Source organism: Phascolarctos cinereus, unplaced genomic scaffold (genome assembly GCF_003287225.1).
Source record: "Phascolarctos cinereus isolate Bilbo 61053 unplaced genomic scaffold, phaCin_HiC Scaffold_726;HRSCAF=1367, whole genome shotgun sequence".
NCBI lineage: Eukaryota > Metazoa > Chordata > Mammalia > Diprotodontia > Phascolarctidae > Phascolarctos > Phascolarctos cinereus.
Window position 1 is genome coordinate 59606608 of NW_027556098.1, and position 144179 is coordinate 59750786.

Sequence of the window (144179 nt, forward strand, 5' to 3'; positions counted from 1 at the left end):
AAAGAAGTATGCTTCAATTTGCATTCAGACTGCATCAGTTCTTTCTCTGGAGATGGATAGCATTTTTCATCATGAGTCCTTCTTAGATCATTGTATTGCTGAGAATAGCTCTGCTAAGTCATTCATAGTTGATTCTCGTACAATACTTCTATTACTGTGTGCAATGTTCTCCTAGTTCTACTCACTTCACTTTGCATCAGTTCATGAAAATCTTTCCAGGTTTTTCTGAAAACATCCTGTTTGTCATTTCTTATAACACAATGGCATCCATCTTGTTCAGTCATTCCCCAAATGATGGGTGCCTCCCCAATTTCCAATTCTATAGCTACTATAAATATTTTTTTCTAGTAAACTCAATATCCTATGGAAACTTCCTCTGTGGAATATAACTGAATAAAAGAAAAGGTTAATGGAAAAGAAGAAATAAACCTCTTAAGCTATGACAATAGAAAGGGAAATGGGCAAAGTAATTTCTGGTGAGCAGAGAATAAAACAAAATGGGGAACTGGGAATCCAGCTGGTAGTATCCCTACAGTTTTGCTTTAGCAAAGAAGTCTCTGATCCTAAAACTACTTGTACTCCAAGCTCCCCAATGAAGCCATTCAACTCCCTTTTATACCACCCCAAGTTCCTGTCCCTAAGTTTCAGTCCCTTTGGAGCCTCTGCCCCAAGTGATAGAACCATAGCCTTGCAATGGAAATAAGGGAGTCCCCAGTCCTACTTACTACTAAGGCAAGATGGGAAGAGAGGGATTTAAGTTCCTATTCCCACTGCAAGTGTTAGGAATGGCTAGTTTTCTTATATTCTTTATTGAAATTCTAAAGATTTGCCCACAAAAACATTGTTACAGATGTGCTTAATTTGTATAATACCTTTACTGAAATATAATGCTTCAGGTCCATTAAAAATAAATAGGTTTTTGTGAGCTGACCCATGATAATGGCTAAACACCACTGGCAACATTATGGAAAATATCTTTGCTTTTCCAAATACTTGATCCAGAGGTGTTCTGAAAAATGTTTAACAACCAGCTTGGGGAGATTGAGGGAGGTATGCATGACATATTTTTATATTTTATTTGTGATATTAACATTTTCCTCATCACTTAAAGTCTAGACAATCAAGAAATTTGTAGCTTTTGCTGATTTTCAATGTGTACATGCTCATGCTGAAAAATATAACAATCAGTTCAGCTCCAGCTGACTCCAGCATACTCCTGATTTTACCTAACTGCCTTGTAGGAAATGACATTCATTTAGGGATTGCCTATGACACAGAAGTAGAAGAAAAATGGGTAAAGGTTATTTATGTAGGGTTTGTTTAAACAAAATACGAAGAATGGAAAGAAGAGAAAATAAAAAGAGACTAAAAGAGTAGGAAAGAGCCCAGAGAGACTAGAAAGAAGTTTAAACTGATGCAAAAAACAGAGAGCATAGTCAGCAAAAGACAGACTATTCAACATGATTTTCCACTAGCTTGGTAAATGATATTACCAGATTTATCCTTCATTTCAGCTACAGTAAGAGGTCAAGAAGGGGTCCATGGACATAAAAATAGCCTGGAATTGCAGAGATGAAGGCTCAATTCAGGCTTTCCTCAGAACTCATTGCCTTTGTTGTAAGGTCTTCAGCCATAAAATGAAAGAATATTATTCTCACCTACCCCATAGAGAACTAAGGGGACTAACTTAAAAAACACAAAGCATTTGGGATTTCATTCTTAACTCAACTGATCATAATATGGTATTATTGAGGTCAAAGATGGGGAGTTGGAATCATAGAATCTTTGACCTACAAAGAATCATAAAGGACATAGAGTTTGTAAAGGGAAGGAGTGAGAAGGAAGACTAAGTGACCTTTAAGGGTCCTTTCAACCATAAATCTAATGATCCATTTTTCCATTACAGTGGAAGAGGCTGAGGCCCGGAGAGCTTAAGTACATTGCCTATGATCACACTTTGCTAGAGTGGCTTCAGTTGCTTCAGTGCCCCTTTCATTCATTCCAATAATTCCATTGACTCAGAGGAACCAGCATTTTAGAGCTAGAGGAGATCTTAGAAGTCTAAGGACTATCTCATGTATTTCCTTCATTTTATAGATCTGGCAACTAAAGCCCATAGAGAAGTTGAGCTTAAGCTTGGGAAAACCCAAGCAGCTGGTGAACTCTCTCCTTTCTCCTTTTTTATATCCAAAACAATAGAGGTGTAAATACTAAATCTCTGTTTCCTCTGGTTAAATGATTTAGTACTTTTTTTTATTAGTATTTCAGGTTGGGTTTTTTCAAGATAAAGATTAAAACCACTCTTCAGGATTTTGTCTTTATTTAAATACAAAGAGAATATAAAAGGGAGCATGGCAATGACTATTTGAAAACAGATTTTTCCTCATCGAAATTCTCATCTTAGACCTGGTAACCAGAATTCACTCTAGTCTGGGAGCTATAAACCTTTCTTTTTGCTGCATTGATAATGTGCATTAATAAGCTGCCAAAAATAGCAGGGGGAAAGGATGGCCTATGAACCAGAGGATCATTGCCCTGGATTAAACTATTAGCTTATCTGATATTTCCAATAGCTTTGAACAAAGCATTCCCTTCATCTGCTAGTTTGGCAGTTATGTCCAAAAAGGAAATGAGGTTGGCCTGGCATGACTTGTTCATTTATATAGAGCTTTAAGATTTACAATGCACTTTCCCCACAATGACCCTCTGAGGTCAAGAATCACTGTACCCATTTTATGGAAGAGGAAGCTGAGGTTCAGAGAAGTTGTTGAGTCACTCTTCTAGTAAGTATAAAAATCAGAATTCAAACCTATGTCACCAGATTGGAGATCCAGAATACTTTCCGTTGTTGTTGTTGTTGTTATTGTTGTTATTGTGGCTGTGGTTGTTGTGGTTGTTGTTGTCAGGATTGAGTCATGTCCGACTCTTCACGAACTCATTTCTTTGTGACCCCCTTTGGGGTTTTCTTGGCAAAGATACTGGAGTGGTTTGCCACTTCCTTCTCCAGCTTTACAAGTGAGGAACGGAGACAGAGAGGGCTAAATGACTTGTCCAGGGTCACATGGATAGTAAGTGTCTGAGGCCAGATTTGAACTCACAAAGATGAGTTGAGTCTTCCTGACTCCCGGCCCCTGTGCTCTATACACTTCACTCACCTAGCCACCCCCATATTGCACTACACGCAAACAATGTCCTTAAGGGAGAAAGGCTTATCCATTAGGCCAACAAAAGTCACAAGTCAGCATAGAGGCTTAAGCCATATTCTGGCTAAGGCGCCAACTCACAAGTCATCAAAAGATATACAGAACAAGATCAAAATAGGGCACTTACTAAGTTCAGAAGCCCATGCCTTCACCAACTTCTGGATGTACAAAGGACCCTTGTGAGTTTTTTATCTCTCCACCTCCACCCTCATTTCCTCCATTTGAATTGTCTTAGGGAGATTCTGAAGATCACCTGGCAGGATAAAGTACCAGACACTGAGGTCTTTTCTCAAGCTGAACTGCCAAGCACTCAAACTCTACTGCGGAGAGCACAACTACGTTGGGCTGGCCACATTGTTCGAATGCCAAAGGTATGTTTGCCTAAAAGACTATTTTACAGGGAACTCACACAAGACAAGCATTTGCTTGGTGGTCAGAAGAAGAGATATACAAGGACACTTGTCCAGGTCTCTTAGAAGAACTTGGAATTGATTGCACGACATGGGAGATGCTGGCACAGGACCACTAAGCATGGCATGCCCTCATCCAAGAAGGTGCTGTGCTCTATGAGCAAAGCAGAATTGAAGTAGATCAAAAGAAACTTGAGGTGCACAGATGTAAAGGATCCCAAATGTTCACATGAACTATTTGTGCCTAACCTGGGAAGAGCATTCTGAGCTTGTATTGGTCTGATCAGCCACAGTTGGACACTGTAACTAGACTGTAACATAGTGATGTCATTTTGGTCCTCTTCAAGAACCAAAGACAACAACCAACCTGATAAGCTGCGTATACAGTATTGTACAGGTACGGTACAGGCCAAGGAGAAGAGGGTTAATAGCAGAAACAGGAATGCCCTGATGGATGCACCAGTGCAAAAAAGCAAACCAGAGACAAGTGTAGCCCAACGTTGCCATAGAGACAACACTCAGTGTCCATCAGCCAGTACCATGTGAGTGGCCTTCTGGCTATGCTGTCTATTCCCCAGGAGCAGGGTGGGATTGAAGCTAGGAGGAGGTCTGTGAGGATGAGATTTGATCAGGGAGAGAAAAATGATACTTCCTTGGGGACACTGTCTCTTCTGAGCTACTCCCCAGAAGTAAAAATGGAGGTGTGCTGAGGTCATGAGACCCTCTCAGAATCTCTTATACATCTAATTTTGGTTACCTAGGAAAGTCTCTTTCCTCTATAATAGTGTTACTATGTAACTAACTACCCCTGCAAACTTACTTCACCTAAAGAAAGATTTTCACAGAACTAGTCATAGATATTAGACGGGACATTTATATAATTAATAATAGCTAATCTTTATCTCTCCCTTGAAGGATGGAAAAGTATTTTACATATATTATCTCACTTCATCCTCACAACAACCTTGTTAGATCACTACCCTTATTGTCCAAATTTTAGAGATATGGTGACCAGGGTAGAGAGACGTTGAAATAGCTTGTTCAGGGTCACACAGCTAGTAAGTGAACGAGGCTGGACTTGAATCCAGGTCTTCCTGTCTCCAGGTCTAGTGTACTTATCCACTATCCCACAAGGCTTCATTAACTACTTAATCGACAGTCATTGGCCCCAGCCCGGTAGGTACCACCTTTGGCAGTTTGTCTTATGTGTTCACCTATGCCTTTTTAATGGGGAACAGATGCCCAGCTGTAGGATTTGCACATATATTACATGCTTGCAGGGGCACTCAGTATGTGTCCCTAAAAAAAACTTGACATCTGAGCCTGTCTATTTAAGATATCATTCAAATATAACTTCGCTTAACTTCTGGTGACAAGCTCAGTTGCCAAGAATCCTCTTAGGACACGGGTGCACAAGCCTTGGATTTTGTGTCTCACTCACACATAGATGGTCTATGAGAAATCTCCCTAAGATACAGAGCAGAAGCAGTGTGATTTAGTGAAAAGACCACTGGACCAGAAACTAGGAATCCTGTTTTCAAGCCATCTATCATTTGCTATGTGGCTCAGCAAGTCAACTTTCTGAGTTGCAGTTTATTCATCTGCAAAATAGGTATAATAATACTTGTGTAAGGGGGGTGGGGGAGGGAACAGCCAATGGAGTACAAACTATGTGAGAGCTTTGGGCCCTGCTTATGGAAATGTGTGACTCAAGGCTGAAAGGTTTGTCCTTTGAAAGGCAAAGCATCCCCTTATCGACTGGGGATCCAGAAGAACTGATGATTCAAAGGGAGTGACCACTCCCTTAGCCTGTTTCTTCCTTTCCGGCTACAAATGCATCAGGACTGTTTGGGGTTGGTTCCCCAGGAGGAAGGGACAGCTCGCCCAATCGCCCTCCTACCCCATCCCAGATCTCCATGAGGCAGGCCATGAGCACTTGCCCTAAGCAAACCAGATCCTAGGTTTTGGGGGCTTCCTCTTTTCTTTATTCTTTCCTGATCTTAGCATCTATACCAAGATAGACGTGTTTCAGGGGACCTTTTGAGTTCGAGAAATCCAGAGGTCCTGGGTCTCATTGGGTCAGAACTGAATGGTGGCAGAGGAAGAGTCTTTGGCAACTGTTTCAGCATTCTCAGAGAGGACAGCCATGAAGAAAAAGATTGGCCCAAGACTCCATGCTTTACCAAAGGGCACGTTATAGGAAATTTTTTCGGATAGGGCAGTATAGAAGGGAAATGTAAAATACCTGATTGGCTCTTCTACAAACTGCTTTATGTTCTAATGAAATGTAAGTGTCAGCCTCCCAACAGATTGTAACAGTGGTTATATATTAACAAATCCTATTTTGTTTGTTTTTGTCAAAAGCATTTTGTCAGTCTTTTGTGTTTAACATTTTTGTGGGTAGGAATAAAATAACTGTCCCTTATCTGATTCATATTGTATATTGAGTCTCTTTCTAATCCCCCATTTTTGAAGACACAAGCTATAACCTAATCTATCTATGTACGTTTGTCGGGGGTAGAAAGGTGGGTTGGGGTTTAACTAGCTAAAGAGCATTAGAACAGGAGGGAGGCTAGGCTTTCATCAGAGGCTCCGGGGGTGGGGAACCTCTAGCCTCAAAGTTGCAGGTTCCCCACCTTTAGTAGGCTCCCCAGGACTGAACCAGTCTAAAGTGCACACCTGGGTACAGAGAATGATCACGATGCCCAGCCCCCATGGGCCAAGCAGCAGATCCTCAATGTTCTACTTGCACTCTCAGTCTCTGGGGGCTTTTGAGAGGAAATGAGCTCGATAAATGTATGTTGTTGTTGTTATCACTAAGCTATCTAAGACAAACAGTAGGCAAACAGAAACCTGAAGAAAAAAAAAAAGGTCTACTTCTTACTAGGGAAACCCAGACCTAAGACGAACTTCCTTTTTAATCTTCCAAGGTATAAAAAACCTCTGTTAAATAATCCCCAATTCTCACAGCTAGGAGGTCTGAGGGGTTCCAGAGCTTTGAACGCAGAAAAGCCTCACTTTACCTGCAGCTCAATGTAACAACTGCCTCAGGATTCCTAGCAACCCTCCCCTGCAATCACCTGAGACACCACAGGCTTCCTCCTCTGAGCCAGTTTGCCACAGATTGCTTTCTTACCAGCTTTTCTCAGGAGGGCTAATCAACATAAAATCTCACAGAAGCAGTGCCCCCAGCAAGTCAGGAGGGACCACAGGCACGCTGCTCCTTTACCCTCAGCCAAGAGGTTCTTTAGAAGCCTCATTCACACAATCCCAGCCAATTCCTTAATGCTGCATACCACCAACACTACCAGCAGCAGCACAACATCAAAATCGTGTCATTCCTCTCCCCATGCCCCAGAAAACTTTTCATCCTGGAAGCTCTTTCCAGTCTGGGAATTCACACCTTGTAAATTCCCTGAAGCCCTGTGGCTTCTCCCTCTGATTGGCTGAGTCCTCCCAGAGCCTCCATTTAAGGAGGGCACCCAGGTCAGCTTTGTCTGCTGCACTCCTAGCCCTTCAACTCCAAAGTACATTCATATCTTCAACCCTTCATTCCCCATCCTTTTATGCCTTGTTCCTCCCAATAGAATGTAAGCTCCCCGAGGGCAGGATCTGTTTTTCTTTCTGCTTATGTTTTTATTCCTAGTGCCTGGCACATAGTAAGGGCTTAATCAGTGTTTGTTGACTGGCTGACATGAGACTTTCTACACAAATCTAAAAGGAATATATCTGCACTAAATCTACAGGGCCAAGCCTGGTGTTCTAGCTACCAGTGTGGAGACTAGGGTACTAATGATAGCTCCCATTTCTATAGCATTTCAAAAGCAGCCAAAAGTTCCTTAAAAGCTCGGACCATTTCATTTTTGTCTTTGTGTCTCGCACAAGGTAGGCATTTAATAAATACTTGTTAATTAATTGATTACAAAACACTTCCTTCACAATAAATTTATTATTTTTTCTTATCCCCTTCTGTCAAAAAGGAGACTGAGACTCAGAAAGGTTAAGTGACTTTTCTAAGGCCACGTGGTTAGTAAGTATGAGAGGCAGGACCTTTAAATCCCTCAGATCAGCATTCTACCATGTGGCCTATTAGTCTACATGGCTTGGTACCTGGAGGTCACTTTGGGTCACCCACCTCTCTTCATTTCCATTTTCTGAGTTTCAGTTTCCCTCACCTATAAAATAAGGGCACTAGATTAAAATTATTCACAGTTCCCTTCTATTTCTTACATGCTAGGTTTCTGAGCTGCCCTCCTAGGGTACAACTAAAGCAGAGTTCATGGCATATATCACTGTGGTATCACATTATCAGGCCCCTTTCTGAAGATGATGGTTTCTGGGAACTCCTATAAAAAGGTGTTAATGACTCCAGTTCCATAGCCTTCACAGCCCTCTGAGGATAATCCTAATGGAACTCTCGGAAAGGAATGGCAAAGGAAGTGGGATGGAGATGGAGTTCTTTAGCTCATCATGCCTCTACCACTCACTTTCCACGTACCCTAAACAGCTTGTACTGTTGGTTACTTTTCTGTTGAACAACCTTCCTTTCACCTTTCTACCTCATCCAGTTATAATTCCACATCTCTCCTCCTTTTCACTGCCAAACTTCAAGAGTTTGTGTATGCCTACTGCTTCTAATTCTTCATCACCCAATCTCTCTCCTCGGCTCTTTACAATCTGGCCTCTTGCCTCACCGCTCTACTGAAACAACTCTTTTTAAGATCGTCAATAACTTCCATATCACCAAATGCAATGGCCTCTTTTTCTCTAGTTCTGTGCTCCCTAGCTAGTCCTCCACCTTATTTTATTCCTAGTTCAAGCCTAGTGTCCTTTCTCTACGCTCTAGGTAACTAAAGAAGAAGGACTGGGGCAGCTGGGGAGAGGGCGGGGAAGATGGCTGGGGATGGTACCAGGGTATGCTGGTAAATATTTAGCAACCAGTTCTCTGGAGAAAAAAATGTACACGCAACACCCTTTTAAGTTTAATTTGAATTATTAATATTTTCACCATCACTTTCTTAAATCTAGAGAATGGAAAAAACAATAAACCAAACCCTGATTTGTAGCTTTCACCAATTTCCAAAGTGGAAATGCTCACACTAAAACTTTAACAGTCATCACTTACAAGCTAGCTCTAGCACACTCACAGCTACTAACATTCACCAGGAGAAAGAATACAAGGTCCTTTGAGTGCCTACATCCACCCTTCATTTCCAGGTCTCATGTGCCACTACCATCAGATGCTATTGTTCTGGTCCCGGGGATCTCCCTAAATGGATCTCTTGTTAACAGTCACAGAACTCTCCCATCTGTCAAGTCTGTTATGACAATTCCCTTTGGTAGGCTAATATCCATCATACAATGTCCTCTTGTCTATTTCTCTAAAACAGGTCCTATGTCTATCTCTTCACAGTGTTGAACTTGTGCTATCTTTCAGAAGCTTCTTTACTAGGTGGTGCAGTGCATCAAGCCTGGAATCAGGAAGACCTAAGTCCAAATCCAGCCTCAGACACGTATTGGCCTGGGCAAGTCACTTAACTCTGTTTGCCTCCGTTTCCTTATCTGTCAAACGAGCTGTAGAAGGAAATGGCAAACCCTTCCCGTATCTTTGCCAAGAAAACCCCAAATGGGGTCACAACAGAAACAATTGGACAACAACAAAAACTGAATTATAGCAGAATTAGAGGTTGACTCAACATTCTGGAAGTCTCCCTCTGGGATTATTTTTTACCATTTTGTGGGTAACATTGAAGACTTTGGGCTGTCCCTGTGTTATCTCTACATGACTGGCTTACCTCCTTTTCCAGCCTTTTTCTTATCTCATCTTCCTCTTTTTCCATTGAGAATATGAGCTCCTTGAGAATAGATGTTGATTTATTCTTTGTGTCTGTAGCACATTTCCAGCATATTGAAGGCACTCAAGTGTTTGTTGACTGAGTGATTGATGATGAGAACCTTTAGCCTTTTCTTGCATGTGACTCATCACTTGTAGATTTAGGAGGCAGCTAGGTGGCACTATGGATAGAGCTTTGAACCTAGAGTTTAGGAAGACCTGAATTCAGATCTGACCTCAGACACTTACTTATTAGCTGTGTGATTTTGAGAAAGGAAAGTCACTTAACCTTTGCTTGCCTCAATGTCCTTATCTATAACATGGAGATAAAAACAGCACTTACTTCCCAGGACTATTGCCCAGATCAAATGAGATATTTGTAAAGTGCTTTGCAATCTTAAAGTACTATAGAAAGCCTAGCCAAAAAAAAAAAAAAAAACAACTATAATGAATAGATTCTTAACAATGGATTTTTAACAGGATACAGACAGTGAAAGATGTGGATGTCTTCAATCTGCGTTATTTGAGGGATCATGTACATAGATGAAATCACTGATCCATGGAAGCACTGAAGCAAGATCCTTATTATTATCCTGGCCTTGCCTATCAGTTTCATTTAAATTAAAATACATTTCTGTGTTTGCTTGGGATAGGGAAAAGATACAAATAATTCTCCACATACACATATCTAGTCAAAATTAAGCCAACACTGAAGGGTAACACAGAAATTAAAAATAATAATAATGGCATTGGAGGCCAGGAAACAGGCTTTTTATTTCTTTTTATCACATTAAGTGCCTAGCAGAAGACCTTCCCATGCCCAGCACTAAATGTTTGTTTAATGAATGAATGATTGATGATAATAATAACTCATATTTCTATATTTAGAGTCAACTGGTGACACAATGGTTAGAGCACTGGGCCTAAAGTCAGGAAGATCTGAGTTCAGATCTGACCTCAGATAGTTAACAGTTGCGTGACCTTGGGAAAGTCACTCAATTCTCTGTTTGCCTTAGTTTCCTCAACTGTAAAATGGGGATATTAATAACACCTATTTCCCAGGGTTCTTTAGAGGATTAAATTAAATAACATTAAAAAAAAAAACACATGACACAGTGCCTGGCATAGAGTAGGTGCTATATAAATGCTTATTACTTTTCCCCCACCCCCACAGTTCTTTTTTCATTTTTTTTTTTACAAGATACTTTTCTCACAACCAACACGTGGGCTAGGCGGTACATTTTGCAGATAAGAAAACTCAGGTTAAGAGAAATAGAGCCTTCTCACTCCAAAATTCAGGGCTCTTTCCATGAGATCAATTTCACAAAACTGTGGTACAAGGAACTCTGAAACCCCCTTTTTAAATGAACATTATACTGTTTGATAATGGACATTAAAAATAATCACTCTAGAGGATTTTTACTACATGGGTTCTGCCACAGTTTTGTCTTGTTTTTCTACCAGTGGAAAAGTTTAAGAACCACTTACCCTACATCAAGTGAACTGCTCACTACAAACACCCCACCAATAAAGTCAATACAGGCCTACCTCGGAGATATTGCAGGTTTGGTGCCAGACTACCACAATAAAGTGAATATCGCAATAAATGGAGTCACATGAATTTTTTGGTTTCCCAGTGAATTTAAAAGTTGTGTTTATACTGTACTGTAGTCTACGAAGCGTGCAATAGTACTATGTCTAAAAAAGAACAATATACAGACCTTAATTTAAAAAATACTTTATTGCTTAAAAAAAAATACTAATCATCAGCTGAGCCCTTTAGCAAGTCATAATCTTTTTGCTGGCAGAGAGTCTTGCCTCCATGTTGATGGCTGCTGACTGATCAGGGTGGTGGTTGCTGAAGTTTGGGGCGGCTCTGGCAATTTCTTAAAATAAGACAACAATGAAGTTTGCCACATCATTTGACTCTTCCTTTCACTTAAACACTTAAAGGTTATTGTAGGGTTATTAATTGGCCTAATTTCAAAATTGTTGTGTCTCAGTGAAAAGGGAGACCCAAGGAGAGAGAGAAAAAAGAGGAAGAGCCAGTCAATGTAGCAGTGGGAACCCACACATTTATCGATTAAGTTCACTATCTTATATGGGCATGGCTCGTGGTGCCCTAAAATAATTACAATAGGAAGATCAAAGGTCACTGATCACATCACCACAACAGATATAATAATAACGAAAACGTTTGAAATATTGTGAGAATTACCAAAATGTGACACAGAGACACAAAGCAAGCTGTTGGGGAAAAAAATGGCACTGATAGGGTTGTCACAAAGTATTTATTTGTAAAGAAAAAAAAATGCAACTATCTGCAAAGCACAATAAAACAAGTATGCTTGTATTTCATTTGTTTTTCCAAATGACATATTTGCATTAACACTCCTTTATTCTCCTAGCTAGGTTTTATGGCAGATTAAAAAGATATGGTCTCTGCCTTCAGAATGCTTAGGGCAGCAGGGTCTAAGTCAAATATAAACCAGAGCCACTAAATCCCTGATGTAAAGATCCCTACAATCTGCATATTGACTTAGAAAGCCACATATTAGCATCATTTATATTCTATTGCATTTTTATTTATTTTGCTCAATATTTCCCAATTACATTTTAATCCAGTTTAGGTGTTGAAGCCTGTTGGCAGTGTATGTGACAACAGAGGGCATGTCGGAGACTGTGTATGACACTAGACAGTATATTTGACACCTCTGGCTTACCATATAGAATCATTGATTTTTAAAGCTGGAAATAACCTCAGAGATCATCTCATTCAACCTTCATTTTACATAAAGAAGCTGAGATTCAGCAAGATATCCCCGATATCACATAGCATAAGTCTGTAATACAGGTTCCCAGGGTTAGAGGCAATGTTTCTGGATGTAGAATAGCATTTTTCTCAGCAGAACTAACTGACCTCCACAGATTTCATTCTCCCTATGGGCCATTGGCTTCACACAGAGTAAAACTATGTTCTTGAGTATTATGAAATCACCCACATAGCAAAGGTCATTTGAAATATTTACACTTCTCCACTTCTCCCACAGTTGGGAGCACTACTGAGTACTCAGCTGGGAGATCAGCTGTCCTATGTTTTGCAACTAAAGATCAATGCTAGATATGAATGCGTGACAAGCTTCAACAAAATGAACTTCCCAAAAGCCCAACTTGGTGCCCCCTCTAACAACTATGAGTAACTGATTATGTCATGACAGGTTTCAAGTAACCAATAATTCCTAAATGAGTCTTTTGTCTTCCTCATCTTCTCACCTCTTTACCCAGGGTATCCCAAAAAATGTTAAATGAGATACAGGATGTCCCAAAAGTCTTAGGGCAGTGTTAAGCTTTCCTAGTTTTAATAGCTTAGAATTACACTAAGGCCTTTGAGACATCCTGCATAACCACAAACATTTCATAAACCATAACCTTTCAAGCCTCTGAGTTTTTCATGGAAAATATGCTGAGTCAGGGTGAAATTTGAGTATTTGATAGAATCAGTTGAAAGAAGATTTACAGAATTACACAATCACAGTATTTCAGGGCCAGAAGAGACTCTAAACATCATCCAAGTGCCCCCAGATTGATAATTAATAATAAGAATAATTACATCTATATAGCACTTAAAGGTACGCAAAGTGCTTTACAAATATTATTCCATTTTATCCTAACAACAACCCTGGGAAGTAGGTACTATTATTAACAATATTCCATAAATGAGGGAACTGAGACAGACAGAGGTTAAGTGACTTGCTCAGGGTCATGCAGCTAGCATTTGAGACTGAATCCAAGTCCAGGATTTTATCCACTGTAATATCTAGCTGCCTCAATGAAAAGTCTTGGTTGTTAGATCTTACTACAGGTTATGCTCCCAAGCCCACTTCTCCAAGATTTGCCAGGATTCTCAAAGGACGAAAGGGTGGGTAGATAGCAGCAAGCAGTAGTGCCTACTATACTTTGAGACTTTGGTGTCAAGATTATCATTCACACACACACACACACACACACACACACACACACACACACACACACACACACGCTGGTAACCTTAGACCTTTAAAGAGATTTAGAATGGCTCCTCATAAAAAATTGAGAAGTCTTCATCTACTGTTACACCCTCATTTTACAGATGAAGAAACTGATGCCTAAACAGGTAAAATGACTCACCTAGCTACATAGTGACTCAGCCCACATGGCAACTCAGGTTTTGAGGCTTCTATTCCAATATTCTTTCAATTTCATCATGCTGTCTGTGTTTCAGGATGTAAATATTTCCATGGGCTTCTTGTGCTGAGTTTTCAACAGTCTATGACATATGAGTTAGAGACCTGGATAAGGAATTCACTTTTACTCGGCTGTACTCTCATGTTTCTATGAGTGCCATCCTGGAACTTTTTGGAATTGATTGAGAATGGCACCACTATCGCCATCACCATCATTATCACCACTACCATCACCATCACTATCATCACTGCCATCACCACCATCACCACCACCACCACCATCACCATGACTGTCATCACTACCATCAGCAGCAGCACCACCATGACTATTACCATCACCAGATGGGATTCAGTAAACAACAAGTTTGGCATCTCACTGAGCATTGCTAATGGTACTGCTATTCAAAACTAATTAATCTCCTTTCTCTCTTAGAGCCAAGACTCTACAATTTTAATACTATTTTGTATAGGACCACAATGTTCCCACAATGCTTTGGGGCTCAGAGAGCTTCTCTTATCAATCAAGAGATTCTCTGGGCTGCCTATCTCACATTGGTGTGTGTAGGCTTAGCAGCATTCAAAATTTAAAAGGTAAAGGCTGTAGAAGATCTGGGGAACAAAAGCTGTGGTGTCATATGTGGAGGGAGGGGGAGGGAAAGGAAGGATTTCTTAGAATAACTAGTGTTTCTAGGATACAAAAGGAAAAGAGAGGGGCAGCTAGGTGGTGCAGTGGATAGAGCACCAGGCCTGAAGTCAGGAGTACCTGAGTTCAAATCCGGCCTCAGACTAAACACTTGACACGCTTACTAGCTGTGTGACCCTGGGCAAGTCACTTAAACCCAATTGCCTAAAAAAAAGAAAAAAAGGAAAAAAAAAGAAAAGAAAAAGAGAAAAATATTTAAAATATGGTGCTCAGGACCTGGCCCTGACGAGCTATTCATCTAATTGCAGCACTCTCAGAACAGGCCACAGTTTCAGGGTTCTGCCCAATTCCTGGACTGGCACCTTGTTATGAGCACCTTTAGACTTCAGTGCCATGTGGAAAGACCCACTGTACTCAATCCTGCTGCCATGGTCACTAACCTAACGTCATTCAGTGGTTTGGTGTCTGCTACTCCCCTGTGTCCTTGAGGCAGCAGGAAAAGCCCAGAATGACTGAGCAGGAGAAGAAATCTTTGTTCCCAAGGGAGTCACACAGAGGGGAGGTGGTAGCTTTGCCAAGGGGATGGTGAGAGCACTTACTGCTCGATTTAACTCATTATTTGCCCTGAATTTGGTTCAGCATAGATGTCCTTTGCTTTACTATGATGTTATGTGACTTATTCTAGCTTGAATTGGGATAACTCTTCAGAAATAGGGAGTCATGATCTGTGATCTCTAGATGATTTGCTTTTGAGTACTGTGGGCCTAATGTTAGCCAACAGAGGGCCAGGAAACATTACATTGAAATCAGGGAGCATTAGGTTTCAATTCAACACTTTTCTAATCTAATGCTATTCCATTTTAAAAAAAAAAAGGAAAGAAAGATCACCTGTCTACTGTTAGTACCTAAGGAAAAGGACCATAAATATTTCTAGAGTTTGTGCTCTGCTTCACCGCTGTAATATTATATTTCTTCAAACAAATGATTTCTCTTCTCTCTGACTTAATATCTCCATCTGTGGAACAACTGTGATGTTGTAGAGAGAGCATTGGACTGGGAATCCTGTCTGAAAAACAAAAAACCCTTCAATTCTGGTCCCATTTCTATCACTCACTGGCAATGTGACCTTTGTAAATCACTTGACCTATTTGGCTTCAGTCTCAGCCTCTGTAAAATAAGGGGATTGGACTTGATGATCTCAACATTACCATCCAGCTCTAAAATTCTCTATAAAGTGTTCATCTCCTTTATGGTGGTATTATGAGCTTAATGAGTCTTTGTACAAAGTTCTTGGAACTTCTAAGAGGAAAGAGAACGATTAAATACAAAGTCACATGGGGCATCTTTTTTGCTGAGTTGTCTTCTGTGTGAGCTATGGCTTCCCACAAAATAACAACAACAACCCAGGCCTTCGGCATGTGGTATTGTAGCAACAGAAGGCAAAGGAGGATTGCTATTCCCTTACTTTGAAAGCAAAAGGGATAGCAGACTTGCATGCAAGGTGCCATCATGTCTCAGACTTAAAAGCCCATTAGTCCATCATAGAAAACGATGCAGAGACTTTTGCTTGGGGGTTAATTAACTGCAGTACAGAAATCCAAGGCTTTTAAAAATAGAGAAACCTTTCCCTGAAGAAACTAATGATAAGGTTAATATACAGATAAGGAAGAGGAAGAGGATAGCTGATTTTTCTATCTCCATTTAGGACAGAATATGAGAAAATGACTTTAGGTTGTTGTATGAGGGATTTAGGTTAGCTACAGTTAAGACCCTTCCAATAGTTAAGAATTGTTTAAAAAAAGTATGAGTTATTGGGAAATAGAACTAGCCTTACGAATAGGTAAATGAGGAAGCCACCTATAATTTATCTCAAGGAAGGGGTAACCCCATACATGCCCCCACTCCCCCAAATCACCCATAGTTCCTTCCACATTAATGCACAAAATGTTGCCATTAGAACTGACTTCCTAAGTGACAAATAAAAAAAAGTATGGAGAGATTAATATGAACTGCTGCAAAGAGAAATAAACAGAACCAGGGGAAAAAATGTGTATATACAATTTAAATACCAAGAATGACAACAACAAAACCATCTAAAGTGAATGCTGTGAAATTATAACAACTGATCAAATGAGATAATATATGTAAAATGCTTTGGAAACCTTAAAGCAATAATATATGTATATACATATACTTACATACATATATATTTACTTATACATTACTTACACATACATGAGTGTGATCTGAGAAAGCATTGCAAAGGCAATTGACTAAGGATTTGAAACACTGAATATGTCAGATGAAAAACTGATTCATTGGTTAGTTTTGCTGAACTGTTTCTTTTTTCTCTCTTTTATTCTTTGTTGTAAAAAATGTTCCTCTGGAATAAAAGATGTCAATGGAAATAATTTTTAAAGCATATGAATGAAAATTTAAAAAATAAATAAATTATTACAACAGGGCTTGCATCTTCTGTTCAGAATACAGTGTAGTATTATGTATATAGAAGACATTTAATCAATATTTTAAGAAATGGGTGAGGGGAGAAATGCATTGACCCCTGGGAGAGGTTACCTGTTAAACACAGTTGATTTTTCTTGGGACTTCTGGCAATGCAGATACAGTGAAGATGGTTAGTATGCTCCTGCCTGCCATAAAACAGCTGGCCTTGGGGAGAGATGTAGGGCTAGGCAGATTGTCCTCTGTAGATTCCTGGTGCTATTTTGTTCTCCACTGGTTTTTCCTGACATGCCAGGTGCTGACTTCCCCCTCATCCACTCCTTTAGACTATTGTTACAAATTCCTTCTTTGTTCCTGACTCACCCTCAGGATTTATTTACCTACTGAAATCTGACTAGTCACTTATTTACCTTTTGAAATCTGAGTACCCAGATCCTGGCTTGAAATGCCCCTTTTTCTCCCCTGGAGGGTTTCCTTCCATGGGCTCTGTTCATTCACAATTCTTAAATTCATTCACCAAGTAGGTACAAGTCTTCCCAGGATTTTTGGGCCAAAGCTGTTTATGGACGCCTGTCCCTAGGAATTCCCCCTAGCCCAAAGTATTTTGGCATATCTGACAGGTTGTATCCTGGGTCATCCTCTATTCATAGAAAACAGTGCCTACTGAATAATGTAGAAGGGTTTCTCTAGGAATTCAAAGAAGCTTTGACAGGTTACAAAGAACTATTGTGAAATCCATCAGTTCTTTTTGGACCCAAAGATCTTCTTGACTTGGAATTAGGAAGATCTGAGTTCAGATTTTACCTCAGAGACTTACTAGCTATGTTAACCTGGGCAAGTCACTTAACATCTCTCAACCTAAATTTACTCATCTGTAAATAGGAATATTAATAGCATCTATCTTACAGGGTTATTTTAAGGACCAAGTGAGATCACATATGTAAAATGCTTTGTAAATCTTAAAGCATATACATATATATATATGTATATATATATATTCTATTATATACACACACATACATATATACATATATATGTATATATATATGTATTCTATTATATACACACACATACATACATGCACACATACACATACACATATGATATATATGTACACCTATATGTATATATGTATTATATATCTATATATGAATATATGTATACTATTATTCCTTTTTATTTAATTTGTTATTTAATAATTTATACTATTATTGTTGTTGTTATCATTATTATTATTATTATAAACACCTGTCCTGGTTAATCAATTTTTAGAAGGCTTAACCATTCTAGTCCATGAAAATTTAGTCCAAATGAAAGGAGTCATCAATTTACCTGAGCTCATCAGATAATGTATCTACCTTCATTTGCAGATGAAGCTGTGGTGGTCTTTCCACCATTCTCCCAGCCTACTCACCAGTACTACATATGAGAGCAGTTTGGGGGCAGAGAGAAAGCAAGGTTGGTACTGGATTTGCCCATGTGTTCCAGGGTAAAAGCACGACCCAGATTCAGTGCTATCCATATATGAGCCTCTGTGTGTGTGTATGTGAAGCTATACACCTGTAGGTGAAGCTATTCCAAAACATCCTTCTCCAAGTATCTGTCCCCAGATCTATTAGATCCCACCACTCTTCCCACTATCCACTTATTTTGAATCCTCACAACAGAACCCAACCATCGGGTATTACAGTTTTGGGGGCCTGTGCAGACTTCATGAGTTCATTCCTCATGCGTCAAAAATCAGTGCTTCAGTAATCTTATGGCTCCTGAGTTATGATTGGAATGATACACGGATGCCCATTCTGATCTGAACCTGTGACCCAGGAAAACAAGTCCTTGTAAGTCATGGGTATTACAAAGTATTCAGCCATAATTTCGTCCATGACTTCCTCTTTCCATTGATGCTGGAGACTCATTGGCTGACATTGCACACACCACCTATCAAGTGGAACTTAATCAAGGACATATTCATGGCACTCCTTTCCAAGTACTAGGACTTAAGTATTGTTTTGTAACCCATTTGAGGCAACAAGTTATCCTGACATAAACTATATGATTGTGTCATTAATTCTGTCCTAGGAGTACCAATTCCAGCCAGCAGGATCTATTCATTGAGCAAAATGGAGAGGTTTCTGACCATAATCCTGAGCAAATTTCTGGGGGAAAGGAGGGCTCATCTGACCCTCTATCCTTCTCACTGAAATCTTGATGATACTTATTCATTTAAATATAATTTAATTCAACAACCATTTATGAAGGCCTTTGTGCAAGGCACTGGTTCAGTTGCTAATGATGCAAAGGAAAAATGAAACAATTCCTACCTTCAAGGAGTTTACATTCAACTAGGGGAAGGCAGCATGGAAGACAGCAAGGTACAGTGGAAAGAGCACTAGTTCCAGGATCAAAGAACCTTAGTTCAAATCCTGCCCTTGGAACTGGGGACATCACTAACTTCACTGAGGCTATTTGTAAAACAAGAGGGTTGGGCTAGATGGCTTCTGAGGTCCTTCCTGCTTTAGATCAATAGTCCTATGAAACTGTGCGCACAGATAAATAAATCATAAGTCATATCAGAAGAGGAGGAGATTCTTTTTTCTTTTTTTTCTAATTTAAAACTTTATTTTTCCCCAATTACATGTAAAAACAATTTTTAACATTCATTTTTAAAACTTTGAGTTTTAAATTCTCTCCCTTCCTCCCTCCCCCCTCTCCCATTGAGAAGGCAAGCAATTCTATATAGGTTATACATGAGTAGTCATGCAAAATATGTCCATAATAGTCATGTTGTGAAAGAAAACATAGAACAAAAAAGTTCAAGAAAAATAAAATAAAAAAGTATGTTTCAATCTATATTCAGAAACCATCAGTTCTTTCACTGTGGATGGATAGCATTTTTCATCATAAGTCCTTCAGAGTTGTCTTGGATCATTGTATTGCTGAGAATAACTAATTCATTCACAGCTGATCATCTTATAATATTGCTATTACTTTGTACACAATACATTTCATTTTGCATCAGCCCATACAAGTCTTTCCAGGTTTTTCTGAGAGCATCTTGCTCATCATTTCTTATAGTAAGTACAATAGTAGTCCATGATAATCACATACCACAGCTTGTTCAGCCATTCCCCAATTGATGGGCATCCTCTCAATTTCTAATTCTTTGCCCCCAGAAATTAGCTGCAATAAATATTTTTGTACAGTCATTTTCCTTTTTGTTTTTTATCTCTTTTGCGATATATACCTAGTAGTGGTATTGCTAAGCCAAAGGGTATATGCATGGTTTTATAGCTCTTTTGGCATAGTTCCAAATTGCTCTAGAGAATGGTTGAATCAGTTCACAACTCTACCAACAGTGCGTTAATATCTCATTTTTCCCACATCCAATATGGGAGATTCTTGCAAAACTATGGGGCTCTGAACACTACCACCAGATGGAATCTTTATCTCCTGTTGCTGAAACCCAACTTATAATATCAGTTATCCAAGAATGGTGCTATTCACCAAAGTGTATCTAATCCAGATACAGGAAATTAATTAATTGAACATGATCTGCAGGAACCACTGAAGAACATGTGAATACTGGGTTTTGCCTTTGGTTTTTGCACTGTCCCCATAATTTTTTAGAGATTAATGAGCTCATTATTTCAAAACCTGCTGATCTTCAGGGTGGTAGTTTACCTCCAATGCTATTTCTCATCTACTCATAAGATCCCATTCAGCATCCCCAAATAGGTCCAGATTGGTCTACACTGCCTACACCAACAAGCAAGTCTAGGTGGCCCCCTGCCCCAAGGAGCTCTGGACTCATATAAACCTGGATCCATCCTACAGAGCTGATCAAGTGAATCAGATTCTCTTTGGCTTATTAACATCCCAATCTAGGTTTCTCCAGCAAGATCTCTGAAACATAGTTTGTGTGTCTCAACTCTAGAGTCTTACCAAATGTGGATTACAGGGTCCTTACTCTCAAAGATATTCGATGTAATATATAGGCATTAAGTATGGGATTGCTTTTTTTTTTCTACTATCACAGATGATATGAAGAACTCTGAGGTATGCATAAACACATACACACATACAGAAATACAAAACACTCAACTTAATTATGTTCTCCCCGGACTGTGAAAAAAAATCTTCTGTGGGATTGACTGCCAAACAGGTATTTTCCATTCACCTTGGACCTATATGATCTGAGCAATTCATACAAATTATCATGGGGGGGTTGGCAAGGTGCAGCTCTCCTGCCGAGTCATAGCATGGCCTTAGTTTTTCCACCCTTTTGGTGATCCTATTACTCTCTGAGAAGCATACAATTACAGCAACCCTCTCACACTAACTCAAACTCAAGGTTACCCATAAGGTGGCCATTAAAGATTGAAATGTCTATTTTACAGGATAACTAGTTATTTAACCCAACTCAGAAAAGGAAAAGGCAACCAGGACTTTGTGTTGAAGGGACTCCAATCCCAGGTTCACCAGGGCAAGTACATGTCTCCCACTGCCATGTGCTTCTGCTGCAATTACTGTTGGGAAGTTGGGGGATGGAAGAAGGAGAAACGTGTTCTTCCTCTTGTGTATTCAAGTCTGGAAGTCCAACGGAGAGAAATAGCTTGAAAAGAGTCTCAAGAAGGTGGAGCCATTTCAGGGCTCACTCTTATGTACCACAGAATGGGAAGGTTTCTTTAAAAAAGGTCAGTTTTCCTTGAATCTCTGTAACCAACCATTTTCTAGGTCACCCCAGTCACTTGAACCAATCAGGAATCTCCTGAGTCATTCCAGCAAGGAGCTAATGAACGTATGTATCTTCCTCCATGAGAAGTGCCCCTTCTGGCAAAGGTCTACATCCAATAATTTCATCAACTGATTGGGGAAAGGGGGAGCTCATCAAATTGAGCAGATGTTAGCTTCCCTGAGGCACTAAGTTAGAAATATGCCAATTCAAAGAAGAAGAGATGGAATATATGGAGCATATAATAGGTAAGTGGATACACATAAAATAGAGGCCACACTGCAGAGAAGGACTCTCACTTAGAAACTGCAGCAGTTTCTCTGTTGTGCAGGATATAGATAGTACTTAATCCTAGGTTTGACATTCACATAAACCTCTAACCATAATGCTGAAACATCCCCAATCTGTCCACCTTAGTCACCAACTTTAGCTACCCAAACCCACATAAATATTTCATTCTTAACCATTTTTGTGACCCCTCAGGTTGACTGGTGAAGCCCATAGATCCCTTCTCAGAACAGTGTTTTTAAATACATAAAATTTGTAGAATTACAGAGAAATCAATAGAAATACAGTTGCATAAAAGCATATATACATATATACATATTATATATATAAAGCTCTCACAGATTATATATATAAAGCTCACACACTATATATGTGTGCATACATATATATACATATGTATAAATATAAAGCTCACACACACAAACACACACACACAAGCACACACACACATACGTATGTGTTATATATATATATACATATATATATGTATATATATATATATACATATATATACATATATATATGTATATATATATACATATATATACATATATATATGTATATATGTGTATATATATATATATATATATACATATATATACATATATATATGTATATATATGTATATATATATATATACATATATATACATATATATATGTATATATGTGTATATATATATATATATATACAGAAAATTAATTAATAGAATATGGTCTGCAGGAACCACTGAAGCACATGTGACTACTAGGTTTTGCCCTTTGGTTTTTGCATAGATGTGCATATAACATGTATAGATGCACACACACACACACACACACAATGCTTACACACCTCGTGTTAAGAACCCCATCCTTGTTCTAAAGACTAGGGTATCCAACATGACCACTATGGGGGCTGTCCTCTCACTGCTGTCTCTCACACCTTGGCCCTTTGCATACTTTTGTAGACATGAACTAGTTAATATTGAAAAGCTACTTGCAGCGAAGGCCACATCTGAATTATGGTACCTTCTTGATGGAGCAGGACCCCTTATTATTGTCTACATTGACTGTGAAAATATGGAAATGTTTTGCAAGACTGCACATGTAGAGTCTATATAAATTATTTGCCTTCTCAGGAAGGGAAGAGGGGAGGGAGAAAATACGGAATTCAAAATTTTTTTAAAAATGAATGTTAAAAATTATTTTTGCATGAAATTAGAAAAGTATAAAATATAAAAATTTACAATGACGATTAAAAACCTTGAACCTTTTCAGAGTATCTGCCAACTCAACCAACATTGTATCTTATGAGAGTTATCTGTAGTAAGTTCAAACCTCACTAACACCTCCCTTCTAAGACACAGGCCCAGCAAAATGACCCTCTATCACTACCGCTAGTACCCACCAAGGAAGAACTTTAACCCTACAAGAAAGCAGCACACAGAGCTGCGAAAAGCTAGCCCTACTTATCTTTTCACCCTCTTAATTATTGGACTTAGAAAAAAAAAATCCTACCTCTGAGAAATTGGACTTGGCAGAAAGGTTAGGATAGAAGGAAGGGCTGTGAATCTTTCCATTTTTCGCATTATTTACTTCTAGGTGCAACCAGCAGGTGTCAGTATGGAGCAAAGCTGGCTGAACATTCTTCCTTTTATTCCCCCTCCAAAACAGAACAGAAGAAGGAGCTAAATCATCCCAGACCACACCTTTCTTCTCCCACTGGTACAATTTGGGGGAAATGATCTTCCCTTTGATTACCTCCTCTACTCCTCTTCGGGTTGAACACCTGCCTACGGCATTTGAGGTCATTTGAGACTAAAGACAAAATGATCTGGAAATAGATATGGATCTCTTTTTCTGCTACATTAGGGAGTTTATATAAGAAAAAAGTTATTAATAAAGCATAGCAGCTTCGTATTTCTAGTTACAAATATTTTCAACATTTAAACAAAGGTTTACATCTCTGCCTTAGTTGTAGTCTATGTATTTCCCGGCAGTTCCTGGCTTCCTCTGTTCTCATTTGCTCAACATGAACTAAGCAGACATTCAGTAAATGCCTTCGTGTTCAACCACTGATATTTTTTAACCATGAATTTTTATAGTAAGCAAAAATCAACATATAGAAACAGCTAGATTTTTATTTTAAACAATGCAATTATTATACAGCAGGCAAGAGGAAAGGACTTGGGGAAAGAGTAAACCTTTCAGACTGCAGGGGTAGGGAACCTGAGGCCTTTTTTTTTTTTACTACAAAAGTTCTGTTTTACAGGACAAAACCTTTTATTAAGGGGATTTGTTCTGTGAAGTTTAGATTCAGTCAAAAGGCTGCACTTGAGGATCTAGAAGGCCAGGTTCCCCACCCCTGTTTCCGAGCTTTCCTCAGCCCTTGAAGGGATGATTACAACCCAGCAACCTCTGCATTCTTTGTTCCGCTCAGCAGAGGCTATGTGACTGTCTTCCTGTACTCTCTCAAAGGAAGGCTACTTGTTGGCTGCTCACTATTTGTAAAGTTGCCCTGCTATATTCTCTCTCACAGGTAAACTAGCTATCTGTTTTGTTATCTCTGGCCTGTCTTTTCTGTTGCAGACTGTATTTTGCTTTTTCAAAGCTCCCAGAAGCAGCTAAAGTCCACCTCTTACTCAAAGATTGCTATTTCAGTCTCTCTCTAAGCTGTGAAAGAATATTGTCTTCTGAACTACCGGTCTCAGAATGCCAGTCAGATCTCAAACCCCTATTGTATAGGGACACGGACATTCCTTGCTGGTTGAGATCCCAGCCAGGGGAAGTTTCCCCTGTGACCTGAGATCCCATAGAAGAAGAGGGAGAAACTTAGAAGACACAAAAATGGCCACATGATTGAATGACAGATTTGTGAAGTGCTCAGCACAGTGCCCAGCAGGTAGTAGGTACTTAATAAACCTTGATCCCTTCCTTTCCCCCTGACGAATAATCAAAGGACGTATAACAGAAAGGCAGTAGAGACCAAGAGTTAGGGCATGTTCACTGGCCATCACAGAACTGTAAAGTGTTGGTGCTGGAAGGGATTGAGCCTCCACATTTCTTAAGTGAAGAAACCAAAGCTCAGAAAAGTACAGAAATTTGTGCACAATTATTGTTGTCGGTCAGTCATGTATGACTCTTCCTTTCCCTTTTGGGGTTTTCTTGGCAAAGATACAGGAGTGCTTTGCCATTTCCTTCTCCCACCCAGTTTACAGATGAGGAAACTGAGGCAAACAGGGTAAAGTGACTTGCCGGTAGTCATACAGCTAATAAGTGTCTGAGGCCAGATTTGAACTCAGAAGATGAGTCTTCCTGATTCCAAAGCCAGTGCTCTATTCACTGTGCCATCTAGGTGTCACTGCCCAAGGTTACAGAGACACAAATAGAGGGCCTTAAGCTACAATTTATATCTTCTGATTCTAAGTACATCGTGCTGCCCTACATAATACTGACGCTCCTGGGTGAGTCAGAGAGACCTAGTCAACTAGATGTAAGTCCTAGGAAAGGAAATTTGCTTTATTTAAAATCCTGCAGTAGGAAATCCCCATAATAATTAACTTAGGCCTTCTTATAATGTCATCACCCACAGATACTCTTTTTAGGAAGTCTGCATTGTAAGTATATTCCACTTGAAAATTAGGTTAAGTACTTGTGGACTGCAGTGTGGGAACAGTGACGTGCATAGGTGTATCTCGACAGTTGCATCCCCAACCACGTGTTCAAAGCATATGCTGCTAGTGTTTTCCAGTTTCCAAGTACAATACAATGGGCTAGTTAGTAAAGAGGGAGAGGAAGAGATTCAAGGTGAGACTCGTTGAATGTTATTTAATAGTATCACTAGCTAAAGGTGGCTTTAACCTCTGTTTGCCTCAGTTTCCTCATCTGTAAAATGGGGATAATAATGCCAGTTACCTCAAAGGATTGTTGTAAGGATCAAATGCAATTTATTGGCAAAGTGCTTATGAGAGATAGGAGAGAGAGAGAGAGAGAGAGAGAGAGAGAGAGAGAGAGAGAGAGAGAGAGAGAGCGCGCTCTTAGTCTAATCCATACAAGAAGAGGAATTTCCTTTATAACATTCTCTAATAGCCTATATTTGAAGACCTCTAGTGATAGAGAACTTGTATTACCTCCAAAGGCAGCCCATTCCAATTCTGGACAGTCATAATTGTTAGGAAGAGTTCTTTCTTATCCTGAAGCAAATATTGACTTTCTCCTTCTTCTACCCATTGTTGTTAGCATGCCTTCTCAGATAAAGCACAAAAAGTAGAGTACTCATCTGCATAATGTGTCCCCCCCTAAGTCTTTTCTTTTCCCAGAACATCTTTTCAGCATATCCTTCCATGCTGCAGTCTCCATTCCATCTAGTAGTTTATTCTCCTTCCTCTGGACCCATCCTAATTTGTTAATGAGCTTCCTAAAATGTGGCAACCAGATTTGAACATGATAACCACAGATGTGTTCTGTAGTGTACAGTGGGGCTATAGAAGTAGATAGAGCAGTGGGCCTGGAGTCAAGAACACCTGAGTTCAAATCCAGCCTCAGACTCTTATTAGCTGTGCAACCCTGGGCAAAGTCCCTTAACTTCTGTCTGCCTCAATTTCTTCAACTATAAAATAACAGCATCTACCTCACAGGGTTGTTTTGAGAATCAAATGAGAAAATGTTGATAAAGTGCTTAGCACAGCTCCCGGCATTTAGTAGGCACGTAATAAATGCTTTCCCTTTCCCTTGCCTACTTGACTTCCTTAGTAAAAGCTAATACTTCTTTTTTTTTTTTACTTCCATGTCATACCCTTATTGCTGAAGCTTGTCATCATAACAAATATTCTACATCTTTTCAATACAGCACATCAAACAAAAAGAAACAAGCAGAACATCTGGGGGGGGAAAGGCACTATCTTATGCTGATCTATAAATCTAGGCCCTCCCCTCCCCATCTGAAGAGAAATGTAGGCTGCCACTTCTTAGAAATACTAAAAATATACATTACCTCATTCCTTTTGCACAGACCAGCCCACTGCAACAAACCACTGTAATTCTAACCCCTCAGCTAGTTCTGTTGAAGCCTCCCTCTCTCCAGAGAGCTGAATTTCGCCTGTTTATCATGTCTCTCAAACTGACAGACACATGCTTTATAATGCATTCTATATTAGGCTTGGCCAGAATATCTACTTTCCATTAAAGATGACTAGAGCACTAAGTTATCTCCACCCAGACCCCTTTTGCCATTTGTACTCTGGAGCTCATCTCTGAGCTGTATTTCTCCCTCTTCCCTGACAAAATAGACAGAGCTTAGCAGTTAAAACCCAAAGCACCCTCTGGCAGGGGATACATTCTGGGAATGCTAGCGTGTGTCTGCACAGCGTGCCCTGAGATGAATGAGCCCTACCCAAAGCAGACAGAGACAGAGAGACTGAGACACAGAGACAGAGGCAAAGTGACAGAGAGACAGAGACACAGACAGACAAAACGAAGGAAAAATGAAATCAGAATCCAACAATCCTATTATTCTCAAAATGGGGTCAGGAGGATCACTAGTTTCTGCCTAGGATATCTGCTCTTCCTGAAGTAGTTCATGCATAGTAAATGGTTAAGTGTTCAACCACATACACAATCTGAAAAATTATGGAGATCCCTGACTTCCCAGTTTTGTTTTGTTTTGTTTCATTTAAAGCAATGCCTCAAACTCATTTATCTACAGCTGTACTGCATAGGTCATTGGTTAAAAAAAAAAAAAATAAGACAGTGTTGAAAACTGGGAGCAGCATCAGAAAAAAAGTGCATTGCCTTTCGAACTGCTGAATTAAGACTCTGCCATCTTTTATTCTACCTACAATTCACTAGTTAATTGAAAATACGCATCAAAGAGCTTCATTTGCATCCAGGAGGGCTCCATTACCCCAAAGCCTTCCTGGTGTATTTGCAGGCAAACAGAAAGAATTCTTCTGCCTCAAGACCAAATTAAAGACATTTTTTTTTTGTGGGAAAGGCATGTGTATACTACACAAGCACTTGTTCACACAACTATCTAGTTGATGCAGGACCCCAAGCTTCCCACCCCCACCCCCCTTCCCAGCTCTTCCCTATTGTGTATATTTGCAGCCAGGTGCAGAGACCACTGAATCAAATACAGCAGACAACCACATGCAAGCAAATGCAGATGCAGATACATTTATAGAGACATAAATATGTAAACAGGAAGAGAAAAATATCCTTAATGATTTTTTAAGCTGGCAGGCTATTGAATGTTTTAGAGTCAGTGGTTTTTCCACAATTAACATTTTATAAGGTGAACCTTCTTCCTTGTCCCTTTGAGAAGAAACATGGTATACTGCAAAGAGCCCTGGACTTGGGTTCAAGGTTCAAATGCTGAATCTGTCACTTAACAGCTTTGTGATTTTGAGCAAATCATTTCATCATTCTGGACCTCGATGATCCCCCCTGTAAAATGAAAGAATTGGACCAATTGACTTCAAACTTCTCTTCCACTTCGAATATTCTGTGATTCTGGTAGCCCATCTCCTCTGCCCAAGTCTTATTCCTCAACCTCAGGGCTGCACATACACGTCAATCAAAAAAATCAACAAGCAAGCATTAAAAAAAAATAGTCAGCATTTACATAGAACTTGAAAGTGCTTTGTAAAAATTATCTCATTTTATCCTCAAAACAACTCTGGGAGCTAGATGCTATTATTATACCCATTTTACAGATGAGGAAATGGAAACAAATGGAGGTCAAGTGACTTGCCCACAGTCACCCAACTAGTAACTGTTTGAGACTTGATTTGAACTCAGGGCTTCAGGAGTCCAAGTCTCATATTCTGTCTACTGTACCACTGGGCTGCTGACAAGCCCAACCATTTTCATGTTGTGAGACGCTGTGTTGCAAGGGGCTATCTCCCACATACAGCATGGGGTATCATTGTGTGGCTCAAAGGGAGGTAGAATAGATATTTCAAGCCTCTGGTCCAAGGGAGACTTTAATTCCTGCCAAAAGGTGAAGTAGGAGGTTGGGACCAGAGACCATTCTGCCCTCCTCAGAGAGAGGGAGTCCTGAGATAGAATTATATCTATCTGCTTCCTTGAATGGGGCACCTAAGTGGCATAGTGGATAGAGCACTGGACCTGGAGTCAGAAAGACCAGTTTTCAAATCTGACCTCTGACATTTGCTAGCTGTGTGACATTGTGCAAGTCACTTAACCCCTGCCTGCATAAAACCAGAAAAAGAAAGGGCAAACTTCTGCAGTATCTTTGCCAAGAAAACCCCATGGACAGCATTAAAATGCTAAAGAGCCCCTCAGGTCAGAAGGGCCTGGTGTGCAGTAGTCCACAGGGTCACAAAAAGTCAGGTACAACTGAACAACAACAATCCTTTAAATATTATTTGTTTAGGGGATGTGATTTTCAGGTTCACTCTAGCCAATCTCTGTTCATTATTGGAGAAACAGGACCCCAGGTCAAACACAAACTGTTCAGAGCTTGATACCCTCCCCATCATACACCAGATCCACAATGAATATGCCTAGCCATGAACAAAGAAACCCATTTATTTAAACTATAGCAAAACTGAAATCAGAGAAAGCATATCTAGGGGAATTATACCAAACAATACAGAATGAAGGCGCTCTCCCATCAGGAGCAAGGTAATTCAGCTCAACAGAGGAAGAGAGTCCCAGATCTCACCCAAGGGGAGAAGCCCCCTAAGTCTCTGGTGCAGCAAGGTAGGGATAGGGAACTGCAAGACAGAACTGCTGAATCCTCTCATGTCTTCCCAGGATCTTTTCCTTCAGCAACCCAGAATGGGGTTAGCCTCATCCACCTTCTCCCTCAAAGCCAGATGTTCCAGAAATCCAGAGACTCATCCACAAAAAGCAGGTCAAAGAAAATTGTACAGCTCTCCGCTGTATCGCTCTGGTCAACTCCACCCACCCCTCAAGCAGAGCACTGATCTCTGCCAATAAGGAGAGAGTCCCATAGCTTTGGGAAGTAGAGCTCTTCTTCTATTTCCATGGTCTGCCTTGATAATAATAGCATCTTGGGGCTTGGTTTCTAGCACAGGACCCATAAAGCTCAAAGGTTTTCCTAAGGTTTTGTTTCAAGGGATGGACTGGCCCCCAAGAGACCTGGGTTTTAATTCCAACTCTCTCACCTCTGTTTTGTCATCTATAAAATAGGGACAATGGACTAAATGAGCCCAGAAGTTCCTTCCATCTCTAATATTGTGCAACTCTAAGATTTGTATGGAGGAAGCTAGTCCATTAAACCTTCAATCCCAACCCAATCTCTTGCACCACCACCATTTTCATTGGTTCGTTCATCCAATAAATATTTGCTAAGCACTGATTGTGTCCAAGTCACAGTTCCCTGATCTAGGAGGACAAAGGAAAAATAAGTCATAGTTCCTGCCTTCCTGGAGTTCTCAGTGGAAGGTGTCAAGGATCTCTTGACAGATCCATGATTTCATTCTGTGATTTCATCAGTACAGAAATTCTTTCCATCAGTATAGATCTAAAATGTTAGGCAAACCCTAATTTAATAGGTGAATCTTAGGGAGTCACCTGAGACTCAGAGGTGTTAAATGACTTCCTAATGGTGACATAGCTAGTATATGTCAGAATTAGAATTTGAATTCAGCACTTTACCCAGTATGCCTACCTCTTTTATTGTTTATAGCAAGAGAATGGATTTGGAACAAGGAGATACCTGAGCTCAAATCCTGCTTCAGACACTTACTGTGTGTGACCATGGTTAAGCCTCTTAACTTCTGCCTGCCTCAGTTTCCTTACCTGTAAAATGAGGATAACAATAGCATCAACCTCCAAAGGTTGTTGTAAGGATAAAATGAGATGATAATTATAAAATGCTTTTCAAACCTTAAAACTCTATATAAATGCTAGCAACTAGATGAAGTTATAAGGAAGACATTTCAAACAGAGATAGTCCATTCTGAGCAGAAGATGGGAATTGGAATGGAGAGGAAGATAGAGATGGGGATAGGATGGAATGGCAACAACATCACTAGTAGCAATTCAGGAAATAGCTGTGGAGTACAATGTTTACAGAGGAAGAAGACAGACCCTTACAAACAGTATCATCTCAGTAAACAGAGAAAGTAGAGGAGGAATAAACAAGTCAGCAGAAAGTTTGGCAAATGACACAACCAAGCCACATCTTAGAAAAACAACTATAGATGAAACCGTAAGGAGAGCAACAAATCGTTGGAAAATGAAAGATTTCTCACCATTTCTATGACAAGCTTCTTGACATTAATGACAGTAAAACTACCACATTTGAACTCAAATCACATGTGTTAAATTAGGAAATGTAAATGTTGCTTTGGAACTTGGGAAGAGAGACTGGAGGAAGCCAAAGACAGAGAATAAAGCTATGCTGAAGCTGGTACAATTTTAATTGTAAACTCAATGATCAATTTTCAAAATATCTCAAAGCAGCAAAAATTTTAGCAAAATGGAAAATATTCTAGACTGTGTCTCATTGCCTAAAATGAAAAGGAGACAATCAACAATTTATCAGGAACTATCAGCTACTTTCTTTAAGAGAATTTTCATGGTAATGGTCTATACATGTATCAACAATATCTTTGATTGGAAAAGGAAGGTTATCCCAGACACAATCACAGAATTTTAGAGTTAGATGAGACCTCAGCATACCCAGCACAAACCATATCTAAAAGGAATCCCCATTTATAATACACCCAAACAGTGGTCATCTATCCACTGCTTGAAGACCTCCAATAAGGAAAAACCCACATTTTGTCAAGGGAGCCCATTCTACTCTATATAACTCTAAATTGTCAGGCAGCTCTTCTAGACAGAAAACCTATATTGATGTCTTTGGCCCTTCTACCCAAAAGGCTCCTGGTTCTGCCTTCTGAGGCCAAACAGTCCAAGTCTAATTCCTTTTTCCATACGGCCTTCAAATACTTGAATATATTCGTTGTTTTTCAGTCACTTTAACCATGTCCAACTCTTCATGACCCCATCTGAGGTTTCCTTGGCAAAGATATTGGAGTGATTTGCCATTTCCTTCTCCAGCTCATTTTACAGATGAGGAAATTGAGGCAAACAGGGCTAAGAGACTTGCCCAGGGACATATAGCTAGTCTAAGACCAGATTTGAACTCAGGAAGATGATTCTTCCTGATTCCAAACCCAGTGCTCTATCCACTATACTACCTAGTTGCCCATAAATATATCCATCCTGAGTCTTTTATTCTTCAGGTTAAATATCTCCCATTCGACTTCAACTAACCATCACAAGAATATACTCAAGGACTTTCACCATTCTCATTGCCCTCTTCTAGATGCCTTCCAGTTTATGTGTCCTTCTAAACTATGGCACAATGAACATTATCTATGTTGTATTATATTTTCATTTATCTTCCTAGACATTTCCCAGTTACATTTTAATCTGGCATTGGCTTCACTCAGGAATTTTATAGTTGCCAAAAGAATTTGACACCTTTGGGCTGGTTAGGGTTAAATCTAACAAGATGAATTTCAGTAGGAATTTTAATCCTAGTATTCACATAGGCTCCAAAAATGAACTCCTCCAGGTTAGGATGGGAGAAGCATGGTTAGAAAGCAGATTGTTTTGATTTTATTTCCCAGGCATTTAAGCCCCTACTACCACATGATGGACTAGAAACTGAGGATAAAAAAAGGCAAAAATAAAATAGTGCTTGGACTGAAAGAGCTCAAATTGTGTTGCAATGGAACAACTTGTACATTAAAAATTAAATTTAATATATTATAACTATACTAAAATAAAAAATGAATTAAATATAAAATATATGACACAGCTAATATAAAGATTAGTCTGTTAACAATAGAATGGGGTTTCCAGAGAACACAATGGAAAGGGAGCAATGAGTGGGATAGGGACAGCGAAGGGGTGGCGCTGACATGGATAGATAGGAGGGATCAGGAGGCAGTGGCCAGAGAAAGAAGCTTCAGCCTAGGAGATTATGACTTCAGTTCCTGGCCCTGTATTCTTAGGACTTCCTGGAACATCTGCCGTGCAGTTGAACTTTCTTCTATATGTTGTCTCCCCCAATTCTTATGAGTTCCTTGAGAACAATACTATGTCTTTTTCTAGTCATATCCCCAGTGCTTAAAGAAGTACTTGGCGCATAGTAAGGGCTAAATAAATGCTTTTTTATTCATTCATTTATTCATTCAGTAGAGCCACAGGACAGTCATTATCATGTTTTTCTATGGTAGCAATAGAAATTTGATTATATTTGATTATACGTTCCTGATCAAGAGATGAAAAAATAGGTAGAAGGAGGCAATACCTACATGGTGACCAGGGCTATCACACGTTCTTGGTCCATTCTGCCTGATGGTCAAAACAAAGGTCAGTAGAGACTACAGAGTTGGACTATAATCCCCAACCAAAGCCAGCTATAGCACAAGACTTCCTCCGATTTTGAGTAGTGGGTAGTAGTGGGAGGAGGAGGAAGAGAAGGAAGAGAAGGAATGTTATGGGAATTTTTTATTTCATTTTATTATTTGAGACTCAGAACCTTTCCTCCTACAAATTTTGATTAACTAAACATCTATCTTAACATTAACCTCACCTGATCAAAACCTGTTCCATAGGATGTGAAATTTTACTTAGAACCTCAAACATTCCTTAGGAAGAATCTCAATTGATCCTGACTTCTTGGACACAAGTAAATCCTCCTCCTCAATCCGCCTATTTTTAAAACCTCTAAATGGAGTTTAATCTATAACCTGACTTAGTTTACTGATGGAGTTTGTTTGCTGAGATTTGTTTCCTTAAGGGATGTATGAGATTATAACTCTGTTAAACTAAGCTTGTTCTATTTTTATGACATTGAAGGAAGTATAGGATTATGGATCTATCTTCTCTTTAACTTTTATGGCATAAGAGGAATGTACAAGATTGCAATATGTAAATGAATTATTTCTCTGTCCCTCTGATATAATTTTTCCTATAAGAAGCCTTGTCAGAGTCCTCATAATTGTTCAGATTTCCTTTTAGCCCTGAACCTGTCCTTGAGCATGGTAATAAAACCTAGATTTTTACCTCCATAATTACTGCATTGTGACAAATATGTATTTGGCAGCAGTTACCTATTACATGAACTTAAACAGGAGATATTTCCCCATAACAGTAGTAGTAGTAGTAGTAGTAGTAGTAGTAGTAGTAGTAGTAGTAGTAGTAGAAGTAATAGTAGTAGTAGTAGTAGTAGTAGTAGTAGTAGTAGTAGTGGTGGTGGTAGTAGATGATAACATTTACATTACACCTACTACATGCCAGGCACTGTGCTAAGTCTTTACATGTATTAGAAAAAAAGGCCAAAATCTCCCACTGCATCTGGGGCCATAGCCAGTCGTCCTAACTTATGTCTTACCACTGGACTCCGATGAGTCTGGAGGAGAGAGTGACACAGATGACTTTGCACAGCTCCTCTTCACTTAGATCCAATTCACTTACAAGTCAAGACATCACTCTCCTGATGTCATTGGTCCTTTTCAAGAAGGAATGACAGGCAAGAACAGCATGTATCAACTCATTTGATCCTCACGACAACCTTAGCAGCTAGCATCAATTTAAGACTCTAAGGTTTTCAAAGACTTTACACATATTACCTCAGTTGAGAGAGTAGATTATTTTTCCCACAGTCTTAGGAGATTTAGTACTGAACTTGGAAGAAATAAAAAAGAAATAGGGTCTAGGATACATAGAAAGTGCCTTCCCAGAACTTCTAGAAATATACATAAGTGGGTAGAAAAATCTTGATTTGGTCTCCTCTAGAACTAAAGAACCAAGAATCAGGGACAAACAGTTGAATTGAAGGTAGATTTCCACTACTCTTAAAATCATATGGTGGGGCAGCTAGATGGCACAAACACTTGCCACTTACTAGCTGTATGACCTTGGGCAAGTCACTTAATACCAATTGCCTAAAAAAAAAAATGCTGAATTAGGACTGTTTTTACATATGAATGACAAAATCCACTTTGGGAATAGTTCTCTTTAAATGTGCATGTAGAGGCCTTCAGGCACTTGATACTCTCAGATAAAACTATCTACATACTGTTCCCCCTCCACAACATTCCATCTCTTACCTCCACGTTTTTGCACAGGGTGTCTCACATGTCTCCTCTATCTCTTGGAACCACCTCCTACTCTAGATCTTTTCTGTTCTACCTAATTGTTGGTACTTGTAGTCTCTTGAAATTCTTTGTATTTACTTAGTGTAAGTAAGAGTAGAAGCAGGAACCCCCACTAAGAGTAATTTAACACAGAAAGCCCAAATTTCTTGATTGAACTAAACAATCAAAGGCGCAAACTAATAAATAAGACCTAGATCAATTCAGGGGTGTAAAGTAATCACTGGATTAAAGACAAATGATGAGACAATAATTTGGGACTGGCTCAAACAGAGATGCCTCTGACCTCACAGGACAGGAAAGGCCCCCAAACCGAAGATGTAAGCATCTTGAGGAAGACATAGGAGGCAGCCACCTTGCCACCACCAACACCAGTTACTGATCAAGTGCCATTGACCAGTAAGTAAGCCCAAGAGCAGTGACCTTCCCCCCTCCCCAACAGACCACTGTTCTTGTTCAGTCTCCGCAGGTCATATCCCAGGTAAACAATCCCTTCAGAGAAAGGGCCAGCCAACCCCACCAAATGCCAGGGGCAGCACAGGTAAGCCAATCTAGGTGAAACAGCAATGTATCCTGAGGAAGAGACTGGAGAGAGCTTTGTGCCAAACAGATCAAATGATCACCATCTCAACCACCAACTGCCCTGAGGGAGATATCCCAGAACTTCGAGCCCAATCACCTTGGCAATAGCAAGGCATCGGGACCACTGGCTCAACTTTCAGCCCAGCCTCTTCAGCCATCTTCCAGAGAATCAGACCTCATGAAGACAGGACCTGGCAACTGCTTCAGCAGCTGGTACAGCCCCTTCCTCCTCAGCAGCCACAACTACTGAAAACCCAGAAAAGAAAGTCCTTGGCACTATCCAACTTCAGAAATAAATATGGTTTGACAAATATAAGTAGCATTTTTTGAGATAATCAGGGTTAAGTAACATGTCCAAGATCACATAGCTAGTAAGTGTCTGAGGCTGGATTTGAACTAAGGTCTTCTTGACTCCAAGGCTGGTACTTTACCAATGCACCACCTAGCTGCCCCTGTAAATAGCATTTTAAAAGATGCATTAGGAGCAGCTAAGTGGCACAGTGGCTAGGACACTGGCCCTGGAGTCAGGAGGACCTGAGTTCAAATCCGGCCTCAGACCAAATACTTGACACTTACTAGCTGTATGACCCTGGGCAAGTCACTTAACCCCAACTGCCTAAAAATTAAGGGAAAAAATGCATTACAGTCTGTTTTGCCTCTGCAGCTTAAGGAACATAGGGCCTTTCTATCTAACTGGAAGCTGGTACTTCCTATATGTGTCACCTCCCCATGGGCTCCTTGACAGCATTGACTGTCTTGCTTTTCTATTTGTATCCCTAGGAATTTGCTCTCTCCCCTCTCAGATTACCTTCCTTTTATTTATCTTGTTGCTTAATCCTGTTTGCCTTGGCTTCCTCATCTATAAAATGAGCTGGAGAAGGAAATGGCAAACCCCTCCAGTATCTCTACCAAGAAAAGCCCAAATGAGGTCACAAAGAGTAGGACATGACTGAAATAAATTGATCTTGTGTTGTCTTCCCCAAGTAGAGTCCAAGATCCTTGAGAGCAGGGATTGTGTTCTTTTTGTATCCTCAGATCTTAGCACATGACTTAGCTCATAATAAAGTGTTTAGAAAATGCTTTTCATTCACATACACATTCATTCATTCATTTATGTTGCACATTCCAACAGAATATAAACTGTTTGAGAACAAGAACTGATTTGTTGCTTTGTCTTCCAATCTCCTGGGTCAACATAGTTCCTTGTATACAGTAGGTACTTAATAAGTTATTAGTTGAATTAAATTGAATATTTCTCAACACCGTCTTCACCAAACCCCACCCCTACCACATCTTTCCAAAGCCCAATTCTCCCAACACCCCAAACGATAGCAGGTGCGAGATTTTCCAAAATCTCCACTTACTTATATTCAGTCCCTCATACCTTCTCTCCACAACACACCCACTAGATATTCAAGTCCCAGTTCTAAATTCAGAGAGATATAAACTAAGGACTATACCTCTCCATTAGGTTTATAACTTAAATCATGTAAATTTGATTTGATTAGCATCCCTGAGTGAAATAAAAACATAAAAATGGGTCACTGCTTGTGTATTTTCCCGTTATTCAAATGAAAACATAAATTGAGCTTTCCAAAATCATTTTAGTATTTTCTCTTATGCTTGTTTTAGGAAACTTAAAAAATTTTTTCTGGTTAATCTTGGAAATTCAAAGTAGATTTCCCCAGAGTCCATACCTCAACACAACCACCTAGTAAATCTAATTGTTTAGATGGGGTTTTTTGTCTGCATAAAAGAGAAGAGGGTCCTAGGAATGAGCCTCACTCATAGCTTCTATTCTTCATCAGTGAGATTACTTTAAAACATTGTGTCATTTTCTCACTCAGGAAAAGAAAACTTGCCAGAGAAAAACATCTTCAAATTTCAATTTCTTAATTAAGGACAAACATCTTTTTTCTCTCCTCTTTAACAGATGAAACCAAAGTATTTGGAGGGCAGCGACTGGGTTTATGTTCCTTCGCAGTGTAGAAACAAATAGAGTTTAGCTCCCAGGTACTGAGAATAATTGGAGAATATAGCAAACTACTAGATGACAGGAAGGCGTGAAGACTTGTCCAGCCCTACCCTGCCGTTCCCACCTCCATGTAAGCTCTCTAGATATGTTGTGTTGTGTCCTAGGGCCTCTGACTCCTTGCCATGGAGCAAAATCTCTCTCTTCCCACTCCACTTACACACATATATACTCAACTGAGGCCATGCTTTGTATTGCTTCTCCTGGGCTTGGCTTATGGTTACTGCCATGGTTCAAGTATTGCAAGCTTGTTATTTTTCTGTTATGAACTTAATAATCTACATACACATATCTGTATACAAAGGACACAATGGAAGATTGCATATGAAAATGTGAATTTCTATTGCACAGAGTTTTTATTTATATGTATATTAAATTTAATAAGGCAGGGACAGACAGAATCACCTTGTTAGAATTACATTTCTTCTATATTTTTACTACATTCATCAAGGATATTCAAAAGATAAAGATGTGATTGAGGAATAAATGTTCTCCAGTGGTTTGCTCTGGTTTGTTTCTGATACTTGGATCACATCAGTCAGTCAGTCAACAAGCATTTATTTAACACATTCTATGTGCCAGATCTGGTGCTAAGCATTCTCACTTGAAAGATCCTAAATATTTTCTTCCATAGTCCTAACCTTCTAAGCAGCATCTGCTGCTGTTCCCCTTCAACTATAGCACTATTCAAATGCAACTTTTAGCTGTACTTTTGTAAGTAACTAGTGAAAATTCTGTAACGGAAAATAGTCCAGTGCAATATGTGACAGAAAAAAAAAAAACAACCTCTGCATTCCTTTAATGTTGAATAATCAATCTACTGAATGTTGATGGGATCTTGTTATTTAGCAAAAGCTTTATCCCAAACTAGGAATGTTATTGTTTTCCAAATTCAGGAACATCTGCTTGGCCTATGGGGGCTGAAGTACTGTACTCACTCACTGTAATCTGAACCCAGCTAGCAATTTGGCCCAGGTTTGGTAATAGGATCCTACCTCTAATCAGACAGGGCTAGGCTCCCAATTTGCAAGCTTTTTGGCTAATTAAACCTGCATCCCAGCACCCTAGAGTGGATTTTACTTACAATTGAGGTTATAACTTGTGGTTTCCACAAAAGGAGGAGTAGAAAAGTATTCAACATAAATATGAATCAGGTATGGGACAGGTATTTATTCTCACACATGAAAGAAATGTTCAACATTGGGTTAATTCTCTTGTTGGTAGTCTTCCTCTCCAAGAGCTCTGGAGAAATTGCCTGGAACTCCTTCTCTACTAGCATTCAGTTACGTCTCCTTGTCTGTTAAAATTGTATCTTGTGTTGGCTCTCCTGATCACCTCCCCCTTCTAGTCAGTATGGTAAGTAAGTTTATAAATAGCCGATATAAAAGAGCAATAGCAAGAAATAAAATTGTAAGAGGGAGCCTGGAAGTCACATACAAACCATATCAAAGATCAAAGGAGAGTAATTTACAAATTGCATCATATATTAGCTAAAATTCACATCCTGGTAATATGTGTCAAAGCAGGGGAAACCTGCTTTTGAAGGTTCTAGTCTTATCATATGTAAATTCCACAGGTCCTCCACAGGTCCAAACAAGCAGAATATCTTAAAGATGCTGATAACTCTGAGATGATGACTTAAAGCTACATGGATAATTTTGAGATGAGTTTGGATTTGTCAATGAACCAACCCCAAGATGGCACAGATAGGAGTTACCCTGCCCCCCCCAAAACCTATAAAAATGAAACTCAAACTCCTCCACCCCTTCCCTCAGTTTTCCAACTTCATCAGGTCCATGTTGCCTAGTGTTTCTGTTGAGGTTTGGGGTGCAGGGACCCCAAAATCACAACATGCAGGTACTGTCTAAAAGAATTCAACCCAAGCCTTCGTTCAGCCAAAGACAAGGTTTATTAAAGATGAACCATATAGGCCACACTCTTAAGGAATCTGAACATTTGTGATGCTCATGTGTGGGACAGCAACTCTAAATCAATTAAACTCAGAGACTTCTCAAGGTGGAAGCAAAGGTTACTTTTTATTACAATCTCGAGAGAAGGGACATCTGCTCCCCTGGTACACTTCCAGGAGGAGAGAGGCAAGGTACAGAAAGTGAAATAAGATTATATACCCTAACACAAACAAACCTCCACCCACCACTATCCCTTATTCCCATTGGATGGGGAGATGGGCTTACATTCTTAGGCGAGAACATTCAAAGACAAAGAACAAGGAAACAGGGTATAGCCAATCCAAACATACATGTCCTTGTTTAGTAAACCTAAATGCTGATGTAGCAGTGGTGTGGTGATCAGGAGGAGGTTTAGGGCCAAATTCCCATGAGTTAGGTAATTCTTAGGAAACCAAAATTTATAGCAATTTCCCTTCCCTAACCCCCTTCCCCCTTATCCCAGAGACAAGAAAAGGTGGCAGGGCTATTCTTTCTGCTAAGCCTTTAAAAAAAAAAAAACCAGGGTCTGAGTGAGGGAGGGTTTTGAAAGCAACAATCAAGAAATATTAACGAGAACTATTGATCCCCTAAGGAGGCTTCACTTTTGAGAGATCATCTCTCACAATTCCCCCTCTCATTTCTTATAATTTGAAGCCTCCTCACACCCCACTAAAGCTTAATAACCATCAGAGTGGTCTCAGACTGGACAGCTGTCTGGCAGGGAATATCATCAATGAAGTCCTCTGGTCCTTGATATTTGTTTCAGCTATCTCCAGCACAGCATCTCAGCATCTTCTTCTTGTGTTGTCTTCTTGTAGGAACCAGCTTTCTGTCCATTCTCCTACAAGAGTGACCTTAGCACAATTTAAAATTACTATTTCTAGTCCTTATAACCCTGATCATTTTTGCAAACTCAAAACTGGAACCATGACCAATTGTCATGTTTAAGAAATTCAGTGTCTTATACTTCACATTAATCCATTATAAATTTCCTCACCAGGAGGATGAGATTTCACTAAGGGATTAATAACAGGCTCCAGTACATACATAAATATATTAAATAATCAATTTTAACACTGTACATGTAAGATCTTAAACTTTTAGTCATGCCATGTTTCTTTGATGGCATTTACAAAATAAACCACAAGCCATTCTTCTTTTAACATTATTAATTGTAACAGAACTTTAGACAAGTATGATACTAACCAAATAAAAAAAACATTCTCACAAGCCCTGATTGTCTCCATACCATTACCAAGAATTAAAGGACCCTAACTCGTACCGGAACACACATAGGAACACTAGTCCCAGTTCTATAGTAACCTAAGATGTTCCATAATCAATTATTTTAGTAAATTTGTTACTGTACTTACAACATCTTTTGATTATAGAAACACTATAGAAGGAAAAAGAGCAGGGACATGTGACATACCAAACATGACAGGATAAAACATCCTTAGCTTTGTTTAAATTCAGATAGAGTCACAGTTCTCCAATCATGCAGTTCCTCCTCATAGCCAGACTCAGGAATAGTCAGGTGGGAAACATTCCTTTCCAAAGGAACACAATGGGAAACTGAGCCAGGAGGATCCCATCCTAGATTGAGGCTAAGATTGTCCCCTCAGCCTTTTCCCAAATGAATCACATTCCCTCTGTGTAGACCTCCACCTGTTCTTGTGGCATTTCTCTCAGATACTGATTTAATGCAGACAACTATACCCAAATTCAAACTCAAAACAAAATTAGTTATAGTTAAGAGCCTTTTACCTCAAACAGCAAGTTTCACTAATCACAGCTTAAAGCCAGATAGTTAATTTTACTCTCATGGAGTCTCAATAAGCAATACAGATTTACCAGGACTCAGATACATAAGGGATTTCACTTTACATCTTTCCTTCTCAAATTTAAACTTGTTCTGCTGTAAAAGCCAATCATTAGAAGTCATTTCTATATACTTGCAAATTCTCAGCAGGTCAAGTTTCTTGTTTAGGAACTCCATGATCCAAACAAGATCTTTGGCAAGTTTACAAAACTAAAGAGGATCAACAGGGATTCCAGAGAAGGGGCTGTCTCATCCACCCCATCTACCTTTATAATTTCCATGGGTGGTGCTTTTTTTTTCTTAACTAGCCTGTCAGGGGCAGTCCTCAGACTGCTCTTTTTTCAACACACACAGAGTAATCAATTACCAGTTTTAAGTTTTAACATTAAAACAATAACCAACAATCTTACAATTTTCATAAATGATAACTAAATTGTTTTAGCTGTAACATAAACAATAAACTTCAAATGGCAACAACTGTGCTTCCAGATCATGTAAAATTATTGATAGAAGGATGGGCTGATTTACCAAGTACAGATGCAAACTGGTTTCTTTACCTTGATCCATCCTCTTTTACTCTCTCCCCACAGCTGTGTGCTAGAAGATACTTCCAGGCTGTAGCTGCTGCCTCTTTCCCCTCCTTCCTATAGCCAGGTGGGAAAGGTGAATTTTCAGGCAAAGGAGAGGGGGGTAAAATACTCTCTTCCTAATCTGATCTGGGATGAAAGGGATTAACAGAAAAAGAAAACCCAGGGCTGTTTGGAATCCCCACACTGAGAAACCCTCCTGATTCAGAGGGAGGGAGTGGGGGAAGGGAGTGACAAGATTGTAAGGAGGTGTTTTAAAAACTCCTTAATGATCAATCTCAAAACTTCCAGAATATACTAAAATGTTTTAGCTGTCTTAACTTTTTCACTTCTAACACACACACCCATTTAAAAACTTAGAGTAGGGTATTGAACCTTTCAGACCTACATCAGAGAAACCAGTGCCCTTTCTTATGGTATTCCAGGACACAACATACCTAGGCTTGCAAGAGTAAATTTAGTAGGCCCTGTAAAAGAATATCAAAGATTTTATCAACCCCCCCCTTTTTTTATAAAAGTATCTCCCTTTCTCAAAAACAGCTTACGATTCCCTAATTACCATAAAACTCTGAGCTACCTAAATTCTCTAGTCAAAAGGTGTCTGTATGAGAATTATGAGATTTCACAAAACCTCTCCTTCCTTTTTTTTGGCATAATTACCAAGTTTCTTCTCATACACAAAATACTTTTACTAGTGCTTAACTTAAACAATAACTCCAAATAGCTTAGTTAACAATTTTGAACTCCATAAGTGAAAACCAGATAATCCCAGCTAAAACTTCCCTTTAAACATAAACAAAACTTGGAAGTTCTCATTTCTTGAATTACAATACTTAAAAGGAAATGTTACAAAACAGGACCATATAGAATGCCCCAACAGCCCCGATTCATTCCTTTTTCTCTTTTCTCTGAAGACACAATTAATTTAATATTCTATATTATAAAAGAAATTGCCCTTCTGGCAACATAACTAATATAGTTGCTTACCAGATTACATCACATAAGAAAATTCAGAAATATGTAAGCAGTGTATTAAAAACTTAAAACAGACCCAATAAAAAATCTTTCTTTCTGCATCCCTTTACCAGGTCCAACAGTCTCCTGGGCACACTCCCACCCCTGTAGACTGTTTTTTTTTTCCCTTTTATCTATTCTAGCCCATCATTTTCTTTTACTTGTCTGATAGCCTCAGGCTACATCTAGATTCCCAATTCAACTTCAAGGCACTTCAAGGCCTAGACTTCCCCATGACTCCTAGTCCCTACCTTAAGAGCCTGGATCATACTGCCCATCCCCCAACAAACCCTGGTTGTTAGCCTTAAGAAGGCCTGTGTAAAAAATAAAAACAAACCAGGGTCTGAGTGAGGGAGGGTTTTGAAAGCAACAGTCAAGAAATATTAACGAGAACTATTGATCCCCTGAGGAGGCTTCACTTTTGAGAGATCATCTCTCACACTCATCAGGACAAGCAGGCATAAGGAAGTCTCAGCCCCTAAATGGAGGCCAGGATTGATCTTATATATGGCCAAGTAGTTTGGGGTGACCCAAGGAGGGGCTGGAAGAAGGATCTTGAAGCTGGGGTGACTGGGGGGAAGAGTCCTGGGAGAATCCCAATGGGAGTGTCTGGGAGGTTGAATGGGGTCTGGATAAAATCAAGTATGGGAAATATAACCCAGAGCTATTAGGCCATTAATAGACAATAGAGGGCTAGGCTTAAATTAGGTTAACAAAGAACTGGGAGATAAGGCCTAGGTGATAAGGAAAAGCCAGTTGATAGGAATAATAATAACTGCTATTCTTCCTTGGCCAGGTAAGTGAGTTCAAGGTAACTTTAAGGGCCTGTAGACAAATGGGACCCCAATTCTTTTTGTGGTGAGGAGCAAAGATCTTAGCTTGGACCCATACCCTATCCCTTCCAACTCTAATCCATGGCTATGTGAGTGATATTCTCTTCCTCTCCCTCTTCATCCTCTTTCCTCACACTGCTCCCCTTCACCACCCTATTCCCCTGTCCCCAAGCTGCACTTTCTGCTTCTGTATCCCTTCGCACTTTTTGTCACTTGTTTCTGTGTTTAAAGTGTGATTGCCACCCCATTTCCTGCTGTCAATCATAGTCTTTCCCAGTGAGCATCTAAGAGGATGAGGTGTGCCTGCCCTCACTGCATAATTTCATGAATTAATTATCAATTCACCTTGGGATGCAAGACTCTAGACCTCTCAAAATCACAAGGTCACTTTTAAGCCTGGATGCTTCTACTGGGATAGACACTTGTTCAGAACAGGAAAGAACAAACACAAAACTGAAAAAGGCAACCACAGGCCCAGGAGCAGACTCATCTACTTGAATTCTTCTACACTAGCTGACACATAGACTTGGTCGCCATGATGCTCAGGCAAAGAAAGCCTTTCCTGAGCCATCACTGGAAGTCTAAGAGTTCCATAATGCCAGCTGAGGAGTCAAAGGAAGAGACTCAAGCTAGAAATTGCTTTTCTTTTAACTGATGCAGCCACTTCTCCCTCTTGAAATCACAGAATGGGGAAGGACCAAGGAACCATTCAGTTTGCCACATCATGTCAGAACTCAAATGCCTTTTAGCACTGACTCATCAAATAGCTGGAAACTAGCCTGAAAAGGTCCCATGTGGTTGGCTAGAACCAGGGAGAGCAACTCTGAAAACACTCCATGACATGTTCCCTATGGGCCAATTCAGCCCATATTAAGTCTTTTCAAGCCTTATGCATTTGAACATCATTTTCATTTTAACTGAATAGTCCCCATATCTAAGCCTGTTTAGTATTGCTGTATTGATTCACTTAAAAGTTCAGGGTAGAAGAAATCGAATAAAAATGTCTAGAACCTCTCCGTGTGGATTTTCTTTTGTTTTAGCAATATAACATTTTAAATGTGAAAAGTAGGCCTGCATATGATTGGTTTGAATTCAAATTCAGGTAATCTAACAATTTTAATCTCCCAAAGCTCCTGCTGAGACCCAATTATTCTGTTTCTTCTGACGGCTGTGTGAATAGCATTTTTCCTATTGCATGAACACACTGTTGATTATTTAACACACTAAATATCCATTTAATAATGGAAATAAAATATTTTCTTTTTCTAGGGTACTTTTAAGAGACTGTAGTTGGTATAGAAAGCATGGTTGTAGGTGTCAGAAGGCATGGGATTGATTCTCAATACTGCTACTAACTACTTATGTGACCTGGGGCTTGCCCTCTCTCAATGTAACTTTTCTCATCTATGAAATGTGGGGATTGGTCTATATAGCCCATGCTTTTATGATGGGGTGTGGCCCAAGCTGAGGTCTTCACCCCTTGTACCAAAGGGAATCTGGCTCCCATTTGTCTACAAGCCCCAGCCCCTCATCTCCCTTTGAAAGCCTTAGCCTAGCTTTTAATCTTATTCAGATGCACCTTTGCCCCTGCCCTAAGAAGGAATCTGGCTCCCATTTTAGGCTTCTTATCAACTCCCCTTGTCAACTCCCCTTATTTCCTTTTGAAAGCCCTAGCCCCACCTTTTTGATCTCATTCAGATGCCTTTCAGTTCCTTCTTTGTCTATTCAATCTCTCAGACCTCCCAATCAGAACTCTTACCTAGACCCTTTTCCTAGCCCCCTTCTGTGGCCCCCCAAAGTTATTTTAGTGTATAAAAATTCCACCCTGGCCCCCATTTAGATGCTAAGAATCTCATGCCCAAAAGGCTGAGCCTTTCTCATGCTCACTCATCCTTACGGGCGTCACCTGGCCTATGTGATTTATCACTAATAAACTTTTCCTCTGGCTGGAAGATTTGAGTTGAATTCTTTCAGACAGGGCCAACATCGCAATCTTAGGGTTCCCAGCACCCCAAAACCTCTAGACCTCTTCAATTATAGCTCTTAAGCCAGTTATTCTAGTTGTTTTGATAGACTTAGTAGCCAACTTAAAAAGGGTTGGCCATTTAAGTTGGTGTCAAAGTCAGGCAGAGAGTTTACAAGTACTGAGTCCTGGCTCTAGGAAATAGATACACACATTTTCATAAGATAGGAATTTCTTGGGTTTTTTATGGTATAAAATATAAACTTCTTAATTTGGATTTCAAAGCTCTTCACAGTCTGGCTCCCGCCTACTTTTCCAGACTTATTTTATATATCTCCCCTTTACCTGAATTCTGCTTCAGACAAACTAGGCTTCTTGTTATTCCCTGATGCTGGGATTCCATTTTTTGGGCATTCTTTCATACCTAGAAAATGTTCCTTCCTAACCTAGGATTTTTAACTCCTTTCAATTCAATTCAGTTCAGTTCAATTCAGTTCAATAAGCATGTAAAGCACCTATGAAGTTCTGGGAATGCAAAACACAAATGACATCAGTCTCCACCTTCAGGAAGTTGACATGATATTGAAGTAGGGATGTCTGAGAGGGAGCAAAATGTATACAATTAATTAAATCCAAAATATATACAAGTATGAGGGACTAGATTACCCCTCTAAATTGATGTAGTCACAGAATGTGAGCACAGATGAAATGTTAATGTGCTAACAAGGTGTTGACAGCTGATAATGTATTTATGCAGTATGAACACCTATCTCTGACAGAATTAAAAACAGCATCTTCATTTGATAAGCAAAAAAATTAGCCATGGTCCTGGGGGGCTTTAAATAGCTAAATTCTGTATAGTTCTGGGGATGTAGGCTCGCGAGCATTTTGTAGAGCAGGCTTTTGCAAGAAGGAAGGAAGGTATTTCTCTCCCCTATCATTACCCCTAGATTCCAGTAGCAAATGAGGAAATAGCCTATTTTACAATTTGAGAGACTGAGGGAGCAAAAGTCCACACTCTAAGCAGACAGAGACACTCACATAGGGGAGGAAGCAGTTTCAAGGAGTGTGAACCCTGACAGAAGAAAAGAGATCGTGCTGTGAATTAAAAGCGAGCTAGCCCTGGCAGTCGAAAGTCGAACTGCATCAAGGATTTCATAAAGAGAGAAAGGATTTCAAGGCCCTGAGTTATAAGTTGCCTTGGCATTTGTATTCCATCACACATGTGCCTCACTACCTTTGTACTCTAAACTTATGCTTACTCTTTCCTCTGTGTGTGTGTGTGTGTGTGTGTGTGTGTGTGTGTGTGTGTGTGTATTTATGGGAAAGTCCACCCCAGGTTTATGGGGAAAATGTTTAGCATCTACTATTCTTACTATGCCATTTTAATAAATGCTAATAGTATCTACCAGCTGGTTTTTAGGGGGAAAGTACATTGGTGGGAGTTCATGAGCTAAATAAAAGGATAAGGGTACAGACTCATAGAGTGACCCCTAGAATCTGAGATCGCTGCTGCACTCTGAGCACCCATATAGGACACGTAAGACCAAAGAACTAAAGGGAGTGTTCCGCACAAATACAAAGTGAGTTGCTGGAGGGCAGAGTACTGACAATTGGGGGAACCAGGAAATCTTAGGAGGTATTACTTGAACTGGGCCTGGAAAGGATCTAGGGTTTCCAGAAAGTTGGACATGAGGAGGGAGAGAATTCCAGGAGTGTTCAGCGCAAAGGCACAGAAGCAAAAAGTATAATGTCATGTAGGGGGAACAGTAAGTAGGTCAATTTGGCTTGAATGTAGAGTGCATGAGGAGTAATTATATGTAATCAGCCTAGAAAGTTAGATTGGAGTCACACTGTGACATGCCTGAATTGCCAAACAGAGCTTATATTTTATCCTAGGGAGCTACTGAAATTTCTCAATCCAGGGAGTGATGTGGCCAACCCCCAGCGTTAGTAATATTATTTGGCAGCTTTTAGGAGATAGATTGGAAAGAGGAGAGACTAGATGCCAGAAGGCCAAGTAAATGCTATTGCAATGATTCAGGCAAGAGGTGATGAAGGCCTGAGTTAGGGTGGTTGTAGTGTGAGTGGAGAGGAATGGAAAGATACCACAAGTGTAATTTAACAGTCAACTCACATACTTTTCCTTCAGGCTGCCCTTTCTGATATCTCTAGTTGTTAGCATTTTTCCCATCCTCAAATTATATTGTGTTTATTTATCTGTTGCATTCCCCTACCCATTCTAATGTCAGCTCCAAAAGGGCAGGCATTATGCCTCCCCCTCCTATTCCAGGCTCACCATAAACACTTTCTCCACATGGCTCTCTTTATCCCTAGAAGAGTCCTCTCCCAATTAGAGTCCAAATCTCCTGATACAATTCTGCTACTCAGAAAGAGACTTCTAAAAGGGAAGGGGAAAAAAGCAGCAGCTCTGAGAGCTTCTCTCAACGAACAATCAGGTCCTGTCGTTATGTTCAGTCATTATGGGGGATGCATTTAGATGGATGGATATATCAAACTCTTGCATTGTTTCTACCTCTTGCTATTCATCCTTCACTTTCAAAGAAGACCAATGACATCACAGGTGATGTCTTGACTTGCACAAAATCATCAGCCTCACTCTCTTTTCCTGAATCATCAAGGTCCAGTGGCAGGACAAAAGTCAGGACAACTGGTGGTCACCCAGCATGCAGGGGTGACCTTGGCATCTTCAATGCCTGACCAAACTCCAAGTGTTCCACAGTGCCTGCTTTAGCTAACTTTGTGGCCATTGAAACAAATTGTTCTCATCCAACCATTTCACCAGAGTAAGTCTTCAGATGCATAGGGAAGAAATCACCCTAACTCACTGACAGATTTGAGTTCTGTTGATTACTCTCAACCTGATTTAGACCCTCTGCCTAGACGGTTTTACCGGATGTGGCTGCTACTCATGCCAGTTTCTTGGAGCCACAGGTTAGAGTTGGCTCTGAGGCCTTACTTCACACTCACCAACTGGCAAAGATGACAAAAAACATGTATAGTTAATGTTGGAAGTTCTGTAGAGAAACAGGCATACTAGAACTGGTCAAAACATTTCAGAAAGAAATTTTGAATTATGCTGAGAAAGCTACTAACATGGCCATCAAGCAAGCATGTACCCCAAGTACTTCAAAGACAAAAGAGGTTCCATGCACCTGAAATACCTCTGGTTGTGAAGTTAATAATAAAGAAGTTGGGACCTCCTTCTCATTAATAAAAGTAAGACTATATCAGATTTGGGAAATTTTCATAATTTCATTGATACCTTAATTTTAAATTATTGACTTAATCTGGAATAAATAATATTGATTCAGGGTCTTGGAACATTGAGTTTGTGAACTGAAGTATTATTATAATACTGTGAGAAAATCACCACTGGGCCCATCAAATACTAGGATGCTACACCCACTCTCTGCTCCTCTACCCAGGCTATGATTTGAATGAGATGCATTCCTGTTGAACCTGCCTGTAATGAGAAGTGTTAGGTTCCTTTTTCTCATATTCTTTGGTTCATTAAACCCCTTCCTTGGAATCCAAGGTAGTGATTTATGGATGGCTTAGGTTATAGTTAACATCTAGAGTTTCTCCCCACAAGGAGGTAGTATGGAGTAATATGAATCCAGAATAGGACAGGTAATTTATTCCTACACACATACATACACACACGTTCTAAACATAAAATACTCTCCATGAGCATTAACAGAATAACTTAAAATAGGATTCAACAACTTATAACTACTGTTAAAATCTGCTGGGAGGCTGATGTTTAAAATCTCAACAGAAAATAAAAGCAGCTTGTGGGATTGAGGATGAAGCATTTTACATTACACTTTGGTTTTGCGCCACCTAAACATCTCCTGGAACATGTCTGCTGGTAAAACAGCGAGACTTAGGACATACCACCTGTCCAAGTCTGTCCTCTCTAAGACTGCTGAAATAGATGCTAGCTCCTCCTCAAATAGGGCAGCTAGGTGGTGTGGCGGATAGAGCACTGGGTTGGAAGTCAGGAAGACTCATCTTCTTGAGTTCAAATCTGGCCTCAGATACTTACTAGCTATATGATCTTGAACAAGTCACTGGTTGCCTCCGTTCCTCATCTGTAAAATGAGCTGGAGAAGGAAATGGCAAACCACTCCAGTATCTTTGCCAAGAAAACTCCAAATGGGGTCACAAAGAGTCAGACACAACTGAAACAACTGAACAAAAAAAATTCACACAGTGCAGGTATAATGGGATGCAGGTTTAGTAATCTGTTTAGAGATTCCCTCCTGGTTGGGGGGGGGAAGGGGGAAGGAGGGGAGGGGGAAGGGGGGGAGGGGGAGTTGAAACAAAAGGAAAAGAGGGAAGATTGTGTAGGACCCTGTGGAAAATGGAACTCATCAGGAAGGAAAGAGAATTGTGCCCATCGTTTGTGAACTATTTTGTCTCTTTATGAGATTTCTGCATTAGTTCATAGGTTTCCCTGTGTCATTTTTGTTTTCTGTATTTTCTGTGGAGTGAAATAAAAGCTGCCCTGAACCAGAAAACATTACTAACTTGAGTATTTGTATGGGAACTTTAGGCAGTGGTTACCCACTTGCATGGAAATGCAAATAAGACTACATTCAGATCTCCTAGAGCAAATTCTTGGTGGAAGCAGCAAGAGCCAATGGCAGCACCCCAAATTGGACGTATTCCCCCCTCCCCAGTCCAAAACTTAAGAGCACTGGGTCATGGTTTATAGTTTTTAAGTGATTAATTTTTTTAATGGTCTACTTGTTTTGTCCAAATGGAAATAAAAGTGTTTGAAATTTGCCAGGTTGATATGGCCTGGGGCTCAAGGCAACTGAGATATACTTTTAATTGGAAAGATACCTTGTAGAGCTCAGAAATATGTAGGAACTTCACAGTAGAGAGAGAAATGGGCTATAGGGTGAATGATTCTATATATAATTTTATATATATATATACATATATATATATATATATACACTACATATTTCTACATATATTCTATATATCAAATAAAGAAGGTTTAAGTTACAAATAAAACCTATTCAATAGTGATTAAAATAGTCCATAAAACATTATGTCTATCTCATGACACATTATATGAAATGTTTGTATTATACCTCGGCATTTGGGAACAAAGGAATGGGGTTGAATTAAAAGTTAGACAAGGTAGTGGAAAAGACTCAACACATGACTTACGATGTTGTAGGGTTAGAAAGTAAGGAAAGATCTGGAGGGAAGTGGCCCACAAGCAGACCTATTAAGCAGAAAGAATTCTAGGTTACAAAGAGACAGAAAGTAAACTTTCCACAATTACGGTTCCAGTCTCCTTATTAGGTGCCATTTGACTTGACCTACCTAGGGTTATAGATGAGAGCCTAGGGAAGGTAGATCACCAACTATTCCTTCTTACCTCCCCTCTAACCCCAAATCCTAAAAGGATTTAAGTTTACCTTCTAAACCAGACAAATAGAATTATTGTTTTATTTTAATTTTTAATTCAATTTTACTTTAGTTTTAGTTTTAAATTCTCTCCATCCTATTTTCCCCTTCCCTACCAATTGAGAAGGCAAGAAAAAAAAACCATTGAAAATATGCATAGCCATGCAAAACAAATTCTCATATTAGCTATATTTCCAAAAAAAGGTGAAGAAAAAGAAAGAGGAAAACATATCCTTTGATTTGCACACTGAGTCCATCAGCTCTCTGTCTGGAGTTGGATAGCATGTTTTATCATGAGTCCTTTGGAACTGTGGTTGTTTGTTGTGTTGATCAGAGTTCCTAAGTTTTTCAAAGCTGATCATCTTCACAATATTGCTGTTACTGCATAAATTGTTCTCCTGGTTCTGCTCACTTCATTTTGTATCAGTTCATACAAGTCTTTCCAGGTTTTTCTGAAACCATCCCCTTCTTCATTTCTTATAGAACAATTCCCACTATTCCATCACATTCCCATAAATAACTTTTTTCAGCTATTCCCCAGTTGATGGGTATCCCCTGTGTTTCCAATTCTTTACCACCACAAAAACAGCTGCTAAAAATATTTTTATACGTATGGAGAACTATTATTTTAACAACTATACTCACTCCCCATAAAATCTTTCCACCCACCTGCTGAAGCCTGAAATTCCTTCCTTTTCATTCCATGATTTTAAGAAAGGAATGTTCAAGACATTTTAGCCAGGAAACTAAAATGAATTTCTACATTTTACCATCACATATGACCTATGTGGTATAGAGTGTTTGAATCCTAGCTCCAGACCTCTGGAAATTAGCAGGTAATTTCCCTTCATTGATCCTTAGTTCACTTCATGCAAAACAATGGGGTAGATGGACTGCATAGTCTCTGAGGTCTAAATCCTAAGACTCTGTAAAAGTTCAATGCCCGATTAAGAAAACACTTTTAGGAGAATATTTGTGATAGCAATTCAATTCAGTTCAATTTAATAAACATTTATTAAGGTCACACTCTCTTCGGAGGCACAATGCTAGGCACTAAGGAAATAAAGGTTAAAAAAAAAAAAAAGAACCTGCCTTACAGTGGATTACACGTTTACTCTATATTCTGTGACTCTGCAAGTTTAAATAAACATCAATGCAGAAGGGTGTTATTTACCTGAAGTGGGACTCAAGAGAGCAAAGAGGGGAGAGGGGAAGAAAGGAATGGGAAAAAATACAGAAAGAGAAGAATGCAGAAGTAGAAGACCAACTTTGAAGATTTCATCATTTTTCATGTTGATTGCACAGAGACAAACAGAAGCTGTCCAGCAGCTGCAAATGCACGTTTGTATTCTCAGTATTCCCCATACAGCGAGCAACTAATACAGCGTGTTATACCTAGTAGGCAGTAAGCGTTTGTTTTGAGTGGTTTTCTGTTTCTTATTCTGGTGGTACTGTTTAGTTGTTTCAGTCAAGTCCAAATTTTCATGACCCCACCTGGGGTTTTGCTGGCAGAGTTACTGGAGTGGTTTGGCCATTTCCTTCTCCAGCTCATTTTATAGATGAGGAAACTGAGGCAAAGAGGGTTAAGTGACTTGCCAGGATCCTACATCTAGTAAGTGTCTGAGGCCAGATTTGAACTCAGAAAGATAACTCCTGGCCAGGGACTCTATCCACTGAACCACCTAGCTGCCCTTTTAATTTTTTTTAAACTTTTTTTCTGCCCTTTTTATTGTGTTAAGTTTTATCAAAACTCATGTCATCTAGGTGACAACCTGGCATAGTGTATAAAGGGCTGGTCTTCAAATCAAGAAGACCTGAGTTTAAGACAGAGCTCTGATACATGCTGGGCTGTGTGACATTGGGCAAGTCCCAGACAACTCTGTAAGACTTCAAGCTTTCAAGCTGTGGAGCAGTCAATATGAATTGGTTGAGAGTTTCTTCACCTGTAAACTAAACCAGTGAAATTACAGGTCATTCTAAAGGAGCTTCATTCCCAGAACATTTACAAATGAAGCTATCATTGTATTTCTTACACATTCCATTTTATGAGCTAAAATGACTGTGAATAGTCCTTTCTCAAAATCAGTTTAAAGGAAATTGCTAAATTGTGGCTTGATTTCCATTGCTGGATACAGACCTATAATACAGTAGGATTTTAAGGAAGTTTGGGGTCATGGAACTTTTTAAAAGGCACAAATATTTGCAAAGAAACAGTGACCACGTTTACATGGGCCAAAACAGCTGGTTGGAAAAGGAAAAATGAAGTCAATCCAAAGATCATTTTCCCTACATAATGCCAAACTATCTTAACCAATGACATTCACGGAACTGAATGAGTCAAGCATTTGTTTTTCCAGCCCCCAAAACAGTCCAACAATAAGACACTAGTAAGATGATTATGAGTCTTTGGAAAATTTCAAAATTCTTCCAATCTAAAACAAAGCTTAATTTGAGAAAAAGTTGTTTTTCTTTGCAAACAAAATGTTGCTGGTACGTATAAACCACCTTTTAAAGAACTACTTTCTCCAAAACTAAACGGGCTAAGATATATTTAATTTTATTATAAAAGAAAACATTATAGGAAAAAAATGTCTCAAACATTTTTCTTAATCAGGCTTCATCTTTTGGCCACTAATTAATTTTTCTATTGAAAATATATTTTAAAAAATGCTTTCTATTTTAAGATATTCCAGAGTTTGTCATAAAAGACATTTTCTAAGTGTTTGGGAGGGGGCATGAAATGAAGTGTGGCAGCATGTAGAAAATGGAAAGAGAATGGAAAATTAACTTTCTATAAACTACTTCTTTCCTGGATTTAAATGTTTAAGAATTCCTCAGCCAGAAAAGGTATTATTTTTCTTCCACTGAATGTTTTTTATTCAACAGTTCTCTTCATTAGTGGCCGAATGCGTTGAGACTTTTTTTAATTTTATTTTCTATTGGTCTATAATTTCTCTGTGGCTTCAATTCTGTTTTTGCAACATGAAATTTCATAATGAAATTTACTGTGTGATTATATAAGCGATTACATATATGCACCATACTGACCTTTTAGATCATTAAAAACGTCTTTGTTTTTGCTTTGGTTCAAGGATACAGCCCAAAATTTTAGGAGCCAGATTAAACCTTCAATGTTCAAGAAAAGAAAAAAAAAAGGCAGCTTGTTGCTATGAGGTGTGGGTTCCTAACCTCAGGCCAAAAGCCAAATTAGAATCACCATGGGTCTACAGAAGGATCTTGAAGGAGCTTTCAGAAATACTGAGTGTATTTGGTTAAGATAATTCTCTGGTTATTTTTGTTGTTGTTGTTGTTGTCATTCAGTCATGTCTGACTTGTCATGACCCCATTTGGGGTTTTCTTGGCAGAGATACTGGAGTGGTTTGCCATTTCCTTCTCCACTTCATTTTACAGATGAGGAAACTGAGGCAACCAGGGTTAAGTGACTTGCCCAGGGTCACACAGCATGTCTGAGGGCAAATTTGAACTCAGAAAGATGACTCGTGGCCAGGTGCTCTATCCACTACCCACCTTGCTGCCCTCTGTGTGTTATATATGGATCAAAGTGAAGCCCTTGAGGCCATAGACACACCCCTCACAGTTCAGAGGTAATCAGGCAGACAGTTCTAACTAGCTCACACGAGCTGTTTGTTAAATTGACAACGTAAGAATTTTCACACCGCTGGAAATCCACAAATGCTACAAATCAGGGTTTGACTTATTGTTTTGTTGATTGACTAGATTTAGAAAGTGAATGTTAACAATGCAGATTAGAATTGAAAGTGTGTGGTGCTTTGGAGAGCCAGTTGTTAAACATTTATCAGTATACTCCTTTGCACTATCCATTTCTTCTCCTTTCTAGGAAATATTACACATAGTGTAATAATAGATGAGGAATCCAAGGGGCTCAAAGGTGGACCTATACTGTTTCTATCAGTGAGTGATATTATCTACTACTTCAAACTGCTTTGGAAGTCATCAGCACAGCAAAATTTGAATGTACACAAAAGGGAAAAATAAAACATACTTCTGCAGTTTCCCATAGGTTGTACTTGTGTGTGACTGGTCAAGTCAATCTGAGCTTCATCTTCCTCATGTGTAGGATGAGAGAATTGGATAAGATGATTTCTCAGGGCCCTTCCAGTTCCATATCAAAGGTCCAATGATCCTACTTAATACCGTAATAAAATTTCTAAATGCAATCTCATGCCCGAAATTTGCGGACCTCTGCTTTGTATCACAAAAGATGGAGGAGGAAGAAGAGGAGGAGGAGGAGGAGAGGGAGGAGGAAAGAAAGGAGAAGGAGGAGGAAGAGAAGGAAAGAGAAGGAGAAGGAGAAAGAGGAGAGGGAAAAGGAGGAGAAGGAGAAAGATAACAATAGTTAGCATTTATATGGCATATTACATGTATCATCTCCTTTGGAGTCTCACAACAACGCTGTGAGGAAGGTGCTATTATTATCCCTATTTCACAGATTAGGAAACAGGATCAGATGAATTAAGTAATTTGATCATGGTCCAGCTAGTAACTGTATAAAGAGGATTTGAATTCAGGTCTTACTGACTCTTAAGTCTAGTGCTCTATCCACTATACCACAGAGCTGCTTACTATTCTGTCTAGCTGCCTATAGCCATAGGTCAAATCACAAAATAACCTTCACCAATCCTCTCTCTCTCTCTCTCTCTCTCTCTCTCTCTCTCTCTCTCTCTCTCTCTCTCTCTCTCTCTCTGTCTCTCATCATAGCCCCAATCTATCTTCTGAGAATCATTGTACATTATTGACCTTCTTGTAGTCTGTGACCAGTCAAACTGCCCTTCTTGCTGATTTTCAGGTGACACTCCATCTACATACTTTTCACACTGGTCATCTCGAATGCCTGAAATTCTTACCTCTCATCAAATCTCTTTAAAGGTTCAGATCCTGCACTGTCTTTTACATGAAGCCTTTCCTGATCCCCATGACTGCTAATGCCCTCCTTCCCAAACTACCTTATATTTAACTACTTTGTACATATTTGTATTTATTCTCCTTGTATTTATTCTGTATCTACTTCTATATGTACTTCTTTACTTCTCCATTAGAACGTAAATTCTTTGAGAGTAAGGATTGTTTCATTATATTTGTTTTCCCAGAGTCTAGCAAACATTAGATGTTTAATAAATACTTGTTGATTGATTTATGTAAAAAAACAAATGGCATAAATAAAACTTTAAAAATAAAATAAAACAAATAAATTATTCATTATAATATATAACAATAATATATAATTATATAATATGTGTACATATATATATAAAATATATAAAACAACAACTTTATTTGTTCTAATAATAATTTTATTATATGTTTCCAGTTGATGTTAGCACTATCGTAAGTTTGCTTTCTTGGATCTACGTATAAAAATCCTTTATTTATCCAAATATAATCTTGAGGATAAGGCATTTCCCATGTATTTTTCAGATAAATGAAGGTGTAGTCTAATGAGGATCATCCTTTTAAGTGCCAAAGTTATTGTGATGTATTTTTCATGAAAATCTTGGGTCATATATATTCCAAATAGTGAATATAATTTTACATTTTCTTGAAATGATTAAGTATCATAAAAATAAACACCAGTTATTATACTCTATTGCAATATAATGATGTAATATAATGAGGGCCTATTGGGACACATAGGGATGCTTGTGTCCATCCTAAATTGTCCTGTGGTTTTAGTTTTTGTGTATGGTTTTAAAATCTACCTTCACGTCTTTTGATGTCATTCAGCATACTATCATCAAGAAGGGATGACAATTTCCTCTCATCAGCTACTGCTGACTTCTAATTTGTTGCTTCTTAGGTTCAATGTCTTGAAAAAGTAGATAAGGAAGCTAGTTAGATCTATATATAAAACAGCAAATACTGGTCCCTGGGGGGCTCCTGTGGATAAAGTACTTGGACTTGGGGAGCATGGGTTCATATCTTGGCTCAGAAGATTACTAGCTGTGTGGTTCTGGGTAAGCCAGGTCACCACATCTTCACCTCTATTTCCTCATTTATAGAATGGGAGTTATACTATTTGTACAAGTTGCTTCACAGGATTGTTGCTGGAAAGTATAAACCATAAACATTATTATTATTATTATTATTATTATTATTATTATTATTATTATTAATGAACTTGCCATGGATCTGATTTCCAGATAAATGGACAGGACTGTAGAAGTGTGTTGAAGAGACCTCAGAATATATAAGCTGTGTCTGATATACTGATTTTGTCAGTATGCATCCTGTAATTAATTTTTTATAACAATAGTTGAGGAATGGAAAGGCTTATTTAACCTGAGGAGACTTCTATTATGTATTCAGACTTGAAGTGTTAATAAAGAGATTATATTCAGTTCATGTAACCACAATGAAAGACAGAATATGAGGAGTGCATGATTGTGGGGGTTCAGGGAGAAATTCCAACAGAAATCAGGTACAACTTGGTGGAGGTGACATATTAGGTGAGGATGGTGAAGAGAAGGGAGGGCATTTCTGATAGAAGGAGAAGCATAAACAAAGGCACAGAGGAAGAAACATGCTTGAAATTTAGTCATCTAACTGGATTAGAGTATAAGGCACATGACAGAGTAGCAAATGAGATTGAAAAAGCAAAAAATACAAAAAAATTTACAAATTTTAAAAAAATAAAGAAAAAGAAAATGACAGATTTTGGAGTGCCTTGAAACCAGGCTAAGGAATTTGGATGTGATTGAGGAAACAATGGGAAGCCTATGAAGATTGTGGAGCATGATTAGAGCTATGCTTTAATTAAAATTCACATCTTCAGAAAATGGTGATGATCTGCTGGAAGTTTTAAGTTTATAGTAGGCAGGATAGAAGATATTTCTTAGTCAGGGAGGCATTCTGACACCCCGCAAGTTATGCCACATACAGATCGCTTACTCCATCAGTGGCATAGTGCTGCTTCTACCATGCTACAGCTAAGCAGCATGGTCTAAAAGAAAGAATGCTCATTTAGAATCGAAGAATCTGGGTTTGAATCTTAGCTCTACCATTTACTGTTTGTGGCAACCTGGACAAGAAAGAGGACAAGTCGATTTAGATCCAGAAGAGACCTTATAGGTCATCTATTTGTCTCTTTCATTTGAGATGATGAAATTGAGGCTCAGGTAGCTAACCGGACTTGCCAGCGGTCACGTGACTAAGAGTCAGAGGAGGGATTTGAACCCTGGCTTACCTGACTACACTCCAGCATTGTATACACAATACTATGCTGCCTGCTTTACCAATGATCCTAAACTGGTCTAGCCTTAAGGAACAAAGAGGAATTTCAATCAATGCATAGAAATGCCTCATTTATCTAAATGTAATTATCAGGGAATGAGGTGCTCCAAATGCATTTTCCAAATAAACGAATTTCTCCTATCCCCATCCCCTTTTAAATGCCTAAATCTTTGTGAAACAAGAACTGTTTCAGCTCTCAAGTGGTAGAAATGTAATAGAAAACTACGTGATCGATTGGGTTGCAGCTGTGTTTCTCTCATAGGCATAACTTCTGCTGATTCTGCAAAATGTTTAACTAAGTGGAAGGGGCTGTTTGTAAGACATGAAAGATGGAAACCACAAGTTGAAAGCTATAGACAAGAAGTGTATACACTAGCCATATCGGGCTTTGGGGCCAGTTTAGCTTGAGAGAACCACAGAATCTCAAAAACTGAAAATGACCTAGGAGATCATCTGAATGTAGCCCCTGGTTTAATAGTCTGGTAGCTTTACCAGGTAAACCCTAGAAGCTGGAAGTATCTATAGTAACTAAGCAGACTTTTCTGCAGACTTCACAGGATCTCTGATGTTTGAATTTGGCACTGAGGACGCTGGCATGAAGAATATCTTAAAAACCATCTCGACCAAGAATAGAGAGATGGATTGGAGTCAGGGAGATGTGCATGACTCTCTTACATGTTATGCCCCAACCCCACCTGAATCCCCAGAATGCTGCACAGATTGCTTCTGTAGACAATAGACAGTAACAGCTAAGGGGATACCATAAAGGCTTCCGGAAGCTCATGGACAAGACGATTGAGATTAAACTGCTGGGGCAGCTGGACTCTTTGCTTCTTCCCCCTACTCACTCAAAGGAGCTTAGCTCAAAGCCCCTCTCAATAGCCAGATGAACTATGGGAAGATTACGTCTTGTTTCCTTTCTTCTCAGTGAGGGAAGAAGAGGGAGAGAGAAAAGTGCTTTGTCCTACTTGGGCTACCAGCCAAAAGCAGCTGATATCTACACTTCTTTCCCTGTTGCCTCTTTTCATCTAACTTACATAAAAAATAGTGTCCACCCAAATCGACCCAGACTAATGTTTTATTTTCTGATTCACAGTAGCACTAGGAGGAGGAAAAAGTGGTTTTGCAGAGAGAGGGAGAGGGAAAGAGAGAAAGAGATTATCAGCATCCCCCACACCCATTCAAAGACAGTTGTAAAGGAAATGGAACCACAGAAATAAAAGCCCCAAAAAGGTGGAGGCTGGGGGATTTGGCATTCAAACCAGTAGGGCATTCTGCTGTTTTAGCTTGAGGCACTGGGGCTGCAGCTGTTGATTGAGCATCTAGGCTACTTGGCTAAAGCTTTGCCCTGCCATTTTTAGCTTTGCCTCTGGCACTGAAAGGATTCCTAGCACCGACCTCAGCTCCCTATAAGACCTAAAAACCAAGGAAGTGTGTGTACCTGCATACAAACACATATGGATATATATGTATATGTGTGTATACATATATGTACATATGTGATTGGTTCATTATTATTACTCCCAGGACAATCATTCTCACACATGGGCCCCATCACAAATGGCAACTCCTTTCAAATTAATAAGAATTCCCTCTACATTATGTGTAGCAAATGATCCTACAGCTTCTTCTTAGAGAAGCAGTATGACATAGTGGCTAGAACACTGAACCTGCAGTCAGGAAAATCTAGGTTCAAATCCTGCTTTAGGCAATTATTGAGGTTACTAGGTAAGTCAGATGGAACACACACACATAAAATTTTAGAGATGTCAGATGGAAAGATCCAGTTATCCTTGGGGTACTGCAGTACTCTCTTCCTCTCTCTTCTCTTCTCTCTCTCTCTTGGCAAAACCACTTTTTTTCTCCTACTACTGCCATGAACCAGAAAATAAACTACATTAGCCTGGGTGAATTTTGGTGGCCACCATTTTTTATGTCAGCAAAGCAAATTGTAATGCATCTTCTTTAGTGTTATTTCTATTAATAAAATCATATCAGTTTCTGATATTCAGCCATATGATGATGCCAAGACTTTGACATTTAGAACTTGCCTTCCTGCAACTTCCACTCTCTGGAGCCAACCAGGACAAATAGAATTCTTCTCCCATGACAGCCTTTCAGACACTTGAAGATAGTTATCACATCATCTCCTTTAAACTTCCTTTCCTCTAGACTAAACATACCACGAGGCTACAGTTGCATTGGACAAAAAGACTGTTCTTAGATCATCAACAAATATTAAACTTAACAGCATCTTCTGCAACTTTTTCTACTACTCTGCCCCTTCACTGAAGATGCAGAAAGATATATGAGCTGCTGGTGCTTTGAGGGCAACCAAGTTAAAAGGAAGTTCGGCCAAAATTTCCCATGACTTTGCCATTACGTTATTGCTAACCTGGAGAGGAGTATTCTAGAAGCCAAAATAAAAACTGAAACTTTCTGAAATCATATTGAATTAAACAATTGCTCAATTCACTGTAATTCTGTAGCTGGAAGGCCATTGAATTCAATCCCCTCGTTTTATAGATAAGAAAACCAAGCAACAGAGAGGGTAAGGGACTTTCTCATTGGCACGCAGCTAATAAGTGTCTGAAACGGGGTTCTAAGCTAAGTCTTCTTGATGGCACATCCAGTCCTCTATTCACTATGCCATGCTATCTTTCATTTCAGATGCTCGGATTTTGGCATTCTGAAGGCATGCTGGTATCAAATTAGCCTGGCTTTTTGGTTTATACTTTTTTTTCCTCACTGTCAGATCCTACCTTCTTTGCCTTACACGTTTATCTTAGTAATGAATTCTGGTACTTCCTGCCTCTGGTGGGATGCAATGAAGGGAATGAGGTCTGATCCATAAGACCATTTTATCTGTTTATCTGTTTCAAGGGTCTCTGATGGAAATTCATCACCTGATATATAAACTTCAGATAAGCTTTTCCACATTAGCTAAACATGTCCTTAGAAAGGTGATACAGTCTGTAACTACACCCATGCTCTAATTCTCAGCTTAGTATAACCTGGCAACCTGTGATTCATTGACCACAACAGCCACCATCAAATAGCCATTCTTCAACATATAAGTGATCGAGATAAATGAACACAAAAGTATTCAGAATAAAAGACAAATACAAAAAAAAAATGAAATGCTATTCCAAATCACTAATAATGAGAAAAATCCAAATTAAAATTGCTCTGGAGTTTTACCTCACACCATAAAATTGGTAAAATGATAAAAAATGCAAAACATAAATGTTGGAGGAGATATGGGAAGACAAGCACACTAATACATTATTGGTAGAGCTATAAATTGTTCCAACCATCCTGGATATCAGTTTGGAATTATTCAAGAAAAGTCACTAAACTGTTCATACCCTTTGACCAAGTGATCCTACTACTAGGCATACAGTCAGTGACAGAAATAATGGATCCAGATATAAACAAAACAACCCAAAGCAGCATTCTTGGTGTTAGCAAAAAGCAAAACAAAAACAAAACAAAAAACTGAAAACAAAATGGATATTAATTGATTTAGATGTTCTCTCCAATGACAAAGGTCACAACCTGTCCATGTCTGTGTGACTCTTGTCCATGCCTGACTATAAGTTCATGACAGAGAATCCATTCAACATGCCAGAGATCTTCTGTGTTTTTCTTTTTTTTTATTTTATTTTTAATTTATGGAATAAAACAGGTATTTCCATAACATAGTATAATAAAAAGGATGACTGTACATGGAACTGCAAATCTACTATGCACAACTTGCTATTCCTTTCAAATATATAAAGTTGTCATGTAAATTCTTTTTCCTTCCCTCCCTCCCATCCTAGAGATGGCTAGCATTAGACACAAATGGGTATCTATATCTATATCTATATATGTAAAATTATTCTATACATAATTCTATTTATCAGTTCTTTCTCTGGATGCAGTTAGCGTCTTTCTTTATATGTAATTTCTCTTGATATCACATTGGTATCAGTGAATCACGCAGATTGACCATCAGCTAGTTATCCTTTGCTCTTGCCATATGCTAAACCCATCTTCTTCACTCACATTTTAATGACATCCCTTACTTCAGTGTTCCTTTTCAGTTCTTTGGAATGTTTTATAGCATACTCACACTTATAACATACTTTTCCATTGTCTTCTAGGTCATAATCAAAGAAGGTTTCTCTGTAGGTGGTGAGGTCATACAGATATTCCTATCTGCAAATGACATTGTGCTAAAATGAATGAAGCCACAGAATACTGCAAAGATTCTTGGACAAAGTTAATAGTCATTCAGAAGACTTTGGCCTGGCTATTTGCACAGGAAAAATCAAACAGATAAAGAATGCCTGTTCTCCACATCAGGATATATAATCATTATAAAGTGCTTAGCACAGTACCTGGCACATAAGTACTACATAAATTTTTATTTATTATTATTAATATTATTTGCAGTTATAGTTCATCTACCAATATGTGTCTATCTAGGACAGATACTGAAAATGGCCAATACATCAGGCCCAAATTTGAAAAAAGAGGGGTAGTATGGACAGGATTGCCTTTGGGAAATTCTAAAATACTTTTAGTGACCCCAAACTTTCCCCTGAAAAAATATCATATTTTTAATACCAACATTCTACTAGTAGTATTATATAATAGAGATTCTTGGAATATCACAGTTTTAAGGATGGAAAATGTAAACCTTAAACCACTATAGGGCCACCAGTTATCATCATCATCATCACCATACAAAAAATACCAATATTCTTCCAACAGTATATAGCTACAATTCCTGAAATACTACAGTCTCAGAAGAAATAAAACTGAAAAATCACTGAAAGGATAATGGAGAGGTACAGGGTGGACATGAGCAGGCCAGATTGCAACATGTGGCAAATAAGGAACTACACAGAAATAAAGAATGGCATTAGAGAAATGTCTAAATGGTGGGAAAACAGGCTGTCACACATATAAAGAACAAGGAATAACTGATAAACATACCTCTTTCAAATTTCCCTATTACCTCCTAGAGTACCACCATCCCTTATAGTCAAACACTTCCCAAATCTTGTCATTTCTATCTTCATGAAATTACATCTTTGCCCTTCTGGCATAGAATCATCATTAAATAAATGTTTGTTGATTAATTAATTGATCATTAAGAAGATCCAAATGAATAAGATCAAAGACCCATTTGAAGATTTAAGAGATTCACCTCCTTGGTTTCAATATCTACAAAATTAATGGAGAGATTCAGATCAAGAAACTGAGACCAAGAGATGTTAAATGATTTTCCCAAAACAACCCAAGAAATTAGTATTCAACTTCTAGTTAGAAGAAAGAATTCAAATCCAGATTTTCTGACTCCAAATCCAGAAAATTTTCCTCCATAGCATATTAAGAAACAGCTTGAGCTACTGACTAGAATCAGAAGAGGACAAAAAGTTTTCTAGAGGCAAAGAGTGTACGCTTAGCTGGTGTTTAGCACAATATGAGATAAAGAACTATTCTGACATAAGGCTAGAAAAATAGGGTGGCATCAGATTATTGAGGACCTTGGAGATTTGGCTAAGGAGTGTGAATTTTAATACCCACTGAAAGGTCTGAAAAGATAGATCTATGTATAAGGAAGATTACTCTGGCAGCAAGACAGACATTTCAAGGGGAAAGAGAGTGGAAACAGGAAAATTTATTAGGAGACTGTTGGAATAGTACAGGCAGGTGGTGATGAAAATCTGTTTGTTGTTCATCCTTTGTTTTCTAAGAGGACCAATGACATCACAGGGTGATGTCTTGACTTGCTCATGAAATGGATTTAGGTGAGGCAGAGTTGCACAAAGTCATCAGCCTCACTCTCTTTCAGCATCATCCATAGTCCAATGGCAAGACAAAAGTCAGGATGGCTGGTGAGGGCTCAGGATACAGTGGAAGACCTTGGGGTTTTTTACGTCTGTCCAAGCTCTAAGTACTCCACAGCACCTGCTTTAGCTGCCTTCATGGCCATTGGAACAAATTGTTCTCATCTTCCATGGGGGGGGGGGGGGTAGTCTTTGTGAAGGTGGTGACAGTAATACTAGAAAGAAGGAAACAGAAGTAGATGTTGTGGGGGGTGTAATTGACAGAACTTGATAACTCATTAGATGTGAGAGGTGAGGGAAGTCCAAACTCCCAGGTGGTGATTCTGGAGAAACAGGGTAAATGATAGTACTACTAGGAAATCAGAAGAAGAAGAAGATTTAGGAGGTAAAGATAATAAGCCCATTCATGGATGAATTGAGCTGGAGTTCACAGTGGGATATCCAAATAGAGATGTCCAGTTGGAGATATGAGCCTGGAGCTCAGAAGAAAGGTCAGAGCTCAAGATGGAGATTTGGAAGTTCCCTATATAACAGTGGTATTTGAAGTTATGGACATGAATGGGATTGCTAAATGGGAGAATGCACAGAAAAAAAGTCTATATAAAGACCATTGAGGACACATTAAAGGGTCAAAAAGATGCTGAATTCCAGGAAAAGAGATGGAAAGGAGACATTCAGAGAGAAAGGAGAACCAAAAAATGTGTAGTTTCTGAAAACAAGGGAAGAGAGTATATCCAAAGAGCAGGGAATGATCAACTCCATAAGCTACAGAGGTCAGTGAAGATGGGACTTTTAAAAGATCTGTGAGATTTGCACAGGAGGTTATTAATTACCCTAGAACAGGAGATCATAACCTAGGGCATCCATAAACTTAGATAGGGAAAAATTATACCTTCATCTTCACTTATCTCTAACTGAAATTTATCATTTCCTTCAATTAGTAGGCAACAAATATTCTGACAGAGGCTTCACTAAGCTACCAAAGAACTGAAGGACACCAAAAAAAGATTAAGAACCTCTACCTTAGAAAGGACAGTTTCAGTAGAGGAGTTGACCCAGATGAAGGCAAAGAGTTGAGGGGAAAAAAAATGAGTCATGAGTTAAGTGAAGGCTTTGGGTATAGATACATTTTTCAACAACTTTCCTAATTACTAGGTTCAAAAAGAATATTTGAGAGAAGGGATTGTTTTTATTTTGCTTATAGAATCAAGAAAACCTGAGCATGCTTCTAGGCAATTGGGAAGAAGCCAGTGGATTTCACAACATATTTCTTTATAAGGCTTTTGGGAGGAATAATGAGTAAATATAGGGTCTATAGACACTCTTGAAGTAGATTAAGGGGCTATAGCTCACAATGGTAAATTCAATAGAGATATTCTCTGGCACTGAAGCATAAGCAGCAAAATGTGGGGAATGCATTATGACTTTAGATGATTCTTGACCCCAAACCCTACAAAGCAGCTATTTTACATTGAATTTTTGAATGTTAAAGCTGGGAGGGACATTAGACATTATCTAGCCAAGAGGTTCTTAATCTTTTGTGTCATGGATCCTTTCAGCAGTCTGGTGAAGCTTATGTGTCCCTTCACAGAATAATTTCTTTAAATGCAAATACATGTATGCATGTGTATGTGTGTATCTATACGTGGGTACACACATACACATGGATACACACATACACACATATATATTTGTAAAGGAAACCAATTATATTGAAATTCAGTTATCGAAATATTTTTAAAAATACATACATAGAAACCAGGTTAAGAACTCCTATGTAAACACTCTTATTTTAAAGATGAAGAAACTGAGTACAAAAGAGGATAAATCATTAGTCCAAGGATTTATATAGCTAGTTGATAGAAGAGCCAATGTTGGAACCAAAGTCTACAGACTTGCAGGCCAGTGAGTTTTCCATTGCCCCACAACACCTGTGAGGAGTAGAGATGTATAGAAAAGCCACAAAATGTTGTTGAGAGGGACGTTGTATGTATTGTCTGAATCAGGCAAAGAAACACGTGAAAAAAGAGGTTGTCTTCTATTGTGAGCAGGTTTTATCTACTACCTGGCAAAGCCAGCATGGGCTATACATGGGATCATGTCACCTAGTTTGACAGGAACACAAAATGACAGGACTGGAAAGTTTCTCATTCATAGCACAGAGTTCAGCATGGCCAGGGAGATATCTGTCATTTGCACTACAATAAAAAGGAAAAAGTTCTTTGACATGTAAAGAACCTCAGCACAGTGCAATATTTAAACATGAATGCTAAGTTACCAGAGCAAGGAGGACACCTAGCACAGCTTTACAGTTCTTTTAAACTAAAATGATGTTCAGCCAAGAGAAGACAATACCTGGTCATTGTTGCATAAAGGAAGTTAATGTATTGCCTTCTCCCTTTCCCTTTCCTATCACCATAGGGCAGAAGAGTTGGGAAATTGCAAAGCTGCTGCCCATGTAGAAAAAAACTGATAATCCACAAGTTTCACTATGTTGGGAAGTTATGAGATCTTCTATCATAGTGTAGTGGAAAGAGTTAGATTTAGAAGACCTGGACTTGCAGTCTGAGTCTCCTACTTCTTCTTAGTGTGATCTTAGATAAGTTGTTTAACCTATCTAGGCCTCCATTTCCTCATCTGTAAACTGAGAACTCAACTATGATGCTATACCAAACAGACAAAACTCAAATAACACACACACACACACACACACACACACCTTTTTTGTGTTTCAGACCACAATCACTTCCCAATATACCCTTCCATACCCTCTACCTCCCAATCTTCCCTTCTAGTGGTTAAGTAAAATCAACTAGCACAATGACTAATTTCAATTTCAAAAATTTCTCAATAATATTCAACAATGGATATAGTTCACTATCATTTATTTTACCCTAACTAAAGACACCTTAAGAACAATTAAAATTTGTCTCATTTTAAGAGTCATAATAGGGGTCATCAATTCCCTTATGAGTATCAAGCTAATAATAGACATCCATACATAATACAAGTTGATTTTTAAAAGCATATTTAAAAAAAAACAGAAAAGGAATTTGCTTCTGATTCTGGATCAAATGAGATAGTATTCATAAAGTAGTTAGCATAGTGCCTGACAAGTAGTAAGTGTTTTATAAATGCTTGTTCCCTCTCCCCTTCCCTTTTGGTTAGGAAGGAGATAGTTACCACTCACCTTTCAGTATTGCTTTATCCTCACTTTTATAGTGGTCTGTGTTCACTGGCAGCCATCCTAATATCAAGTGTACAAAAACTGTGTATCAGTTTTTAACATTTTTATGTCATTGAACCCTTTGTCAGTCTAGGGAAGCCTATGAACCTCTTATCAAAATCATGGTGGGTTTCTTTTTAAATAATTGAAGGAAATGATAAATTTCAGTTAGAGGTTAGTGAAAATAAATATGTAATTGTTTCCTATCTAAGTTCACAGAACCCTTGAAATCTTTCCACAGACCCTTTGGGGGTCAATGGATGCCAGATTAAGAACCCCTGATAGAAATCTCTGACTTGACACAAATCAAGATAGTGGACTAAAAGATCAAACTGCCAAAACTCCCCAAAAACCTCTTCTACAAAACTGCCATAGAAAATGCCAAACCACATTCTGAGTGGAAAAGCCAACAAAAAGTCAAAGTGAGTCATTTTTCCAGCCCTGGGCAACTTAGGAAGACAGAAAGGTACCAGGGACTCTAGACACTCATATGGAAGATGGCTGGAAGAGTCATTGGTAGGGTAGAAGAGGCACTGGTTATGGCCCTTGGAGACCATGGCAGCAGCAGATGTGGGCAACATTAGTGGTATCTAGCACATAGGGAAGTTAAGGGGGCTGAATCCCTGTCAGAAAAAAAAAAAGTTTTAGGGGGACTCGTGATAGCACTGGGGATAAGACTGGAAGCCATTTTGCAGTTCTTTACCCATTAGTCAGTTCTAGGTCACAATTACAGGACAGAAGGGAGCGTTGCAGTCACCAGGGGCAAAGGCCCTATCTGGGTAAGGATCAGCACACAGACCAGGAGGGCAATGACCAAAAGTGGATCAAACCACTTTGGAAGCACCAAAAACTTACAGGCTACCACACCTAGCTATGAAAGCAACAGAAGTACAGGGACAGGGACAAAGGGGGAGAAGGAGAGAGAGAGTTAGATAATTAAATTCACTTTCCCCAACAAAAAACTAGGAGTGGAAAGGGCTAAGAGAAAGGGAAAAGGTAGATAAGAGGGAGGGTAGATTAAAGGAGTCAGTGGTCAGAAGAAAACAAACTTTTGAGGAGGGCAGAGGGTAGGGAAGAGAAGGATAAATAGAAAAGAATAAGAAGTAGGGAAATACACAATTATCTATCATAACTGAATGTGAATGGGATGAATTCACCCATAAAATGAAAGTGGCTAGCAGAATGGATTGAAAACTAGAACCCAACAATATGTTGTTTACAAGAGGATACACTTGAAATAGAATGATGTACACAGTGTTAAAAATAAAGAGCCAGAGAAGAATCTATCGTGCTTTAGCCGAAGTTAAAAAAAAAAAGGCAAAGGTAGCAATCATGATCTCAGACAAAGCAAAAGCTAAAATAAACTTAGTTAAAGAGATAATCAGGGAGACATAACACAAGAAAAAGAAATAAAAAAGAATAAGTTTACTTGCCTTGTACAATTACAGTTGTCAAACACTAAATTTTCATAGTTCCTTTTCAGTTCTGGTCAGTTGAATTGACCCTCAAGACCCCTCCTTTTTTTCTTCATGGGCACAATGCTCATGTAGTAGCATGTAGTAGCCAGCACAGAATTAGAATCTGCCATATCTGCAAAGGTGGAAAGTTATCACATTGGGTGCTTTTCATAGGATCATTGGGATGCTAGTGGTCAAGAAACAGTGCAGAACCTTCTGCTATGCACAGAACAAAGAGCCTTTTTATACTCAAGCTGTCTATGTGACAGGGGCTATTGTCTATCAGCATTCCCTAATTCCCTAATTGTCATCCTATAAACTCTTCATTCTATAGAATTCTAGAACTTCTATTTTCTTCCCAAACCCTATTCCCGCTCTTGTAATTTGTACAGACTGGTCTACAGCCAATCACAATCATCTACTCACATCAAGGGTCTGTCACTCTGTCTCCAAAAAACTCAAGTAACAACTAGTAAAGTCCCTGACTCCTATACTGTTATTATGGTTTTTGGAGACTGAATTAGTATTATGTTCTCTTCTCTTTCTCTCCAGGATCTGGCTCCCTTTGCCATTGTACTGATTCATAGATCCTCCAGTTGCTACTGCCTATCTATTGCCATCTTTCAGCATGGTCCTATTACTCCCTGCTCAGCTCAGCAACTGTTTATTCATCTTCAGCTCTGCAGCTTCTTGCTCTGTGTACTGATGCAGACTCATAGTCCCCATCCCTACAAAAACCACAAAAGTTTGTCCATATTGATTCTATTTCCCAGGAACTCATCCTTACAGCTTTTAATACAACTTAAAGTTCATATGCCCTCTTATAAGGAACAGGTGGGTAAGACTGAGGGATATTATCATCCATTTTGATGCTGAGAGTCACGCCAGGGGGTAACAGCAGATGCTCTCCATTTGAGTCATAGGACAGTTTGGTTTTTTTTTTAAGGCAGTTGGGGTTAAGTGATTTGCCCAGGGTCACACAGCTGGTGAGTATTCATGTATTTGGTCTGAGGTCAAAATTGAACTCAGGTGCCCCTGACTTCAGGGCCGGTGCTCTGTCCACTGCGCCACCTAGCTGCCCCTTAGGACAGTTCTTTTAAAGAAGAAGCAGTGACCATGGTTAATTTTCTATGAAACTAGGCAGCCCTCTTTAGTTTGACTATTTTTTTTTCAAAAAGAATGTAGCCCGTTTGTAGTCTGCACTATCAAATCTCTTACAAACAAGTTTAACTAAATGGATAGTATATTTTTAAAAATCTAAGCCTCATCCTATGTATTTCAAGTAATACTCAATACAAATTCCTGTACATCCAAGGAATTTAGAAAGGCCTCCCAAAATTTATTGAAATGGGATTTTATCAATAGAAATATTTTGTATAATTAAAAAGTGCCTCTGAGGCAAGGATCCCTCAGAACTATGTAGATCATAAATAATTAAGTTTCATAATATCAAATTAAGAAGCGCCAAGTATAATACAGAAATATAGAAAAGGGAAGTAAATGATTCTTCCAATTGGACATTTCAAACTGGATGTTCTATAGACTTCCTATATTCATGTTCAAACCTGAATTCATTATTTCCCACACACAAAATATCCCTTCCCTCTTCTTAACTTCCCTATTATTATAGAGGGTTTCACCATCTTCCTAGTCACCTAGGCTTACAACTTAGCTATCATCCTCAACAATTCACTCTCTCTCACAACCCACCCAAATCCAATCAGTTGCCAAGTCCTCTCAATTCTAGCTTCATAACATCTCTTCTATATCCTACTTTCTCTCCTTAGACACTGCCTCCACCTTGGTGCAGTCTCCCATCGCCTCACACCTGGACTATTGCAATAGGCTTTTTTTTTTTGTGAGGCATTTGGGGTTAAGTGACTTGCCCAGAGTCACACAGCTAGTGATTGTTATGTGTCTGAGGGTGGATTTGAACTCAGAGTCTCCTGACTCCAGTGCCACAGCGCCACCTAGCTGCTCCTGCGATAGACTTTTGATTGGTCTCTGCCTCAGGTCTCTCCCCACTCCAGTCCATCCTCCATTAGCTATTAAATTGATCTGGCCATGTCACCCTCCTGTTTAATAAATTCCAGTGCCTCCATGTTACCACCAGGGTCAAACATAAAATTCTCTGCTTAGCATTTTAATTTCTTTATAACCTGGCCTCCTCCTACCTTTCTAGTCTTCTTGTTCCTTATTCCCCTCCTCATACTTTGCTATCCAATGACACTGGCCTCCTTGATTGTCCTCAGATAAGACACCCCACCCCCCTATACTCTGAATTTTCACTGGATGTCCCCCATGACTGAAATGTTCCCCATCCTGATCTCCATATCCTGAATTCTGTGACTTTCTTCAGCTCCGCTTTCTACAAAATCTTTCACAATCCATCTTGCCTTCTACAAGAAATTTTTCACAGTTCATCCTTGGACCTCTAGTTAGGAAGGTTTGAGTTAAAATCCAGCTTCAGATGTTACCACCTTGGGACAGCTAGGTGGCACAGTGGATAGAGCTCCAGCCTTGGAGTCAGGAGGATCTGAGTTCAAATCTGGACTCAGACACATGATACTCACTAGCTGGGTGACCCTGGGCAAATCACTTAACCCCAATTGCCTCAGGGGAAAAAAAAAGATGTTACCACCTCTGTGACCTTGGGCAAGTCTCAACTTCTGTCTGCCTCAGTTCTCCTATATATAACATGGAGGTGATAATAGCATCTACCTCCCACAGTTATTTTGAAGATAAAATGTGATGCTTATGAAGTTTTGGAAGTTTTTAAGTGATATGCCAGCACTCACTAGCTATTATCAGTGCTTTCTTTCTAAGAATAATTCCAATTTATCCTGTGTATATTTCATTTGTACCTAGTTGTTTGCATGCTGCCCAACCCCCATTAGACTGTGAACTCCTTGAGAACAAAGAATGTTTTGGACATTCTCTTTTTGCATCAACAGTGCTTAACAGTGTTTAGCACAAAGTAGGTGCTTAATAAATACTTATTGACCTGATGTAAAGGTTTCAATAACAGGTCATGATTCAAGAATAGAATCACAGATTGTTGAGGACTGTTAGACCTGGCACATCATCTAGTCCAAGTCCCTGGTTTTATTCATGAGATCCAGAGGGTTAAGATGATTGTCCAAGGGCACACAAGGTCACACAGCTTTTTAAAGCTGTTCAGAGAAATGTGGCTCTCAGGGCTATGAGGTAACCGAGTTAACTACTGGGCACACTAGACTACTCTGTCTACCTGAGGACAGTTGGCTAGGGCAAGGGAAAAAGCACATGCTTTCAGATTCTACTCTTCTCATTTATATATCAACAATTAAGATCATGTTGATAGTTTTAAAGCTATACTTTCTTAGCAATCCTGCATCTCCAACTGCTTATTGGACATCTTGAACTAGATGTTTCACAGACAATTTAAATTTAACATGCCCAAAAGTGGACTCATGATCTTTCCTCCAAAACACTCCCCTGTCAAGAGTACCACCATCTTTTCAGTCACTGAGCATTGAAATCTAGGTAGCACCTTCAACTCCTCAATCTCACTTCCCCTTTGCAATCAGTTACCAACTCCTGTCATTTCAACCTTTTAAACATCTCTCTATGTGATCCCTTCTCTCACTTGACATTGCCACCACCCTGTTGCAGTCCCTCATCACCTTATGTCTAGACTATTGCAATGCTTACTGGTTGGCCTCCCTGCCTCAATTCTCTCCCCGCTCTAGTTCATTCTCCACTCAACTATCAAGTTGATGTTCTTAAAGCACAAATATGATCTTGTCACCATGCCCCCCCATTCAATTAACACTAATGGCTTCCTATCACTCCAGGATCAAATATAAAATCCTCTGTTTATCTTTTAAAGTCCTCTATAATATGGACCTTTTCTACCTTTCCAGTCTTCTTATACCTTACTCTCCCCATCTCCCACTAGTGTTCTGCAATACAGTGAACCTGGCCTCCTTGCTGTTCCTCACACTCCATCTCCCAGCTCCTTGAATTTTCATTAGCTGTCTACTATGCTGAAAACTCTCTCCCTCCTCATTTCCACTTCTTAACTTTTCTGACTTCCTTCAGGTCTCAGCTAAAGTCTCAGCTATTTTTAGTGTCTTCATTCTGAGATTGTCTCCAATTTACCCTGTATTCAAGGGTATGCTGAAATCAGCTCAGACTAGTTTACTAGAGTCAATTGTTAGATTTTCAGTGTGAACATTGGCATTACAGAATGATGCAGATCAAGGCTTGGTTTATTATTTTGTTGCTTGTCTAAACTTTAAGAAATTAATGGAGAAAAACATTAATAATGAAGATTAAACTTAAAAGTGTGTTCTTCACACAGGACTTATTTTCTCAGAGAACTGGTTGTTAAACATCCACCAGCACATTCCTTCCTACTCATTGTACGTATTGTACGTAGCTATTTGCATGGTGTCTTGCCCCTTCAACTGTGAGCACCTTGAGAGAAGGAACTGTCATTTGCTTTTTTGGTATCCCTGGCGATTAGCACAGTGCCTGGCACATAGTAGGTGCTTAATAAATGCTAGTTGACTAACTGACCATCTCTTCCCTTTTCTGTGACTCTACTACTATCACTGGTGGAAGCACAAGATTGCCAAACAGAACTGAGAGCCTTTTTAAAATAATAGATGTAAAAGACAGGAGGGGAAGCCTTTTCAAAAGATTGAGGTTGAAATGGTGAAATTACTGCAAACTGAAACTGAACAGAACTGGACTCATGATAGATAATAGAAGAATGGATACATTACTGGTTTTCACTGCCAACCATTTTTCCCCTTTGACCTTAAGGAACAGAAAGATGAATGAGTGAATGAATAATGCATTAATTGAGTACTTATGTATAGAATGCTAGATACTGGAAATAAAAACACAGAAGTAACACAGTCTCTGCTCTCAAGGAGTTCCCATTCTAATAAGGGAGATAACACATATGAAAAATTTCAGCTGCAAGCCACATGGAAAGATCCCACCGCTCTAAGGATGAAGCAGCAAAGCAAATGGTAATGACTCCAATGTCATTTACATGGATACAAAAATATCTTTTTCTGATGTTGGACCACGGACTTTGATGACAACCTTCATTCCAAATGAAATCTGCTACTCCCCTCCTGATAGAGAAGTACTGTGTTGATTGAGACATTTTTGGGAGACATGGACGATTTGAGAATTTGCTTGGCTTGACCATACATGTTTCTAATTTTTCTTTCTTCCTAACTTTGGGGAGGTGGCAAGAGGAAGGAGTTGGAGGGAGAGAAGGCAGATTATTCTTGACTGAAAAAATTTAATTTATTAATTCCTTTAAGTTTTTTTTAACTTAAAAGACAAATTAGATCTAAATTTTCTGGTACTTCTGAAGACAACATTAGTGAATATACATATTTCTCAGCACCAAATCATACTGTTACAAAAACAACTCCATTCTAGGACATAATTATAGATACATGTAAACAAGCAAAAATATTAAAACATTATTCATAGACCATAAGACAATAAAAATGGCAAACACAAGCAAAAAATTCAGACGCAAATAGAGACAATACTGTCATTCTGAATGAGTGGATCAAAATTCCTGAGATATAGATAAAGCAATCTTCATAGAAAAAATATCCTGAAAGCATACATTAACAAAATAGAAAATGAGAGGAATAATAGAATATGCTATTTTTAGAAACTAGAAAATCAACAAAATATAATAAAACCAAAACAGGAACAAAGAGGAAAGTTCAGAAATCAGAGGAGTAATAGATAAAATTGAAAAGAAAAAGACTATAAACAAAACTAAAAATTAGTTTTTCCAAATAAGCAGGCCAGGCCTTATGTATGTATAATGTCCAGTTTTTACAGTAATGATATTTTGTTATAATGCAATTACCTTGATTAATTACACTGACAGAAAAAATGTATTTCTAAGAACCCCTTCAAACAGACATTCCTATTAATCATGTCCAAATAAATGATGCATGACAATATATTAGGGGGAATCAAGGGAATATTATAAAACCACTGTTAGTACAGAGTAGATATGAACCTAAAAATGTAAGTCTAGATTCTGTTTGAATCAAAGTCAAAATTCTATTTGAGAGACAATTTCTGGTAGAGAAAATTTTGCTTGAGAGGACTTGAAGTTAGGAGTACTTATGGCCCATTACCATTAGTGATTGTCTACGCAGTCTTAGTGAAGCTGCTTCACCTTCCCATGCTTCAATTCTTGCCTCTATAAAATAGGAAAAATTTAACTTCCTGCCCTGTTAATGGTACCATGTGCCGATAACCTCACGGTTTTAGTCTTTCTTGATACTTAAAAAAAGTTTGGACCATATTCATCTTCACTTCATAAATCCTAAAATAATAAAACTATAAAGAACCCCCAAAGACTTCCCTCCCTCCCAATTCAGTCTCCTGCTGTATGTCAAGAGAATAATTAAGCCATTCCAAATTGCGGGTTGTCTATTCTTAAAACTCTCTCAGAATGAGACTATGTTAGGTGCCTTTTAGTGATTTATCATCAAAACATTCTTCTTTATGTTAAGCCAAATTGTCTCCTGTTTTTTTACATAAATCCTCCCTCACAAATATCCAAATAAGTCCTTAGAAAGCAATTGTCATTCATTTTTCTCTTCTCTAGAAAAACTAATACTCCTTCTGGTCCCAGAAACTTACTTGCTGCGTGACTTTGGGCATATCACTTAACCTCTGTTTACTTCAGTTTCTTCAACTGTTAACTGAGAATAATAAAATCACCTACATTACAGGAGCTGTTGTGAAAATCAAATGAGATAATATTTGTAAAGCACTTAGCACAGTGCCTGCCTGGCACTGCAGGTGATATAAATATTTATACATACATATGTGTATGTGTGTATGTATGTGTGTGTATATACACACATACATAAATATTAAAATACATGTTATATATAAACATAACATAGTTATGTACACACATAAATATATACATAGTAGGCACTATATAAAATGTTCATTCCCTTCCCTATTCCCTTCCCCTCATTCTTTTAAACCTGCTCTATGTTTTCAAGCTATTTAATCAATGTTGTCACTCTTCTCTTGCTTAAGATTGTATACTTTCTTTTGTGTTATTAATCATTTAAATGAGTATATTTTTTTCCTCCACTTTAGTGCCTCACTGTGACTCTGGGTTTTAGAAAATTATACCAGTGGAGTACAGCCTCTGGAAGGTCTTACCAAGGTGTAGACACTTCGAATATGGGCCAGGGAAAGGCTATTTATTGAGAACCAGGTTGGTGAATTTCACGGAGGCTTATCAGGAGAAAGCTGACTACTGACTGATGGTTGATTTTTTTTGCCTATTATGTACAGCAAATATACATTGATTGCTGTCTCCAAATTTTAGGGATCCAAGCACCCCAGCTATAGCTAACCCCTTAATAGTCAGATCAGCTTTTACAGAGGAATATATATTTCAAAAGTATAGCAAGAGCAAGCAAACAAACATTTCTTCCCCCACCCTAGGGCTTGCATAAGCCCTCTTGAACCACCTCAGTCTCTGCGGAGGGGAAGGGAATTAGATTCACAGCTTAGCTTAGTGCCTACGTAGCATCAATGCCACCAAGCCCCAAGTACAGAGCTCCCTAGTTTTTATGTCCTGGTACCCTTCTCAGGGCTTCCTTGCTCAGCTGGTCCCAACATCCAGACTGACTCCTGGGCTCCAAAATCCTCATGACTCAAACTCTCAGGTCCAGGACTCCACTCCCTGAACTTAGAACTAAAAAAAGACAAACAAAATGAACACAAAACCCCAAACTCATTCATCAGTGCCCTGAACTGAAAGGGAAGAGAAGATGGCCCTTCCCCACCTAGCTTAGTGCATGGTGCCTCTGGACACCCTGGACAACACTGGAAAGAGAGAGTGACTGGACCTCAGATGGTTTGAAAGATACAGGCATGTCCTGATAGGCAGTCAATGGAAAGAAACTGATCCCCACCCCACCCCACCCTCCACCCCCCAACATAATAGGTCAGCGCAGAACAGACATGAATCCATCCGTCCCCCAGTGGTACACCATAGCTGACTCACACTAGCTCATGAGAACTGATTGTTAAATTTTAAGTGTGAGCATTTACACCTTAGAAACTAACAAATGCTCAGATCAGCTTAATTTATTGTCTTGCTGATTGTCTAGGCTTAAGAAAGTGATAGGAAAATATTAATAATTCAGATTAAACTTAAAAGCGTTTCATATGCACTTCCCCCCCATAGAGCTAGTTGTTAAACATTTACCAGTTTGCTCCTGCAGTCCTCCCAAAAGCAGCTTCCTCTCTCCATCTTAGGTGACCTGGACATTTGCCCAAGCTCCATTACACTAAGAAGCACCATGACTCATTGGAAATCTTTCTTACTCAAGCTTCCCTCTTCTAGCTGACCCTGTTCATTCTTTTCTGACTCCAGGCCCAAAACAATGTGGGAAAATGAGTCTTTTTTCTACCAGTACAATTGTCCCTCCTAACTACCTTTCCTTCCCCTTGAGAAGGGAAGGAGGGAGAGGAAAACGGGGCTTCCTGCCCCTGTGCTGGCTCACCACATTCTCAAGGGCCTCCAAGTCAAGGGCCTCTGGGGATTTATGCACCAGGTTGCTATACTTACACTAATTTTCACCATTGGGAGAAAGTGTAGGGGCCTGCCAGGAGACAGAGACTGTGTCTGGGTAAAAACCAGGTGATCTTTATTTCTACCTTCAGCAGTCGGTAAAAATTCAGCATCCTACAAAGGACGATTGGTACTCTGGAAATATAAATGGGAGACAATACAATTTTCTCGAAAAGTAAAGGAGACTACATTGAATTCAGTCACTTTAAAAAATGGAAGTTAAAATTATTAGAAAAGAAATGATTGCACTTCTAAAACTATTCGTCTAAACCCTGGCATAGGGTCTGCAATGGTTGTGGAAAAGCTTTTCAGTGAAGTACAATGTGAGTAACTGCTTTTTAATATATTTATACTTGAACCTGGGACATAGGCCAGGTAGGAAGTGAATAAGATCATAGATTTAGAACTCAAGGAGACCTTCAAATCCATAGAATCCCAACACCCTTACTTTATACATGAGGAAATAATAATAACAGTAAACGTTTATATAGCACTTACTATGTGCCAGGCACTGTTCCAAGTGCTTTACAATTATTATCTCGTTTGATCCTCACAACCCTAGGAGGTAGGTACTATGATCCCCATTTTACAGATGAGGAAACTGAGGAAAACAGAAGTTAAGTGACTCATCCAGGGTCACACATCTAGATAAAGTGGCTGAAGCAGAATTTCAACTCAAATTTTTCTGACTCCATGCTTTCTTCACTGAGCTAGAAAGTAACAGTGTTGGTTGTGAGCTGAGGTTATCCATATTTAGCGCTCTCCACGGACATGTTTTATGAATTCCAATCAATCTAGCAATCTATCCACAAAAGCCTACTAAGTGCTGGCCAGAACTGTGCTATATGCTGGAGATTAAAAAACAAAAGAAATCCTCAAAGAGTTATTTTTTTAAAGAATATTTTTTTCTCAATTACATGTAAACACCATTTGAATTCAGCTCTTCCTAACTTTAAGTGAGGTGCTTTAGGTACTCCACCACCTACCTGCTTCTAACTAGCTGTTATTGTATAAAGAGGTAGCAGATCAATTTTAAGCTTCCTCCAAGGAGTAATGCTGAGAATGCTTCTTTTCAGTTTGCTTTTCCATAAATTCACAAATTGTGAATTAGAAGGGATCTCAGTGAACATCTGATCCAAGACTTTTGTTTTCTAGATGAGAAAACTACAATCCAGAACGATGAACTAATTACTAGCCCAAGATAATCAAGATAGAAAGGGGCAGAGTCAAAACTTGAATCAAGGTTCTCTTGGTTTCAGAGTGCCTTTTTTATAGAGTTCAGTTTTCTGTTCCAGGAAGTAACAGAGGCAACACTTAGCCTGAGGTCTCCAGCCTCCTATCCCAGAGTCCTTTCCCTTATATTTAAATGCTGCTTTGCTTGCCAAGCTTGCCAAGCTAGAAAGCAAGGTGAGTTGACAAGGCCAGTAAGTTCTTTGGAAGAAGCATGAGGTCATCCCATAGAAACAGAAGGGGAAAAAATCAATCCAAGCCTCAAGCTTGGACTGTGGAGACATTCAGATGGAAGACTCCAGTGCATTTAGTGTTCATAAAAGAGCTCTCCTGACCCAGATATTCAATAAACATTTTTCAAAATGTTCCTCAGTATATTTCAATGTGACATTTGCAAATACGCAGGAAGCCCAAACCCTGACACATTCCCATCAGGTACCAACGAAGCCATAAAAAGAACAAGACTTTCTTTTTACCTATCCACCTATCCACCTACTGCTGTCTGGCAACAAAGATAGAGGTTAATGGCTTCTCAAGGTTTTGCACATATCTTATTAGAGACTTCTGAGTGTGCTCCAAGGTGGTTCAGGAAGCTTGAAACATTACTCTTCCTGGCTGGCTCAGCTGGCAGGTGCTTTATGGAGAACAAGTAATGGAGAGAGTTTGAAATATTTCAAGTAAACAAGCAGCATCATGTCTGGGGGTTTGGTCGGCATTATCCAAAAATGGTAGAACCAAATTTCATTACCCTCAAAAAAAGGATTGAATTTTTGTTCTAGGATAAAGGCTAGAAAGTTTCAGTCAAATAGAAACTTCCACAAACTTATAAATGGGCAACAAAAAACTTCATGTGAAATTTTTTTATTAGAAAAAATATTAATATTTATCTGTCTACAATCAGACTTCATAAATACTGATTGGCTTATTCAAAATATTTTCAAATCTTTTTGAAATTTGTTGGGCTATTCTAATAACAGGTTTAAAAACTAAACTAAATTCTATACTGGGGCACAGAGGGGAAAAATAGTTCTCCAAATCAAAGTCAAAATACCAAATTTATGTGATTAACTTGTTTTACAGCAAGTGGCAGGTGACTTCTAGCATAATGTCTGCTTCTATAATGATGTGGCATTATTCTATTCTCAGGAAAGAAAACGTTCACAAAGGCAGCCCCATGCCAACAGAATATTAATAATACATCTTCCCACTGGGATGTTTTAGACGATAAATGGGATAATCCACATAAAATACATAGAGTTCCTTAGAGGAAAGGAGGTATACAAATTCAAGATACAGTTATACCTGCGGTGGTCACAATGGAACCAAAAATTAAAAGTCCCTTTGTTAATATAACAAGCAGGGAAAAAACCATTCTCCACTCTCTCCTTATTCCATTGCCAACTCATAATAGTTCACATTTATGCAGGATTTCAAGTTTTACAAAGTACTTTATGTATATTATCTCACTAATTTATTGGGGACATTGACTATATTGTTTCATTGTTTTCTGTGGTGATTATGGTTTTCTTTTCCTTATCCAGGCCCTTTGGTGAAAACAATTTTTATCCTCATTCATTTTTAGTTGGTGTTCTGGTACAATGCCAGTGATTACTGCCCTAGGATTTAAGGGGGAAGGGAAAAGGTAGTGACAGGAGTTACAGAAGAATTAGGTCAGCCACCCAATGAACAGTAATAGGCCTTTATTTAGCATATTGCAGGAAAGGTGTGGGGCTTAACTGGAGACACTTGAGTTAGGGTGGGAAATAATAGCACCAGCAAAAAAGGACACTGGGATAGAACCTACTCCTCCCCACATCCACCAGAGTAGCAGCTTATAATCCCTCCAAAGTAAAGTGAGGAAGGAGGAGAACTGGGGATGTGGCCAAAACCTCAGGCACCATAATCCTTTCCTTTATATTTAAATGATGAGCTTGATGATCTTAGAAAAACACAGATAGACTTGCATGAAACAATAAAGAACAAAATGAATAGAACCAAGAGAATGTTGTATACAGTAATAGCAATATTGTTTTAAGAACAACTTAGAGCGAATAAGTCATTTTGACTATTACAAATACCCAAACTAGCTACAAAGGACATAGGAAGGAATATGCTATCAGCATCCAGAGGAAGAACTGATAAATAGAAGTAGGTATAGAATAATATCACATATCTATATACACATATTTGTGTCTAATGGTAGCTAGCCTTCTCTAGGGTGAGAAGAAGGGAAGGAAAAAAGAAAAAAAGAAATTTACGTGATAAGTTCAATGTATATTTAAAAGGAATAGCAAGTTGTACATAATAGATTTGCAGTTTCATATGTAATCATCTTTTTTATTATATTATGTTACAGACATGCTTGTTTTATTTCCATAAATTAAAAATAAAACAAATTTTAAATATTTTTTTAAATAACATGAACCTCTTGAGGGCAGAGACTGCCTTTTCTTTTTGCTTATCTTTGTATGCACAACACAGTGCTTGGCACATGAGAAGCTGTTAATACATGTTTGTTGGCTAAATGACTGACTGACTCAGCTATTTAGTGAGAAAGTTGAAACTAAAACCCAAGTTTCCTGGTCTTTCCACTGCAGATGTCTCATAGTTGGATCCTTTGATTCATATTACCAAAAATAATCATCATTTCACCAGAACAGAACTGCAGGCGTCATTTGCCTCCTTCCTCTGCCTCCAAGTAAGTCTGCCCTCCCCTTTTCAAACTATCACACACAAGTTTATTTACCTGATTGAACCAATTGATGGAGTGAAGTTTAAAAGGAGTTTTATTCAGTGACAGTAAAACCGTGACAATAAGACAAAGGCACCAGGCAATAAGAATTTGCTCCCTCTCAAAGTCTCAAAAGTAAAATGGCAACTCACTTCCAGGAATTTGCCAAGCTGCACACTTGCTAAGCATATCAAATTAGAATAAGCCTAGCTTTCTGCCTCAAGGCAGTGATAGGTTTGATCAGAAAATGTTCAGGAATTTTGCAAAATTATTGTTAAACACAGCCCTTATTAAAAATTAAATTATACAAACTTACAATTATATAAATTACATTTAAAACAAAGGTAATAGATACTCAAAATTTATCATTTCCTAATAATTTTGCTACATTTTGCTATTTTTTATGCTCTCAAGGCTACTTATGTCTATTGTATCTGTATGGTATAAATACTACATAATGGTGTGCTACTGTTTTTTCCGACTCTTGTGATGTCACATTGGTAGCTTGAGATTGGCCGCAGTGGGAGTGTTTACACTAAAAAAATCAGCCAATGCTACAAATCAAGATTTTATTTATTGTTTTGTGGATTGTCTAAACTTAGAAGTAATGGAGAAAATGTTAAATTTTAAAATGTCGTGACGTTAGTCATTACACCGTGAATAACACAAAAAAAAATTGTGGGAAATTTTCCCAATAGTCAGAAACTATTATCTGATTCAGCAAAAAAAAGTCACTCACAACTTTGATGAACAAATGAAGTTGCAATATACATATTTTCTGTTTCACTTTTGTCTTACTCATTAACATAAATGAAAATATCAATCAACAACCATGTGGAACTATATTCATTCATCAAGGACGTGAGTGACTTCTTTGCTGAATTAATAGTAATCAAAGTATTTCCTCACAATCTGATTTCATGATACTGTTCTTGGCAATAGAATTATAAAAATTTGTCATGGATTTTGCCAGAAACACCAACTCACACTAAACATATTGCTGTAAAATGAAAAATAAGGTAAACTTTTTAGCTTAAAATTATTTCTATAATTTTATAAATAAATCAGTAACAGAATTTTTATGGAAATCATTAAGTGTTATTCTGAATTTCACTAATGTAATACAAAATTATTTTTGAGATTCTGCCCCTTAAAATGTCAAAATATCAGAGACAGATTTTAATTTTTGTAAATGTGAATAAGGTGAAAAGACAAAAAAAAAAGTTAGGATTGAAAAGCACTGTGGAGCATTGAAGTCAACACAACCTCATTTTGAATCTGTTGAGTGACCAATCATTGAAGAAAAACCATGATTCATTAAAGGGATCTTATACTTCAGGATTGTTGGGAAAACTGCAAATTGCTTAAAATAAGGAACTAAATTAGGATGTAAAGGATTGTTCAACAGTTCAACATGTGGAAGTAGCAGCAGAAGAGCATGTCCATGTGTCCAAGGAATTATGGAGCTCATATTTAATAACCTCAAATGGCAGTAACAAAATGACTAGGCAAGTCTTATCACAGAAAAAATAGTTAGGGGGCACAATATTTCTAAAGTCCATACTAGAATTCAAGATTTGTTTAAAAAAAGAATCAGCTAATGACCAATTTCCAAGTAAGTACATAAATTAAAGAGTAAAATTATTTTAAAAAAAGAATAAAATGATTGATGCTACCATAAAAGTTTTCAATATTGTTTACAGCTTAGTAAAACATAATAAGCCTTTATCTGATAATGAGGAGGCAATCAAATCACAAGAGCAAAATATAGTAGATACAGGTAATTATTTACATGCACAATACAGCCATAACAAGAATAGCAGAACATATCACAAAAGAAATTAAGATGGAAATAATTAAGAATATTATAGAAGAGAATGCCAAAAATCTGTGCCATAATTGACAGGACAGCTACAATTGTGAATAAGAGTAGCCTAATAATTTATCTCCAGTGAGCAGCTCAATCCGCTTCTGTACTAGTAATGCTAATTTTTGTTTTAAAAGAATTGGTGTCAACCACAGAAGTGGATTTTCAATACATTATTGTTTACTTTAAGTGATTGTGGCTTTAATAATGAATATTCAAAAGCAAACTTAATTGCATTTTGTTATGATGCTGCTAGTACAATGCTGGGAAGAAAGTCTGGAGTAACTATAAAGTTGTTAGAAAATTTTCCCATCATTCAGCAGTGTCTAAATCACTGACTGCAATTATCTCTTGAAGATTCAATATCTGAAATAAAACAAGATAATCATTTGGATAAAATTTCTTCTATTTATCACCAATCTACTAAAAACAAACAAATTGAGATAGAACTCTTGTTATAGAAAAACTTGAAATTCACATTACTAAAATTGGTCGAATAATTGGGACCAAGATTGGCAGCATGCGGTTTATGAGCTCCTACTGCTAAATGGCAAGGCACCCTACATTATGTGTGCATTTTTCTCATTCTTCTTCTTCCGGTTTGGCAAAGAGATAAGCTAACATTAACTTCTTGGAAAATCATTTTAATGCTTGACATTCTTTAAGAATTTTCATTACTTTTAACTGCATTGCAGTCAAGATCAACTAACACTCAGAAAATGCAAAAATTAATCAAATGCAGAATAAGACCTCTGGAAAATTTGAAGACGTGAATCTCAAGTTGAAGATTTGATTAAATCAGATAAGTTTTAAAGTATTCCATTTAATAAAAATAATAAATTTAGTGCTTTTTCCAGGAATGTTACTTTTCTAGTATATAATTCAACACATGAACTTAGGTCTTTTAATGGACAGAAACAATGATGAAAGCATTTTTGATTATTTTGATTTATTAGACAATCCACTTGGCATCATGAAGGGCTAACTTCTCCATGGATGGCCAGTGAATGAAATTTTATCATTTAAATGAAATTTTATAACATGAAACTGGTTTGAACAATTTGAGGGACTGTGTAGATAATTTATCATCTCTTATGATACAATATTCCATTGCACTCATACATCACAATTTGTTTAGTCATTCCTCAATAAGAGAATGTCCTCAAGGGAGGCTATTTCCTTAGTTTCCTATTTTGGCTACCATGAAAAAAGGATGCTATAAATATTTTGTGCGTATACATCCTTTTCTTTTTTCTTCGAAATAGGTGTTTTAATAAACATTTACTGATTATTTAATTCACTTCTTGGTGACTTAATGATGACTCTTGTTTGATTAAACAATTTTGTTCATTTAATTTAGATATTTCTTGTATACCTAATAATTTGGTGGGTTCTTGGCTATGGGTCTGAATTGTTATTATACCAAAATAGTATTATGACTTACAAACTGGACCATATTTTATATATACCTTTTATATGTGCCTGAGGAGGCACTCAGCTATTTTAAAGAAATGAAGGACAAACCTTTTTGTAAAGAAAAGAATCTTTCATAATACAAATAAGTGCCCTCTGATTTATGTGATTTCTGAACTGAAAATTTGTTGTGTTTCTTTGAAGCAAGAATTTCCATATACAAACTAAATCATAAAAACTGGGGAACAGAGCCATGATGTGATGGCCAAAGTCAGTAACAAGGATCAAGTAACAGAACTAATGGACTGGACACAAGAAAGGAGTAGCAAAAGCAGAATGGTGTCAGTATGAGACTCAAGAACTGTACATGGAGCAAGCAAAGAGGTGCAGTGGGAGTCAGGCTATAAAGAGATACACAACACCAAGTCAATCAACAAGGGAATGTGCTTTAAAAAAAGTTTACTCAATTTGCTGCACTTAATGTTCTCCAATATTGTATGCCCAGCTATATACCTGTTGCCCCCAACTTCCATTTTATTTTATATTCACAGCAGGCAGTCAATAAGTATTTATTAATCACTTACTATGTGCCTGGCACTGTGCTGAGCATTAAGAATATGAAGAAAGTCAAAAAGATAGTCCCTGCCCTCAGGGAGCTCACAGTCTAGTGGAGGAGACAAAACTATGAACGTATAAGACACATTCAGTGTAAATAGAACTAATTTCAGAAAAGAGGCAGGGAGCTATTGGGAAAGGACTCTTGTAGAAATGGGATGCAAGTTGAATCTTTAAGCAGGCAAAGGAAATCAGAAGGAAGGAGAAGGAAGAGCCTTCCAGGTAAAGGAGACAGTCAGTGAAAAGGCACAAGTGACCAAAGTATCTGGAAGATAAAGTATATGTAGCATGTAAAAAGATTGGAAAGGTAGGAAGAGGCCAGGTAGGAAGGGCTTTAAATGCCAAACAGAAGACTTTAGATTTAATCCTAGGAGTATTAGGTTTCGATGTCTTAGAATGAGAGCAAATAGCAATTGTTTTCTGTTCTGGCCTGAAACTTTGAGGGTTTCCCCTCCTAGATTGATATTTTTGTGATAGTAAATTAGGCCATCTTTTGTCTCAATTCTTACCAGCCCTTGGTCATTGAATGAGTGTTGCCTCAGACAAACTGAGACCTGGGAAAGACCTTAATTTAGAAAGGCCAAGGTCACCTCTGCATTAAGGCCATTGCCAGTCCTCTTGACTTTTGTCTTGCCATTGGACTTTGGTTACTCTGGAGGAGAAAGTGAGGCTAACTACTTTGCACAATTCTGCCTCAGTTGAATCCAATTGATGTGCAAGTCAAAACCTTACCCTTATGATATCATTGGTCCTCTTCAAGAGCAAAGGACAAAAAACAATAGAGAGCCATAGGAATTTAAGTAGTGGAGTGATGTGGTCAGACCTGAGCCTTAGAAAAATCACTTTGGCAGCTGAATAGGGATGGATTGGAGTTGGGAAAGGCTTGAGGCAGGAAGACCAACCAGAAGCCTATTGTAATGTAATAGGCATGAAGTAATAAGGACCTGCACAAGGATGGTAACCATGTGAATGGAGAAAAGATGATTTACAAGAGATGAGAATGAAGAAAGAAAGATGTTATGAAAGAAGAAATAGTAATGAAAGAAAACTTGCTAATAGAGATATGTGAAGCGAGTATGAGTGAGGCATCGAGGATGACACCAAGAATTTGAGTGGGAGAATGTTTGCACCCTCAACAATAATAGGGAAGTTTGGAAAAGGAAATAATATTGTTAGGTTGGGGGGAGATAATGAGTTCTGTTTTATACATGTTAAGTTTAAGGTGACTTAAGGGGCTTCTGGTTCAAGATTTCCAAAAGGCAACTGGTATTGCAAGATTGGAACTCAGGTGAGAGATTAGGGCTGAATCTTGGAATCATCTGCTGATCTCTGAATCCATGGGAGCTGATTAGATCACCAAGAAAAATAACATAGAATGAGAAGAGAAGAGGACCAGGATAGAGCCTTGGGAGACATCTACAATTAGTGGGCATGAGCTTGATGAAGATCCAGCAAAAGAAACTTAGAAGGAGTAGTCAGACAGGAAGGAAGACAACCAAGAGACAGCAATTTCAGAGAAACACATAAAAGACAGTATCCAGGAGAAGAGAGTGATGAATAATAGCTTCCACTGTAAAATGCTTTACACATTTGATAACACTGATAAGCAGTGTCAAAAATTGCAGAGAGATCAAGAAGCATTAACATTGAGAAAAGGTAATTATATTTGGCAGTTAAGACTGCTTAATAAACACATGCATATGATCACCTATTTAGTGCCAAGAGATTGATCAAAACATTTGACAGCCTGACCTCATACTTTACTGAAAATAGTGGAGGCCATTCACCAAAAACTCCCTCTTCTCCCTTCCACCGCACCTCATATCATTGATTCCTCCTGCCACTCTTTACACTAATTCTGTCTTCACCCCTTTCTCACATGAACAGGCAGCCCTTCTCACTGCCAAGGCAAACCCTTCTACACACACAAGTGGTCCCCTTCCACCCTGTCACCTCCAGCAGATTGCTCCTTCTATCATCCCAAGTGTCTCATTCATCTTCAATTTCTCTTTGTCTATTGAATGCTTCTCTATTGTCTACGAACATGCCCACAGCTCCCTAATTTTCAAAAAACCCTCACTTGATCCATCTATCTCCACTGTTATCCCCTTTGTTTCCCTCTTGGAGGGAGCATGTTGCCTCCGTCATATCTGTCCCCTGTTTTGTCTGAATTCTTTGAAAAGTTCATTTATAAGTGCCTCCACTTCCTTTCCTGTCACTCTCTTCTTAACTCGCTATAGTCTGACTTCCAACCTCATTGTTCAATCAAACTGCACTCTCCAACATTACCAATGATCTCTTAGCTGCCAAAGCCAATGGCCTTTTCTCAATTTTCATCCTTCTTGATCTTTCTGCAGCCTTTGACACTATCAATCACATTTTACTCCCTTATATTTTCCTCTCTCTACTCACCACTCTCTCCTGGTTTTCCTATCTGATTACTCCTTCTCAGTCCCCTTTCCTGGATCTTCCTCCAAGTCACATCCAATAACCGTGGGCATCCTAGAGGGTTTTGCCTGGGACTATCTTCTCTTTTCCCTTTCTACTATTTCACATGGTGATTTCATCATATCCCATGGAATCAATTACCATCTCTCTGCTGGTGATTTTTAAACCTGCATATCCAGCCCTAATCTCTCTGCTGACCTTGTCTCCAATCTCCAACTGTCTATTAGACATCTCATACTAGATGTAGAAATCTTAAACTCAACATTTTCAAAAACTGAACAAAAACTGAACACCACCCCCACCCCCAAACCCTTCAACCTTTCAAACTTCCCTGTTTGTGTTGAGGTTACCACCATCCTCCGAGTCCCTCAGACACACTCCAGCTGTCATCTTTGACTCCTCACTATCTCTCACTATTAATATACACAGACCTGTCAATTTCTCTTTTACAACATCTCTTGAATATACCCACTTCTCTCTTCTAATACTGCCACCATGTTAGCGCAGGCCTCATCTCCTCACACCTGGGCTGTTGCAATAGCTCGCTCATTGCTCTACTACAAGTCTCTCCCAACTCCAGTCCATCCTCTATTCAACTACCAAAGTGATTTTCTTAAAGCGAAAGTCTGACCATGTCACTTCCCTATTCAACAAATCCAAGTGGCTCGCTATCACTGTCAGGAACAAATAGAAAATCCTCTGCTTTTCAGTCAAAGCCCTCTACAGCCTAGCCACACTCCTGCCTTTCCAGGTTTCTTACATGTTATAGTGCCAACATGCTCCTCAATCCAGCAACACTGGCCTCCTGCCTGTTCTTCACACATGACACTTCATCTCCCAACTCAGAGCATTTTCATTGGCTGTCCCCCATGCCTGGAATGCTCTCCCTCCTCCTCTCTACCAACTGGCTTTCCTGGTTCTCTTCAAGTCCAATCTAAAATCTCACCTTTTACAGTTAGTGTTTCCCGCTCCCACTTAATTCTACTATCATCACCCTATTGATTATTTTCAATTTATCCTGCACATAGCATATTAGTACAGCATTGTTGAATATTGTCTCCCCCATTAGACTGTGAGCTCCATGACACAGGGACTATCCTTTGCCTTTTGTTGTTTTCCCAGTGGTTAGCAAAGTGCATCACACGTTTGTTGTTGTTACTGTTGATGATGATGATGATGATGATGATGAGTCATTCAGTCAGGTTCGACTCTTTATGAGCCCATGGACCACAGCTGGCCAACACTATCCATGTAGTTTTCTTGGCAAAGATACTGGAATGGTTTGCTATTTCCTTCTCCAGTGGATTAAGGGAAACAGAGGTTAAGGGACTTAAGCCATTGCCCATGGTCACACAGCTAGCAAGTGTAAGAGGCTGGATTTGAACCCAGGTATTCCTGACTGGGCTCAATGCTCTACCCTCTGAGCCACCTAGCTGTCTCATGTGGCACATAGTAGATGCTTAATAAATAATGTAATTTCCCCTCACCTACCAAATTGATCTTCCATTTCCCTTATCATAATATTATTTGCATGGTTATATACAAATTTATAACAACCTGACTGAAACAGTCTGTGAAAGACTCTCTCCAAAGCACCAAGGATAGTACAGAAGTATGAGCAATGTGACATTTCAATGCCTTTTGCTGCTCTTGGAAGTGGATTGATGAGGGGTTACTAAATGTCTCTTGGAAACTGAAAACTCCCATCAGAAGGCCATGTATCACTCACTGCCTTTGAAAGATGCTTTCTACTTCCTGCATATTGGTAAAGGTCCCTAAAGATGAAAGCCGTTGAATCAAGGCTAAGTACTGTTACTTTCAATATCTCAAAAACCTATCCCGTTGCAGATAGACTTCATAAAGAAAAAACAAAAAGAAAATAAGCAAATGAAATAAGTGGAAAAACATATCCTCACATAAAAGAACTCTGACCTTTCTTTTGATCAAGGACGTTGTAGTAAATCAGTACAATCTGGCAGGTGAACTTTCTAACAGCAACAAAAACAACAACAAAAAAATCAATGTGTGCTTTCAGGATACAACAGAAGTTTTGAGTGAAATCAGGAATGGAGCAGAGCAGAGTCCAGAAGTGGAATCATTTTCACAGTGTTATAATATTATCTCAAGAGGACAACCCGAACCATTATTTAGTGAAATTTCAAGTAACTATATCATTGCAATTAATTTCCTTTCCTGTAAACCATAGCTCAGTGTTGAAACTATTACTGAATAGACAATAGAGTCAGTGGCTTGAAGGTCCTCTCTTCCTTGCCATTAGCAATTTAATCATTCTTATCTATTATTTTAATCACCTCAATCCCAACTAAATCTCAAATATTCTAATGCCATGCATAATTGTCTTTGCTGGCATGTCATTAGTTTCTATCTCCTGCTACCTCGATAATACAGAGTGACAGTTTGACAACATTTTCAGGGAACGATTGATATACAGTTATCTCTTCCACATCATCGGGATTAGGGGCACAGCACCCCCAGGATCTGGAAAATCCATGTAAAATTTTTTGGCCCTCCCTTCATACCAGACAAGAAGTCTGAATTATTATGGCATTAAGAGATAAAATATGTTGATGTTACATAATACTATGCACATACTTTAAGCATCTCTGAATTTCTAAACTTTTTCTGTCATCTACTGGCCTTTGCATATTATCAGTGGCTTCCACAAAACTGCCCCAAAAATTCCCATTTAATTTCTTATGCCAACCCACAATATATCGAAACTGCAAAGGGGAAAGTCATGATGTGGAAGGGATAAATATATAACTTTAAATTTTTTTTATTCTAAACTTAGAAGCAATGTCAATAAAAACAATAATTCAAATGCCTGAAGAAAAATGAAAAATGCTCACACATGAAATCATAAACACATTTATTTATTTTAAAAATGAAGTCACATGTGGTCCCCTAATGATATTGGTGGGAGCACTGGGTGCTATTAGTGGCTGCCCTAGGCAGAGTTAACCTAGTTTCAAAGTATTGTGTGGATTCACATCCACTCAATACCATAACTCATGATCCCTCACTGATGTGTTTACCTTTTATAGTCAGCCAGAGAACACAATTAGTTCAAAGCAAAAGAATTTAGTAAAATTGCATAGAAGAAAAATAGCAACAAAACATTTGCCAATAAATCAGTAGCAGACACCATTAATGGGAAGAAGGTAGACACACAGTGAACACAAATAGAAAGGCATACATATGGGAAAGGATGGACACCTAGATGGTTAACTCTTGCCTCGAACATTGCAAAGCTGCGTACATGCTCCAGTAATATTACCCTGCTGTTCCCACCAGGTGCGTAATCAAGCTGCACAGTGAAATTAATAGGATCAGAGTGTAACTCATTTCAAAAACCTCTCCTATAGAAAAATTGCTATGGCCTCTTTAAGAAGGAAAGAAGTTAGGTGTTACAGCTAAGATTTTTATTCAGCTAGGTGCTTTTCCATATGGAGAAGCCGTGAGTTTAGCTTTGATCTACGAGAGTCTGGGAAGAGCTTGTAAGGAAAGAATAAGTAAAGAAGATAAGAAGAAAAGTCTTTATTGTTAATGTAATGTATATGTTATGGCCCTCTTTTCAACAGCCTGTGACATCACTTCCTCGGGGTTTCCAGGTACCTAGAAGGGTTTGTAGCTGTTTATCTTTTTTTTCTATCATTGGCTTATGCCTCCATTAGCTTTATTCCACCCCATTTTAGAAACTCCAGTGACTGGCCCCCAAGTTCCATTCCCCTTAACATCAAGTAGCTGTTTCATAGGAACCTTTACTTCAAAACTTTAGCAAGAATAAACATATAAATAATTCCCCTGACACTTCTTAAGCATACTCTCCCTTATATCACCTCAGCTTCTGAGGCAGAAGGCTTGAAACTTAACTCAGTTCCTACTTAGCAAGTTCATGTCCAGAAGCAATGTGACTGCTGAACAAGCCTGCATTTCAGTATCACTGGTCTGGAGCCCCAAAGGGCATTGCTGCCACAAGACCCAGGTTCCAGAACCACAGGATGCTGAGAAAGACCCTACTTTATTCAAAATTTGGGACATTGATATGTTATTATCTTAAATAACAGGATGCAAGGAGCCCTCTGGACTCACAAGGTCATACTTTCTTCACCGGTTGCTGAGCTTCCCCAAAAGCATTGAGGCCAAGAAGAAGAGTCTGAAGCTACCTGGCCTTTTTTTAATGCCTCCATAGCCAATCAAAAGACCTTCCTCAGGTGCAGCTAGGTGGCACAGTGGAGAGAGCACCAGCCCTGGAGTCACGAGGACCTGAGTTCAGATCAGGGCTCAGTTAAGTGGAAAAGTCGCTTAACTGCAATTGCCTCAGAAAAAAAAATTGTAATAAAAAAACCCCAAAGAACCTTCCTCTTCCTCAGATGGTAAGCTGATCAGAACAAGCTGCAGAATGTCTACACATGATCCACATTCTTTCTCTCCAAGGCACTTCCCTTGCACGTCATCACAATTCTCTTGGAAACAGCTGTTCTCCATGTGGAGACTTCATCTGAGGCACTCTGGGAATGTGCCAGACCCCACTGCACCAAAAAAAAACTTGACTGTTATTTTAGTAAGAAAGAATAGAAATAAAATTTTAAGAGTGAATCTAGAGATAACTTCTGAAAGTGGTAGCTGGAGAGAACATGAAGAAACTTTTTCTGTCATAGTCGGAGAGTCACACAAGGAGGTGCTTTACTTCTTAAAGCAACTGTTTTGACCTTCATATTCTCAACATGTCCATGAGCACTTATTAGGTATTTAATATGTGCAAGGCACTGTGCTAAGCACTGGGGGCACAAAAAAAAAAAACCAATTCCTACTCTCATGAAACTCGGTCTAATTCAGGAGACAACATGCAAACAACTATGTACAAATAAGCTATATGTAGGACAAACTGAAGATAATCCATATATCTGGGTCACAGAGTATGCAGAGAGGAGTAAAGTATAAGAAGACCGGAAAGGGAGGAAGAAGCCAGGTTAAAAAGATTGTTCTCTTGTAAAGAGAAAGAAATGAATACTTGAGAAGAGACCTTGTTTGATATTTTGAGTGAAATGAATGACACAAACGTGTTTCCAGGGAAGTGAGAGAAATCTTCTGCCGTTATGATAGTTAGCAACGACTCTGATTGTAATCATTCCCACAACTGAAATATCATAGTTATGTCTTCATGTTATTATTGATTATACTGTTAATAATAATATGTTAATAATAATACTAATATAGCCTATATGGTTTCAATATTGAGTGAATCTAGGGAGATTAGTTATTTTGATATGTATGTAAAGAGAAATGAACTGAGCAGTTGCTTACAGGGAAAGAAATTTCTTGAATTTTATAATTAAATTACATTCTCATTTAAATAATGTTTTATAGATTGGGCTGAGGACTCTGAAATAACCAATTAATGAGAAAGAGGCTGTAATTTTACTAATGAGCAAATAAACTAACATGCCTTCTAGATTTCCCTAGAATTTGAGATGATAAGATTAAATATCAGAATGAATCATGTGGCAGATTGAAAGGTGACCTACAAGTAAGCATGGCAGACCCTCTAACCTCATTATAATAGGATCACAGATTTAGAGCTGAGAGGAACCTTACATGCCATGTAGTCTCCACGGGGTATGTATTCTCTGCAGGATACTGCCTAGCTGGCTTTGTGGTCTTTGCTGGCCCCTGCCAGGAAGAATTCCACTGGGCCCGAGGTCCTGGAACTTCTATTTCCCGCTTTGAGCTTCAGCAGACACCCTTGGCCAGAGAGCCATCTCTTCTTCACCAACACAGTGTGTTCAACCATGATCTTTTAGTTTAAAGCCTCAAGACTTTCAAAAATCCTTTCACAAATGTAGCAACCCTTCAGTTCAGCAAAACTACCAGCAACCTCAGAGAAGGGGAACATCCCTGATGAATATCTTCCTGTCTGTTCCTTTCAGAATCATGACTAGAACATGATTGCAAGGCAAAAGGGCAGGAAATTATTCCCAAAGAGGGACAATGCAGGGAAAGCAACCATGGGAGAGTGATAAATAGTAACAGGGAATAGGCCTGGGTATCCTCCCCACCTTCACTGTCTGCAGCTCCTCAGTCAGACTGGGTAGCTTAGACATGTGATAAGCTGCACATTCCAGTCCTGGCCCTGATCCTCTCCGGTGCTAGATCTAAATAGAATTTTAGATGAAAATCTGATGTGGCAGTAATAGGAGACTATGCCATCACCTTTGGAAGAAAGCAGTGGTGTAATCTGGATCACTGAAATAAGGGTATTTTCTGAGTAGCCTAATAAGGAATGAGAAATGAGGGGCCAGGATCCATGAAACCTAAATCTAACTATGCCAACAACAAGCAAGTAGCTGGGGAGAGAAGAAAGATCTGGTCTTCAGGTTACTTGAACTTTAGCATACCTGCTTCCTAGAGTTTGGGGCTCTACCAGTAAAACTAGTTTTTACCAGCTCACAAGGATTTTCATCTTTATCACAGGATTCTTTGCCCTCAGAATAAAATAATTTTTTTAAATTTATTTAATTTTTAATATTTTTATATTATTTTATTCCTAAGTATATACCTCCTCCCTCCCCCCAGCAAGTCATCTCTTATAACAAATATTTAAAAAGAAAGAGGAAAAAAAGCGTATCAGCCAAACTAACTTACAGTATTTGAAATAGTTCCCCATCTCTGAAATGAATGGAAGGAGATGCATTTGCCGAGTTTGATTATTGAAATTATGCAACATTCAATTTCTTTTTTGTTGTTATTCTTTATGTTTGTGTTATTGTAACCATTGTGTATATTGTATTTCTTCTTCTGCATACTTTACTCAGCATTAGGTTGTGTCTTCCTCTACATCTGCAAATTCTTCAAATTCATTGTTTTGTATGACACATGATTCCTCATAACATGGGTCATACAGGCACTGAGATCTCTCTGTATCTTTTGCCCCACATTTCTGTTGCCCCAACATCCAGGTCACTGTCTCTCCTTTTTCAAGGAGTTCAGTGGCTGAACTTTCTTTCCATCCCAAATCTAGATAGATAGGTAGATGGCTGGCTGGCTGAATATAAATATTATGTGTATATATATACATATACATACACATACACACACACACACACACACACACACATACGCTTTAATGTCCCTTTGAACATCCTATTCTCCCCGTTCATCAACTTTCTCAATTTCCATGAGCTATATCTTCACCTCAATCACTAATATGAATAGTCATATCTTAGACCTCATAATTGAATCACTTCCATGATCTTGAAAGGTGAAATTCTCCTCTCTGATCATCTCTTGTCCTTCCATTTCTCCCTATATTTCATTTACCTTAAGCCTACTCTTGGGCATCATGGAAAAATTAAATCCCTCCAGTCAGTTTAGTTCTCCAAGCCTGTCAGCCTGCCCAGGTCTCACCTTCCTTTTTTGCAGTCTTCATCCTCTAGTTATTCAATTCAATTATGCAAGCAATAGGTCCACTGGCTCAAGAAGTTAAGATGCCCTCTCCTACCAGAGACACCCAGTTCTGTGATCACACAGACCAAGTTAATAGGGGAGCCTGGATACTAAAGAGTGAAATAAGATTTTTAAAATTGTCTCTGGCTCATTATATCCTCATCCCAGAGTAAAACACAGAGGACAATATCTTAAAGCTTAGGTTTGACTAATGCTTAATCCTGAAAAGAAATTAACATGATCCCTTCTAGAAATGTACTCAAGGTACAAAGTACATCAGGTATGGGAGAGTTATATATTTCTTCTGCCTCAAAAGAAATGTTTAAAACAAATGGGAAAAGTAGCATTTAGTAAGCGCATACTATGTGCCTTCAAAGAGCCTACATTCTAGGGAGAAAGAACACACGCAGGGGAGCCAAAGTTGGATATTGGAAGTGCAAGCGGAAATATGGCAAAGGGTACATGTGCAGTGGCATGCTTTGGAGGTAGCTGGGGAGTAGTATAATTGTCTGGGGACAGAGTAACATAAAATCACCAGGTAGAACCCAGGATCCCAGGTGCAGGAGTCCAAGTTCACATGAGAGGAAACTAAGAAGAAAGCTAAAACAAAGGAAATATGACATGGAGATATTCAGGAAATGGCGCTGTGGCTCCAAGGTTACTCAAAAGACTCCTAAGGCAAGGCTGAGGGAAAGTCCCAGTTCTGTAACCAGAGTGACTGTGGGGCAGTGATATCCAACGGTTAAGATTAGTAAGTGAACTAGTACCAATCAAAGAATTCAGAGGTGTGGGACTCTGGAGAAATTTGAGATGCAAAATATAGGGATGGAGTCTATGTTTTGTCTAAATTCAAGATGCTTCTTGGAAACTAGGCCTTTATAGTCTAGAGAGGCTAGTGTGCCCCACCCTGTTTGGTACAGATGTTTCACATGGTTTCCAATACAGCCTGCTAATTCAGCCACCCATATGGAGTAACAAGTTCATTTAGAAGGGTCCCCCCCCACAAAAAAAGACTCGTTTGTTTCAAAACATTGCTTAGGATTGGTTCTGTGCCTGGGGAAAGCAGAGGACATTCTTCTTCTATACTGTATTATATCCATAACAGAATTCAGAATAGGACCATAAATGAGTACTATAGTTCAATCACATTATGGTTAAATGGACTTTTGTTGGTTGGCCTAGGAGATAATCACCTTTTCTAGCACTGTTTCTATAGGAAAACATGTTCTGAGTTCCAAATAAATTCTGGAAACATAACTGCTCTTAATTGCTGCCCACACAATAGAGGTGGAAATTTAAAGACACTGAAATAGTAGACCTTTCTAATCAGGCCAGTGCCTTCACTACCTATATGACTGCTTACATTCTCCCTATACCAACACTTAGAAGTTGGCTAATTATTACTTATACATGATGGTAGAGTTAGGAGTAGACATGAATAATGTAAATCTTTAAGCATACTCAAATTTAATCTTAGCCAATAGTTTCAATATGAATCTGGAAATAGGAAAACAAATCATAATTTGAATTTCACCTCTTGTCTTTGTCTTTATGGATGGAATTCAATTTAATTCAAAGTTATACTAACTAAACACCTACTAAGTGTAGGCATTTAGTAAGTAAGGCACTGCACAAAAGAAAGAGATTTTTTAAAAATTATGACATGGTTCCTCAAAAACAGAAATTCTAAGATTTCAGTGAAATTATGACAGGGAGAAAGGGGTACCAGGAGTGGGGAACCTACAGCCTCAAGCCCACATTTGACTCCCCAGGTCCTCAAGTGTGGCCCTTTGACTGAATCCAAACTTCACAGAACAAATCCCCTAAATAAAAGGGGATACCATAGTCAATGGAATTCAAAGACTATACAAGGGAAGAGAGCAAGCAATAGTGGAAAGAATACTGGGCTAGGAATCTGGAGCACAAGTTTCCAGTCCTGGCTCTATACCTATTATACGATATTAGGAAAGCCTCTTAAGTTTCAGTTTCTTCATCTGTCAAATAGACATAATATTATCTTATTAACTGACAGGATTGTTGAGAAGATCAAATAAAATAATTAATAAGAAAGTACCTGAGAGGGAAAGAGTTTAAAGCACTATTTAAATATAAGATATCATTATGATAGATAATCTACCCCATAAACAATGGAAAGTACTCTTGATCACATGAAGTTCTTTGTTTCTATGGCATCCTAGAATATCAAAACTGGAAGGGATCACAGATTTAGAGTTAGAAGGGATCATCTAGTCCACCACCCTTATTTCACAGATGTGGAAACTGAGTCCAACAGTAGTGATTCATGCAAGGTTACAGAGGTAATAATTTATTGAACTTCAATTTAAACCTCAGTCTTCTCCCCCAAAATCACGTGTGCTTTCCACTGTAATGCATTGCCTCTCAAATATATCAACTGTGTAATCCAATGTATTCATTTTACAAATAATGAAATCCAGATTAGGGGAGGCTAAGTGACTTTTCTCAAGATTACACATCTGGATGTAAGGCAGAACCAGGATTAGGATCCAATCATTCTGATTCCCAGTCTGATGCCCTCTCTGCTCTCTCCACAATGTCATTCTTCTAAAATGTTAAAGCTGTAGAAAACCTCTAGAATGGCCATTAGAATTACCATGGAATCCTTGCCCCTGAGCAGTACTTTGTATGTCCTTATTAGTTCTTTGAGGCTAAGAATAAGCAGATGAGGGAGCAGCTAGGTCGCACAGTGGATAGAGCACCAGCTCTGGAGTCAAGAGGACCTGAGTTCAAATATGGCCTCAGACACTTACTAGCTAGCTGTGTGACCCTGGGCAAGTCACTTAACCCTCATTGCCTCCAAAATTTAAAAAAAAGAAAGAGTAAGCAGATGAATCCATAGTCCCCAGATTCTTATCCTTAAGCCCACCAAGAAAATAGTGTTGACTTTTTAAAAAAAGAAGGAAGTAAGGGAATAAGGAAAACAGAGAGGTCTCAATTTTTTAAATGTTAAAAAATATTTTAACATGTAATTGAGGAAAAACAAAATATTTTTAAAAACTGATGTATATAAAGAAAGTCTAACTATCCTAACGGTGATCAATCACATGATTTATAGATCAATACTCACTATTTCATCCAAAAGCCTTGCTAGTCCCAAATTCTGACACCATATCCACTCTAGTTCCTAAACTAGTTCCTAAAATATCTTTTTAAATGAAAGTAGTGAGAGGAAAATAAGTGAGCTTTTTACAAATATCCTGTGTCTCTCAATTCACATTTGACCCAAGGAAATCATCAGATTGTGGCTTTCTCCCTTCCTAGTTTGTACACTATTAATGTAAATGGAAAAGACCTATGATCTTCTTTTCCTCTTTAACCCCCCCAAAAATAGATATTCTACTTTGCATAATGGCATTGTAGCATGGTGAATAGAGGAACAGCCTTAGGGCTAGGGAGGCCTGGGTTAAAATCTTGCCTCTGGCTTGTACGGGTTGCATAACCCTCAGAAAATCACTTAACTCTTGGGCCCTATTCAACTCTCTCAAACCCTCATCTTAGAATTGCAAAGAAAGTGCCGATCTCCACTGGTTTCCCCAACAAAGAGTCCCCTATACCATTATATTATAGGTCAGGTCCAGTTCTCATCCTTATCATTATCTTCTATCTTCATTGTTTTGCCAAATTCATTTCTGTCCACTTGTGTTCACGAAGAAGGAAGTGCCTGGTAATTATCAGGAAAAAACAATAAAAAGGATTTGATAACACATATAGCCACAAGTGTCTATATAACAAGGCAAAGATTATGAGAAAGTGACACAGCAAACAAAGAAATATAACACAAGGAATTTAGAACAGTAAATACAATCTCACGGACATTCCTGAGACTGAGCTGACATGACTCAGCTGGAATATGGCAATGGAATGGTATACATTTTTCAAAGAGATTCAATGGAAGGACTGGGTGACACTATATGGAAGAAGTATCCCTTCTGAAAAAGTGAAAAGCCACAAATGTGAGGGTGGAAGTATGATTAAAAAAAGTTTGGGGGTAAAAATAAAAGGGAGAGATACACAAGTGATATCATTGCAGGAGTCATAGAGGGCTAGCACCTCTGGGTGAGGGCTTGCTAAGCTCTTTTCAGGGCTGCTCACCCACCATTGGTGTTCTTCACCCAACTCTTATCTGTGGCTCCAAGAAGCTGTAACATGCAAAGCAGTCACACCCCACTAAAACCCCATCTCAGCAGAAGGGAAAAACCAGGTTGAGAGTAACCAACAGGCCTTAAACTTGTTAGTGAATTAAGGGGGTGTCTATGCCAAGCATGTGAAGACTTCCCCCACTGGAATGAGTGGATGAGAACAATTTGTTCCAACATCCATGAAGGCAGCTGAAGCAGGCACTGTACAGTGCTTAGAGTTTGGTTAGGCATCAAAGACGCCGAGTTTCTCCACTGCATCCTGGGCCATTGCCAGTCATCCTGACTTTTGTCTTGCCATTGGACTTCAATGACTCTGGAAGAGAGAGTGAGGCTGATGGCTTTGTGCAACTCTGCATCACTTAAATCCAATTCACATGCAAGTCAAGAGATCACCTGTGATATAATTGGTCCTCTTCAAAAATGAAGGACAAACAACAAACCATAGACCACCTAGTCAAAGAGAAAATGCAGATGATGCTTTCCTAATACAGGTTACACAACTGACAGAGAGGTATCAGATGGTGATAAGAGTAAACTGCCTAGACATCTGCCGGAGGCTTGATTTAGCTGAAAGTAGAACATCTGATAAATTCCTTATTTGTCTTGTTGACTATTAAGAGGCATAATAAACAATGGAAGGAGTCCTAGACTTAGGAGATGGAATTCAAATCACGGGTCTATCACTTGCTGTGAGGTCTTGGGCAAGCTACTTAACCTCCAAAGTTCCCTTCCATTTCTAAAGTAGAATCATGAAAGAATAGACTTATTGAAAGGAACCTAAGAGGCCTTCTATTTCAACCCATATCTGAAGCATTAATCCCTTCTACAGCAACAAGTGATTACCAAGAAGTGATTATCCAGCCTTCACTTTAAGAATTCCAATAATGGAGAAATCACAGCCTTCTGAGGTAGTCCATTCCATTTCTGAATAGCTTGAATTGCTAGGAAGATTTTCCTTATATTGATCTGAAATCTACCTCCCTGTAGTTTTTATTCCTTGGTCCTAGTTTTGTCTTTGTGATTATGCAGAATGAGTCTAACCTTTCTTCTAGACAATAGAACTTCAAATATTTGAAGGTAATAATAGAAAAAAATTTGAAAGGATGTCTCCATGTGGAAGAAAGAGGGAAGGAAGGAAGGAAAGAAGGAAGGAAGGAAGGAAGGAAGGAAGGAAGGAAGGAAGGAAGGAAGGTAGGAAGGTAGGAAGGGAGGGAGGGAGGGAGAGAGGAAGGAAGGGAGAAAAAGGAAGGGGAGAGGAGAGAGGGAGGAAGTGGAGGTGATGGAAGGAGAGAGGGAGGGGAGCCAGGGAGGGAAGGAAAGAAGAAAGGAAGAAAGAAGGGGATGAAAGGAAGAAAAAAGAAAACATCTATTAAGTGCCTACTGTGTGTTAGGAACTTCAAAAATGTTATCTCATTTTATCCTTACAACAACCTTGGGAGGTAGATGCTATTATTCTCACCATTTTATGGTTGAGGAAACTGAGGCAGACGGAGATTAAATAACTTGCCTGTAGTTACACAGTTACTAAGCATCCTGGGCCAAATTTGAAATCAGATCTTCCTGACTCTAGGCCCAGGGTTTTGTGCACAATGGCACCATCATGTTGCCCCTAACAGGGTTATTTGTAGCCTATGGAGGGTGGTCACCCCTCAGCCTGTTACTTATTATTGTAATTATTCTTATCATCCTCAGTTCTAGAGTAATCTGGGGATATGTTTGAAATTGCACATTTCTCTCATTAATCAATCAGCAAACTCAAATCCATTCCAGTTTGTTAAATATAACTAAAGTATTAAATGTTTTTATAAGTTAATGTTAATAATTACTTTAACATTAATAACTTGTCTACTATGGCCTGATTATTAGAAATCATTTAATAATATTTAATAAAATGGAAAAACCTCTTTTCCCAAAGGCAGCTGCTCATATTGTTCTATATATAAAACCCCTAATCTTCTTGCATTAAATCAATATTAAAAACTATTGGCTGTACAATTTGTTAATAATGTGATTAATAGTAACATAAAGACATAAAAAATTATTTGCAATATTTTAGCTGCAAGAAAGATCATAGCCAGAGTCACTTCTAAGTATCACACTAAACTTTTGCAGGGTTCAATTTACTTCAATTTACTCTCTTCTCAAGAATTCCCTTCAATCTCTACACAAGACAAAGATTAAATCAGTTCCATCACGGGGAAAAAGTTTTTCCTCATTGTCCTTGTCTTCTCTACAGTTTCTCTCAAGCCATATTTCTAGTCTCTTTCTAGACTCACTCCCCATAAAATTCCTTTTATAATGTTTCTTCACAATACAGAGTTAAAACAGTTCTCCAAGAAAATTTTTTCTCTTCCTCATTCTCTATCTTCACTTTTTCTCAGGCTGCACTATTAACTCACCTCATTCCCTCCAAAGTCTATCTCAGAGACCAGCAGTTTATAAACTGGAGTCTGCAAACCTGGTTTTTGTTTTTGTTTTTACATTTTGATAACTATGTCAGTATCACTGGTTTCTTTTGTAATCCTATGTGTTTTGTTGTATGCCTTTAAACAAATTATTCTGAAAAAGGGTCTGAGAATATTTTACCAGTGTTTCACCTGTCAAAGGAGTCTGTGACAAACAAACAAATATTAAAAATCCCCATCATAGACTGACAATTAAATTGTTATTCTCCAGTCTTCTCTGATTCTTAAAGAAACAGTAACAGTCTCTGTAGTATCTTTAGGAAAGGCTTTTGAAACAGTTGTCACACAGTAATTATCTCTCCCCGAAGTCTTTTATGAACTCGAATTTCTTCCGTTAATCCTTATCTGACAGGCTTTTATGTCTCTTTGTTATGTTGGGTGCTGTCCTCTAGACATGCTTCAGTCCATCAGTGTCCTATCTAAGTCATAGCACCAACAACTGGGCACAGTATCTCAGAAAGGGTCTGACTGACAAGTACAGAATGTAATAGACTGTCACCTCCCTTATTCTGGACCTTATACTTCTGCTGTTATTGCTGTTCATCCTTCCTTTTTGAAGAGGACCAATGATGTCATGGGGTGGTGTCATTATTTGTGCATGGATTGGATTTAAGTGAGGCAGAGACGCACAAAGTTGTCAGCCTCGCTCTCTCTTCCAGAATCATCGAAGTTCAGTGGCATATCAAAAGTCAGCACAACTGGCAATGGCCCAGGATGCAGTAAATGACCTTAGTGTCTTCCATGTCTGACCAAGCTCTAAGGGCTCCACAGCACCTGCTTCAGCCACCTTCGTGGCTGTTGGACAAGCTGTTCTTATTTGCCCATTCCACCTGGGGGAAGTCTTCAAATGCTTAGGGTAAACATACTTCTACCTCACTGATGGGTTTGAGGCCTTTAGGTTACCCTCAACCTGGTTTAGCCCATCTACTGAGATGGTTTTAATGGGGTGTGGCCACTAGGGATGCCACAGCTTCTCAGAGCCCATAGGTAAGAGCTGGGTAACAGGGTGGGTGGATAAGCAGCCCCAAAAAGGGCTGAGCCAGCCCTCACACCAGAGACGCTAATCCTCCCTGAAACTGATACACCTCATACTTCTGCTAATGCCTTCTTAAATCTCATCAGTTGATCAGGTTTGGGTTTTTGGTTGTTTTGTTGTTGTTGTTGTTGTTTTGTTTTGTTTGCCACTACATCAGGTTGGATTCATGTTGTGCTTGTAATACACCAAAACCTCTAGATCTTTTTCACATGAACTGTTTTCCAAACATATTAACTCCACATTATCCTTCAAAAGTTGATTTTTTTTTTCAATCCAAGTGTAATACTTTATTTTTTCTCTATCAAATTTCATCTTATTGGATACAACCCATCATGCTAGACTGTCAAGATCTCTTGTATCTTAACAAGCATGCCATGTCTGTCTTCATCCACGTCATTAAAAAAAATCTTTAACACAACAGAGTCAAGGACAAGAGCCCTGGAGCATTCCACTGAGCAATTACTCTGCATTTAATTATGATCAGCAAAGACAAGCTGACTGGTGAAGTGGAAGTAATGGGAAGCTTGGAAGAAAGCAATAATGTCATTTTAGATTTCTCATAATAGCCAAGGCAGGGAGCTCAATCAAACCATACCCATAGGCTTTACAGGAAATGATTTCTGAAAGTTCAGAGAAAATATCAGTAGGGTTCCATTTCCAGAGACTTTAAAAAGTACTACAGTTCAAGAGAGTCCTGTTACTACCATCAGGGAGGGAGAGCAATCGAACTGTAAAACTTAGATGGTGGCAGCTGCCAACAGCTCTGTGAAGGCATCAACCTCTTGCCCACTCTGCAGTTGACTGTTGGTAATAGATAAAATCAAGAGAAACCCAGGTTTCTAAGCTGATTTTCCTAAACTATTTCCAGAGACTAGGGGTTTCTAAATGTTTTTAACAGCCCTCCGACCAATAAAAAAAATTTTTTGAGCAAACATTTCTATTATGTATATATTTACGTATTTATGAGTTGCAGATGTATTGCTATATTAATAATTATGTATATTACAAAATTTATATTTAAGGTAGACATTTTAGAAGGATAAAGATAAAAATGAAATAATATTTGATTCTAGAATCAATATGGCACCACTGCTGTTTATTGAATATGGGAGTGCCATGTTCAGACCTGCATTTTAGGAAAACCACTTTGCCTTTTGTGTAGAACAAAGGCTCTCAAACTTCACGGTCTTAGGATAGCTTTACATTCATATTGAGGATCCCAAAGAGTTTTTTTGTATGTGTGGATTCCCAATCAATGTTAACCATATTAGAAATTAAGATTAATCAATTTAAAAATATTTATTCATTAATTAATTTTAAAATAACAATAATAAACCTAACATATTAACAAATAACATCTTTAATGTTTGGTTCAATAGAAGACAGCTGTATTCTCCTATCTGCTTCTACATTCAATTTGTTGTGATGTAGTTTTCATCAAAGTTTATGAAGAAAATCCAGCCTCACATAGATATGTAGTTTGAAAAAGGAAGAGATTTTAATAGGCAAACAAAATCTTAGTATAATTATGAAAATAGTTTTGAAGTCAAGGACCCTTTGAAAGATTTTAAAGACCCTCAGTGGTCCTTGGACCATACTTTGAAAACTACTTAGGGGATGAATTGGAGAGAAAAGAAACTTGAGAAAGGGAGAAGAGAGCCTGGAGGGGTGGGAAGCCTTCAGCCTTTAGGCCACAGGTGACCTTCTAGGTCCTTGGGTGCAGCCTTTTGGCTGAGTCCAAGTTTTACAGAACAAATTCTTTTATTAAGGGGATTTGTTCTGTGAAGTTTGGATTCAGTCAAAGGACTGCACTTGAGGACCTAGAGGGCCATATGTGGCCTGGAGGTTGCAGGTGCCCCACACCTGGCCCTAGACTAGAGTGGTGACTATGTGTGTAGAAAGAAGAGAGAGAAATGTAAAATGTGGTAGAGATAGAAAGGACAAGATTTGACAACTGATTGAATATATGGAATGAGTGAGAGGGAAGAGTCAAAGTAGACAGAAAGATATTGTGAACTTGGGTGACTAGAAAGATGCTACCCTTGGCAAACATTTGGGAAAAACAGTTTGGAAGAGAAGGGAATTTGTGAGGAAAGATGATGTAATGTGATTTGAAATGCAAATCAAAACCCATTCATGCTTGTTTATCTTGAGAGGCTCATTCTATCTCACCCAAAACAAGAAAGGGGGTGAAGGGAAGGGGCTCTTACTCATTGTTCACTGGCCCAGAGCATAGAAACGGCTCTCTGATCACCATGTGATTTGGGGAACAGAAGACAGTTGTACTACTGTTTCAACAGGTACCTCGGTAGTGGGTTAGTTGCAGAAGGAGGTAGGTTGGTAGCTTGCCCAGCGGAGGGAGGAAGTGGAGTGGGAACTTGGTAAAGCTAAAGGTAGGAGTGGTTGCATCAGAGACAAATCCCAGGATAAGCTGTCTCAAGGAGAATGGGATGTAACCTCTCTTTCTACCTTCCTACTGGTTGATCACAAATGTCTTAAGATCAGTCCACAGCTGTCCATTGAGTACCAGCTTCTCAAAGTCGGTGGTTATGAGACCCTGACGCCTCTAAACAAATATTAAGAAAATCAGTGTGACTTTACAGGTTGCTCAGTTTTTAAAAGAATATATATGAAAGATTATAAGCAGGAACATATAACCAAAGACAAACACATTTCAAGAAAGAAAAGGATAGATTACAGAAAACACAGGCTAATGTGCTTGCTATTGATTTTTAGCAAAGTTCTAGAACAGATTCTTGAGCATATGGTTTCTGAGCTGCTAGAAAAGAAAGCGGGAAGCAGGAAGATTCAACATGGGTTATTAAGAATGAGTCATGACAACCTACCAATATTTCCTCCTGTCTGTACAAAGCTATGTAGTGACATTCTATATTTACCTCTGTCCTGTTCATCTTTATCAACATCTGGGATGACAAATGTTAACCATATTTGTAAATGACAAAAATCTGAGAAGGATAGCTTATACACTGGATTGAAAAATAAAGACTCAGAAAGAATTTAATGGGCAGAGCACTGAACTGCAAGTCAGGAAAGCCTGAGTTCATATCAGACCTCAGACTTACTAGCTATGTGACCCTGGACAAGTCACTTGACCACTATTTGCCTCAGTTACATCTCCTGTAAAGCGGCAATGATAACGATACCTACCTCCCAGGCTTGTTTTGAGGATCAAATGAAGTATTTGTAAAGCACTTAGCATAGTGTTTGATACATAATAGATGCTTAATAAATACTTGTTCTGCACACCCCTCTCCCTGCCAATGAACCAAACTCATGGTAATTTATGAGAGATAAATGTTAGGTCCTATTAATTCCTTCCCTTCTAAGGTTACCTTTTGACTATTCTGTGTGTATGTATGTGTATATATACATGTATGTGTTCACATAGGTATATGTATGTATATACACACATATATGTTATCTCTCCCATTATAATGTAAGAGTATTTTTGTTTCTTCTTTGTAATGGACTGGTCAATGAGAACCCAGTTGTCAGGATTATTCATAGTATACTGTGTCCAATACAGTTACCCATGTGGTTGTTTGGTAAGCTTGTTTGTAGACATGCATAAATTAAAGCCCCATTCTCCACTTTGGAGCAAGTATTGTACAGTTATTCTATGGATGTTTCCTGTCTGCTTACTATGTGACAAAATATGGCATTTTGATTGGCTGTTGAGCTGGAATTAGGTATGCATCCATAAGCCCCAATTTTTCTCTTTCCTCTCTGGCTGCGTTTGAGTGGGGAAGATAAACTGCTGTAGGATTCCAGGTGGAGGAGGGGCCTCAGGCCCTCTCTTAACCAGAGCTACTATGAAGCCATGGAAAGCTTGGCCTCCTAGGCAAGGCTATGTCTTAGATAGGTCACCTGATTGTCTTTTCTTTTCGTTAATACAGGGCCTTGTAAGATCTCCAAAGGTTGGAAGTCTATACCAGGATTTAACAGTAGCCAAACTGGGTGAGGTACCAGCACAGCTCGAAAACAGCCTTCAGGAGTCAGACCAAAAGTGACCAAGATGCTAGTGTCCAGAGTGAAGTGAACTTGGGGACACTACTATGTAGCTTCCACTTTAAGTCTGAGCCCAGTCTCCCCAGGGACCAAGATGATAGATTAGAGAGTGTGCCCTTTGTTGGAAGAAATGTTTTGTAACTTCCATTCTTGCCATATGTTCTTAGTAAATATCTCTTGGTAAAAGCTTAGTGACGATAACTGGTTAAATTGATAGGAGTACACTAATCCTTGGGTCAATGATATAAGGGAGATACTGACTACAACTAGCAACTGATACTAGTGAGAACATGTTGGAATAGGTCTTTAAGCAAATTGTATTATGGAAAACCCCACTGTCCTTCAGAATCTTAAAGAGGGAAATCTAGCCAGGCTCTATATGGGAAGCCAATTTGTCAGTATCGATGGGAGTAGGGATAGGAATCCTCAGAGCTCAAAAAAAAAATCAAACTACCCAAGTTAAGAAGAGTAACAGCAGTTCCTGAGAAAAAGACTTGGTGGCAGGTGTGTGTGTGTGTGTGTGTGTGTAAATTATGTTGATCCTACATTGATATGAGGCTGCCAAAAAAAAGCTAATGCAGCCTCAGTCTGAACAAATAAATACAGGGATACACATAAAAGGAGGCAATAATTCCTCTGTACTCTGAAGTGGTCATACTATATCTGGACAGGGGTACAGTGGCAAATACCTGACAATTGGCTCTCTGAAAATGCAAGACACGCTTTAAATTTAATCTGCATGATTAACATTTTCTCCATCACTTTCTTAAGTTTAGACAATGAATGAAACAATAAATCAAGCCTTGATTTGTGGGATTTGCTGATTTATGTGGTGTAAATAAATGCTCAAACTAACAATTTAAAGATCAGCCCAAGCCAGTATGAACTGACTCAAGCACAACTCTGCATTTGGAGGATTCTGTTTGGTTCAGGGCAAGATACTGCTACAGAAATATATGGGGAAGAGAGTAGACAGGACTCTTAAAGTTCTAAAAAACATGTCACAAGAGGAAAGGTCAAAGGACAGGAGGTGTTTAGTCTAACATATATATATATATATATATATATATATATATATATATATATATATATATATTTGTACTATAGCTGCCTTTAAATATTTGAAAGTTTCTTTTGTGGCAAGGGGATTAATCAGCTTTATCTTTTTTATTTCCTCCAACCAGAATTAGGACCAATTTTTTTGGATCAACATCAAGATAACATTTTTCTTAATTATTGTTGTCTAAAAATAGAGTAGGCTGCCATTTCCTGGAAACCTCAGTCCCTTGAAATGTTCAAGTAGGTGTTCAATGACTAGCTGTCATGGCTATTATGAAGGAAAGTCATGTTTACAGGGAAAGGTATGGACAGATGATTAGACTAGGTGATTTTTAAAGTGCCTAACAAGTCTAAGATTCGATAATTCTATTAACACTGAGGTTGGGTTTTTTCTTTTGCCTTAATGGCTGAGAGGATGATAATGGTATTAAAAACATGAGAAATGTATGGCACATGACCAATAAATACAAAAACTACACTAAGACTTTTGGGACACTCCATATAAAGAGAACTATAAAACTGATTTGACAGAAATACAAGAAGATCTAAAAAGAGGAAAAGTCAGTGTCCTTCAATGGTTTGCATCAATATAGTAAAGATGACAATAGTCTTTAAATTAATTTACAGATTTAGGTCAACACCAATACAAATATCCATAGTTTTTTTTATATATAACTAAATAAAATAATAATTAAATCTGCCTATGAAATAAAAGAGAATATCAAAGATTAATTTGAAGGGACAAAAAAGTAGATAAAAATGCACTTGCCCTTCTAGACTTTAAAACATGTTGTAAATCAGTTGGGGTGTGTGTGTGTGTGTGTGTGTGTGTGTGTGTGTGTGTGTGAGTGTGTGTGTGTGTGTGTATACTACCTCAGTATTTGTGGATAGTCACCCCATTTGTGCTCATCATTACCCATTCCTACCTATTCATGTTATGTACTTCTTATCTCTATTCTCCCAAAGATTCTCCACCCAACATTCTGGGGTCCTTACTCCCCATCCCTTGATGGATATGTTATATATGGATATCAATGGGGCACCCAGTATGTCTGTAAGTTGTCCTTCAATTAGCTACCTTACTACCCTGCTTCCTTTGGTATCTTATGCCTCCTTGGTTATACCCTTCATGCTACTTTGTCTGCCTCAATTTTTTTTGGTAATATATTATAGACTCCTTAAATGTGCATGTACCTCTACCTTGCCCTATAATTTTAATTCTTTGGGGACTGTGGTATTCCATGACTTATGGCCAAAAAATATCACTGGAATATCACTTAATGTTAAAAAGAAATAGACCTTCAAAATGAGGAGACACTTGGGGGTCACTAAAAGAACCATGTAATTTCCAAAAAGTACCAATTGATCCTCTTTCTATTGTTCAATTTATTTTTTCCTTTAATTTAACAAACACCTAATAAGTGTGTACTCTGTAACAGACACCATTCTAGGCACAAATGAAAAGTTGAAGGCACTTATATTTCTACTGTAATTGGAATCTACAGCACATGCAAATAGTTTCAACTTTCTTGGTTGATACAGCCCTTCTATATGGAGGATGCTGTGGGGAGATGGTTCCCAGGAGAATTGTGATGATTTGAAGAGATACAGACATTCCATAACTGGTTCTGGTCAGCTAACCACATGGTGAAGGACACGTTTGATGACGGGCTTCAGGGAGGCTTCAAAAAGGCCTGTTATGTTGGCTTCAGCTACTTTCTCTGCTTCATTTATGTCTGGAAAAGTTCAGTGACTACGTTTACTACCATTGGATTGAGCTCCAACTGACTGTGTTTCCTCCATTGTTAAAAGCCGGTAATGAGTCAAAGGAATGTTTGCTTCTAAAATATGGCAAGTAAAAATGTACAAACATCATCCCCATGTTGCCAATAACTTGGGTGGTATACTTTACCCTATACCAGCTTGGTCTCAGGAAAAGTATACTCACAACTTAGCTTAGTACCTACGCAGCACTGTCTCGCCAAGTTCATGTCCAAAGATGATATGAATTCTGGATGAGTTCTCATCTCAGGGTCTGGGATTTCAAAGGTCACTCCGAAAATTCCTTACTCTTTGGAGGCTGTACTGGTTTTGAAAATTGGCCTGGACTCTGACTTCCAGATTCCTGTGGCTCACTCTCCTGACCTTTGGAAACTCTCAAGGTCAGCATGATCTCTCACCAGAAATTGTGAGCTAAGTCACCAAATGAAGCCAAAAGAAAATGAGCCAAGAGTATGCAGCTAATGTAGATAAGGCTTTTTCTGAATGCCTCTAAAGCCAGTTAAAAAGCCTTCCCTCCAACAAACGGATAGCTGACTGGAACCAGTTATGGAATATCTGCGTATGTTCCATAGTCTTGGGAAGGAACTTACCTGACATGTTATTATGGTCCTCCCAGAAACCGTCTTCCCAGCATGTTCCACATTAAGAAATTGAATCAGCTGGGCAAGCTAATGGAGGTTGAGCATGTGCCAGACCCTCATTGTACTACTTTTGTGCCCTTTTTATGTATAAAGAATTTAGCGCTTGTCTCCCTCAGCCACGTTACTAATAAAAGCTCACATTTGAGGTTCACAAAATGCCTTCCTCACAACAACCTTGTGAATTAGGTAGTTTTTATCCTCAATTTACAGATGAAGAAACAGACTCAGATTTTACTCAATGTCACACGACTAACGAGAGAACTAGGACTTAAACCAGGTCCTTTGATTCGAAGACTTTGTTCTTTTCACTACATCATACTCTATTAGTAATACTGACTTGTATTTGTATCTCTATTTGCATCCAAGAAAGCTGTAAAAGAAGGGAAATTCCCCAAAGTTCAAAGGTCATCCAGTCCCAATCCCCTCATTTTACAGAGAAGGAAACTAATGACCAGAGAAGAACAGTGAATTCTCTAAAGTCACACAGCCTCCTTTTCAAATCTGAGCCCTGCTCATTGTATATCCCAGATCCAGTCCAAGATATGCATCTTAATGCTTTTATCCTATAGATTGTCTATACACCCATATAATATAGCCTTCTAGACAATAGATACTCTTCATCCAGATGATGTTTCCTGTGTGGATAATTAGTCAAGTGTTTGGTAATCCTCTCCTCTTTCATATATCTTACATTTACAATATTATCAGCCTCTAGAGTCCAATATGAAAAACAAGGCACAAGTTAGGTCTACTGGTTGACATGGAATCATGAGCAGGAAATTTTATAATAAGCACAAAAGGAAATAAAAACAGCTTGATAAGATTTTTGAGATGGTCATACAAAATGGCCACTCCTCTAAGTTGATACTAGTCTCAAGTAACTATCTCTTTGCAAATGTGTCTATCTAGAGTGTGTGTTTCTGCTCCCTCAACTCTGTCTCAAACTGTTTTGACTCACTCTCTAGCTATTGGATGAGGTCTCTCTTTTAGGACAAGTAGCTCCACTGCTAGACACAAGACCAAAAATGGAGGTGAGGAGGGGAAAAATAATCTATGGACAGGAGTGATTCCTTCTCAGGGTCCTTCTTCCTCAACTGGAGGCCCCTGCTTAAACTGTCACCAACTCTCTAACTGCAGTAAGTACTGTCTTTAGGGCTTATCTATTTAATGGCCCCAGGGGCATGGACAATTTTTTTTTTGTTTGTCCAAAAGCCAGGCTCCACTTAATTTCATGAGAGAAAGCTGGTCATACTTTGTAAAGGAACCACTGGGTGTAAACACTTTTATTAATACCTTGTCATCCCATGGCTGCATCAACTGGGGAGGAGGAGGGGAAAAGAGGAGGAACCGAATTTTCCTCCTTTACGATAGACTATAGTCTTCAAATAAGTCTCAAAGCTATTTTTTCTCTTATTGCATTAAATTAGTTTTCCATATCCTATTATTTACTACATATTTAACAAGGATTTAGTGTATTTTTCAGCTGAAAAGGCAAGTGTATTCAAATATTCTTAAAGGCTCAAAATAATAAAATAACATTACTGAAGCACATAGTTTTCCAAACATTTTTGGCAGCCAAATATGCATCTTTGTTGAAGATACAAAGGGGGTAAATTCAACATCTGGACTTCTGAAAAAAACAGGCTCTAATAGAAGACATTGAACCACAATATTTAAATAATTATAGCAAGAATTTGACTTAGAGGTCTCCATGAAAGAAATATGCTATTTTTAACCATTTTCCATCTGTTTAGGGGACTTGAGCAAGTGATTATTCATTTAATTTACTCTACAGGGCCCCCAAATTCCAGCGACTGAACTAAACAATGGTCTTAAATTAAGCATAGAGGAAGATAGATTGCATCTCCAAGTTATTTAATTTGCTATATTGTGAATTCCTTGAGGGCACAAACCATGCCATAGTTACCTAGATTTCACTCACCCACCCACCACTACCAGTAACTAGTCCAGTGCTTGGTACATAGTAGGCACTTAGTAAATATGAATTGATTATCAATTAACTGAAGCAAATAGAATTAAGTGAATTGCCCACTTAATAAAAATCAAGGTTTAATTTTCACTGTGCAATAGCAAGAAGTTAGATATTACCTTAAATTTACATACCCCTAACCACCAATTATACTGCTTCATCTTAAACATCAAGATATTTAAGTCCACGGGGTCACAATTTTGGCCTGTGTTTTACATTGCTACCTAAGAATTTTGGAACAGGTTCTGTCCCACCAATCAATTCAAAGATTATAATCCAATTTAGGAATCTAACTTTCCAAGTAACATGAAACTTCCATAATCTGTGGCTGCTTGTCTCACTTAGCATTCTGAACTGATCATGGTATAGTTGTGGATGTGAACCCCACAAGGTAAGTTATTTGTGTTCTTCTCCATGACCATAGATTGCATTCCTTACCCCTAATTACCCTTTCTTTTTATCCTATTATGTAGTTGGCTTTTTATACAAGCAAAAGGAAAATATGGATTCAAAAATAATACACCAGCAAAAGTCATTACAAGGTTAATACAAATAAAATAAAATATTTAGTCAAGATAAGGCTAAATTCACATTCTGTATTTCCTAGGTATGGTTTCCCAGTTTAACTTGGCCATTCCATTCATCATTCTACCCAGGATATCTGTACTCCCTTGGCCATAGGAGAAAGACTCCCTAATTACCCTTCTTGCAAATATATACTATTTGGTCACAAGGGCACAAGAGAATATGGATGGAGCAAGAAAAACTCACAACACTCCTCTCCACATGGAGGCCTGATCAGTAGAGTTCCACCCTCAGAGCAAGTACAGTTATGTCTTGCCTACTTCCAGCCCATGTGGAAGAGACTGCAGAGCCTGCATCTAGACAGTCATGATGATACATAATGGAAGAGCCATGCTCCCTAACATAGAGCATACACAGACATTCTACAAATGGTTCCAGGCTGCTAACCATGTGATTGACTGTTGAAAACAGTAACCAGACAAAAACAAGTCTCTTCCTTTTTCCCCCGCCTGGCTGCATTCAGATGAAGAGGCAAGGACTGTTTGTCCTGCAGGAGGAAAAGGCCCTAAGGCTGTTATCATGTGGCCCTTGAGCGATTGGCCCTGAGTCTATTCTTGTATCTATTCTTCCTGATTTTAGGTGAAAGAATATTGAAGAGGGCTTCAAAAGATCAGCATAGAGAGCACCAGAAGTCAGGGAGTTGTAATCAATGTCAGAATTTTCTGGAAGCCAGAAATCCCAAGAAAACTTTTTAACACAGCATAGATCATAGGCAAGTTTGAGAGAGCTACAGCAATTCATTTATAAACTATGGTGAATTTCAGAAGTGAACTTGGTGGAGCAGAGACTATGTAGAAACTTTTAAATTTGAGATCAATCTTCTCAGGGACTGAAGTGATAAAGAAGAACATGACCTCCCACCACCCAGTTGGATGGCAAATTCACCCTAACTTCTGTTCTTACTATAACTTCTCAGTAAATATCCCCTCGAAAAAGCTAATCGGTGTTAATTAGTTAAATGAAACTGGGGCCCTCATCACTGGCAATTAACAATGGGGAGAACACAGCAGAATGAGGACTCATTGTTGGATGAGACTTGAAAAGATGCTCCCAACCACTCACGGGTCTCCCTAGAACCTTGAGAGGTGACCTAGTTGGTCTCACTCTTGGAGAGTGAATTCAGAGCCTTACTCAGCTAGAAATGCTACTCTAGGTATAAGTCTTCATGAAAGTAAAACAGTAGCCTTAGTGTCTAGCACATTATGAGACAGATAATAAGTACTTAATAAGTGTTTATTGAATTGATCTTAGACATCTTATCTGAGAAATGACTTTTCACCTTATTTTGTAAAAAGTAGGCCTTCAAGACACTTCCCAGTCATCTCCACACCAAGCTGGCCATCATTCCCCTCTCCCCTACCAGAAGCTAGTACTCTGACCCTGGGATACCCAGATCTGATAGCTGAGCTAGAACCATGCCTCCATGATACTTCCCAGCTACTACCTGCCCTGCCGTCTCCTTTCCCCTCCTCCATTAGAATGTAAGTTACTTTAGGACAAGGACTAAGGTCTGGCTTCCTTGTATTTGCATCCCCAGTGCTTAGTACAGTACCTGGCACGTAATGACTGCTTTATCTAATTGGCTAGCTTTACAACAGTCAACCAAGTAAATTGCCATAACAGAATAGTGCTGCTGTTTGTGAGTAGATTTGACTAGGATATAGCATAAAATTAACAAGTCTAAGGATTTGTTCCCTCAAAAGAATATAAAAGAAAGAAGGCATGGTGAAGAGAGGGGTAAATTTCAATTGATAAATGGTCAAAGGATATGAATAGGCAGTTTTCAGATGAAGAAATTAATGATATCTGTAGTCATATGAAAAAATGCTCTAAATTACTATTGATCACAAAAATGCAAATTAAAACAAGTCTAATGTTGTGGCTTTATAGTAAAGATCATTTTTCAAGGGTATTCTGAAGCTTCATAGGTACCAAATTAAGAAAATTTTTTTCTTAATCTTTAGAGCAAGAGTGTGAGGTATTATGTGTAAAAGAAATTACCTATCAGATTGACTAACATGACAAAATAGGAAAATGATAAATGTTGGAAAAGATGTGGGAAAATTGGAACTCTAATGCATTGTTGGTAGAGTTGTGAACTGATCTAACTGGAGAACAACTTGGAACTATGCCCAAAGTACTATAAAACTATACATGCCCTTTGATCCAGCAATGCTACTGTTAGGTCTATATCCCAACGAGATCATAAAAAAGGTAAAAGGACCCACATGTACAAAAATATTTATAATAGCCTTTTTTGTGGTGGCAAGGAATTGGAAATTGAGAGGATGCACATCAACTGGGAATGGCTGAACAAGCTGTGGTATATGAATGTAATGGAATACTATTGTTTCATAAGAAATGATGCGCAGACACATTTCAGAAAAACCTGAAAAGACTTACATGAACTGATACTGAGTGAAGTGAGCAGAACTAGGAGAACATTGTACACAGTAACAGCAACATTGTGTGATGGCCAGCTTTCATAGACTAAGCTCTTCTCAGCAATGCAAGGATCTAAGACAATTTCCAAAAGATTCGTTATGGGAAAAGCTATCCACATCCAGAGAAAGAACTATGGAGTCTAAATGCAGATCGAAGCATACTATTTTCTCTTTTTTTTTTCTTGTGGTTTTCCCCTTTTGTTCTGATTCTTCTTTCACAACATCACTAATGTGAAAATATGTGCAACATAATTCTACATGTATAGCCTATATCAGATTGCAGGCCATTTTGGGGAGGGGAAAGAGAGGGGAGGTGGAAACATTTAGGATTCAAAATCTTATAAAAATGAATGTTGAAAACTAAAATAAATAAATTTTTAAAATAAAATTGAAGAGAGAAAAAAAGAAAGGGGTAAATTATGTCATTGATTATGCTGATTTATTCAGCATATGGTCTTATCTGTTTTTCAGCAGCACCATGAGAAATAGGTGGAGAATAGAAAAGCTCTGAAGTTACCTATATACTATTCTAAAACAAATCCAAGTAACTAGTAGGAGGTTTTAATTTCTACCATAGCTTGGGGCAGCTAGGTGGCACAGTGGATAGAGCACCAGCCCTGAAGTCAGGAGGACCTGAGTTCAAATACAGCCTCAGACCGAACACTTGACATTTACTAGCTGTGTGACCCTGGGCAAGTTACTTAACCTCAATTGCCTAAAAATAAATAAAAATTTCTACCATAGCTTTACAATGCAGCATAAAGCAAATGACTTTTTTGTCTTTTGGCTCAGATCTCTGATTCAGTAAACACATAGCAAGCTCTTTGATGAGAAAGAAACTCTCTTCAATGCCTATTGGCAACCATTCTGCAACTATAGTATTAGAGAATTGTCTGAAGCAGTGACCAACCAGTGACTAGTACAGAGTTATATAGCCACTACAGTCTTAGGTGGGATCTGAACCCATGTCGCAATGACTCCAATGCTAGCTCACTACTTATTCCAAGTTGACTTCTATATGGCATATTCTCTTCTCATTTTAGGCAGAACATTCCTTATAGATAGGTTATATGTCTTTGGATGGTTTCCATGTGAAAATTTATTCTGAGTCCCAATATTTTCAATGGTGGTTAAGGTTTCCAAGCTACTCTATTTAACTCATAACATAAATTAATTGTGCTTAATTCTAATAGGGTTCTACTCCAATCCATCATGGTAGAGTTCATGTTATCCTGGATTCTCAAAAGCTACTCTAACAGAACACAAAACTGACAGGTTCTACCAAGCTAAAAAAACTTGGAGGATGACTCAGTAACAGCCTGTTCATATGTTACCTAAAGATCAAATTAGTTCATGTCAGAGAGGCAGCTTGTAGAATTATTCATTTTTTTGCCACTTCCATTCATGAAAACCATGACTAAACTAAGACATAGAAGGGTTGAATGGAAGAAGGGTCCATATCACAGATTCTTGAATTCTCAAAGCAAAGCTGGTATTAACAAGGTCAAGCTACATCATGATTGAAATGATTTGGGAAAGCTGGCCTAGAGACTTGGCTATGCTTTATGGCATTATTTCTACTCATTTTGAGCTCCACATATCTCTATGTAGTAAGCAATGGAGATCAGTGTCTGCCAGCAGCTATAAAGTCCCCAATACCTGTCTACTGAAGTCCCTTCAAGCTGTAGCAGTGTGATGGTAAACCAGTCTCTTCCTCCTTCTATCCTAAAGGGATGATGAAGAAACCAAAACCTCATGGGAAGGAAGGTATTCAAGAAAACACTATCGTCATATCAATGAAAAGAGGTGACAAATTCATTGATATGTGGCAGGAAGGGGACTACCACCATCTTCCCCTGCTACCACCTTCACTTCCTTTGGCTTCAACCACAGGGGTGCCTGGAAAAGAGGCCCTTATTTGCCAGGGACTATAAATAATGAAACATCCTCTTCCTTTTCCTTCCCAGGAAAAGTGTGTATCTTTATACACTTTTGTCTGTTTTCTAAAACGTATTTCTGTTTCTTCAGAGATTATATTTTACAAGCTGTTCACCTAGTCTCTAAAAGACAATATTAACATTTTAATAAATTGTGGTTAACCCATTGTATTACTAGTGTGATATATTTCATTTGCTAAAGAAGAGTTAAGAGGGAAATTAACGGTCAGCTCTACATAAACAAAGACATTCTCTTTCGAATTTACTGGAGGTTCTTATCTGGGTGCTCAAAACAAACCAGAGTGATTTTACAAATATTATATGTTATAATATTTTATATATAATAATATTATGAATATTATTATAATTCCCCCAAAGCAAGGAAAAGGTTAAGCCATGTGAATACTGGCCATCATGGATTCCCCTGGGCACCGATGAGTCAAAAAATTTAGGAGGAAGGAGGCCTAGCAAGTGAAATTTTCTCCCAAAGCACCCCTGAGGTAGTGGTCTTAGGCAACTTTTTTTTCCTACTTTTCTGATACCCAAGACAGGCTCAGACAGAGCCTTCTCTCAGAGAGAAAGAGAGATGCACTTGAAGGAAGAAAAAAGGGGCTCCACCCACACAAGAAGAAATAGCTAAAAAAGTGAAAAATAGCTAGATTTCCTCATAATTAACACAGAAGAGTGATGGGGAGAAGAAAGTTCTGGAAACCATGGCACTTTCTATGTGGAGCCTTCCCTGATCTCTACCCTAGTACTTATAGTCACCACCACCCCTCACATCCAAAAAAAATTACCATGTATTTATTTTTGTATATATTTTGTAATAAGTGTCCATTGATTGGCTGATTGATTGAAGTGTTTGCTATCCTGGACAAGACTGTCATTTAGCATAATGTAATCCAGTAACATCTAGCCCTCTGAGGAACTTACTCCACTGAAAAGTATCACTCAAATTCCCACAGCACCCAACATTGCTTGCTGTCCCTCCTTTCAGGAGGTAGTGTGGTATAGTGAAAAACACACTGGGAAGAAATGAAAGAAGGAAGGAAAGAAAAAAGAAAGGGAAGGAGGGAGGAAAGAAGGAAGGAAGGAAAAAAGGAAGAAAAAAGAAGGAAGAAAGGAAAAAGGAAGGAAGAGAGGGACAGAGGGACTGAGGAAGGGAGGAAGGAAGGAAGGGATAGAGGGACAGAGGGACTAAGGAAGGAAGGAAGGAAGGAAAGAAGGAAGGAAGGAAGGAAGGAAGGAAGGAAGTAAAGAAGATAGATAGTTATGTATATATAGTTCTCTGATGCACAATCCTCACAGTCCTAGCTATGGGAGGCCTTGAGAGAGTTACTAATAAATATGCACAGTAAGGAGTTGATGATAAGTCGATCAAACAAAATGAACTCAGGCTCCAGGAACAGCAGGAAGAATGCTTCTGTTTTCCTGGATGATGTCCAGGTCCAGAAGAGCAAATCTGTAAAGGGGTGGGGGGTGGCAGGGAATGAGGGGAGGGGAGAATGCCAGGTTGGAAGAAATCATGCATTTGTAAACATTCAAACATAATTCACCAGCTACTTGAATTTTATGCAAATATTGTTTGAGTCAAATGTATGCCTGTGGAATATGTTCTTGAAAAAGAATCTAAAGTGGATTGAATGACCCTAGTCATTCATACAAGTATTTATAGTAAATAATAGTAGGGAATGGGGAAAACAGCCTGAAGTGGCCTGTCCCTGAATTACTCTGCATTACAGATCCACCACAGAGCTCAGAAAACTCCATTTTGTCCCGCATCACATCAGCATTGAAAACACTGCAGGCACTGAATCTCTCTGAAGATCCCTTTGTTCTGGAAAGGTCCAAAACAAAGCCTTAGTGAGAAGGAAATGCTGATGGCTAGGCAGTTCTTAGCACTCAAATAGAGAAATCATGTTGTTACTTTTTTTCCTTCTCTGACTTATGACCAGACAATGATAACGACCACCAGGCATCAACACTGGATTTGGAGTCAGAGAACTTGTATTCAAATTAACTTTAACACGAATTACCTGTGTGACTTCCGGTTAGTGACTTAACCTCTCTGGAACTCAATTTCTTCATCTTCAAAACACAGGGAGTCCAACTGAGGTCCATTCTGTCTCTGTGGAAAAACAGAAACGCAAAACTGAAATAAACGCCAGAACAAGAATCCAATATCACTTGGGACATAGTTTCATAGAATAAAAGAGCTGAGAATGATGCTGGAAATCATCCAGCATAGTATGATAGGAAGAGCATTAGATGTATAGGACCCTTGACCAAATCCTGGCTCTGTTGATTATCACTTGTGTGACCAAATTTCTTGGGGCCTCAGTTTCTTCATCTGCAAAATCAAAATCTTAAAGGAGTTGATCCCTAAGGTCCATTCCAACTCCAAATTCTACAATCCAATTTAATCCCTTCCTTTTGCAGGTAAAGAATTGAGGTCTAGAACAGTTAAGTGACTTGATCAAGGTCCCATGACTAATTAGTAGCAGATGTAAGATGAGAATCCAGGGCTCCTGACTTGCATTTCAGCTCCTTCTCTTGTTTAAGTTCAAATGGGGGAGGCAACATGTATATTACTAGATATAATCAGGATATATGCAGTCATCCCACTTGACAAATGGTGATTTTGCCTCTTGTCTCTTTCCTTCTTAGTGATGTTCTAAATAACTCATCTTTTTATATTAAATTTCCTGCTAGTTAATCATATGAAAGTTACATGTGATGCCAGCATAGCTACAGCAATGGCATCAGTTTAATTCAATTTGACAAACATTTATTAAGCATCTACTATGTGCAAGGCATTTTGTTAGGCAGCTAGCGATAAACAGGCATATCTGAAAGATTACTATATTGGAGGTCTCCATAAAAAAAAGAGGTAGCAAAGGTAGTGAGTACAGAGACATTTCAAAGTCAGGAAAACCTGGGCTCAAGTCTACTTCTGACACATACTAGCTGTTTGAGGGCACAGTGCCCCCAAAAATAACTCACAAAGGCTCTGAACTGTAGAGCAGGTATTGATCTTTTTTGGTGGAGGGAGCTGGGGTTTTTCACTAAGAGTGTCCTATCCTATGAAGTCCCAGATCCAAACCAAAAGAAAAGGAAGGAAAGAAGGAGGGAAAGAGGGAGAGATAGATGAGAGAGAGGAAGGAATGGAGGGAGTGAGGGAAGGAGGAAGAAAAGAGGTTGAATGCAGTTTAAAATGAGGTTTATATAGGTAAAACCAAAATCAATTTTTTTCAAACAAATTTGAATACTGACTAATAAATAATAGAATGCCTTAACAACAGCATTTCTGGGGAAATGGCATTGCTTATAGATGTATTAAGTCCATCACAAGCCTATTGGGAATCATTTTCTCAGAAGTAGTTCCCTCAAAATAAACAAAATGTATTTGCACTGAAAGAGAACAATACCTTTAATATAGCCTCATGTAGCAACTTCTCAAGCTAAATGAAATAGAAAAGCTTTATCCCTGCAAAACAGTCATAACAGAGCATGTAAGTTCGGGGGGGGGGGCGCGGATGGAAAAATTTAAATTTTCAAAAGATAATTTTCAAATAGAAATGTGAGCTGCAAGTCAATGACTTGAAAATCCCAATGAATGATCAGAAAATGGAAACCTCCAATATAGCCATCTTCAGATATGACTGTTTATCTCTAGTTACCTAACAAAATGTCTTGCACATAGTAGATGCTTAATAAATGTTTGTTGAACTGAATTAAACCAATGTCATTGCTGTAGCTATGCTGATATCACGTGTCGCTTTCATATGATTAACTAGCAGGAAATTTAATATAAAAAGATGAGTTATTTAGAACACCACTAAGAAGGGAAGAGACAAGAGGCAAAAATCACCATTTGTCAAGTGGGATAAATACATATATATATATATGTATATATCTTGGTTATATCTGATTAAATACATGTTGCCTCCCCCATTTGAATTTAAACTTGAGAATTTAAACTTTTCGCCTTTTTTGTATCCCCAGCTCTTAAAACAGTGCTTGGAACATAGGAAGTGCTTAATAAATGTTTGTTGACTGACATCTAATTTTTCAATCTCTTAAAAGGATGCTAGAGTAAAAATAGGTACAACTGGAGCAATGATCTCAGTATTTCTTTCCATCCTCACAAAAAAAGTCACCTCCTGCCTGGAGAGTGTAGATTTGAAACTGACATGATTAAATCTAGATGGCAAGATACAGCATGAAATACTAGCAGCACATCTCTCATAACAAAATGAACAGAGTGCTGGACCTGGACTTAGGCAGATCTGGGTTCAAATCATGCCTCTGACATTTAGTGGCTGCATGATGATGGGAAAATCACCTAACTTCTCTAAATCACAATTACATTATCTGTAAAATAGGTATAATAACTGTACCTATCTTATAGATTTGTTTGTTGTGAGAACCAATTAGAAAATACGCATAAAGCGCTTTACAAACTTTGAAGTACTATATAAATGTCAACTGTTGTTATGATACTGTTGGAGGTTTTTTCCTGAGAGCTTGCCTTGGACATTTTGACATATATAACATGACACATTGAAGCCCAAGAGAAGTGACCCCCCCATCCTTAAGCCAAATGACTTAAAGTCAAAGATATAAAAGGAATCTCAAGACATCACAGAAAAGAAACCAAAGCCTTCCATAGCCTGACACAGTGGAATCTGGTTGGGGACTTGAGGGAGGAGAACACAGAAAATGAAGTACTTTGCCCAGGTCCCACACTCTGAAGCATATTTGAATATGTCACCAGACCCTTGGAAGAGACACTCTAGGAGGAGTGGCTTATACTTTCTGAGAAGTAGGGGAAAAGAATTAAAATGAAAAAAAAAAAGGAAAATGTGTCTGCCTTCCTCCAAATACACAGAATGATTTAGCGCCATATTCTTTCAGCTATGTTCTAGAATGCATGAATTCTTACATCTCTAAATGGCTTACCCAACAGTATCATCTCTGCTAGAGTACCACAGGACTCTATACTGACTTAAACATTTTTGTCAATGATACAGATAAAGACACAGATGGCATACTTAGCCAAAAATCCAAAAATATTTTGACCAGCTGGAATGATGGACCAAATCTAATGATGTGAAATTTAGTAGGGATAAATATAAAGTCTTACACTTGGGGACAGAAAATAAACTATACAAGTACAAAGTGGAGGAGATGGGATTTAAAAGTAGTTCATGTGGACCAAAAATTACTGGAGGATTAGTGGCCTAAACTCAAAAATCTCCTTGCTCTAGAAATTATCAAAGTACAGTTATCCCTCTTCAACACTGCATTGCTCACTTTCTCCATTACAGTTTCAATATATCATGGGTCAGCAAAAGAAATTAAATGGGATTTTTGGAGGGAGTTTTGCGGAAGCTGAAGATGACATGCAAAGGTCAGCAAAGGACAGAAAAAGTTTAGCAACTCAGAAAGGTATAATATATGTGTGTATAGTATTATATAATATCAACATACTTTATCTTTTAATACCATAATAATTCATACTTCTTCTCTGGTACAAAGGGAGGGCCAAAAATTTTACTCAGATTTTCCATATTGCAGGGGCCCTGTGCCTCTAACACCTGTGATGTGGAAGGGGCAGCTGTCTTTGACATATTACCTATTCCTTCCTGCTTCGTCAAACCATCTGAAAAAAGTAATAAAACTCCAGACCTCCACAACCATCAGGAACCCAGACACAAAGCCTCTTCAGGATCTTAGCCAAGAGTAGAGCCTCAAACACTAGGACAGACAATGAATCAAGCATTCTCCCATACTATCTACCTCAGCCCTATTCTACTCACTTACCTAGGCCTGTCACGCTCTGCACTTCCCTCCCATTGTCTCCTCCAGAACCTTCATTCTATTACAAACTTCTCTTCATCTTAGACTTCTTCCTCTCACACTCTTCCCATCTTCTTATACTACTCCTCTCAGAAGAGACTACATCCCTAGTATTGTCTCTAGTGAACTTCTTTCATGTTCCCATCACAGTGGGCCATGAAGAAAAGTAAATATCCTCCTTGTTCATTACTCAGCCTTTTAAAGACCCTCCCTCAGCTGCCATTGATCAGCAAAATCTTTCCCTTTCAGGTTCTTTCCATTCATCTGTTTCACCCTATCCAAATTTTTATTTCAGTCATCTTCTTATATTCAAGTGATTGTATCTCCTTTGCAAGTGATGATCAACTCCAGTGTTATCGTCTTGTTTTCCAACCCATCACCTGTACTTGAGGATTTCAAAATACATGCCTTCAAATGCTCTGACCTCCTAGGTCTTCAATCTCTTCAACTTCCATGACCTACACCTTCATTCCACACAAGGAAGGTCATGGTCTTGATCCTACCAGGGCCCATAATTTTTCTACCCCCACAATATAGAACTCTTCCTCTTTCTGATCATAAATTCCTATCTTTCCAACTCTCCCTCTACTTTACTTCCCCTAAACCTATTCTTAGTCCTTTAGAAGACTGAAAGTCCCTCCACCTAGTTTCATTTTTCCCTCTTCACTCTATAATTAAGCAGCGAAACTATAAAGTGTTCTCTACCCTTCAATCCCTCACCTCTGATCCTAAAGGCATTCACAACTTGCCAAACTGTACCATCTGATTTCAACAGGGCCCTCGTTGCTACATAGGAATCCATTTATTCTTCCCTGATTGACTCACACTACCTAAAGTAACAATTTCAAACTTTCTCTTTCTCCTCAACCTCTTACATTACCTCCTCTTCTCCTTCTCTCTCTCAGCAAAGGACCTTGACTTATATTTTATTAAGAAAGTGAAAGACATCATGAGCACCTTCATCATCCCCTATCTTCTCCTCCTTTGCTCCAGTATAACAAAAAGGGAATCCTTCTTGCTGAGACCAACCTGCCTCTGTCAACATGCATCTTGCTCCCCTCTAATACACTGTGCACATGCCACCCCTTGAAAACTTGTCCCTAAAAATTATATCCTCTGTTTCACAAATATCTTTATCTTCTTTTCTACTCTCATCCACAACATACTTATCCTTTAAAAAAAACTTCAACCTTAAAAAAAGCTTCATTTGACCTTACTATCACTCCCAACCACCATCCAATATTTCTCTTCCCCTTCATGACCAAACTCTTAAAAAGAAAACTGCAATCATTATCCCATTGTCCTTCACTCACTTCCTAATCCCTTGCAATTGCTTGCTTGTGACCCCACCACTTGATTGAAATTGCCGTCTGTGATATGACCAGTGATCTCCCAATTGCTAAATGCAATGGTTTTTATGAATCCCCATCCTTCTTGACCTACATGCAGTTTTTTACAATGCTGAATACTTCTCCCTTGATATTCTCTTTCCTCTTGGCTTCTGTGATTCCCCAGTCTGGTTCTCTTCTTATATTTTTCACCAATTTTTCAGTATCTTTTACTGGAACTTCACTGTTGTAGTCTCTACTCTAATCCCAACACTCTTTTACTTCTGATTCAAGTTGGGATGCAATAAGGCACTGCAAATCACTAAACACTTAAAAAAAAGAGGAAGTTTACTTTGACCTAACACAGCAAGGCTATCTATATAACAAGAATGCAGTGGCCCTTAGCCCCGCCTCATCTCCATCTGGAAACATGTCTGGTCAGTGTGTCATTGTTGTTCACGCATTTCAGTTGTGTCCAGCTCTTCATGATCCCATTTGAGGTTTTCTCGGTAAAGACACTAGAATGGTTTGCTATTTTCTTCTCCGGCTCATTTTACAGATGAGGAAACTGAGCAAGCAGAGTTAAGTGACTTACTCAGGGTCACATAGTAAAAGTCTGAGGCCAGATTTAAACTCAAGAAGATGAGTCTTTCTAATTCCAGGCCTAGCACTCTATTCCCTGTACCACCAGGCACTCACCAAGTGGGAAAAGCCTTGACTACATGTAACTGGGACTTTTTATGCCACTAGGCCAGGAAGCTCTATCAAGTAAGACAGGAAAACAATCACCCATATTCCATCCCCTAACAATGGATATCCCCTAAGACTCTACCCAAGGCCTTCTTCTCTCTTCTCTCAACACTCTTTTGGTAATCAGGTCGGGTTGCATGGGTTCAATTATTATCTCTATACAAATGATTCCCAAATACATCTAGCCTTAATCTCTGTCCAGAAATCCAGTCCTGCATCAGCACTTGACTATTGGATATCTCCACATGAATGTCCCATTGGAATCTCAAGCTCAATATACCATAACAAAACTGATTATCTTCCTCTGTCAATCCAATCCTCCTCTGACCTTCTTTTTATTGAGGGTATTATTATCCTTCCAGTAACCCAACTTTGTAACCTCAGAATGATCCTCACCTCGTCCCTCTCCCTTGCTCTCCCTATAAAATCAGTCAATGAGTTTTTTTCATCCATCTCCCACAATATCTATCCTAAGTATACCTTCTTCTCTATATGCATAACCTCTGCCCTGGTCCAGACTCTCATTACCTCTTGCCTGGACTATTGTAGCAGCCTCCTAATTGGTTTTCCTCCCTCCAATGGACAGGAGAAAGGAGGCAATTTTCCCTCCCTTCTCCCACTCATCCTACCAAATCCATATTCCCAAGAGTCAAGTCATATCACATCCCCGCTAAAAAATTTTCAATAACTCCATATTGCTTCCAGGACAAAATACAAATTCCTCTGTTTGGCACTTTAAGCCCTTTGCAATCTAGCTCCAACCTACCTCTTTAGATATTTCACATTATTCCCCTTCAGGCACACTAGATTCCAGGCAATATGGCCTCACTGCTCCCTGAACTCAGGGAGTTTCTTCTACATTTCTTCTGTGCAATTGTGCAGGCCATCCCCTGCCAGTGCCTGGAATGTGCTCCCTCTTCCTTTTATCTCTTGGAATCCTTTATTTCTTAAATAGATCCCTTTCTCCATGAAACCTTTCTGATTCACCCTGTGGTCAATATGCTCTCCACCCTTCCTTGATGGCAGATTTTCTTCTTTCATTTTTGTCTTTGTATTCCCATAATCCAGTACGGTTGTTTGCCCTACAAGAATCTATGATTGCAACCTCTCTATGCTTACTAGATGTTTATTATGAATTATTATACCCAAAAAACTTCATTTTCTTAAAACAATCTTGAGGATGGGCCTCTCTAAATTTGTCTAGACTGCCTCCCAGATTGTATAACAGAACATATATTATCCCTCAGTGGGTGCAGAATTAAAGCATTTCTAGATTGCTAGGACTTTTCAGAGCTTGCTGCCTTTTGGCCTGGCTTTCAAGAACCCAGAGAAGCCTAAATGATATGAGGAGATATGGGAGCAGGAATTATGGGTGTTGTCTTATACATAGTAATCACTTAACAAACGTGAATTCAGTTGAACTGGAATTGAATTGAACTGAATTGAATCCCAAGAGCATGACAGAGCAGTCAAAAAACCTATTGTAACTTTAGATTGCATTAACAAAATAGATGTTGTCCAGAACAATAGAGTTAATAATTCTATTATACTTTACCAAAACATTCTGGATTATTTTCCAGGATGTCCTATTTTAGAAGAGACTTTGACAAACAGTAAAACATCCAGAGGAAAATGCCCAAAGGTGAGGGACTTAAAAACATGCCCTAGATGAGGATCATTTAAAGGAACTGGGAATAGTTCAGCATGAAGAAAAAAGGATTAATAAGGGGGACAGGGAGACAGAGAGAGGCAGAATAAGATAGCTGTCTTCAAATATTTGAAAAATTGTCATTTAAAAAACAAATTGGATTCTGCTTTATTGTTTTGTTATCTCTCCTCTGCCTATAGAGAAATCCCTCTCTTCTTCCTAAGGTCCGCTCTGGTGGCACTTCCCCCCAAAAAGAATTCTGTGATCCCTCAATCCCTGACTGAATATAGTCTCTTCCTCCTCAAACGTCCTTAGAGCACTTTGGACTTCTCCTTTGCTCCTGTCACATTCCATCTTGTATCCTACTAATTTGTATGTGTACTACATTCCTCTATTAGATTATAAATTCCTCAAAGGCAGGGATTAGGTCATTTTTCATCTTTATGTGTCCCATGCCTAGTTGAGTGTTTTTACATAATACAGATTTAATAAATGTTGCTGAATGGAATGCCAAACTCAACTGTGAAAGGTCAATAGTTTTTGACAAAGACTTTCCAGGTATGAGCTGTAAGAGCAGCAACAGAGTATTCCTCTCAGTACCATAACTAAAGCTAAGAAGAACCAGGGATCCACAGGAGACTTCACTTCCCAAGTCTTTTCTCTTCTTTTTAATGTCTTTGTTCTTTTCATATCCAGTTCTTTATTCACTAGCTTAACACAGAAAGATCTGTCATTCTGTCAGTGAAAAAAGTTTCCAGTGTAGAAACCTCCCCTCCTCGTGCCCATTCCAAGTCCTAGACAGTTGCCTGAGGCTAGAAGGAAAGTGACTTACACTGTGTCAAAGGAAAGACATGCCCAGGAGAAAAGGCAAGGCTTGATTTAAACTTTCTCTTGCTGAGACTGAACAGATTAACAAGAAAAATAAAATACTCTTAGGGTGCTTTTTTGCAGAAATGACTTTCCAGGCTCAATTAACTTAGCATTCTTGTGTTCAGGCCTGGTTTTCTCAGAAATGTAGTAATAATGATCTTGTTTCAGGGAGAAGTTCAGGGTTATTAAAAAGAACTATGCAAATTCCCCAAGGTAATCAAGCCGGTTCTCTTAGTCTTTCTCAGTTCTGCTCATTATCTTTTGACAGTGTCTGTGCAAGAAGTGGGCAGCTATATGGCTCAGTGAATAGAGTGCTGGGTCAGTAAGATGTGGGTTCAGGCCTCAGACACTTGTTGTGTAACCTTGGGCAAGCCACTTAACCTCTGCCTAGGAGGCAGCTAGATGGCTCAGTGGCTAGAGAAAATGGGATTACAGTCAGAAACACCCGAATTCAAATACAGCCTCCTCAGATACTAACTGTGTGACCCTAGGCAAGGCACTTAACCTCTGTTTACTTTAGGAGAAGGCAGTGGCAAACCATTCCGGTATCTTTGCCAAGAAAACCCCATGGGCAGTATGGTCATGAAGAGTTGGATACGATCAACAAGAAGAGTGCAAGAAATATGTGCATAACCCATCGAGAGCAAAAGTGTGTGCTCACACTCCCACCACTATGGCTTAGCCACTAGGAGCTCTTTCCTCCTCTCTTTGCTCAGCCCCATGGAGTTCGGGGTGGGGGGTGGGGGTCTATACACTTGTTACCTGAAGTGTAAAAGGCTTACCCTGGAGCGGGGGTGGGGAGACTGCCTATTCAAGGGCTCCAGCTGCCTTCCTAAATGCTTTATTTAGTCACTTCTGAAGGGAATAGCATTGTAATTGTCTTTGTATCCTTTTAACAAGGTTCTTTTAATTTCTAAGAAGTAAAGTCATTTTTAGATTGAATTTTATGGCCCACGAGTGTTTATTGCATTTTTAAACCTTGAACTGGCTCTAGAATTGCCTACAATAGTGTTCTACCAAGCCACATTATATACAATAAAAATTATAACCAGCAAGGGAATTGTGAATAAAAGAAACAGACTTCTGTAGGTACTATATAATATGGTCCTAAATAATTAATCAAAGAATATTAATCACGGGATCAATAAATAATAATAGCTAGCACTTAATTAGTGCTTTAACGTTTGTGGGAAGCAGTTTACAAATGTTATCCTTACAACAACCCCAGGAGGTGGATGCTGTTATTAGACCCATCTTACAGATGAGGATCCAGAGGCAGACAATGGTCAAGTGACTTGCTCAGCTTCTCACAGCAGGCAAGTAGCTGAGGCCTGTTTTAAACTCAAGTCTTCCTAACTCCAGGTCCAACATTCTATCCACTGTGCCAACTAGCTGCCTTGATGATTATGCTGAAGAAAATAAAAATGAGACAACATGCCAAAATGTGAGAAGAAACTGCTAAAGCAGCTTTGAGAGGAAAATGTATTTCTCAACACTAATGAATGAGAAAAAGAGAAGACTAATGAAATGAACATTCAGATGAAGCAACTACAAAAGTAACGAATTAATAATACCCAGAAAAGCACAAAAGCATAAATTTTTAAAATCACAAGGAAATATACACAAAAAAGCTGTTGAGATGATAAAAAGAGTTAAGAGTAATAAAAACAGGAAAATGTTGTCAAGAAAATATTGAAAAAAAGTATTTACAACCAATAGAGAATAAAAAAAGAAAATTACCAGAAAGTATTACATCTAATTGAACTGGATGATCTATACACCATGGAATGCTAATCTGAATAATGAAGCTCTTGCCATCTCTTTTGCCATGTGTCTTTTTTCCTAAACATAGATGAGAGATCCTAAGGTGGGCATCGCTAGCCTTGGTGACAGGTTTGTGAATTCAAGACATCAAGAGTTCTTAGGTGTCTCAATTAGTGCTAACTGGCAGCAGGAAGAATTTCCCACATTAAAGATAACCACTGACAAGAAGACCCAAACTTTCCCTTAGCTGGCATTCTTGACTTTATCTGAGCCATCCTGTACGGCCATTCCTGACCTTGTTGGGTTTTTTCTTCAATAAAAGTATTATTTTTAAAAAATTTTGAGTTTAGAATTCTCTCTCCCTCCAGCCCATCCTCCCATTCATTGAGAAGGAAAGCACTATGTCAATTATACTTTTGAAATCATGCAAAACATATGTCCATATTAGGTAAGATGTAAAAAAAAAAAAGAAAGTAAAAATATTGTACTTCAATCTGCACTAAAAGTCTGTTAGTTCTTTCTCTAGAGGTAGATAGCATTTTTCATCATGATCCCTTCAGAATTATCTTGGATCACTATATTGGTCAGAGTAGCTAAATCTTCGATAGCTAAATCATTACAATATTGCCATTAGTGTATGCAATCAATGTCTGCCTGATTCTGCTCACTTCACTTTGCATGAGTTCACATGAGTCTTTCCAAAGTTTTCTGAAACCATCCCCCTCATCATTTCTTTTAACATAATAGTATTCCATCCACAATCATATACCACAATTTGTTTAGTCATTTCCCAATCGATGGGCATCTTTCATATTTCTAATTCTTTGACACTAAAAAAAAAGAGCTGCTATAAATATTTTTGAACATATAGGTCCTTTTCCCTTTTCTTGATCTCTTTGGGACACAGACCCACTAGTGGCATTACTGGATCAAAGAGTATGTGTGGTTTTACAGCCCTTTGGGCATAGTTCCAAATCGTTCTCTAGAATGGTTGGGCCAATTTACAACTCCACCAACAGTACATTAGTGTTCTAATTTTTTCCCATCCCTTCCAGCATTTGCCTGACCTTGTTAACATGGAAGACATCACAGGGGCTGTAATAGTCTGGCCTGTAGCATTAGCAGTGGATAGGACAGCCCTTGCACATGGCTACAATGCCTTACCTGGTAGCTGGGGACAGAGCATCACTAAAACAGTACATTTTTGGGGGGGGGACAAAGTTCAGATCCAAGCAGCAACAGAGCTATAACCTGACACTGGAGAGCAATGATACCATTCAGCCATGGCAAAGAGGGCATTGCTAAGCCGTAGCATGGGGACAATGCTCAGGTCACAACGGTACCCATCATATAAAGGCAGTGATTGTGGCCATGGCATCGCTAAGATCCAAGCATAAGGCCCTTCCAGTGGCAGCATCAAGCATGAAGTCGCAGCCCCTTGAGGAGTCCTCACACAGATGGTCAGTGCTTTGTCCCAATAGAGTAGGAAATTTCTTTCAATCCTCTGCAGACTCACCAGCAACAGGCAGCATCAAAGATTCTAGCTGCCACAGAGTGATCAGCATGGACAGTGGCAAAGGCAAGTCCAATGCAATCTTTAGCCTACTGTAATCTGGAACAGATAATGTTGAAGAGCCCCTCAGCATTGCCACCAATATGATCTCTGTCCAGGGATAATTGGACAGCTGCTTTTCAAGAAGGGCTTATAGGATCAAGAAGCCACATTCTGGTGGTGGAGAGAGGTGAAATTACCAACACCTTGTAGAAAAAGTAGGGGAAGTACTTCAGCAGAAGTCTCTAAAGGGGCAAAATTATGATATCTCCTCCTCCAATAGCAGGACTCTAGGAAGGGGCAACCCTAGCTTGTGGGACAGGGAATACGGAGGAGATAGTAGTACCAGGCTATATTCTTCAAGGTCTATGATGTCCAATGACATTCTTAGAGCCCTTTACGTTATAGAAATTACTCTAGAAAACCTTCAGGAACTTACTACAAAGCAGTGGAGTGTTGTAGAAACAAGATCCTAAAGGGCTATACCAGGTAGGAGAGGTTTTTTTTTCTTAAAAGCAATTGAAACATATTTGAGACTTAATTGACTTAGGGGCCTAAAGTCTTAGCCTATTGACATAGATTCCTGGGAGGTAGAAAACAGCCTGGACTCAAGGAATATGAAGGGATGATATACTAAAAATAAAATTAAGGGGTGAGAGAGTAATATACTAAGAGAAAGAGAAAGGGAGAAGTAGAATGGGATAAATTATCACATAAAAGAGGCAAGAAAAAGCTTTTACAGTGGAGGGGAAGAGGGGGAGACGAGGTAGCGTGAGTGAACCTTACTGTCATCAGAATTGGCTCAAAGAGGGAATAACATACACACTCAATTGGGTACAGCAATCTATCTTATCCTACAGGAAAGTAGGAGGGAAAGGAGATAAGAGAAAAGGACATGGGTGATAGAAGGGAAGACAGACTGTGGGAGGGGGTAGTCAGAAGCAAAACACTTTTGAGGAGGAACAGGGGGAAAGGAGAGAGAGAATAGGAGAAATAGAGAGGAAGGGATAGGATGGCTTGAAATATAATTAGCAATAGTAAAATCTGGAAAGACTTATATGAGCTGAAGCAAAATGAAATGTACTGTGCACAAAGTAACAGCAATGTTGTAAGATGATCACCAGTCAATGACTTAGCTACTCTCAGCAATGCAATGATCCAAGACGACTTTGAAGGACTTAAGATAAAAAATGCTATCCATCACCAGAGAAAGAATTGTTGGTATCTAAATACAGATTGAAGCATACTTGATTTGCTTTCTTTATTTTTCTTGCTGTTCTGTTTTGGGGTTTGTTCGGGTGTTTTTTTTTTTTGGTTTAGTTTGGGTTGGTTGGTTTGGGGTTTTGTTAGTCCATGTTTTCTTTCCAACATGACTGTTATGAAAATGTTTTGCAGGACTACACATGTATGACCTGTATCAAATTCTTGCCTTCTCAATGAGAGGGAGTGGGGAGGGAGGAAGGGAGAAAATTTGGAACTCAAAACTTTAAAAACAAATGTTAAAAATTGTTTTTACATGTAACTGGGGGAAAATAAAATATTAAACAGATTTTTAAAAAAGAAAATTATTTTTACATGTAATTGAGGAAAAAATTAAACATATATTTTTTAAATTTTCACATTGGTTGCATTGTAAAGAAGAATTGGAACAAATAGGAGGAATCACAAGAAAGAAGAAACAGAACAAAAAAGAAGGAAAAAAAGAGCAATATTATGCTTCAATCTGCATTCAAACTCTGTAGTTCTTTCTCTGGATATGGATAGCATTTTCCATCATAAGACTTTTGGAGATGTCTTCCATAGCTGAGAAAAGCTAAGTCTATCAAAGTTAGTCATTGCACAATTTGTCTGTTACTGTGTATAACTTTCTCCTGGTTCTGCTCACTTCACTCAACATCCATCCATATAAGGCTTTCCAGGTTTTTCTGAAGTCCACCTGCTCATCATTTCTTATAGCACAATAGTATTCCATTACAGTCATGTACCACAACTTGCTCCGCCATTCCCCAATTGATGGGCATCACCTCAATTTCCAATTCTTTGCCACCACAGAAAGAGCTGCTATAAATATTTTTGTACATGTGGGTCCTTTTCCCATACGTGTAACCTCTTTGGGATACAGCCCTAGAAGTGCTATTGCTGAGTCAAAGGGTATGCACATTTTTATAGCCCGTTGGGCATATTTCCAAATTGCTCTCCAAAATGGTTAGATCAGTTCACAACTCCACCAACAATGCATTAGTGTTCCAATTTTCCCACATCTCCTCCAGCATTTACCATTTTCCTGTTTTGTCATGGTAGTCAATCTGATAGGTGTGATGTGGTACCTCAGATTTGTTTTGATTTATATTTCTCTAATCAATAGTAATTTAGAGCATTTTTTTCATATGACTATAGATAGCTTTAATTTCTTCATCTGAAAACTGCCTGTTCATATCCTTTGACTATTTATCAATTGGGAAATGATTTGTATTCTTATAAATTTGATTTAGTTCTCTATATATTTTAAAAATGAGGCCCTTATCAGAGACATTGGTTGTAAAAATTCTTTCCCACTTTTCTGCTTTCCTCCTACTCTTAGTTGCATTGGCTTTGTTTGTGCAAAAACTTTTCAATTTAATGTAATCAAAATTATTCATTTTGCATTTCATAATGTTCTCTATCTCTTCTTTGGTCATAAATTCTTCTATTCTCCATAAATCTGACAGGTAAACTATTCTTTGCTCTCCCAGTTTTCTTAGAGTACAGCCTTTATATCTAAATCATGAACCCATTTTGACTTTATTTTAGTATATGGTGTAAGATTTTGATCTATGCCTAGTTTCTGCCCTACTCGTTTCCAGTTTTCCCAGTGTTTTTTGTCAAATAGTGAGTTCTTATCCCAGAAGCTGGGGTCTTTGGGTTTAACAAACAGTAGATTACTGTAGTCATTGACTACTGTGTCTTGCATACTTAATCTATTCCACTGATCCACCACTCTATTTCTTAGCCAGTACCAAGTAGTTTTGATGATTGCTGCTTTATAATACAATTTAAGATTTGGAACTGTTAGGTCACCTTCCCTAACATTTCTTTTCATTAGTTCCCTTGATATTCTGGATCTTTTGTTATTCCAAATGAATCTTGTTATTATTTTTTCTAGCTCTATAAAATAATTTTTGGTAGTTTGATTGGTATGGCACTGAATAAGTAAATTAACTTAGGTAGAATTGTAATTTTTATTATGTTGGCTTAGCCTACCCATGAGTAACCGATGTTTTTCCAATTATTTAAATCTGCCTTTATTTGTGTGAAAAGTGTTTTATGATTGTGTGCACATAGTTCCTGGGTTTGTTTTGGCAGGTAGACTCCTAAATGTTAAAAAAAAATTTAAATATTCTTTCCCTTATCTGAAAATCTTTCCATTACTATAGCTAAATACGCTTCCTTTAATGAACTGGCAGATGATCTATGAGTGTCTCATTTTGTTCCAGTTTCAGATATGAGCTGCCCAGAGTCACTTATATCAGATGTCCATCTACAGGTGAATCAACCAAACAATCAAAAAATCCATAATAACTATGGAACTGCACTAAAGTCACTGATTCACAATAAAGCCTAAAGCTGAATTGTTACAGGTTGGATCCCACAGTTGGATACCAACTGAGAGGGAGGCCAAAACTTTGGTAGGCTGACCTAATGGTCTGCCTATTCCAGCAGAAACAGAGAGAAAGAATAAGCTGGTCAAGTCTGACATTTAATGGATCTATGCTCCTGTTATATCAAGCAATAACAATTCTAGATGAATCAATTAATGAATAGCAGAGATGTTATTGCTCAGTTCCAGGCCTATTAACTAACTACAAGTTAATGAACTTAATGATCCAGCTCTTGAAACACTGAATCCAAGAGATAGAATGGACTAGATTGGCCACCTAATCCAACCATTCACTTAATGTATTAGTTGTGAAATCATACGGCTTTTCAAGCATTTCCAGTGTAAAAGAGTCCTACAACCTTTAACATAAGTTTACCAGGGAAACCAGATTCTGATTCAGAAGGATGTCAAGATCACAACTTACACAGAGTTGTTATTACCAACTCTTTTTGTGTTTTCTATGCTGCATGGGTACCTTGTGGCACGGCTCGGTGTACAAGCTTTTCCCAGGGACATACACAACCCAGGAAAACATAAAGTCACATAAGGAAAGCCGCACAGGAACAACAAAGCCCTAAAGCCCCCTGCCATACCACAAAGGAGTTTCACCTGATTGTTGCCTCTGTCTTTTACCAAGACAAATTTCTTTGCAACAGCAATAATAATAACCACTCTCCACATCTGTATAGCACTATGTAGTTCATTTTAAGAATCTATATAGTTAAATATCTATATAGTTCACTTTAAGAAGTGAACCCAAGGTGCAGTCGATAGAGCACTGGCCCTGGAGTCAGGAGGACCTAAGTTCAAATCCGACCTCAGACACATAATACTTCCTAGCTGTGTGACTGTGGGCAGGTCACTTAACCCCAATTGCCCCACTAAAAAGAAGAAGAAGAAGAAGAAGAAGAAGAAGAAGAAGAAGAAGAAGAAGAAGAAGAAGAAGAAGAAGAAGAAGGAGAAGGAGAAGGAGAAGGAGAAGGAGAAGGAGAAGGAGAAGGAGAAGAAGAAGGAGAAGAAGAAGAAGGAGAAGAAGGAGAAGAAGTGAACCCAAGAAAACCTGGGTTCAAATCCTGCCTCCATAATGTGGTAGCTTGTATAAATATGACCAGTTCACCAAATTGAACATCAGTTTCTTCAATTGTAAAATGAAATAATACCTATAGAATCTCCCTTATAGGGTTGTTGTGAGTCCAAATGAGAGAACATAAGTGAAGGCTTTTGTGAACTTTCAAGGGCTCTCCATTCATCAGCTGTTATTGGTCGTAATTCTTCAAATAACAGTTCCATGATTACCTCCGCAGTTTCTTTCAGTACCCTGGGGTATAATTAACTTAAACTAATTCAGAACCCATAGGTACTCTTTTACAATCTCTTTATCTGTCTTAGGCTTCAAATCCCTGTTATACCTATACTTATTTTACTGTTCCCAAACTGAACAAAATAGTTAAGCTTTGTCTCTAATGCTATTGTTAATAACGTGCACTGTGCCTCACATATGTCTAACTCTTCCTCATTCTTGTCCTGTCCCCAAAAAATACTTCAAAAGACCCTCTTACCATCCTAAGCATTTTTCACTAGCCTCAGCCTATTTTGCATAATAACAACTCACATTTACATAATGTTTTAAAGTTTAAAATTTATCCCCATTAAAGATAAGATTAAGAGTGAAACAAGGATGTCCATTATCAGCTCCAATATTCAATATTGTACTAGAATCTCTACCTATAGCAATAAGACAAGTAAAAGAAATTGAAGGAATAAAAATGGGCAAGGAGGAAACAAAATTATCACTGTTTGCAGAGAATATGTTGATATACCTAGAAAACTCTACAGAATCATCTAAAAAACTAATTGAAACAATAAACAACTTCAGCAAAGTTGCAGGATATAAAATAGATCCCCATAAATCATCAGTATTTCTATATCTACTACCTACAAAACCCTGCAGCAAGAGAGAAAAAGAGAAATTCCATTTAAAATAACTGCAAACTATATAAAATACTTGGGAGTCTACCTGCCAAGACAAACCAGGGATTATATAACCACAGTTACAAAACACTTTTCACACAAATAAAGATAGATCTAAATAATTGGAGAAATACTAATTGCTCATGGGTAGGCCAAGCCAATATAATAAAAATAACAATTCTATCTAAGTTAATTTACTTATTCAGTGCCACACCTATCAAACTATAAAAAATTATTTTGTAGAGCTAGAAAAAATATGTAGTAATAAAATTCATCTGAAAAGCAAAAGGTCAAGAAACAGGGGTGGGGAACCTGCAAAATATCAAAGGAATCAATGGTAAAAAATGTGAATAGTGGTAGCTTTGCCACACCAGATCTCCAACTGTATTATAAAGCAGTAATCATCAAAAATAAAACAGGTACTGGCTAAGAAATAGAGGAGTGGATCAGTGGAATAGATTAGGTACACAATACACAGTCATAAATAACCATATTAATCTAATGTTTGATAAATCCAAGCTTTGGGGGTAAGAACTCACCATCTGATAAAAATTGCTGGGAAAACTAGAAAGCAGTTTGGTAGAAACTAAGCATATACCAAGAGCTTACACCGTATGCCAAGATAAAGTCAAAATGGAGACATGATTTAGATATAAATGATAAAATAAGTAAATTAGGAGAGCATAGAAAAATATATCTGTCAGATCTATGGATAAGGGAAGAGTTTATGACCAAACATAATCAATAAAAGAATAGCACCTCTTCATGTATGTGCCCTGACCATATGAAATCTCTATGTGTATGCTTCTTATACCCCTATGTACACCTAGTCTCCTCACCAGTGATGTCTACTTTTCTGGGGGAATGTGCCCAAGGTTTAAGGGGAGAATAACCTGTTGTGACTTTTCTTATTTCATTAAATATTTTTTTGCCTTAAAGTATTGTGTACTCTTGTTGCCTGCGGAAAAAAGTAAACATCTCAAGTCCCTTAGCCATGTTTTTAAGTGGGTCAGAGGAGCAGAGATTTAGAGGTGGAAAGTCATTTAGTCCGAACCCATAATTCAAGATGAGGAAGCTAAGGCCTAAAAAGTTCACAAAAGCAGTTAATCACAAAACTGGGATGACAACCCAGGTCCTCTGACTGCAAACCTGGCATTCTACCGTACCATATGTCCTCCTACACTGTACTCTGTGGAATATGGACCCAGTAAGTACCTTGAACCTGGGGCAGCTATTCTGAGGGCCCTACATAGGAAATGGTGTGTCCCAGTACTACACAGCACCATTCTCCCCATTTTTCCCAGATGAGGAAGATAGTTATACTAATAAGTCTTTCTTTCCTATTAGTCGCACTTTTAAGGTGATCGTAGTCTTAACAGCAGAGTCACTGAAACAAAGAACGCATATTGCATGATTCCATAATGGTTTCCCCAAAGATTGTACCAATCCATCAGCATTGTAATAGTATGTCTTTTCTCCACTGGCACCAGCCCTGGCTTTTATTGTTTTTAATCATCTCTGCCAATGTCATGGATGTAAGGTTGCTTTGATTTGTGTTTCTCTAATTGTTAGAAAGTTTGAACACTTTTTTGAGATAGTTACTGATCATTTGCATTTCTTCTTTTGAGAACTGTCTATTGATATCGTTGACCAATTATCAAGTGCGGAATCAATTTTCCTCTTAGAAATCTGTGACTCTTACAGACTTACAGTCTCTCACAGATTTTAATCTTCAGGTTTTTATCAGAAACATATTTTTTCCAATTGGTTCTTTTCCTCTTTATTCTGGATGCATTTTCTTTATTTTTAAATAAACCAATACATCTGTTTTGTCTCCTATAGTTTCTTCTGTTTATTGAATTGATAATTTTCTTCCTCTCCAAATTGTGATGGCTATCTAATTATAAACCCTCCTAATTTTTATGTTATGTTTATTGTGGTAAATGCAATGATATAAATTTGTTTTAAGTAAAAATGATGCTTACAAGGGCTTCCCCCCACCCCAGTTTACATTTTGCTTCTTACTGAAGAGCTATTTGCATAATTCAGAATATAGCAGTTAGTTTCTAATTATGCAGGTTGCTTATCGTTTTCCCTGGAAAACAAAATTAAGTTCTGTTCCATGATTAGTACAAGTAGGATGTATTGCTGGGCACATCTGCTGTGTTTAATGACCTAACAGCAGTTTGAAAAACTTGGTTTGAGTGTCTTGACATGCATGTTTTTCTGAGATGGGTTCTACCTGCAGATCATTGTCTCACAGGGGAAACTTTCTCCTTGGAAAATGGGAGGTGAGGGGAAGAAAGCATCACTGGGAAGGAATAGAAGAGCCCTTGCTACTTAGCAGAATGGGAAATGTAATTATTTCTTAGAGGAGAGTTTTGGGGCCTTTTTTAAGTCTTCCACAATGAGGCCCCAAGTAATTATTTGACAAGAAGTTTCATTAGTCTGAGTTTCATTTTCACTATTTGTAAGACAAGGACATTGGATCTCTAACATTCCTTCTGGCTCTACTTCTTTGACTGTCCTAAAATACACTTTTCTCTTAGAGGAAATACCTAAGTGATAACCATGCCATAAATTAATAGACAGGCTATTTTGACTAATAAAAGACATTTTTATAATTTTATAATTTACCTATGTAGATAGGTAAAGTTGCCCAAGTCAAATTGATTTGCATTTATTAAATGCTTATTTTGTGTCAGCCACTGTGCTAAGCACTGGAGATACAAAGAAAGGAGAAAAAAAGAAACAACTCAAAAGGCTCGTAGTCCAATAGCTAGGCCCTGAAAAGAAAAGGTATTAGTTCTTCTATAGATCAGTGGATCTGTGGTCTTAATGTATTTATTCTCTCCCCTGATGCAGATCTCAATATATCTCTGCCTGAGATAGTCAGTGTAATTCTTGCCCATGTCCCCTAAGATTTTGTCACAGCAGGCCTACTCAACATATGGAGGGCCTTGCTTTAGCTCTCTTGACTCTGATAGACAACAATGGAGCCTATGGTGTGCCCATTGGTTATATGTTATTCCCATATCCATTTCCCTGGCCAATCTTTCTTTTTTTCATAGTCATACATTTCTCTGATGACAATCTTTATGCTCTTCCTGCATAATTCCTCATTTGTAATGAATTGCAGCTCATTCACATGCAACATGGGCCTCTCCATTGCCCTTTGAGTCAACAAATTTCAATTCTTTGGAGACTGAGGTGTATCATGATTTGCAGTGAAGCTATCACCAGAAGACTATCAACACGAAAAATATGGGCCTTTATTTCAGTTGGAAGCTTGAAGTCATTGAAAGTTTGCTTCTGGGCCCAATTCATTGTCCGTTTGCAATGTCTAACCAGGATGTATGTAGGGACCAAATCTATAGGTTATCTCTCCAACTGCACAATGTAGTCTAAACAAGTGTACTTCATTCATTAGGACGTGTTACTGTAGAAAAAAAATCTAAAGCAACAATATATAGAAATTTCCAAATGTCTTAGGGCACTTTGTAGTTTTAAGATCTTTAATAGCTTAAAACTGCATTAGAACTTTGGGGACACCCTATATTATAAGAGATGAATGTTGGTATTCTACCTATGTGACTTTTTCACAAACCTCCTAGATATTTCCACAGGATGAAATTCCACTCTCACATGTCTCACATCCAAACACATCTGCACTAAGTCATTCAGATCAATGGGAAACATAGCTGATTAGCACTCTCCCTGTGATGCTAATCTGTTTTCAGGCAGAAAGAAAAATGAACTAGTCTGAAGCCCCTGCAGTGGCCAGGTTTTAATTCAGCCTCTTAACACCCTGTTCTTACAATCTTTATCACCAGCTTTTGAAATATCATTATCCTAAATACAATTCCCTATGGTAATACAGAATTAAATATGCAAATTTAGGCACACCATCACAGAAAGTCAAACATTGTTGTTCTCCTGTCAAGTCTACTTCAAGAGCTGGAGAAACGAACTGAAATGTAAAACAAGCTGGCTTTTTTTTTTTAGCAGAATGAAGTGAATGCTCAGGATGTGGCTGATAAGAAATGCCCAACACTGGTTTGGTGACATTAACTGCAACCTTTCTTGGTCACACATATCTACAATTTTCAAAATGGAAAACTCTACAAGTGCAATTCAGCCCTTTTCTCAGCACTCAAATCACATTGGAACAATGAAAAGCCCTTACTTTGTTTTCTGAATTCTTCTAGATGATAAAATTGCACACTGCCCTCAGAAACTAGACCCAAGGGAAAAGTGAAATAATACTATCTTATCTGAAATTGCAAAATGATCTTGAACATCTAGGGCCTGAATTTCTTTTTCATGGTAAATATGAGCTAATTTGCTTCCACTGAAAATAGATAGAACTTTGGAGCAAGAAGATTCCAGGGTCAAGTAAAAGTTCTTCAAAAATCTATTTGATGGATAACCATTGATATTTGTGTAGCACCTCAACCCTGTTGCCTCCCCAACTTCAATTTGAATTTACAGTTATGTCTTCAGAAGGTGGCTGCAACCTCGGGTCCAAGGAAAAACTGTGGATGCACATTCTTACTACTGTAGCTTATAAACCCCCACCAAGTCAAATCAAGTCATCAAGTATTTATTAGTGCTAGGCACTATTCTAAGTGCTGAGAATGCAAATACAAGCAAAAGCACTGTCCCTGGGGCAGCTAGGTGGTGCAGTGGATAGACCACCGGCCCTGAAATCAGGAGGACCTGAGTTCAAATCAGGCCTCAGACCAAACACTTGACACTAGCTGTGAAACCCTAGGCAAGTCACTTAACCCCAATTGCCAAAAAAAAAAAAAAACCACAGTCCCTGCTCTCAAGAAACTTATTCTAATGAGAAGACAACAAATAAAAGGAAGCTGAAAACAGATGGAGGGGAGAGGGAAAAGGTACCTGCCTAGGGGCATGGTGAAGAAAATTCAGGGTTCAGAGTTTAGCCCTGTGAGGAATGAAGACTTGGTTGGCCTGTACTCTCTCCTTAAAAGGGAGACTCTAAGAAGAACTAGACAAAGGAAGGGACCACAGGAACAGAGTGTACTTCCATTTTGAGAAGTCCAAGGGTGGAATAAACTTCCAAAGTGAAGAAGTATGTGGTGTGATAGAGAAAGTGTAGAGATTAAGAGACAAAGCCCAGAAAGGAAGAAAGCGCCACTATGCTTCCCACTAACAATTATCCAATAAGATACAATTAGCTCTTAGGAAAAGCATTTTCTAATAGAGCAAAGTAAAAACAATAACTACAAAACATTTATCACCATAAACTCTCCCATAAATACACAGTGTTCATGCAAAGATTTTTCACAACCTTAAAGTACAGTGGTAATGAGCCACATATAGAGGGAAAACACATGAGCCAGACAACTTAAGATTCTAATACTTCAAGGTCTCAAAGTCTATTATCACCCAGTGGAATCCACACAAACCTCCCCATTGGTTATAACAAATCTTCTCAGCTGGGCTCCCAGGGTCTGTTCTTCTCTACAGTTTAAATTGATTTCCACGGCTAGCTCTCTCCTGAGTCTGTATTTGACTTTCTTTTCTGATGCCAGAAGCTTACTCCTTAAAGATACTTCTTCCCTTGAAATATCACCCCTTGGATTCGTCTATTTAGAGTATAAAGTTCTGCTCCCTCAACTACGTCTTGAATTCTCTTGGATTTTCAACTGACAGACAGGGTATCCTTTTCTGAGCAAATATATCTGCTGCTATATGCCATGACCAGTTCAGGTAGGGGAGAGAAATCCCCTTCTCTATCCTCCAGGGGTCTCATCCACCTGCTGTATCCACTCTGACTTTTGTTACTTCAAATTCTTAAACTCAAAGGCTAACTCGAGGTCTAGGTAGGCAATTAAATGACTCTAGGGGTGAGGTAAATTTTTGTTGAGCCAATGGAGACCTCTTTTAATTCTATCAGGTAAAAGTATTCATATTTTGTAAAGGCATCACCCATGTTCTGTTCAGACCACTAATAGAAAATTGGATGCGTGACTTAAAAGGAAAATAGATTTTTCAGTCTGACCCAGTAGCCAAATGGGGAAGGGTCTATATATGCCTTACTCTTGGGTGGGGCTAAAGTGCCACACATCACAGTACAGTTTTACTAGCACTACCACCCCAAGATAGCACTTGAACGCTTGCTTATCAACTCCATGTTTTCAGACCCATACCCAAAGCTCCCTCTGGGAAAAGATGTCATTCCTTCTGCTCACCTGAAAGGTTGGTAAACGCTGTGCCTCCTTCCATCATTTTCAGAATGCCTATATGCACTGACTATCGCTCACTCAAATTTCACGAGTTGACTGGCCAGCGCATGTATGGTTGTATGTCAAGAGAGACTCATAGCTAAAGCCTAACTGCTCAGAAGGCAGATCTAATCACCCCCAAATCAGGCTGGTCATAGGTTATGTCAGACTTTTCTCTGATGGAATTTAAGGAACAAACAAATATTGGACATGCCTGCCTTTGCAGAACTTTAAATCACTAAGCACTAGATGTTCAGCAGTTAGGGAGGAGTGCATGGCAGGAGCTGCCTAGGGGAGAGAAGAAGGAAGGGACTTCATTTGCCTCTCCTCAAATCCCATAATGTCCATGGAACTCTGAAGTAGAGTTACTGGAGATACTGCATCCAGAAGGGAATGAGCAGAGATGTACACTCCACGTAGGCACAGATACCAAGAGGCAGTCACAAGAGAGAAGCAGCAGCTTCCAGGAGAAAAAACATTGGTACGAGGAAAAAAAAGTAAACAGCCAGCTGTGAATTCAAGAGAGAACTATCCCTAGCAATCAAGAATAGTTCTGCAAAGAAAAGTGAACTCTGGGAGCCAAGATGAACAACTCACCCAGCAGAGATGCTGTGCCCAGGGTGAAGCAGCAAGAGGACATCTGGGTACTGCATTACAAGAGCAGTGAGTAGGTTTGGCTACGTATGTTCTCTACACATGTGCCTCACTACCATTGAACTCTAAGTCTGTGTTCACTTTTCTCATAGAACAGTGTCTATGTTTGTGGGAAAATGCACCCAGGATTACGGGAAGAATGCTTCGTAACTATCATTTTTAATATGCCTATTAGTAAATGCCTTTGTTAACTTTGTTAATTGTGCCTGATGACCAGCTGTTCACTGGAAGTGAACTAAGCTACAGTACGTTAGAGGAATATATCAGAGGAGGCATTGTACATTAAAGGCACTGGCTTTTGACAGTGATCAGTAAGACACTTGGAGGACTGAACTCCATTTAATGGAGG

The 144179-nt window shown here is 38.6% G+C and overlaps 1 pseudogene; it reads left to right on the forward strand.

The window, feature by feature from the left end:
- Window positions 1-13955: 13955 nt before the first annotated feature.
- On the forward strand, window positions 13956-93757 carry LOC144454349 (E3 SUMO-protein ligase KIAA1586-like; annotated as a pseudogene).
- Window positions 93758-144179: the final 50422 nt, after the last annotated feature.